The sequence below is a fragment of the Passer montanus genome, unplaced genomic scaffold, assembly GCF_014805655.1.
Source record: "Passer montanus isolate IOZ18808 unplaced genomic scaffold, ASM1480565v1 scaffold17, whole genome shotgun sequence".
NCBI lineage: Eukaryota > Metazoa > Chordata > Aves > Passeriformes > Passeridae > Passer > Passer montanus.
The window spans coordinates 11,449,694-11,559,053 of record NW_024364270.1 but is presented as its reverse complement, the minus strand read 5'-3'; the positions used below and the strand labels follow the sequence as shown (position 1 = coordinate 11,559,053).

At 40.4% G+C, this 109,360-nt stretch overlaps 2 protein-coding genes across 5 annotated transcripts; one reads left to right on the top strand and one right to left on the bottom strand.

Moving 5' to 3' along the window:
- Positions 1-4,391: 4,391 nt before the first annotated feature.
- Positions 4,392-30,366, top strand: CEP83 (centrosomal protein 83). 4 transcript variants are annotated; one of them, XM_039704197.1, is made up of 16 exons: positions 4,392-4,431; positions 10,071-10,323; positions 10,686-10,836; positions 12,066-12,158; positions 12,428-12,559; positions 14,965-15,216; positions 16,481-16,612; positions 18,355-18,469; positions 19,902-20,046; positions 20,177-20,326; positions 20,963-21,038; positions 22,154-22,311; positions 24,692-24,821; positions 25,669-25,772; positions 26,430-26,610; positions 27,301-30,365. In XM_039704197.1, the coding sequence occupies exons 2-16, from the start codon at positions 10,175-10,177 to the stop codon at positions 27,481-27,483; spliced, it is 2,151 nt and encodes a 716-aa protein (XP_039560131.1). In that variant the 5' UTR covers positions 4,392-4,431; positions 10,071-10,174; the 3' UTR covers positions 27,484-30,365. The 4 variants fall into 4 exon arrangements, with proteins under 4 accessions (XP_039560131.1, XP_039560133.1, XP_039560134.1 ...); XM_039704198.1 differs by lacking the exon at positions 4,392-4,431 and adding an exon at positions 8,186-8,234; XM_039704199.1 differs by lacking the exon at positions 27,301-30,365 and having other exon boundaries at positions 26,434-26,608.
- Positions 30,367-31,393: 1,027 nt separating this feature from the next.
- On the bottom strand, positions 31,394-102,031 carry PLXNC1 (plexin C1). Its single transcript, XM_039704113.1, has 31 exons — positions 101,172-102,031; positions 91,176-91,298; positions 89,699-89,833; positions 87,564-87,664; positions 82,145-82,259; positions 81,005-81,149; positions 77,624-77,693; positions 76,197-76,272; positions 76,023-76,076; positions 71,532-71,671; positions 70,316-70,495; positions 68,947-69,034; positions 67,825-68,031; positions 67,520-67,711; positions 63,993-64,092; positions 62,862-62,963; positions 62,404-62,507; positions 58,480-58,518; positions 57,871-57,998; positions 57,122-57,320; positions 55,580-55,726; positions 48,024-48,201; positions 46,731-46,834; positions 42,469-42,523; positions 41,414-41,445; positions 41,218-41,325; positions 39,162-39,325; positions 38,575-38,722; positions 36,599-36,739; positions 36,397-36,471; positions 31,394-34,670 (listed from the first exon to the last, which is right to left on the bottom strand). Exons 1-31 carry the CDS (start codon positions 101,583-101,585, stop codon positions 34,566-34,568), a joined length of 3,969 nt encoding a protein of 1,322 aa, XP_039560047.1. The 5' UTR covers positions 101,586-102,031; the 3' UTR covers positions 31,394-34,565.
- Positions 102,032-109,360: the final 7,329 nt, after the last annotated feature.

Below are 109,360 nucleotides of genomic sequence, written 5' to 3'. Positions count from 1 at the left end.
TCGATTCCTGTTTGGACTGTGACTTAGGTGACAACACATTCGTTTTGTGAATTTGCCTAGTGGATCAATGCTATGTCACCTTTTATGTGCAGCTGACCAGACTCAGACAGAAGTGGAGAGGCTGAACTACTGGACAGGCTGGTGCAAGTCACTCGTGGGGTTCTGCAGGACTTCTCCCCTGCCCAGTTCTCTTCAACCTAACTAACATCTTGGATGCAGGACTCAAAGGAATATTAAATAAGTTGGCAAATGACACTAAATTGGGAGGGCCTGTTGACTCTTTCGAGGGCAGAGACGTCCTGCAGAGAGATCACCACAAATTAGAGATGGGCAATCACCCTCCAAAGGAAGCTTAACAAGGGAAAGTGCCAGACTGTGCCCCTGGGGCAGGGCAGTCCTGGTTGTGTGTATAGAATGGGGAAAGAGAGGCAGCACTGTGGAAAGGGACCTGGGGCTCCTGGTGGATGGCCAGCTGAACGTGAGCCAGCAGTGCCCTGGCAGCCAGGAGGCACCAGACAGCCTGGGGTGTCCTGGGGAGTCAGGCACAGCATCACCAGCTGGGCAAGGGAGGGGATTGTCCCCTCTGCTCTGCACTGGGGCGGTCTCACCTCCAGTGCCGGGGACAGTTTTGGGTGCCACAATATAAAACAGACATTAAAGTGTTAGAAACCCTCCAAAGAAGGGCCACTAGGATGGTGAAGAGGCTGGAAGGACAACTTTATGAGGATTGGCTGAGGTCACTTGGTCTGTCAGCCTGGAGAAGAGGCTTCACTCTCATGACCAGCAACAGGACTTGAGGAAATGGCATGAAACTGAGTCAGGGAGGGTTTAAGTTGGATATCAGGAAAACACTTTTTTATTCAGAGGGTGGTTGGGACTGGAAGGGGCTCTTCAGGGAAGTGGTCACACCACCAAGCCTGTCAGAGATCACAAAAGGTTTGGACAACCCTCTCGGGCGACTCTTAAGGTCCTGTGCAGGGCAGGAGTAGGACTCAATGACCTGATGAGTGTCTTCCAAGTCAGCATATTCCAATACTCAATAATAATTTACACCTTAGGACAAGGCTGAAGCTGGCCAGTGCTGAGCTTCTGAAAGAAGCACAGACATGCTTTTGACAGAAACTTTAGGAACTGAGCTTGCATTGGATGTAGTCATGATCCCTTCAGCTACTGAGTGTGTGGTTCTACCCACCTGTGTGTGAAAATTTGGAAAGAACTCTTTAGTTATTGTGGCTAGAATGGAATCAATCTAATGGAAATGAAAGCATAGTCAGGACTGAAGCCAGTAATATATGAAAACAATATACATAGGGGAAAAAACCCCTTGTAGCCTAAAAAAATCCTTTTTTTTTTTTTTTAATACCATTTTAATGAGTTGGTACTGGTCAGGAGAACATCCTTTGCCTCTGTAGTTATAGGCACTTGGTGATAAGGACATAAGAACAGCACAAGATAGTGTACATGCAGGCTCAACAGAAAGGGAGAGAACACAATGCTCGTGTGGTCAGCAGTCCCATACAACTCATCTGTCTGAGAAATAGCTTAAGAAACTGCTTTAGCTTTATATCCACTGATGTGCTCTATGCTAAAAATTGTACTCTGCTCCTACTGAGCTTAATGGTAAAAACCCCTCTGAGTTTAACTGGGCAAGATTTATTATAGCACTGGCACTTAAAAGCAATTCTGTCTTTTGACTTTGTAACGCCAAAAATATTCTTTTCCTCAGGCAATCTACCCACCACAGTGTATGGTTTTAAGTCTCTACCACAAATTGCACACTACTGAGTCACAGACATCTCTGCCACAATTGTATGGGGCAGTGAAACTATTTGGATGCTTTCAGGATCTACTGACTCAGATGCTGAACAAAGCTTGTTCTCCCAACACTAATTCCCCACTTGGCCTCCATCCTGCCAGGCTGGATTCAGGTCAAGGTGACATAGACTAAGCATGGATTAAACTCCAGGTACAATCAGCAGCATGTGTACACAGCAACAAAACCTTCTCTACAGATATGCCACTGGCTACAGGAGCTTGAGGATTTGTCTAATCTAACAACTATTTTCAGCTTGCTCAACTAAGGCAGCAAAGAAGTCTAAATGAGCTTCCAAACTCAAGACTTCTGAGCATACTTAGTCAGTATACTCCTCCAAAGACTGTATCTGCAAAATGGATTGAAATATTTTCCTCCTAGGCTTCTCTATATATTTTACAACTCTTTATATTTTATTGCTTTCTTTGTGTGAGGATGAACCTTCCTGTTAATATGAAATGTTGATCTACCCAGAACTAATATAATGTGACAGTTAAAGAGTCACAAACAATATCTAATACTGTTGATCAAAATCTGCAAGAGCTCTAAATGAAATCTCTTTACTTTTACTTGAGCCACAGTGAACTTCAAGTGTCCCTTAAAGAGACTTGACTTTAAAAAAAACCAAACTAGTGACACCTGTAGCTGCATAAATTTCTACTTTTACAAAAGAAAATACCTGCCTGTGTTGTGGGAGATGTTTAAAAAAGGGGAGTTTGTTGGAATAATCCTTTTTTTACATAAAGGTGTTATATGTGTTTCCTTTATGTACTGAGTTAAAGAGAAGAGAAATCAAACAAACCAACTTCAGTATGTGGTTATGTGGTTCCCCTCTCTCCCCAACAGGATGCCTTCACATTTACTTCTCCCTCATTTGCCCCCTATATTTGTCTAGCAGTATTTAAAGTCTTAATTTTCTAGCTGTTTCTGCCTCTTGCTGTCCAGATCTCTCTTGATTGACCCTCTCGTCTCTTTTTGCTGTGTGTATTAGCCCCACTTCTATTCCTATATGCTCTGCTTTTTATTCCTCCTTCCTTCAGCCATTTCCTCCTTGCGCCCTTGAAGTCCACCTTGATTCTTGCTTTCCTCTCTTTCTGGGTACTCTGCAAGATTCCCACCTGAGTCACTAGAGCAGCTCTCCTCTGAAAGCCAGCAGAGGCAGGATGGTCACTGTGAGCCCCATTTGCACCCACACTTCAGAAGCACTGGCCATCAGGGAGTGACTGGAATTATCTGACTCAGCCGGCCTCGGAAGGAAACCCTTCTCTGATCAACGTGAAAAATGTGGAGGCAACAATAAAGTAACAAAATTTCCACCATTGAGTTGTCCTCTTAGCAAAAGATTACAAATTGGAAATACTTATACAATAATTATTCCCTGAATTAGCTGGCAAGAGACACCCGACCCTGTCTGTGGATTTTAGTTACCTAAATAATCTTAGATTTTGTAGCTTTTTTGCTGTATCTGCCACAGAGCTCACACTGAGTGATCTAGATTGTTGGTGTCATGTTTCTTATGTAAATGAATTGTTTTCCAATAGATTATAGCTATGTAATCCTGCTATGAACAGACACTAATAGAACCAAAGAAAAAATCTGTGCCATTCTAGCATTCGTGTTAATGTAGATATAAAAGGGAGAAAGGCTTCTGTTTGGTCTTAGTTAATATTTGTAGAGCTGATAGCGGGGAAAAAATAAATTAAAAAAAAGAGAGCAAATTGGATACAGAAAATGAGAGGGCAACTTCATGACGCTTTCTTGAAAGATTTCTTTGCAGTGTAAAACTGTTTGGATCCATGGCTTTTAATGTTCATCTTTTAAATCAAAATTTGTTTTGAATAAAAATTAATTTTTAATTCACTGCAGAGTCTTGTGGTGTCATTTATTTCCCTGTGTGTGTACATTGGTACCGACGGAATACCGTCGATGTTTCACACGTAAAGCTGCTCGGCGCGGCGCGGTGAGGGCCGGCACAGCCGGGCGGGCACGGCAGCGCCGCTCCCCGCCATTGGGGCGTGCCACTCACGGGTTAAACACCTCACCAGCCGGCAGCCACCTCCGGGGGCGACTGCGGCTGCTATCTCCCGCTGCTGGCGAACGTGACATTTGCCTTGGTTTGTTTTTTTGGGTTTTTTTTTTTTTTTTTTTTTGTCACTTTGGGTATGTGCGTGTGTCATCACCAATACCCACCTCCTAACATACCAATTGTAAAAATTTTAATCCTTCCACTAGAGGAATGCCAATGCCGATCAGGACGTTCAATCTCTTGCTTCATTCAAAGAGATTTTAGAGGGAAAATGAGGATGTTTACGATAAGATTACAGTAATTCAGCCGCCCGTAGCAGCCGGTCTCTGCCAGGGAAACAATTTTAATCCTTCCACTAGAGGAATGCCAATGCCGATCAGGACGTTCAATCTCTTGCTTCATTCAAAGAGATTTTAGAGGGAAAATGAGGATGTTTACAACAAGATTACAGTATTTCAGCCGCCCGCAGCAGCCGGTTTCTGCCCGGGGCCCTGAGGGCCGCCCCGCCATGACGGAGCCCGCCCGTCTCCCGGGCAACGCTCCCAGCGTGCCCCGCGCGCGGCGGGCCGGCGGGCGGCGCGGCCGGCGGGAGGTGAGAGGCGCCATTTTTAAATCGCTGGGGCCGGCGGCGGCCGCGCTGGGCGGGGCTGTGCCGGGGGTCCCGCTGTGCCGGGGGCAGCCGGGGTGTGCGGAGGGCCGGGCTGTGAGGGGGGAGCCGGGCTCTGGTGGGGGCTGGGCTGACCGCGGCCCTCCTGCGTGCGTGGGGCCGCAGCTCTTGGCGGGCGGGGGGGCCCCTTGGCCTCTGCCCGGCCCCGCTCGTTCCCCCGCCCGGGCCGGTGCTGGCGGCGCCGGCGGGACCGGAGAGCCCAGCGCCGCTCCGTGCCCCTTCTCCAGCTCCGGAACAGCCTGCTGCGGCCTCCGGGGCCTGCCGCGTTCGCCGTCCCCTGGCTCGCTTCAGGGGCTGGAGGAGCTTTCAAGTGTTTACGCTTGTCTGGTTTGCTTTCCACCAGCCATCCTCAGCCACGTAGCTGTGAGGAAAAATATTATTTTTCTGTGCTTCTGGATGTGTGTCAGCCGCGTTAGTGTTATTCCTATGACCGGGCTCCTACATCTATAAGTAAAAAAAAAAAACCAAACCGGCAAAAAGGTCACAGTGACTTAAGCAGCTCGCTTGGCCTCTCACTCGCTCTTCATCCACGTGCTATAAGATCATGTTTGCCTACAGGAGGTGTGGGATACATATGCCAGTGTGAAACCTATGCCCTCCATGAACATCACATCATATTGGAGTCAATATGAAAGGGAAGTCATTTTCCAGAAGAGTTTTGGTTGTGGACTATAGCTGTATTTGCAAAAAGCATCCACTTTTATGCCCGAGTAGAACTTTGAATGAGATTTTAGTGAGCGAAAGTTAATGTGTGTCTGAAGCTTTCTTGCCATGAAAAAACTGTAAAACATACATGGTGTGTGGAGACTGGCTGCTCTTGAATACAGCTCAATTTACCAGGTGTAGCTCCCACTCAGAATTCAATGTGATCAGTAAGTACTGCCAGTTTGACTTGGCTAAAGCACAAATTTTAACCCTGAGTTAAGAGAGAACCTTGTTTGGTTTTTCACCTAATAAGTAACCAGATCTGTAGTGTAAGACAGAGACTGAGAGGGCGGTGCCATGTGTAGGGATGGACACTGCAGTAATGTGTGGTTAATTGTTGTTGGAACTTTTACCTTGAACACTGTTGTGGAGGGAGTGATAGTAGCTTGCATGAGACTTCTTACAGAGGTGTCTTATGTAATGCAGCTGTCATACAGACATTCTCCAGTATTTCTGCTCGTAGGTGCACAAAAGTGTTAAGTGTTTCTTTTCAGTGGATTCTCTGCAGTAACATCTGAGCAGTGTCTAAGTTATGGAACTCTATAACGAGGGATTTCCTGTTTCTCTTTGGTTTTGCCTCCCTAGATTTTTTTAAGGTGATTGCTTTGACTGTTGCAAGTCTCTGATGACACATCAGTAGGATAGGGACTGTTCAAGTGAAATGCAGTGTGCTGTCACCTTTCTCAAATTATATAGAAGGGGGTTGGGTTTGGTTTTTTTTGTTGCACACTTGATGTTCATGGGAGGTCTGATCTAAGTGTGTTGCACAGTTGTTTAAGATAGATTTGTTTCACTGAATTGTGACTGTGTAAAATCTGGGTATCTAGTCAAGGCTGTGATTTTGTGAACATCTGAGCTCTGTGCTGTGCCAGCTCCCTGCTCCTGAAAGGAGAAAGGCTTGCTCCTCCTCCTTCTGTTTCCTTGGCTCTTTGTTCCTTTCCCCTAGTCCGTACCAGCTGCCCACTTTCACTGATGATGTCGCTCGCTGGATTTTTCCATGAGCTCGTGTGACTCACTGGCCTCACAGAAGAGCTATTGAGTGTCTTCTGCTTGTTCGAGTGTGTTGGCTTCTTGAGTTAAAACAGTTCATGAAGGGGTCTGATGAATGACAAACACAGGAATGGGGACAAGGGAAGGAGCAGTGGAACCCTCCCGTTCCGGGTGACAGTGCGCTCTTGTGCTGGATTACACTTCTGCCTTAGATCATTATCTGGTTTTACTGCAGACTCTTGAGCAGAGATTAGAAGGGGTGGGGTTTGAAGAGTTGCTTTAATGAGGCTGTGCTTTCCTTGAATTTTTCGCTCTTTCAGGTAAATTGTTCATTGTTTCAGAAGATCTTGGCTAATTGGATTAGAAAAGAAAGAGGAAGAGCAAATAAAGAGGTCTGGAGTTGTGACAGAAGCAGGCAGAGGAATTAGACCATGAATTGTGTGAAAAAGCTCTTTGACTTTCACAGATTTTATTGAGAATTTTACTGCTTGGGCAAAACCTGGTACAAGGCTAAATACTGTTTTTAGTTAGTTGCAAAATTATATTCATCAAGCTGTTTAAAACTGTGTTCAAACACAATAAGTGTAAGTGTTTTAAGCGTGGCGTGGAAAAGAGAGCCATGAGTGAGTTATGTATGGCACTTATGGGAATGACCAAGACATGGTGCAGCCATGTCATTTGGTTATGCCAGGTGAGCAAGAAGGAAGCCTTGCTATTGTAACAAAATGCCATAAAAATTAATATAAACAAAAAATCATATCAATAGATCTTATTTGTCTCTAAATGCAAGCTCTTTTTTAAGAGCTTGTAGCAAAGAAAAAGTTAAAGTAATATAGCTGAAAAATAGAAAGAAAGAATAGCTCTTTCATGATGTGCAGCTATAAAGAGGAAAGATGTCTAGTAGGTCATTCAGCCAGTGTTTCTTTAGGAGGAGAAATAATTGGAGAAGAAAGGCAAAACAAAGGTGATTCTTGGAAATGTAATTTATTTGCTTCACTTAGCTATTCTACAGTATTACCATTTTACCTACAGAGTGTGCATTTCCTAGGCTTCAGGACTCTGCACCAATGCCTTTGTATTTTTGCCTGTGGAAAATGATGTTAAGGTTTCATAGTATGAATTTGGGATGACTGATACAAGTTTGCAGTTTGGTAGCTTGATAAAATTTGGCAAAGAAGTAGCTGTATAATTAAGTTTAGATATGATGGTGGGTTTAGTTTCTTTAAAGTATATTTTATGCTTCTCTACTTCTTGAGCACATCTCCAAAAGAGGAAGAACCTAGTGTTCTTTTAAAGTGTTTCTCAAAAATTATGGGTGTAGTCTTTGTGTAATTTTGAAGATTATTTAAGGCCTGTTCACTGTCTGTGAGCAACTACTGTTAGCCGTTAGCAAGAAGATATTCTGGTTGGTAATATTCCTAAAATATTTGTATCCCTAAATGTTGTTGACTATTGGCAGTTTTCTGCCAGAAATTATTCTGTGATGTGGGGAAAAGAACCCCAAAACAATAAAAAAACCTTTTTTTGTGAAAACTTTTTTTTTTTCACTTTTATGTGAATAGGTTAAGTATTACAAATTGCTCTTTGTGTTTTCGAGGAAAGAGCTCTCATGAAGTAATGAAATCTCTGTTTCACAGTCGTCACCAGGAATGCAAATCATGACATTTGCCGCTAGATGTCCCTGCAAGCCAAAAGAGTTTTGTTTCCTTAAATACAACAGGTTTTTGCAGTCTGGAGCATTGTTTTGTCAGCTGCAATTATCTCCCTCTCTTTTCTCCTTTTATCTTTTTCATGAAATCTTCATGCATATGAATACATGGCCAGGTGTGTGTCTTGCTTTGTAATTTGTGCACTTTTTGATAGTAACGAAAGCTGTGGGGAGAGAATATACTTCTCACCTGCAGCAGCTTGGAATAGAGATTACAAAAGGCTGTGCTCCAGCTTATCTTTTGGCTGACGTTGTCTCAGAAAACGTAGTGCTTTCTTGGTGTCTTTATCTCCATTATGCCACTTCAGAAATACTTCTTACTCAAGTAAGCAGCAGGATTCAGACCCGATTTTAAATGCTGTGTTCCTAATTCTGAGCTTTGGCTTGCTAGTTACATTTAGTGTCTATAGCATATGAAAGCAAAGTGCTATTGCTTGGTTGGTTTGGTTTTTTTTTCTTGTTGTTTTGGTTTGTTTTTATTGTTTGTGTGGGGGGGTTTTTTGTTTGTTTTTAATAGTGATCATGTTAACCCTGTTGATATGGCTAGAGAGTCTTAGGGACATGCTGTGTTGAGTTTTCTCTGTGTACCAGAGCTTTCTCTCTCACATGATTTATTGTCTTTAGCATCACTGACCAGTTCTCCTCATCCAGCTGTTGGTTCAACAATTGAAAATGTCTTTATATTGAGTTTGAAAGTTGCTGTTGTCCTTTGTTTCTCAACAGCCAACAAAATTCAGGGATGAAAAAGAGACTGTATTGATTAGAAGGGTCTTCAAAACCTATGTCATTAATGTTTGAAATTGGTTGTGCATTTAGGACAGTCATAGCGGAGAGTGTTCTTTATTCTGATTTCTTCCTCTTCATTCTCTCAGCAAATTTGGTTAAAGCAGAATACAAACTTGCTGTTGTTGCTTTGCCTAGAGTGATGTTATAAGTGGCAGATTTTTCTCTGACCTTTTCTCATTTTAGGAATGGAGGAAGGAAAAATGGGAAAGAAAGTCTTACATTTACCTTTTCTTGACATTATCATGTCTTAGTGGAATGGGTGTTTTTCCCCAGTATGGAAGACAGATTTTCATCTTGCTTATAGTTCAGGGGTTTATAAAATCAAATTGTAAGTGTTTAAGATACGTCCATGAAAGAGTGCAGTGGTAGAAAATATGCATGCAACTGTGCATGTAAAGAAGGTGAGGTATTTGTAGTGATGCCAGGGATTTATCATTGTTTCTGTTTGAGTTTTACTTTGTATAAAGGTATACTTTGCACATGGCAGACATAGACTTCTTAGGCATCAGTCCAGCTATGCAAAAAGCTAAAATGGCAGAGTAGTTGTTTTCAAAGCATTGTAACTTCCCTAAAATTCAGTTACAATCCTCCCTCCCCTAGATCCTGTAGAAGTGTCAGTAATGATCAAATTAATACCTATTGCTTCAAATATCAAAAAGCACTAATGAGGTATATTAGAACACTTCCTTATTTCTCAGGAACTCTTGATTTGCACCTTTCCTCACACCAATCTGATATTATCACATTTTGCAAATGTCTTTCAGGAAAGGTCAGAAGAAACCACAAGATAAGCTTTGGAAATGAGGAAGTGACATATATCAGGACTGAACTGTGGGCAGGTGTCTTCCAGGCTGTTCCTGATACCTTAACTCTTCTCCAGAAAGGGCTTGATAGGAATTCAATAGAGAATTATCTGCTTTTCTTCCAGCTGAAACACTAGTGTGTTGATTAATACAACATGTTGGGACAGTGTGACAGACTTTTTAATAAGTAGTAAGAAAAGCTGTGTGTCTGCTGTCTGTGACCTCTGCTTGAACTCTGATTAAAAAGGCATAATTAGGGCATCATGGTTGGAGTCTCAGTGTATAGCATAAGTAAAAATAACGTGTCATGTACTCTTTCAGATAGTAGTGCTTGTTCTTATTTAGTATTGACTCAAATGACCTTCATGTTTAAGTGTATTCTATGCCCCTGGAAGCGTTATTACTTCTCAGGGCAGGCATGAGCAGAGAAGAGTTGCACTTTCAGTAAAAGTTTCTAATCTGTGTTAACAGCAGAACCAGGGTTCTTCTGTGCTTAAAGCAAAAGCAGCATGTGAAAACTTTGAACTGCGAATGTACTGGAACGCTAACTACATGTCCTTGTATTTGTTCAGGTGTCTTGATCTTCTGGGATGTCAGCATAAGGAGTGGATGGTCTTGTAGATTAGTTATACATTAATCTTATCCTCTCCATACTCATCTGAACAGTCCTGGTACAATGGATGGTTTGGGCAACCTCCCTCCTCTCATGGGTGAAGGTGGTGAAGCAGCTAATTCACAAGAAATACTAAAACTTTTGATGGATGAAAAAATGCGAAGTGAACATCACAAAGCAAATTACCAAACTCTAAGGGCAGAACATCTAAGGTACATCAATTTAAACAAGTTTCTCTCTTTGAGTTGTTAAAAGGTGAAGCTAAATGTTGGAAGAGATTTAGTTGTATGTGAGATGTGTGTTAGCTATTCCTGTGTGTAAGTAGAGATATGAATGTTGTTCATATTAGAAAATAAACAATTCAAAGTACCTTAAGACATTGCAGGTGATGTTTCTGCAGCACTTTTTATGCTTATAAATGTGGGATAACTTTTCAGTATATTACAGAAAGAGGATGTTAATAGCTTAGTTCTTATTTAGTGTCTGTATGTTTGCTCCTGTGTGTGAGTCTTTGGAGCTTTAAAGTCTAATTTTAAAAGGTGAATATAAAGTAAATATGTATTTTATCTTTCAGATTACAAGAGGATTATACCAAATCACAAGATGAACTGAAAAGGTTGTTAGTTGAAAAAGAGACTGTACATGACAAATTTCAGCAGCTTCTTGCTGACTTTCAAGAGCAGTTGCTAGCTAAAACACAAGAGCTGGAACAAGTGAAGCAGCAGGTGAGATAATTTACTGGAAGGACTTGGAATGTATTTTTATCCCGTAGTAGGACCATGCATATTTTTCTGTTAATGCAGCACGCATATACCCAGCTTGGATATATTTCAGATGTCTTGAAATTCAGCCAATCCAAATAATGGCACTTCTGTAGAGTGACTATGGGTTGAAATTACTGTTTCCTTGTTTAACTGAATCATCCAGATGCTGTTGTTAGGTGTTGTGTTAAGGCTCTCAGTCTCTATCTGTGCTTGCTCTGCTGTTGAGGGGAGAATCTTCTGTCTTGGAGGGCAATTTAGGTGCCTAAACCTGTTAGGATAAGTGACTAGAAAGACAGATATTTGTTTTTCTTTGTAATGACAGCTTTCTTCTTTCTTTTTCTTCAAAAATCCCAAGTCGAAATCAAACAAAAAAACTCCTCAACATTTAAGATAACTTGGATGACACTCTATTTAACTGCTTGTTTTCTTAAAGTAAAGCAGGACATGTTCTTAGGAAATAAATATCATCTCTAACCAAAGAATCCCAGACTCTGAATGGAGGAGATGTGCCTCAGTACCATATCTAAGACTAGTTTCCAGGGACTTGAGGGTACAGATAAGTTAAAGAAAAGTAGAATAAATAAGACTATGTCACAGTTGTGGATGAAATATTTTGTTTTAAACTCTGTTTCTTGGTACATAGTTTGCTGTGTGAACCATACAAAAAAAATTTAACAAAACACCATACAGAATGATATTCTTTGCTTAAGGCAAGGAATCTTTCCTGATGGTTTTTCTCATTCAAACAAGTACCCATGTACCCGTTGGACAACACACATCTACTGTATTTTGCAAATAAATGTTTGGTGTTGCTCATTTTGATCTTTTTGGGTTGGTTCACTTAATGTTTAGGTGAGACATTAATTCTTTATCTTTTATGTGAATCTGCTTTTCCTTCCCCCATCCCCCACAGAGGAGATAAATCTCTTGTCAATTCAGCCTGAAATTTGTGTTGCTTCTACCGATAAATGCTGACATTCCAAATGTTTCTGTTAACTTCCCAGAATATTTTTAGTTCACTAATACTTTTTTTACTTCTGTAACTACTATTGAAATTTCTTTAGAAAAACATGGAAAATTAAGTAAAATTCCTAAAATCATATTTGAAATACTTTATTCCTGGCTATTGACCTATCACAGTGTAAATAACTGAATAGGACTAATTATTTGTGATACTTTTCTGTTTTAAGGTGCTAACTCCTCAAAAATTGGAACGGTTAAAAGCAAAAATATATGAGGAATTGGAGTCTCCTATGAGAGAGCGCTGTCAGAAGCTAGAAAATGTAAGTCATAAGTATTGAAATTTTATTTCATTTAGATTAGTGATCACCACTTTATAGTTGTTCCTATAACCTTAGGAAATAAAAACTGAATGAAGAGCAAAGTATGGCATTATTTCTCTGGTACTGTTGTCCCAGGCAGGACAACAGTAGAAAAGAGAGAGGAGGTGACATTCAGTTCATCAAAGATAACTTGTGAAGCAATAGGAACATTGCATGAACATTTAAAGAAAATAAATTTGAAAACTTGCAATTTTTTTTTTCTAACTTAGGAAGTAGAAAAATACAGAACACTATATAACAAACTTCGTTACGACCATACCTTTCTGAAATCAGAATTTGAGCATCAAAAGGAAGAACATGCACATATTTTAGAAGAGAAGAAAATAAAATATGAGGCTGAGGTACGTAGAATATTATAGTAGTTTAGCAAGTATCTCTGACAAAGCTGCTTGAACGTTGTGGAACTGTTGGTACTTGAAGGGTTGTCAGTTTGACTCTATGTCATGTTTGTTTCTATTCTCTTCATTCTCAAAGCACTTCTGTGACTTAGCCTAAGGCTGCCTCTGTAGATTTGTTCAGTGGTGGGTTGCAATATTATTTGTGCTGTTAAAAGTAAGAATAACTTGCTTTCTGGTAAATGACGTTTGCTTAATGCTGGTTAATCATGTTTGTGATTTGCGACATGACGCTAATTTGAAATTAATAAATTATCTGAGTAACCAATGTAAGTTTAGGCTTTAAATTGCTTGTGTAGCAACTTATCGAGGGAGATATATTGTTAATAGCAGATGAGGGTATGCTTTGCAATGTGTTTACATGATGTTAGTTTGGATCAAGATAGTGATAATCAAGAGGATGCTGAAAACTTTGTAACTTTATTTCATTTGTATTAGCTCCTGAAGAAACCATTTGTACATTTCTTTGGACTTTCAAAAGTGTAGGTAGCTAAATAAATTGCGAGCTTATTTATGTTTTAAATAGATACATCATTGTAAATGAGTTGCAGATGTCATTTGCATATCCATTTAAGTATTTGTCTGGAAGCATATAGTCTAAGATGCCAGATTTGAATGTATTACTCCAAACATCAGACACAAATCAAAGCAATCATCACTTGCAAAATCAATCCAAGTTTGCAAATGCAGTGCATTAAAAGCAGAACAGTTGTCCTTCCTGGAGCTAAACCCACATGCTGCTTTACAGCCTGCCTCTCTCATGGGCTTTGTGAGTTTTTGCTAGTCCTGCAGCTAATTAGCACACTTACACAGAGTGCAGCTACCTTGAGCCCAGGGCACAGTGTGATCTGGTTTCTCTCAAAGGTTTTTTAACATTCCATGTCATTTTGCACAAGGAGGCTATAAAAACATCCTAATTCTTAAATGCTGGCTTGGGCATATAATGCAATTGAATCTCCTCATAAAAGGCATTTGGAGGGCTTTTGCTGCTGAAATCAGGTTTGTTCATAGAGAATGCTGGTGAAACTTTTAACAGGACAGCTGCAGATCAGAGTTTGGACTAATCTCCAAATATGGAGAGAATTCTTACATACCTTTCTTTCTCACTCTTTTGGCTCCACCATTATATTCAGTCCATGTAACTTATTTTGAAATGTAACAATCTATGAATATATGTTTATGTTTGTTAATTACACTCTCCAGATTGGCTTGTACCTTTTGTACTACTTTGTAAGAGAGAGTTGGGGGTTTTGTTGTTGTTTTTGTTATTGGGTTTTGGTTTGGGTATTTTGTGTTTGTTTGTTTTTTGATTTATAGTCTGTCAGGGCCTAGTCATATTGGCTGTCTGGAGTTACTAGCAGATTTGAGTTCTGTGGTAATTATAAAATAGTGGAATCATAAGATAAGTTGAAAGAGACTTTTTATACTCCAAAATCTTGTTTAAAATATTGAAGTGTAATGAGATCAGGTTGCTCGGGTCCCTGTCCAGCCAAGTCTTGAACACCTGCAAGGATTGGGATTCCATAATTTTTCAGGGCAGAAATACTCTTTCAGTATTTAAACCATCTTAATGGTAAACTTTTTTCATAATATGTAATTGGAACTTCACGTGTTCCAAATTGTGCCTGTTGCCCCTCTTCCCATCACTGTGCATCTTCTCTTCTCTGAGCTGAGGCTTAGTTCTCTCAACTTGTCATATTCCTCAACCCTCTGAACACCTTGGTGGCTGTCTGGCCTTGACACATACTCCAGATACAGCTTTACTAGTACTGGAAGGGGGACAAAGGATCATTTCCCTGGATCTGCTAGTTATCCTTCTGCCAATCTGCCAGGATTGGACTGGGTGCTCTGCTGAGTGATGTTTAGCTTGTTGTCCACTAGGACCCCCAGATCCTTTTCCATGGAGATGCTTCCTCGACAGTTGCTGTGAGCCTGTACTGTTGCACTGGATTACTCCATCTCAGATGCATGTCTTGCTTCTCATGTTGAAGAGGATCCAGCTGTGTCCATTCCTTCAGCTTGTCCATATTCTTCTGGATAGCAGTTCTTCCTTCCAACAGATTGACCATTTCCCCCCAGTTCGGTGTCACACTCAAGCTTGCTGAAAGTGACATGGCATCATCCAACTTGCTAATGAGGACATCAATCAGTGTTGTCCTCTGTAGTGTTGTGAAAAAGACCACACTAATGACAGGCATTCAGGTGGTCTTGCTTTGAATTTCCTACTCTAAGCAAATGAATGTTTAAATGTCCACTGCTGCTATTTTCTGAATTGTTAACTACTGTAATTGTTGCTGCCTGACACCTAACCAATGTAAGAACTTTTTATTTTTCTGATTAACAACTATCAGATTGCAAGACTGGATAAAGATAAGGAAGATCTCCATAATCAGCTGCTTAGTGTTGATCCCACAAGGGACAATAAACGCGTGGAGGCACTTTCTAGAGAAAAGGCACAACTATGTCAGAAATTAAAAGCCTTAGAAGCAGAAGTAGAAGAACTAAGAGCAGAAAGACACAACAGTGTTGTGCAAGCAGAAAATGTTCAAAGAGTACAAGCACGACAGTTAGCTGAGATGCAGACCATGATGCGGTCTCTAGAGGTAAGATTTTCTTTTATTTTTTTGCCTCCCTGTAGAGTGTAGTAAGAATAGCACTTGGCCTGACAGAACTGTCACTGAAATCACTGATAATTTTGCCATGACTCCACAATTTGAATTTCTACATTTCAGATTTAAAATCAAATTGTAGTTGACTGGGAGTCATGCACTGCCAGTTCAACTTTGGAAAATCTCTCAACTGAGAGATTATGCTGAATGATATCCTTTCTAAACAAGTGAGTCATATCCATATTTGTAGTCACTAAGAAGGTCATGTCTTGCCACTTGCCACTTAGCTGGACTTAGAAACCAAATCTGCTGCAGTAAATTCTTTATTCTTTTCAAAAATGTCACATGCTGCTCCTCTCTTTAATCCTTTTCTCATCTGTCATCGTTTTTGCTTACCTGTACCTCTTCTTTCTCCACCACATGACTGCAGTTGTGTAGTACTCAGCTGTTGCTCTCCTTGGTATTTCTGGGCTGTTGCACTTTTCCCAGGACTCCACTGTATTCCTCATCTGTCATCCTCAGACCTTCTGTCAGTCCTTGCTACCTCTCTAGGTAGTGAGCTTCTTCATCTAGATTCTTCACACAGTTGCAGCATGCAGATAGATAGTTCATTTTCTTTTTTACTATTATCAGTGCAGTATACTTCAGTTACAAGATGCTCTGATCTCATCTTAAAAAGTGCTGTCATCTTCTTAGACAGCTTTAAAGAGAGCCCTGTTGAAAACAGAAGTGTTTAGAAGAAAGGAAGGTGAAATCATGTATTAGATTACCTTTTTGATATTCAGTAAAGATCAGGATCTTGTCTTGTAAAGATCAGAGTCTATAATGCAGTAATTGCATTTCATTTCCTCTCCAGGATGTTAATTCTTCTGTCAGCGTGACTGCATAGGCCAGCATATAACACCATTTGTAGTTACACTGTTTATAGCCCAGTAATTTACTGGTAAGCACACCTGCTGCCTCCTAACCAAGTCAGATTACCACCACTCCTTATCAAGGAAGATTGAAAATGGGAGTGATTCTTTGCAGGAGGTGTTAGTAAAAATAGTTGTGACCTTTCAGTAAAATTCAAGACCCTTGTTGTATTGGAATATATGGTTGAGCAAAGATTAATATTTATATATCATATTATATATAATTAAGTTATTATTATTAACTAGTCAGTAATATCAGAAAGCCCAGATCAGTCAAACATTTCAAATAAGTAACAAGAGGCAACCCAGCTCCAAAAATCTTAAAAATACTTCCTTCATTCAAGGCAGAAAAGAAGTCTGCTGAACTACAGGTTGATCGCATTGAGAAAGAACTGCAGATGAGTCATGAGCAAAACATTCTCTTAACTAGCAAACTTCACAAATCTGAACGAGAAGTCAATTCCTTAACTGCTCAAGTAAGTACTTTTATGGTATCTTAAATGTTTTTCACATCCTGTTACTTTTTTCTGCTTATATTTTAGACTAAGAATAAGGTAATGATGTCTTCTGCTGTGACTTAAAATAGGTATGGAATTTTCCCCTCAGTTCCAGTTGAAAGACAAAGAATATGTGACTTTACAGGAGAAATGTCATACCTGAAAGTATCTCTAAAGAGTGAAGTTATGTTTTTATTATTCCATCTTTTTCCTGAACAGAACAAGACTTGTGAAGTGGTATCCTTATATTTATGTTTTTAATGTTCATGAAAACAGTCAGCTTTTAGAGCTTTAAACTGATCTTTCCTCTTTTTTTCTTTTTTTTCTTTTTTTTTTTTAATGGAGCTATGACTTCTCGAGATCTTAAAAACTATCCTCTGAATGGGCTGTGTTAGCTACAGGAAGCAAGCTGCATTGGAGTTACTTGTGGAAATTTAGGTTATATTAGAAGCAGGGTAGTCACACTAGCATAACCTTTTTCTTGGGCTAATGCCAGCACAGCTTGTACAGAAACATTTCAGTGCAGAATTGCATCACAGTCTTTTAAATATTTTTTACCATTGTCTTGAAACATACTTGAGTAACTTGCTTGGGTTGGCACCAGATCTTAGAGGTTTTGTTCTATGTTTGTATGTGTACGCTTTTTTTTTTATGTTTGTGTTTTTTGTTTTTTTTTTTTTTTTTTTTTTTTTTGTGTGTGTGGTTTTTTTTTTTTTTTTTGAGATCTTTTTAAAGTGCATATTTATAAATACTAATTATTTAATTTTGGTCATTAATTTAAAAAGTTCTAATTTACCACAGGAATAAGGTACAGCTATACCACTATTTAAAGCCTCTTTATGTAATATACTGTACTTGGCCCCCATGAATGCTAAATAGGAGGGGACATTTTCTGGTAAACATTTTCAGTGGTTTCCCCGAATATACAGAAGATTGTTACAGTCTTTATTTTTTGTATCAAGTTGTCTTCTCTGCTCCCCTTCCAGAAGCAGGACAAAATAAAATGTTACAGGTTTCTCAAAGGCAGGAAAATAGCAGCTTTACTATACTAACCTCCACCTGCTTCGGCTCCCACTCAAACCTGCACAGGTGTATGTTTGTCTTCTGGATTTTCTGCCTTAAAAAAGCCACCTTAAATCTTTTCAAGTTGCCCTGAAACGTTATCAACTTGATATATAAGCAACTAAATCTTCCATGTAGTTACTTAATAAGCTACTGTGTCATTCTTAACCTTTTGCCACTTCTATATGCTAGCAGGTTGTAATTACATTTGTCATTGCGAATGGATTTTCATTATAAGTGCTTTCCTCCAGATATTTAATTCGCATTGACCGTGTAATTACTGCGTTCAAATGCCTAAACTATAGAAAGTTTCCATGCAAGCAGTAATTTTCTTTGATTTGACGTCCTTAAAGCTCTTACTTTTATGGGGCCATTTGATGTGTCTGTAGAGCAGTATTTGATTTTAAATGCACTTTAAAACTATGAAGACCTGGATTTTGAGTAAGTAATGTAGCACTCCAGGAGGCCAGGGGGACTATAAGTAGTTACCAAATTGAAATTTCTGTGGGAAATCACAGAAATTGGATATCACTGTTTTGATTTACTTATGGAGATTAATTTTATTTTAGCTTGACTCAGAGGTATCTTTAGTCAGAAGTGAAGTAAATGTATATAAATTTATTATAGTTAATTTGATGTTGGTTTTTACTAATTCATAGGTAAAAGAACTTAAACATTCACATAAGTTGGAAGTAACAAATGTCAAACTGGAGGCAGCAAGAACAAAGAGTGAAGTAGAAAGAGAGAGAAACAAGATTCAAAGTGAAATGGATGGTAAAGTATGACATTATTTTGTAATTATTTCATCTGTTTACTTCAGTTAGAATAATATCACTATTTTTTTCTCTGAACCCTCTCCAGCAGTCTTCAACTTCTACTTCTGGTCTAGGTCATAGATCTGACAATTCATTTGGTATTTGAAATAATTGTGTTATTTCACTTGCTCTACTAGGCAAAGAACAATTGAAAGCCGTTTTTAATTTATGTAAATTAGTGCACTTGTGACACAACTTGAACATAATCTGTTTCAAATTATGTACTTCATATGGTTGTTTTTTCTATTATTGCTAAATTCTTAGTCTTTCATACTCTGCTTGAAACTATTGTGCCACAGAACTTCAGTGGTTGGGGTTTTTTTGATTCTGTGTCTGTGGAATTGATACCAATTCCATAAGGCTGCCACATGAAACAAAATACAGTACCTAGCTCATTCTTTGAAGGAAACAGGCATTGCTCTAAGATACCCGATGCACCTGAATATGTAGGCAACTTGAAATAGCTTTCTAGACTGAAAGGCCAAAACTGTCTTCTACTAGTTGTGTTTAAATCACACAATTACAGTTTTAAAGAGAACTGTCCTTACTGATTGGCCACAGCCCCAAGATAGTACCTTTGTCTTCCTGAAATAGTTGTTTCTGTTCTCTTGCTTTAATATTAAGTTGGCTAAGAGCAATGAAAAAGTGGTGTTTTCTGTATTGACAATATACTTACAGTGTATTGCAAGCTAGAAATGTTGGACCCTATGAAATATGAAACTGAATACAGACAAGATTTAATTTAAGCTGGACTTACTGTGGATCGTTGAATTAGCTAAATAACCAAGAGTCACTGTTAGAGCATTTTAGCTTATTTGCCAGTGAATATACAGGTGTCAGTTACAAGATTTTAGTTTGTTCAATTTGTCCCTGCATACAAAGTCATGGTTTTAGAAATGCCTCATTTGGTCAATATAGGTGGATTAAAATTGAGACTTGTTGTAGCCCAGTTACTGGTTTCACTGACAACCAGATTCTGTTTACTGTAAACTTTTCCAGAAAATGAAAATTTTCTTGCTTGACCTTTGCATAGCTGTTGTGGAACACTTTTTAAAATTTTAAAATGCAGACATAAATGCTTTGTAGAAACTGCTCTGGAGTTTAAATCTTTAATAATATTAACTGTTTCATTACTTTTGTTTATTAAAGTAAGAAACTCTTATAGACCATTATTCCAGTGTAATGGTTACTTTTCAAAAGTTTTGGAAATATAACTGTTATACTAAGAAATGTCTCTTCTTGTTTTCTTGTGTTTTGTTTTTCTCTCCTTCCACCATTCATTCTGTCACTTTATGAATTCACAAAAGGGAAGTAAAAGTTTTTTGAATATAGGGTCCTAGCAGGTTCTTATCAATAATGACATGTTTAACTTTTTTTAATGTATAATGCAGGATTGCTGTCTGACAAGGAAATTCTTACTGCAGCTGTTGAACGTCATAAAGTGCTTTTAGTAGAAAAGGATCGGGAGCTAGTTCGTAAAGTGCAAGCTGCCAAAGAAGAAGTTTTTGACAATATTGCAGCCTTACAGAATGAAAAGTATGTCTGCTGATTTCCTTCTCTGTTTCTAAAAGAGGACTGTTTTGTGACACTTTAAAGATATCACTCTTAACTAAACACTTCTGACATTTTGTAGTGATTCTTGTGTGTATGTCGAATAATGTTTTAGATTAGAACTCGAAAACAGATTAGCTGATCTAGAAAAGATGAAACTGGAGCAAGATTCTTGGAGGCAATCTGAAAAGGATCAGTATGAAGAGAAACTACGGGCTGTGCAGATGGCAGAGGAATCTAGCAAAAAGGAACTTCAGCGTTTGCGGTAGTGTCACTTGTCTAATCTTAGCACAAATTTCTCATTTTCCTCTCTTAATGTCTTTGCAGTAGACAGTATAAAAGCTTACTATTCATAGATACAGAAATCTTCATTATGTAGTGTTCATTAATGTAGATTAACCAAAATTATCTTTTGCACTATGTGAAAAAGAGAGCAGAATTAAAAATTAACTGTTTGAAATGGTAACTCTTTTCGTCCAAACCTTTAAGTATTATTTTCAATGACCATTTTGAAGTAATAATTTGGCAATACACCTTTGTTAAAACTAGTTTAGTGTGTTGGCTGCTGGCATAGCCCAATGCTAGAGTAAACCATTTCTCAGTCCACATGATAGCAGCAATTGGCAATCTGAGACCCTCATATGATATCTCTGAGTTGGCTGTTATGGTTGGGAGTTTACTTAGCTTACTATAGTTGAAGGTTGGCATGATAAAATGAATCGTACTCCAAAAGTCTTATACCTATATGAATTCTGAGAATGAATAGAAATATATTTTCATTTTTAGTTAAATATTTATTAGCCTTTCAGATAATGCTATTTCTTTGTCAGGCTGATTTGTCCTAATTTATAGCATCTGTATTTTGATTACATAAAAATAAGGATGTCTTACACAATTTTAGATTAAAAATTCAACAGCAAGCTATACAGACAAAAGAGCTGGAAGAAAAGAAATGTGAAAATGCTAATCTGAAGCAGGTAAGGTTTTATTGCATTGTAATGTTTTATAGAGAAATACATTCTTTGTTGTAGTTACCATGTCCTGTGTTTGAAGATTAGATTGAATTTTTAAGGCTTTTTTTTCCCCCTGAGGGATGAAATGTGTAATTCAGATATTTAAAGGAGAAATGTTCAGAAATCAATTGTGCTTTCCTGGACCTCTATAAATGGATTGCAGTTTTTTGCTTCATGTGTTTTGTGGGTAACAGGGATTTCAAAGCTGAATGTTTATAGACTGGTATATTGAATATGGTTATGCACTATTTAACTGGAGATTCAGTTGCCATGGAGACTTATAAATTGTTTCTAGGTAATGCTTTGCATTTACACTGCATCTCTCATCTGAGGTTCTTCAAGTGTTTAACAGATGTTTCATAAATGAACAAACTAGTGTAAAGAGGTATATTTCTATTGCAGAGTCAATTGAAGGCAGTGTTGAAAATCAAACCTAATTTTTTTTAACTCCTGCTTGCCTGTGATGTTATTTAGTAGGTAATAACAATAGCTGTACATCAAAGTACTCTGCAAGCTGTGTGCACTTGAAGTTCAAGACAATTATTTTTTCTTCCAGAAATCAGAAATTGAGGGATCTAAGTTCCATGTGGGGGGAGGAAAAGGAAAGGGAAATGATCATTTGTGTGTGCTGGCTGCAGAGGCTGGACTTTTCAGTGCTTCCTTGTTTTGTGAACTGATCAGTACAGTCACTGTTGGCTGTAACACTCCGTGTGTTAGGAGACAGAAGAGCCTGGAAAGCTCCACAGCTCTGCCACTAAGTATTTCATGGTGCTGGAGTTCTGTTCAGGCCTGGGGCTGAAGCAATGGATTTCTGAAATTCTGGGGAACTCTTCAGTGGCAGAAGTATCCTGCATATCTTTCTCATTTTAAATACAATAGAAACCCTTTGTCTCGTAGTGATTTACTGTAAAGCTTCTGGAGAAATTGTTGAGTAAAGAGAAAAGAAACAAGTGAAAAAGGCTAAGGAAAAGCTAAAGCTAGTTGGTGTCTCCATTTTACATTGTCTCAAGTATCTCAAAATCAGTTGCTGGTTATTTGTATACCTTCTGAAACAGAAAAAATATTTTTTGTTTTGGTAGCAAATAAATGATATCCAACTCCAGCTTGCCTCACTTTCTCAATCAGAAAAAGATTTACTGGAATCTAATCAAAAGTTGAAGGAAATAATAGAGAGATTGAAACAAGAATGTCAGCATGCAAGGGCTCAGGCAGAGAAAGCTCAACTGGAAACAGAGAAGTAACTTTTTTCTTTTGGCTTTACTTTTCACGCTGCTTGTGTTCTTCTCATATGGATTACTTAACTGTGGATTGTAGATTCTGAATAAAGTCAAAGTTAAAATGAACAGGAAATTTTGGACAGTTGTAAAAAATGGCTATACATTCTGTGGGCATAGTGTATATAAAAACTTTTGTCATGTCACCTTTAAAAACAGGAGTTTGTTTGCATTCGTATCTGTTAAAATTAATTATTGATTAGTGAGATACACTGCTTGCATAAAATGAAATTCTGCTTTACTGAAGTGGGTGTCAAACTTCTGTGGGTATAGATAGATAGATCTAGAGTTTCAGACAGTTTTTTTAAGAGTGTTTAAGCTGTATGTGTGAAAAGAGCACTCAAGCATTGTATTATGCATTATAAGGTTCCACGGTCCCAGTCAGTATATGTGTGAATACTTCTTTCCCTTTCCCACTAGCTACTTTTAGCAGATATGAGGTAAGTAAAAGCTTATAGAATATCTTCTAGTTCCTCTCATCAAAATTAAAAATCATCACTTTGCTTTTTTTGCACAAGCTTGACTGCATACCATCAAAGTATGACAATAAATGATGAAGGAAGCCAATAAACAATGAAGGAAGCCAAATTTTATTCAGATTCCATATAGAAATGAACACTTTCCTGGAATTTAAAGATCAATTTGTCAGTCTGAAATGGTTTTTCAGAATTTCCTAGTTTAGTAACCAAATATTTGTCTAACTAGTACTAGTTTATTATGTGGTGGGTGCTTTAAAAAGTCAGTGCCCCAGATTAAATATAAAACAAAGGGTATAATGTAACTCTTTTGTTTTTGTTTTAACATCTCTTTTGCTACTACTAATTGGAGCAAGATTCTTGGAGGCAATTGCTATGTTGTCATTAGTTTAAGTAGTGCTTTTCAACATAACATTTGAAGATATTGCATTTGGAGTGCAGAGTATGTCACTAGCACATTAACTACTTTGGATGTTTGCTTTAGGGAGGTGTGCCCACTTGTTGAGTGAGATCGTTGCTGTTACTTGAATGACTGTCATTGTCATTTACATATTTATGGATCACAAAACAGTCAGGACTAGGTTTTCCTGAGAAAGCAATGGAAGGAACTTGTCAGTCCTCAGAGATCTTTGTACAAGTATGTAGGTACTGAGAGATGCACTAAGGTTGGTGCTGCAGAAATGAAGCAGCTTTGTAGCCTGCATGTAAGTCCTGCAGGTCTGTGCCATTGCTACCCTGGGAGCCCTGGGTCATGCTCCCATTGTTTTTATGAATCTGTGGGTGATAGAACATCCTTCCTTAGTTCAGTAAATTCTTATGAGCTTGAATGAAAGAGTTAAGTTGCTCCAAAGCAAGAGGAAGTGAAATAGGGACCAAAAAATGAGACAACAAGATAAAAAGTTTCAGATAAATAGTGCCAGTTGAGCATTGAGCATAAGTAGGCAAAGCAGCTGCATGTCTGGCTGTGTCAATCTTAAGCTTGGAAATGAAAATGTGAAAGGAGAAAAATAGCTGAAGGCAAGCTATGAGACTGATACAGATCAGAGATGAGCTCAAACAGGGACTTGTTTAGCATTTTGGGAACAATGTTAGTGGCATTTAAACCAAACAACAACAACAAAACAAAAAAAAAAAAGAAAAAGAAAAAAAGCCCCCCAAAACACCTCTAGAAACCTTCATAACCAACTCCAGCATTTTTAACCATTGCCTCAGCTGAAATCCTTTTACTGCTAAGCACTGTTCGTCCAAAGTGCTTTGGTTCCTGGGTACTAGTAGTTATTTACAGTCAAGAGTGAGGTACAAGCCATGCTGCATCAACTAAAAGAGCCATGACAGGTGACACAGGGCCAGGACTGTGTGTCCCAAGTGAGAGTGGATGATGCCCAATACTTCTGCTGTGGGGAAGGGAGAGGTGGTTTGTTGAGAAATTTGTGGAGATGCATTCAGAGTCCCTGTAGGGAAACTGCATCTGCCCCGGACTGGAGTAGTGGTAGATGCACTAATACCAGGCCTTGGTCTTCTTAAAATCTGCTACACAGAATCTCACAATTTTATTTTAATTTTTAACAGCAATGTAATTAAATATGCCATTAGTTCTTGTCTGCTTTGATTCACAATGCAGGTAGCCCAAACAAACAAGGCAGCATGGAGAAACAGCTCCTTTCCTATACACTGCTAGAGAACACAGACTAATTTTAGTGTATTGTAACCATGCAAAAGTCTAAACCGATAACATATGCCTTTGGTGGTGTGTGTTCAGCTTGAATGTTGTCTAGAAACCATATGAGTGGGAACTTCTTGTTGAACTGCTGTTTGTTCTAGTGTGCTGCTATGTATAACTTGATTTTTTCACCTGATTTTTCCAAAGGACTTCAGAATACCAGCGTATGGAATGGCTGCAGGAGAAGCATGTGCTTACTCAGCGCATCACGGACTATGAAGAGAAATACAAGCAAATGAAGAACAAGCTATGTCGAGCTGCTGTTGCTCAGAAAAAGGCACGTTGTCTCTTCCTTTTTGAATGATCCACCCTGTGCAAACTTCAACTTTATGTTGGCCAGCTAGAATTGTTTCAATGTTAAGAGTTTATTTGCAGTTTACCATATATAATAACTAAATATATTGAGTTCTTCTAAACTAGCATAGAAATAGGTTGATTGACATGCAAAAGAATATTACAGCTGACAACTTTGTTATAATGCCATCAAAGATTTTGTGAGGCTTTCTTTCCACGCACACGTGCATTGATTGTTAATCCTCCTTGTTGAGGGAGGATGATACTAGATACTAGACAAATGATGTCTACTTTTCCTTGATGGAATATTCAAATTTTATTTCTTCTCCTAATCTTATTTTTTATGAAATAGTTTGGAAGAAAGGCAGGTTGTTTGTAAAACCTCAAGATTAATTAGTGGTGTTATACATTGAATATAGATTATGAAACCTACCAGTATCTTTTAAGGTCATGGAAGGTTAAGATCAAAAAAACCCCAAAAAAAGGGAAGCATACTTTTTTGGTTATGCTTATACTCATTTCTGCATGGTCATTTAAAGGATGACTATTGTGATTCTCAGATATCATTAATGTTTGTTCGTACAACTGGTCACTGACCAACAAGTGACTGGCAGCTGTGCCTCTTTCATTCCCAACTGTGGATCATTTTCCATCTCTTCTGCTTCCCAGCATGGCAATCTAAGCACCTTCAAACAACGCAACATCTCTTCTTAAAGAAAGACAATCCTATTAAATGTCACAGCTTGAAACCACATACAGTTTAGATTTAGTTTTTACAGGATCTAATCTATTAAGGTATTACTTAGCTGTTTGAAACATCTGTTTGACAGAGAAAGACTCTCAATGACAATAAACAAAGGAGGATGCATGAGAAAATAGAACTTTTGGAAGCCAAGATGGAAGAACTAGAAAAAGAAAATCAAGTGTTAAATAGGTAATAAACTTTGCTTTTTCTTAGCTTGAAAAATTATATATGCTCAAGGTATTTGTAAATATGGAGTATTTTTGAAGATACATGTTGTCTGGATTAGTAAACAGAGTCTAGTCTAATGGTCTTTACAGCATTAGAATTCTTTGAATAGATTCTACTTAGGACGGGCAGCTGAGGACTTATGAGACAGCTGCAGGACTATCTCTTCAAGAAGAAAAAGAGAAAAAATACCTGATAGGCACAGTTGCAGGAATCCCTTTAAAAGAAGGAAGTGAACAAGACTTCAGAATTGCAAGAGAAACAGACACAGCATCGTCTTTGAAAGACGAAGTCCTGGTTTTTCTCTCTTCATTGAGCCCCTATGGAGGGCTTGATTTTAATAATTAATGTGGCTTCTCTGACTCACCACTGTGAATGGTATTAAAAGCTTAATTTATTTTATGTAAACTCTAATCTATAATAGAGCAGATAGCTAAATATGTAGAGGGACATTTAGACAGATGTGTATGCAAAAGAACATACACAGATCTACCTTCCAGTTCTTCTGTGTAAGGATAGATGGAAACTGGAGGTGTTAAACTGCAGAGCACTTGTGGAGAGCTGTGTTGCTGTGTTGAGATAACAAAGATCTTGAGCAATAAGAAATCTGTTATTTCCTAGACAGAATGTTTCCTCTGAAGAATATGTTCGCCTCCAGAAGAGGCTAAAGGACTTGCAACGTCGGCACAATGAGTTCCGGAGTATAATTCTGAACCCTGACATTCCATCACTTAATGCAGTCGGTGTAACGCCATCGTCTGCCTTGCCTCCTGGGCCTGCAGCATCCTTCTCCTTTCTTCAGGTGGGGATATATGACAAGCTGTGAAAATAATACAGCAAAAGAGGGTACTGAAATAGTTCTTTTTTACTGACATTAGTCTTAAGGAAGGTGTATTTCATCTTTGAACAGAAGCAAGAAATTTTGAATTATCTGGAGATGCTCCCTTCCTCGCAATAGGAAGGAGTACTTGAAAAACAAAGGATATGTTACAGAATGTAACAACTGGGTAGTTTTAAGCCAGTTCTCCATACTTTGTCCTTCCCCTCAGAGGCTTTAAATGGCTCCTTCTGAGCAGGAAATGCTACTGCTGTTCTCACACCATGGTTTCATTATTAGTATTATTAGCAGTATTGCTGCTCTTGGTTTCTTGTGTGGTTAAAAGCATCTTAGGCTGAGCTGCTGAGGGTGAAAATCTCTCAGTCTGAGGTTGACCAGGTTGACTTTACAGATTCATGGTTACTGAGACCTCAGTTCTGTGTGCTCCTTCATCTGAGAGGAGGAACAGCTGCAAATTTATTTCTTCCTGATACTGTTCATCAAGAATATCGGGACAATACTCATGAAACATTCATGAGTAAAATTTAACAAATAAGGATGTTTTGGACTTTACAGTTTTTATTTTCCTTAAAGAAAGTGAATGTATCGCTCATTTTGGTCCCTTGTAAGTGTGTAAAATGTAATAGAGCCACATTTTTTCCTTTAAATTTCAAGGAGGAGCAGCATCAAAGAGAGCTCGCCCTGCTTGGCAAGCGATTGGAAGAATTAGAAACCAGACAAAGAAAACAGCTGGAAGATCTTGGCCCATCTAGAGAGCGGGTAATGGTGGGATGCGGGGACTTGGCAAGAAATAAGATCACTGGAGAAGATGAAGCACAAAGTGAGGACTCCAAATAAAATCTGCATACTCTTGATGCTGTTAGCTTTCAATAACTTATCCTTTGTACATGCTTTTCATATTTTGCCAAAAATGTGGTTGTGTGTGCCTGAATAGCATAAAATATAGTCTGCATAGTTACCCCTTTGTGGCTCAACTTGTTTTACTGCTGGGTTGAAGGACCAGCAGGTCTAAGGACTTTTCTCACTGGGAGTCATAAAAAGAATATGCAGGGTTGTGATGCATGAGGGGGCTGCACCCTGCATTTGTGTTACCAGTGTGATGATATTTAGCATAGCAGCAGTTACAGGCTCAATACTGGGATTCAATTGCAGACAGTTTTTCTGGTCCATTCAACTTCCCACTTCTCTGAAGTGCCGCTTCTCTGGGCATGTGTAGGGGAAGTGAAGTCCCTTCAACTATAAGCCAAGAGCACTTTTGGGATGATTTGATGAAGCTGAATAGCCACAAATCTGTGGGACCTGATGATGTGCATCTTGGGGTCCTGAGGCTGATGTTGTGTTTGGAAGTCATGGCAATCAGGTGATGCCCTCAGTGACTGGAAAAAGGGAAACGTTGCTCCATTTTTAAAAAGGGAAGAAAGGATGAACCATGAAACTACGGACTGGTGTGCCTCACCTCTGTGTCTGGGATGATCATGGAGCACATCCTTCTAGAAGATGTGCTGAGTCAAGTAAAAGACAAGGAGGGCAGCCAAGGCAGCCACCATGGCTTCACTATGGGCAAATTGTGCCTGAGCAATATGGCCTTCTATGATGGAGTGACAGCAACGGTTGACAGGGGAACACCAACAAATGTCATCATTTAGACTTCTGTAAGGCCTTTGATACAGCCTTTGACATGCTGATCTCCAGATTGAAGAGACATGGGTTTGATGGCTGAATTGTCATTCAGTGGATAAGGAATTGGCTGGATGGACACAGCCAGAGTTGCAGTCCATGGCTCTATGTCCAGGTAGAGGATGGTGATGAGTGGGGTGATGAGCTCCCTCAGAGCTCACTCTTGGGACTGATGCTGTTCAGTACCTTCACTGATGACAGGCAGTGAAAGTGAGAGAAGCCTCAGCAGGGTTGATGACAGGAAGCTGAGCTCTGCAGCTGACACAACAGACAGAAGGGATGTCATCCAGAAGTGGGCTCATGGGGACATGACGTAGTTCAGCAAGTCCAAGTGCAAGGTGCTGCATCTGGGTAGGGAAAATCCCAAATGTGAGTACAGACTGGGGAAAGAAGTCACTGAGACCAGCCCTGCAGAGAAGGACAGTGGAGTTCTCATGGATGAAGGGCTGGTCATGAGCCAGCAGTGTGCATTCACAGCCCAGAAGCCCAAGCACATCCTGGGCTGCAGCAAAAGCAGGACAAGGGAGGCTTCAGGGAGACATTATTCTTCCAGTACCTAAAGGGGGCTATAAAACTGTGAGGGACTTTTTCTATGTCCAGAGAGTGTCAGGACAAAGGGCAACAGTTTTAAACTGGAAAAGGGCAGGTTTAGATATTAGGAAGAAATCCTTTACTGTGGAGGTGGTGAGGCACTGGAACAGGTTGTCCAGAGAAGTTGTGGATACCCCATTCCTGGAAGTGGTCAAAGCCAGGTTGGATGGGGCTTTGAGTAACCTGTACTAGTGGAAGGTGTGCCTGCCCATGGCAGGGGGATTGGAACCAGATGATCTTTGGTCCCTTCCAACACAAACCATTCTGTGATTCTGTGAACCATTGCCAAGACTCCTTCTCTGTAAAGTTTGTTTTTCATTTTTTTTTCCATAAAGTCAAAACATTAAATAATCTCAGCACAAGGAACTTTGAAAATTGTTTTTCAAGGTTTGGGTTGTTTAAAATAAAACTGACATTTAATATAAAAATTTAAAACAGGTTTTTTATAAATCCTTTAACACTTGATAATATCCTCTTACTACTTCAATGTGAAAGTTAATGTATGCTACTCTGTGTTGCAATTTTGATCACGAACAATGCCGTAATCCACATCTAGGTTGGTATTTTGATGCAGATAAAAAGGATAAAATGAAATTTTAAGAGCTCTGAAAACTTCTATTTGTTACCCTTGACAATGTGCCTCTTGTATTTCTATAATGGGAATAGGCAATGATTGGATTTTTTTAATATAATATTGCAGAGGTTAGTATAACAAATTGCTTTTGCATTATGTAAATATAAGTCTGTATTCCTACTGTAATTTGTTAACTACAACAAAAATATTTTTTTCTAGGTTGAATATATATTTTTTCAGTTCATTGTCAGTCCAGTAAAAGAAATTTGTGAAGGATCAATTATTTATCTAAATGTTTTTACCTGACAATCCAATAATGATGACTTTCCTGGAACTGGAGGAATTTTTTTTCTAGGTTTTGTTTGTTTGTATTTGGTTTGTGGTTGTTGTTTTTGTTTTCAAAATACTGCAACAAAAACATGGGACAGTGAGAATACACTGTGCAATCCCTTGTAATAGGTTATTGAGTATTGCTGTTAGACTGTAGGAATAGTGAAAGAATGACACCAGCATCGACTCAGCTCTCCAGAGGCTGCATTTTTCACTTTCCATAGTGTGTAAGTATAAGGATTTGTCTTGGTTCTAGCCAGGACAGGGTTAATTTTTGTAGTACCTGGGCTAGGGGGCTGTGGCTGTGAGCTGGGGTTATTCATTTTCCAGGGTCAGGGGTTCCTTCTGGGTCATGTAGCATGCCAGGCTCCGTGTAGTGACCAGCCATGTGTAAATGTGCCTCCCTTCTACCCTCGGTCACTAGTACTGTTGCTGTTACTGATCATTTTTGTATCTCATTGCTGTTTCCAGTAAGTTGTTCTTACTCTTCTTCATGAGTAAAGATCTCGTGATCTTTGCTTTTTCTGCCTCCAATTCTCCTCTCCATCCTGTCCCAGCAGAGGGGAGGTGAGGCAGTGGGAGAGTAGAGCATGGTTTCCAGTGTGTCAGTGGGAGAACTAAATTAGGGAATACGGTTCCTAAACCAGGGCTTTGCATTCTTGGGGAATTAGTTAAACTTCTCTGAGGAAAACAGTGTAGCTTTTTGAAGTAACAGGAATTATTTCTGCTGCCTCCTGCAGTATGAACTTGTACAAAGTAACTCTCTGTGCCTGAGCCAGCTTTGCCAAATGCAATGGTCACCAGCATCTACCAGCACTGAAGGGTTGCAAAGATCAGCTGTCTTCAGCTTCGTGTTTCTGTCCCCAGCTGCAGACCTGTCAGCAAGGTGCTCCCTGATATCAGGGGGCAGGGGAGGTGTATGCAAACCAGGTAAGACTTGAAGGGCAGGAAAAGGGTAATAGCAGGAGGAGGAATGATGGTCAGCACCTGGTCTGTGGGCTTCCTTTCCCAGTTGGTCTCTTTTAGTGTGCAAGCTTATTTCCTGTCTCTTAAGCATGTTCTCCTGAGAGAAGGATTATTGGGTTATTATCCTTTTTAACATGTTTAGTTTTTTAAAAGTATCATCACCCTCAGACCCTTTAAGTGATGCAGTTGAAGTGAAAATCCTGAAGTCTGTGTGGAGGTGTTGCAGGCACTGCACAATCAGCCTGTCCCTGGCCTCTTGCTGCTTCCCACAGGTGGGAAGGCAGCTGGGAATCCTCCAGCCCAGGGAATCCCCCTCCATTCAGACTCTGCAGGTGGTCACTGCTCAGCAGCTGCTGGAGTTTAGACCAGTGCCTCCCCTCCCCAGCATGACCAGAAGTTATATTGTACCTTGCTGTTCTTCTTTGTCCCAATTTCAGTGCGATGGAAGTGTGCTGTGCTGAGCTGCGTGGCTCTGTCCTGCAGGGCTGGGGCTGCAGCACTGCTTCTCATCTGATGCCACTCTGTGTCTTACACTCCATTCCTTACATGACCTTGCATGGTTACCAGCTGTTTGGTTTCTTGTAACCATTTTAAAGTACACAATCAAACTAACCTCCAAATGCTTTTATTCTAGATAAACCCATACAAACACCAACATGTATTTGTCTTTTGCACTTTTTTAAACCATTCATTTTAAACAACAGATTAACTTCTGTACAACAGGAATTACTTTACACATTAGTAAGATTTGACTTCAAACTAGATGACTGCAAAATAATGGTCTGTAAGCTAGTGTTAGAAACACGCTGTTTGCCATAGCAGTTTGCCTGTAAACATGGGAAAGTAAGTTGAAGAGAAGTTCATTTTCATTTCTGAGGATGCGATTAGAACTGTTGTGTTGCCATAATACCTATAATAGTCAGAGTTGGTTCTTTTTCTCTGTGTGACAGTAATGGCAAATTGCAGATACAGAAGGTGTGCCAATGTTTTGTGTGCTGACCCAAACCTACCAAAAGAGCCACAATCACTTAATTATACTTCACATCACTTAGTGAGATCCACTTGATGGGTTACAGAGTCCCAGTATGACTTAAAAATGGTTTACTAACAGAGTGACGCTGTTTAGGAGGCTTGAATAAAAGGCAATAATCCTATTCCAGGCTGTAGGTAATGCTACAGGGCCTGCTTCAACACATACTTAATCTCTAGAAATCATTAAAGCTATTGTAGCAAACAAGCAGTAGTACAAATACAGAATAGGACTGATTTTCATTTCCTCATCAATATAAACACATATAGTGAAGTTCACAGGATCAGACCCACGCAAACAGATTATATTTTACAGCTTTTCAAGCAGAAATGTTGAAGTTGTTTTTTCTGCCTGTACAGAAGGTTACTGTTGAACAAAATTATCACAGTTCATTTGAATGCACTGCCAGCAAACACCTGAAGTAGAAGAGAACTAACTGGAAAGCGAAATCCGCTCCTGCCTCCCCTTCAGTATCAATTACTGTGCTTTTGCTATTTATTTGATGCTGCTGTTAAAAGGTTAGATTAAGAACAATAAAAATCAAGCCCTTACGTGCAGCTATCCCAAGCTTAAGTGCTAGTCAAGCCATGGTCCACTCTTTTAGGACAGAGGGCAAGATAGGTTAGAGGTGGGTGGGGTTTTTTCCAATAAAATTGAACTTATCAAAATACATTGTGCCAGGCAGAGAACTGCTGAAAGCACTGCAACATTGTAGTGCAGTGTCCTGAACAAAGCCATACATTCCATCAAGTATAAAGTGTAAACTTAATAGCAAGTGTAAGACTTGAATTAAAAAAAAAAAAACCAACAAAGCCATCACAGTATGGGTTGGTTGGTGGCTGCCCTCTCTGGTATGCAAGAGGAACAACTTGTGCAATCACATGGTAGGGAGGGGGCAGAGCAGCAGGACCATGTTTTTGTGTTTGCTTTTCTCCACATTAACAGCCTGCCTTGCTTCTGCCACTGGGATTGTGCCTCGGGCCAGCTGCCTTTGTGACCAGAGCAGGCGAAATTAGCACCCGAGCTCTGGGGCTCCAACTCCGCACCCTGTGACCCTCCGCTGCCTGGGAACCCAGTGCAGCCACCTCTGGCTGCTCACAGTCCCAGCACTGGCTTTCTGTACCAAACCTGGGCCACCTGTGCCATTCACAGCCCATGGCTCCTTTCTTACTGCCAAGGCAGGTGACAGCTCTTCCCTCTCCCATGGGCCACTGTGCTACACCACTCACCTCCAGTGGTGGATCCCTCCAGAAATGTATGGAAATGTATCTCCTTGTCATGAATGCCCTACCTCAAATCTAAGGGCACATGACAGCCTCAGAACGTGCCTCCTGTGACTGAAGCAGAGTCCAGGCTGACAAACCATTCCAGCTCTCTCATAGAGGGGTAGGATTGTGCTGGTGCTGCAGCAGAGCTGGAGCCACAGCTGCTCCTCTGTGGCTTTGCTCAGAAGCCTCTGCACCAGCCTCATCCCAGCAGCACAGCCATGGCCCTGCCTTCCAGCTGGGCCGACTTTACCCACCAATGCAAGTGTAATGGACATCTTCCTTCCGAAGCAGCCAAGCCTCAAAAAACCCCAGCCAGACTAAGGCAGACAGTTACCCCTCCCAACCCCAGTCTCAAACCCCAGTCTTCCTGTTCTTAAATATGATTAAACCAACCTTTGACCTGCCCCCCACATGCTGGCTTTAGGTCTGTGAGGCCCTTGTACACAGATGGCAAGGCTGGCCAGGACCATCAGCACTGATGCATGGGCTGATCATGCACCTGAGTACAGGTTTGTGCACCAAAGTGCAGCCATTGGCAGCTGCTTCATCAAATCACAAGTGTCCTGATGCAGTGCAGTTTCAGCTGTGAAGCTGCTTACAAGTGTTTCACAGCTTATTTAAGGATGGAAAGGTCAAAAATGTAAACACAGACTGATGGTGGCTGAATGCCCTTCTCCAAAAGCCTCCCCTCACCTCTTCCCCGCAGTGGTTCGCTTCACTTTGGACATGGAATTTCTAACCTGACAAAGATAAGTCCTGCATGTGGCATTTGGCGTTCCAACCTCAGATCCACTGTGTCTGCTAAACACACTTATCCGAAGTGTCACTTTGGTGCCAGGTTGTTGTTGGGATTTTTGATGTGTTTGGGGCTGGGGTTTTTTTGTTTGTTTTTTGTTTGTTTGTTTGTTTTGTTTTGGTGGTTTTCTTTTTTTTCTTTTTTTTTTCTTTTTCTTTTTGTTTGTTTGTATTTTTGGTGGTTTATTTTTTCTGAACAGGAATTAGCGAACATTTGACTGGAAGGAAGGAAATTGCAGCTGACCCGTATTCTCACTCTCACAGTTTGCCAAGCTGCTGAAAGGATGTGGCGAAACATCAGCTTTTTCTCTTAAAAAAAAGAGGTAAGCAACTTGCAAGTTCACGTGGGCAACTCTGAATTTACAGTGTATTTTGCACATCTCCTATGTCCTTATTTTAAAGCAAGCAAAAAGCTTACTAGAAGGTATTTTTGAAACAAAGGGTTATGTGTGCTCAAGTACCTAAAAATGCTGACCCTGCCAACATTAGGTTCACTTTCACATGCCCCTGTGTGAATATGTAACCATGCCCATACTTCATTCCCAATCGTAGATTACGTGGAATGGTCAGAGTGGAGAAGAGTGTCCAAATGTTTCAAACCCTGTACATAAAGTCAGTCAAAACAGTTTTGGGAGCAGTAGCGCTAATGTAAAATCCCCCACAGTGATGCTGTGAGTCAGTGCTCTGCTCAATGCCATTTGCATTTTTTCTTTTCATCAAATAAGGCTTTTACTTGCTGGAGCTGTTTCTGGACTTCTTCAAACCCCCGTTCTCGCTCGAGTTTGCTGACAATCTGTTAACAATTAGCAAAAGAGAGAATAAATTTCTTAATGCTTATTTTGCTTATTTTACTTACTATTTTTCAAAGCCTGCTTTTCTGTACTCTAACAACTACTGACAGAAAAATGCATTGAGTGCCTGCCTATCTGTAAACATTCTTTTCCAACTTTAACACTTTATTTTGGTAGTTTTCCCTTCAAGTCATTCTGATCACAGGATTTGCAACACTTCCACAAAAGAATGACTGAGCCAAGCAAAAAAAAATCCAAAACAAACCCAACACACGCTCATCTCTCAGAGTACAAGGCAAGGCCAGTGCTCCAGCTTTTACCCTACAAAAGATTTGCAAGTGATATTTTATTTCTCTTCCTCTGCCCTATAAGCTGAGGACAATAAACTGTCTCTTTTCCTCTAACTCACCCACTTGGCTCTGGCCCAGGTGATAGAATGGAGTACTACTGCTGTCTGAAATCTGCTGGCAATGCTACACAGGGACAGGTCTCAGTAAACAATGAAAGAGATTTAGCTGCTCCCAGTCAAAAGCCAGAGGGGGAAGAGCAGAGGGAAGATTTCCTTCTCAGGATGGGCTATATTTAGCCAGTACTAGCTTCAAAAAAGCAAAAATGGGCACTAAGACTAGAAAGTAGACTGAATTCTCCTGTATCAATCATTTTAATAAGCTTAATAAAGAATGATGCCATTTTGAGTATCATCCTAAGCTTGTTTCAAGAGACCAAGATGTGATGCTGAATCCAGGTAATTTGGGATGTTAGAGATCAGAAGTGGTAAGCCAGCTAACAGGTGACTGAGAGCTGGATGACTACAGCAAGTGCTGGTGCTGCGCTGCTGAGGATGAAAGAGAGAAAGGCCTGGTTGCTGGGAAACCCAGACAACCTGCTGGAAGCATAAGGAGGCCTTCAGGCAACACACCCCAGCTGCCTCTTATCTGAGTCCCTGCACAGGCACACGCAGCCTCTGTTAAGGATGCTGAACAAAATGGAGTGGAGAATCCTATCATGCAAAGTGGAGGACAGGGATTTTCTTAGAAAGCAGCTTAGAGGTAGCCTGTGACTAAGTACTTTCAGCTGAGAAAAGATTTCTTTTGTTAGTAATAGCAGCGACTGGAAACTATAGCTGCTTCTTTTTAAGAGAAAGACTATTAGAGGAGAGCATTAAGACAGCTATGATGGGAAAGGAGCAGACACCTCTTGCTTTAAGGCTGTGTGCTCCACCGAGGTGTTTGCACTGGCTGTTAAAATGAGAGCCCTGGTGCTACAGTCTAATCTGATTTCTGAACCTCCGGGGAAATGGAGCGCGTGCACACGAGTTGTGACAGGCATTTGCAGAGACTCTGCAAACACAGTAAAGCAAGAAGCCTCAGCTATATAGGAACTTCCTCAAAACTGCAGGGAAAATGTTATTGCTGCTGTCTGTGCAATACAGCAGTGACAGTAAAGGTGCACTGACAAACCTTTGGCCTGTGCCCCTCGGAGGGGTGGGGGCTGCTAAAATGTTACTGCTGCTGACTGTGCAATACAGCAGTGACAGTAAAGGTGCACCTTTGGCCTGTGCCCCTCGGAGGGATGGGGGCTGCAGCGGCCCTGGGGCTGCGCTGCTCCAGCCCCTCAGAGCTCAGCAGCAGCCACGGCTGCATGCAGGAGGGGCTGCCTTGCCAGTGGCACCCGCAGGCTGCACAGCAGCCCAGCCCTGGTGTTACCCCAAATTGCAGATGTGCTTACCTCATCATAGTATTTCACTATGTATTTGTAGATTTCAGACAAGGCCACTTTCTCATTAAATTCATTTTCATGTTTCTAAAACAGACAACAGTTTTGGTTAGATACTTCTCCTTTAAAAAACAAAACAAAACAAAGAACAAAAAAAAAACAAACACAAAAACTTAACATGAAAGCAAATGAAGTTGCTGCTTCTCAACCATACCTTAGATTCCTGAGCTAGAAATTCTTCAACCTCTGCAGTGGTCAATGGAGGCAGATCCCTGATGGCTTTGTAGTATGCTTTCACCTCCTTCTTGTAGAGAGGAATGTCTTTAGCATAGAGAAGTTTGTTTGTTGGTGCTTCCTTAAAAGAAAAAATTGAAGCCTTTTAACTTTTCACAGCACAGATTTCCTAAGGTTCCACCTCCACACGGTTAATTCCATCTAATTGTGTCTGTGTGACTCATTTTTCTTTGCTGTGGTTATATGCAAGGAACCAAGATTATGAAACAAAGATGCAAACCAGAGGCAGGATCTCACTAATAGTGTATTGTGTTTCATAACAATTGCCATGTAATTATTTCTATTGACACCAGGATTGATGACTTTTTGTCCCTCAGACATATTTTTCTTTCTCACTTCCTCCTTACAGGTCCCTAGATCTGAAAGATTATGAAAGCTGAAACAAAGAGTCCTAGGCCAAAGCCCAATTTACATACAGGATTCAGCAGTACTGCTGAAAGGAAAGTTCCCTGGCAGTGACACACCAGAGTCTTGTTAGATGCTGTCCTGGCAGAGGTTCCCATAAATCTCTTTGGTCCCTACAACTCCTTTCCCTCAGGGGTTTGAGAGCATGGAGAGCTGACTGCCAGACAAGCACAGCCAAAGGGATTTTTCTTCACCCTAGGACTTCAACAACCCAGGTCAGCATTAACCTATCCAGGAGCTTTAGGCTCATATGAGGAAATAAGTGCTGATGCTTGTGATTGGAGCCAAAGCCCCACCTGGAAAACTGATTTTCAGGCTACAAAAGTGGGGCTGGTAGTTTCCTGTTTAAGCTCTGGGCAGTAAATGACATAACCATGTGTTATCTTGTCACCACTGCTTCCAATGTGTGATGAAGTAATTGAAATGTTTGTTTTCTAAATGGCTAAAATATGCTTCAAGATAAAAGCCTAAAAATCATGAAAGTAAATACATTTTAGTACTAAAAGGTCACAAGATGTTTGCTGCATTGCAAACCTTTATCAGGTTTCAGCACTTCTTTTCAAACAGCTAACAGGAATTGTTGTTACAACAATTCTGCACAGTGGATGTTAAGCACAGAAACCTAACAACCATGCTCATTTGCAGTTTTTCCATCAAGGAAGTGATGTGATTAGCTTTAATTTATGATACTTCACTCCTAAAGTAACATAAATAAGCACATTAATTGCTATTTACCTTTAACAGATGAGCATTTGGATTAGATCACATAGGAAATTAGTCCATTTTAATATAAATTCTTTTAGGCTGAAAAGTTTCTAGCCTGCTTTTCTTGGTAGTATGAGCCTGAACAAAAGCTTTCTGCTTTGGTCCAAAGAAAAGGGAAATACCCTGGGGGAAAAGGAAGTAATTTTGATCCCCAGAGTTCTGGACACTATCCTAAAGAGTTTTTGAATGTAAGATTCCTGAACTTGTTGCTCCAGCAAATAATTTTGCATATAAAAAGGGAGCAGCTAATATATGTGAAAGGAACTGTTTCAAACTTCAGAGGTCTTTCAGTATTCTTACAGCTTCCACTAGCTTATTGTGTGTGTTTTCTGCACACTGGTGTGTGGCAGACAAAATTTGGACTACTTATCAAATAATGTGAATACTTTGAAGACCTTTGTTTAAAACTACATTAAAACTTCATTAGAACTTGACAATTTCCATCTTCTGCCACCTGTTGTGTAAACACACTCTGCAGAACTGAACTGCAGAGAAAACAAGCAGCAGTTAACTATAAATAAGGCATTCTCATAGCTGTATCTGTCTACTGGTGAATTTTTCAGTCTCAAGAGACAGAGCAACGAGGAATGAAAACCCAGTTTAATTAGGCCCCTGACAATTCTGCCCCCAATATCAGCAGATCCAGGATTTCATCATCTTAATCATTATACAGTTGAAAAAGACATTGCTTGAGAAAGTAGTAGAAGACTGGAGGGGCAGCATTACCTTCCCCAGTGTCTGTTCTGCGAGAGAAAAGGCATCCATGAAGGCTTGTGCGATTACAGACAAACAGCCATCTATGTGTGAAGTCTTCTTGATGTCAAAGACAAACTGGGGATTCTTCAGTATGTTCACCCAGAAGCGAAGAGGAAGGCTAGACAGGAGAAAGAACAAACATCTTTAAAATCAACCACTCAAGTAGCACTACTGCTTTAAAATGGTCCTTAATTGCAACTGCACTCATGGAACAAAGCACATTCCTGGCTGCTTCTTCAGACTACAAAAGGGGTCAGGGAACAAAGGCTACAGAGCAAACACATCTGTCAGGCACCCAGCTTCAAATAATGCTCTCAATCTGCAGCTACTTCTTACAGAGCATGAAGTCGGTGTGCAGGCTGCACAGACCTGGAAGCTCTGGTGGTTTGTGTTGTATTAAATCAATACACTAAAGTTGCTGTTATCCACAAAGCCAAACCACATCTTATTCCCAGACATGCCAAAATCTTATTCTTCTGATCACACCTGACATATTTCATTTTTGCAAGTACATTTCAGAAAGCACATGCACCCCTGCATATATCCCCTGGGCATACCTGTTGGTTTTCCATATGTGGACCACATCAGGATCAGTAATTTTTTTGCTCTCAGCCTGGGCATCCAAAAAGTCAAAAAAGTACTTGATGGCAACAGGTGCTTTATTGTTGGGTAAACTCCAAATGCTCCTGAAGAGCTTTTCAACAACTGAATGAATTGCCACCTGAAAAGTAACAAAGTTAATATTTTGTTACTATTACACAAGCAAAGAATACCACAGAGAACTGTGCGTGCCCCGAGGGAACCACACAGAGAAATTACAACAAGCTTGTGGCAAACATCAAGGCCATAGGTTATTGGGAAACAAGACAGTAACAAAAATGAAACTACAATCCATCACTATGAGCTCCTCCATATGTCACATGTCCTGTTGCTCTGCTTACAGAAGGATCATGGTGAACTCTGTGATAAATCACAGGTGGGAAGAACGACTTGGCTAACAAAGACAACATCAACTCTTGGGATACTGTTGCCACTGTTGTAAAAAGCATTTGGACTTAAGAAGGAGGTGAGAAAAAAGCAGTTTAGCCAGTTTCCTAGAGCACTGGTCTTCCAGGTGCCATCTGTGACACATGCTCAACACCTGTGCTCATCAACACTTCACAGCCAAGTGGCTCTGGCACTTGATCTAATTCTAGGACAACAGCTTTGGGTGCTATAAGACACTAATATTAGAGAGAAGAACTGAAAAGTGGATATTTCTGATACTTAAGTGAAGATATTTGGTTCACTAAAGGAAGGGTTTGGTTGCTGCTGAACTCACTGACATAACCACAGCGTATTTATAAGTAGAGGCAAACAAAGCAAAACACTGTTGTGAGCTTTATTTCTTCACATCTGTTCTGAAGCTCAGTTCAGCCCAATCTTCTCTTGACAAGAAGGATTTAATCATATCCCAGGGCCTTGATGAACACTGGCCAGTTCATTTCATGGGGTAAACTCTGTGATTGTGTCTGTGTGCACGTATGGGAGAGGGGAGCAGAGACAGAGATGGTGAGATGCAATTTCCTTTAGTGCACAGCCTATCATGACAGGAATTTCACAGCAAATATCACAGCTCTGTTGTTCAGGGCAGTGTCCTACTTTGCAGAAGGAGATTATTAATTTAAAGCCCTTTAAAAGCCCTATTTCTAAAAAGCCTGTTCTTTTCTTCTGTACCTCTGTCTTCCACCATAAGATATTAGTGGTTTACTCCAGCATTTCCTGAGGGCTCATGTTAGTTTTCACAAGTCATGAGAAATGACCAGTCTTCACTCTCACTTTGGGGACTGTCCCAAATTACTTCAGATGCTATCAACAAGCTAATTAAATCATGATTGATAGATTTTTAAATGCAAGAAGGTTATAATCATCATCCCTTCAGGCCTCTTGCACAGTTCAGTGTTGTGCAGCCATTAATATTTTATGCAATGTGCTGTTGCAAAGAGCTTTCTAACCATTTGGAGTAAGATGATGTTACCAGAGGGAGTGAGCAGGACTCATTCCTAAGCAATGCACATTGTATAAATTAGGTACTTGTATTATATATCCTAAGGACCTGGCTTTTAAAATTAATCTAGTTATTTTGAATGCTTAATCTGAAACCATAACAGATTATTTCATTTTGTGGGTAGTATCTTGTGAAACTCAGGCTTCAGATGTCATCTCTAAGCTGGGCAAACTCTAGAGCAGAGTGAGGAGATTGTTGACTGAAAGCTGTCATTCCAGAGGGGCTCATTCTCACTCTATGGAGCTCTGTGGTAAAACTCACTTTCCATAGGTTAAATACCAACCTTTTTTCTTTAACCTGAGAAGAAGGTTGTGCTTACTGAGAAGATACTATGTGTAATCAGACAATTTTAGAACTCTAGTATCAGAAAACCCAAAATGTGTCTGTCATTGCAAATGGTCATTCCCCATAGTTAGAGGAGTGATTGTTATATGCTACCTTTTCATTTAACATTTGATTTACACACAGGAAGTCTGAACAATTTCTGGTTTAGTTTGTATTTCTGTTATGCCAAACTGTCCAAGCCAACATCAGCCCTTCCCCAAAACAGAGCTTTTACAGTTTACCTTGGTTGACAGAAGTTTTGTGAGATACATTTCTTTCACTTTGAATTTTTGCTTTCCTTTGTGACCTCCTCCCTTCACATCTTTGTTTGCTTCCGAGTCTGGTAAAATCTGTCATGAAGAGATTAGAGAGATTACACAGATCCAAATACAGCTCAGTATTAAATCTACCACTTAGCAGTGGAATGATTCAACTCACCAAATGACAGTGTTCATCTGAGTAGTCCACATCTAAACAACAAAAGCAGAGAGCCATTAATGAAACACACAGCTCCAAGCTTGTGAGTTCTGCTGGGCTCTGGGCCGTGCAGCAGGGTGCATCCAAGATGCCAAGCAAGCAAAGTCAGTGTCACCCTTCCCTGCCTGCAGTGTGGGGGAAGCCTCTGAGAAATGCACAGGCTCTGTGCACCTCCCTAGTGCCAACCTGTAGCTCGGACCACTAAGCTACAGCATCCTCTCTGCTGCTGGGGTAAGCTGGCAGCAATCACAGCTCCTCTGAAAGGAGGACAAGATGAGATGATTGCAGGGGTTTAAGTCTCTAGGAGTGCTGAGTGCAGGTGGACTGAGGTCAGGCTTGAACACATTGGCTGGGAACAGACAAGCTCAGTTTTGCTGAGGGAGAGGCCATGCCAGTGAGATACACATGTCTCTCCTAACTCTGATGATGAGGAAACACATGTTAGGAGTGTGTTTCTTCACAGGGGCTACAGAAAGTTCTACCCTCATCCACCAGCCCTGCATCACAGGGCTAGGTGAGATGAACTGGCCCCTGTAAGCACCCTTTATCTCCTGACATGCTGTTTAGACAGTGAAGTCAAAGCTTTCAGAAACACACTCAAGAGAATAAGGAAAATTACCAAACAGTGGGGGTTTTATCATTCGTGTTTCTGGACAGTGCAGCACTATGTCTGTGATGCACAGCTCTGGGCACCAGGGAGAGAGAGTTGTTCCCTCTCTTTGTGTCACCTGGGCTTCCCTGTCCTGCTTTCCTGCCTATGAGCCTCTGTCTCTAAGCAATCATTTGCTGAGGACTGTAAGCCCTTCTGTCCTTCTTTCCTTTTCCTTCTTTCTTCCTTTTAGGCCCACTGTGCCTGCCAGAGGCCCACAGCCAAGGCTCTTCATTTGGCTCAACTATATCAAAGTACCAATTCCTCTAACCTCCTGTAGACCAAGATACAATCTGTCACAGCTCAGTTCTCTGCATTCCCAACCATTCTGCACAAAAGTTTAAATGGGTCACAGTGAGTTTGTTACCTGATCGGGTATTTGCCTTCTTTTTGAAGACTTTTATGGTTGCTCCATTTGAAATCTGAAAGAAAAAACAAACATATCACGCTGAAATAAAAGTGCTTAGAGTTCAGAAAAGCCTCAGTTTCATTTCCTCTGTCCCTCAGCCCGTGGCAGTGCAGGACAGCCCAGCCTGCTCTGTTCTCACCACAGTGTGCACAGCTTTCAGCAGGCAGCCAGGGCTGGGCTTTCAGGCAGGGGCAGTAGCTGCACCTGGTCAGCATTACCCAGCCTGGTGGGAAGGCACCTCTTGCAGTGCACCAGCCTTGAAGAACTTTCCCTTCCTTTGATTTTTCTGGTTCAGCCCATATGTGAACACTTTCATTTTCATGTATTGCTCTGCGCTGTTTCTTGCATCCATTTCTCTACAGATTGCTCAGGTTAAATTCTCTGTGCCCCATGCAACAGAATCTTACAGAAAGGTGAAGCAGAGAGGTGCACACAAAGGTGAATTCTCTTCTGGTCCCCTTTCTTTCAGTTCAGTCTGTTCCACCCATGTTCTGTGGAGGGGCCATTCTGAGGGTTTAAGCCTGGTGCTCCCAAGAACTATTTTCAAACTGAGCAAAATATTTATACACCATAAGATCAAGATCCATATCTTACCATCTTGGGATTTCTAGGAAAAATCTACCTCCTCCTTCCCTGAATTTATAGTGTTGCCAGGATGTTACACATTATCTTTAAAACAAACTGGCAAGCCATGCTTTTATTGTCAAAGAGTAACTAAAAAATGGCTCCCACTGAGAACTACACCACTGCTCTGCTATCAAATGTTGAGTCTTGCCAAGTGCTAGTGTACTTGCCTCTATAATTACAAAAACAACCGGCCAGTTCTAGGAAGGGATCTCTGCCAAAATAATTTAAGTGTTTTTTAAACCTTGGCAGCCAGCCTGGTGTGAGAAACCAGTTTAAACATTAAGATACTCTATCAAAAGCTGTGTCTTGTGCCAAAAAATCTGCACTTACATTTGCTCCTGGAAAGTAAATGCAATCTATTTTATGATTTTTTTGCAGAGATTCCATCTATCACACAGACTTTCAGAACTATTTTAGATAGCACAGAACACTTGAAAACTACACTACAAATAGGAATATGCTGTAAGGCTGGCTTGTGAGGGGATACCAACACCCAGACAGTCCTCTTAGTTAGCCCTGAAGACAGATAAACAGGAACAGTGCTAGCCAGCAGCTCAGCCCCCCCTGGAGCAACATGGGCAACATGCTGCCTCCATTCCCTCCCTGACAAGTAGGAGGGCAGCTCAGTGCTGAAATGGGTTGACTTCTGTCCTGAGGTAGATGGGCAGAGCTCAGAGGGAGAACTGTGCTTCCCTCCAGGAACCTGAAGCATTGCTGCAGATCAGCCATGACCAAAGCCAGCACTCTAGGTTTTCTTTTTGGGACAAATTATGCTTTTAGCAGTGGGTAGATTATGTTTTCCCTTCTTTATCGTTACTGCAGCAGCCATACTTGCTGTTTCTTACAGTGTGATCCAATAAAAAAAAAAACCAAAAAACCCTTCTTTTTGCATCTTGCTGCCTAAATCACTTTTTTGTGGTGGGCTGTTCCCATGGACACCTGAAAAAATGTTTGCTTTGTCAGTTGCATTATTGAGGGGGACAAACAGGGAGAAATCTCTTCCAATCCAGACAACATGGAATACAGCTACTTTGCAAAACAGAAGACATGGTAGTGGGTCTATGCCTCTTGCTCCCCAGGCCTCCTGTCCTCACTGTAATCCAGTCCTTGCCAGTGAGCTCTCAGGATCACATTCAGTTTTGCTTGATGGGGCCCTGCCTGCTCCTGGAACGTGTGGTACTCTTAACAGTTTAGAAACTGGAGATCTGTGACTGGACAGCAGATCTGAAAGTGACTGTCCAGCTCTCTTCTTGTGTGGGGAATAGGATGTCAAGATAATTAGCAACTTTCTTGTCATGGCTTGTGGTTATTCTCATGGAAGTGATAGTACAGACCTCATAAATAAACACATCGATAAACCTCCTAGGAGCCATAAAAATAGAGCAAAAGTAGCACACAGGCCAGAGGCATAAAAGAGTCTAACAGTACAGTGGATTTTTTTCTCATCACAAACACTATACAAAAATTCAAATGCACCATTCTTGCATATTTTAAAAGTCAGTGTAGAAACTAAGTCTACTTCTTCAAGATTGATTGGTGACTATGGGACCTTCACAACACAACCCTCATGCTCCAGTGTCTTGAAAAGGTTTGATGGTACTTCCCAATTTCAAACATCTGGTACTTTCTAGCATTTAAGGCTGGTAAACAAAAAGAAAAACTCAGGCTTGCCACAAAACTTGAGGCATTGTTGAAATGTAAGTTGGAATTTCTCAGGCAAAGTTACTGCCCTCATAGTGTATGCAATGTTCCTTTTTCTTACTATCTAGACACTTTTACATTCCTTTTTGTATCAATATGCATACAAGAAAATAAACAAGATATGCTAATGTATAATACTTGCCACTAAGCCACTGCCTAAAATGCCACTGAGCTTTTTCCTAAAATGTATGTTATTTTGTCAGTGCCAGAAAATGTGAACTAAAATATGGAAGAGACATGCAGTACAATTTCCATAAGGCAGCTGCTAAGCTATAATTAGTGTAGTTACAGCTTTGCAAAAACAACTGCACCTCCTACCTAACTTGCATCTGCAAGAAACCCTTGCCTGCAGAAATCTCAGACAAAACAAGGGCTGGGACAAAGATACCCAGGGATGACAGAGACCAGTGGAGCAGACTTACTTGCCATGAGTCTGACACCCATGAGCCACAGCATGCCACGAGCTCCAGGCATACAGAAGGCTGCTGGGAAAAGCAGGGAGCACTTGCAATAACAGCCTGTGGTAAAGAGGGCAGGTACTGCTGCATTGGATAGAAGTTCAAACACCTAACTTAATTCAAATCTACACTGACTTGTGCTGCACAGGCTCAAACTGCACCACTACAATGTCCTAATTTGTACAAAATCTCTGCAAGTGGAGTGGAGGAGGTCACACGTTCATCTACAGACAAGATTCAAGACAGGCACAGGAAAAGCCACTGGATGGTGACTCAGGACACCTGGGTTCACTGCTGAACCCCTGTGAGGTAAGGAGAGCAACAAATGCCTACAGAAATCTGTAAAGTGACTCCAAATGAGCTTGCTTCAGATCTAAGCAGCCTTGTTCTCTGCCCAGGATACAAAGTCCTGCTAGAAATCCTCATTTCTCTATGGATAGCACAGTACTTGCTCATGCAGACAGCAACATGTTCTCTGTTGGCTCAGGTTCCTCAGCACCACACTGCACTGCACAGCACAGACCTATGGCAGCAAAACTTCTAAATTAATAAAAATTTATGAATTTGTTAAAAGCCAGACTTTAAAATTCAATGAGGCATAAGGAAAGATCTGTAAAAGCACTCAGCATGTTAACCTCCTTTTCCAAAATCTATCTGTAAGCATCACATGTGAATTTCCACATCACCCGAGGCCAATCACCTGCTGCACATTTTCCTCCAACACCTCACTCTCTATTTTGACTGGTGTCACTGAAAACTCCTTAGAGAGGAAATGCTGCTTGCTACACTTTCACAGTGTGCTACAGCCAGGAGGGCTCTGCCACCAGTTGCAGTTTTGTGTGTTGTTGCAGTGATGGACAGATTATTGCAGCATTGCAAACAACTGCTTTACAGGGGCAGCTGGAAGCAGAGGGGAAGACATGGTACAAGTGCCAACAGCAGATGGAAGCAGAAACAGAGAGAGAAAACGGCAAGGAGACTGACATAGGAGGTATCAAGAAAAGAGGGAGAAGAGCCATCAATCCTTTTTATTCTGACTCGCAATGAGATTTCAAAAGTATCAATACTGCCTGTTCAGATAATCAAAATATGAGGTAGGATGAGGTAAACAGTTGCTCATGGTGCAACAAAAACTCAACAGCAGAGACTCAAAAAGACCCAAGGCAATGTTCATAGCTGGAAATCAGATTCTGTTTTAAATGAAATGCTTGACAGAAGTAACAGTTTACCTGGTATGTTTGAACCAAGCAACCCTGCAACAAGGAAACCTCTGAAAAGTAACAGAAAACATGACTCATTGGCAAGAATGTTGTGTGCCACTCAATTCTTTCCTTCTGTTGATGATGCTCAGCTGTGACTTCAAGCTGTGCAGATCACATTTGAGAGCTGAGGAGAAACATCTTCTCAATGCATTGGTCTGGCTTCTGTGCTTACCTCGTAATGGCCGATGGTATTTAGCTTCCTTATCCCATCATCCAACACCTCTGAGGAACCATCAATATCTAACAATTCTCTTTGCTGCTCCTCAGACACAAGTTCTGCAGTATGAAAGCAACAGAAAACAATTACACCCCAATGGCATTCTCACTGTACTGATATTTGTAAAGAAAAACAACACCCAACTATTTTTGCACCAGTGACTCCCAACTGAGCTGCTGCTCTCTATCCTTGTGCTAGGTCACATGAAAGTGGTTTTGCACTCCTACACTTCTGATTCCTTTTCTGGGGTGACAGCCTGGGTGGCTTCCTTTTTCAACAGGTTTTGGTTCTTCACTTTTTTTTGGTTAAGGTGCTTTCACCTAATCACTATTCTGCTGCACAAGTGTGTCCTGCTGTTAAGGTTAAGGTTACATTGGGACTAGAAGAGAGGTTCCACAAGCCACTTCTAAGAGATCAATAAAATGAGCTGTACAGGACTGACACAGTACTTGTGAAGGGTGGTCAGGCACTTGCAAAGAATACAGACATCAAGATATCAGAGATGAAAACAAAAGATGAGCACGTGCCAACACAGGGTCTGAGATGGTGAGGAAGTATCGACACCTTAGGCAGCAAGTCCAGGAGGTGACAAATGCCAGCAGTATAGACTTAGTTAGGTTTCCTACCAGGGTATGTGCGAAGTGGTATGGTGGTGGTAGCTACAGACCATGGGCTCTTGAAAACCCAACAAGGAAAGGTGGTTTGACTTATCTGCTGGAACAGCCTTATTTACATCTGCAGATATTGTAGATGACTTTGTGAGTCACAGGCAAATTATTATATAAACCTAATCTGACTATAAATAAGATTTATTTGAAAGCTCTTCTGATCAAGGGCAATGTAGGAAGTGAGATAGGAGGAATAGTAGATAGGGACTAAAATACTTGATAATCATGATATGTATCATCTTATCCACTGACAAAATGTAACAACCAGCCATACTTAGGTGGAGGGGCCTGCCACCTTACTTAGCCCAGACAAGGAACAGGGAAATTCTATATGCATAATAAATAACATCTGTTTGTTAATTGCATTGCTGAAGTCCTTGCAGAAGTGAAGCAGATATAGCTCCAGTGTTCTAACTGACAACATAAATGATCTAGTGTTTGCCTAGAAATTCCTCACAAAAGCTACATTCCATATGAACACTGAAAAGAATCAAAGCCAAAGGTAGGCATTCCTAATAAGAAAACTCCACAACAGACCAGTAAACTCCATGAAAAAAATAGCACAGAGACATTCTCTTACCAAGACCAATTTCATCCAGCTGAAGACCATAGAGAAAGCCATTCTTATTAAAGAAAGCCTGAAGGCTCTTCTCCTTGGCTTGGCCTATGGTGTCACAGTCCAGAACATTAACTTGGATAGTTTGACAGGCATCTCCACTCTCGTTTTCTGGGACTTTTTCAAAGATAATGTTCAGCATCTGGAGAAAGAAACACATGTTATTCTGACATACAGGGAACACCTGGCATAGGAAACCTACAAACTCCTGACAGATTTTCAGCACCCGAGAGATTTTCAGCATATTTATTATTAAAGTTGTTTCAAATAAAGATTATTTGAAGGAATTACACAAAGAATCATTTATGATTCTTCCTGTTCATAAAATGAAAAATAGATATATATATAACTATATATTTTCAACAGTGTCATTTGTCTTCTGCTTTTGTGCAAATGCATTTCAGTGAATTACCAAAAAGCAACAAGAGAAGAGGAAGAATTACAATGCATGTTCTAAAAAAAGCAGATCTTTTATGTAAAATGAATGCCTTAACAGCAAAACTGTAAGTGACAAGAGATCTGATAAGGCTGCTGAGTAAGCAGTCATGGTAAGCATGATTGATTCTGAGTGGCTAGAAAGCAGTGTTAAAATGCATATTTACACCAGCAGATTATGCTGAGTGCCTATATCCCACAGAAGGTACACCTCCCCTGGAGGTGTCAGCGTCTGTCTGCATACAGCCCTGTCTCTACAGGCAGCACAGACAGGGCTGCCACAGCAGCAGTGAAAAGAGAGAGCAGATAGAATCTGCAGATAGAATCCAAAGTGGTACAGATCTGCACAGAAAAGTGAGTTGTGTTCTACTACTTGTTATTTCAGCTCAAACACCAGGTCTGGTTACAGCACCCCTGCCCTTCAGCTCACTGCTACTCTTGGCTGGGACACAACTCCTCTGCTGGGCTGCACACAAGCTGAGTAGGGGCTGGAGGGAGCTGCCAGTGACACTGAGTGACCATCTCCAGGGAATGTTTTTTTGTCAGGTCATATTTCTGATCAGGTCAGGCAGATTAAGTGCTAGAAGACAGGGAATTACAGATGAGCACAGAATTGCTAGGTTGTAATTGTAATTGCCAAGCAATAACAACAGAAATTTCCTGTGCCACAGCCTGCTCTGTGCAGTGAAAATGCTGTCCAGCTACATGGCCACAGGTGTTCTGCTGGAGATGTCTTGGAACAGAATTAAAAAAAATGTTTTAGATGCCAGCACTTGATTGCAAGTGGCATAGGAAAATAAATGTACTCAAACCATTCTGGCTGCTGAATCGTTCTGGTGTAACATTTGTCTTCTGACTGAAATGAGAGGACTCCAGGTATGACTCTGAAGGACTGAGTATTAAAACAGGAAGCAAGTAAACAATTTTTTTTCTTTCCTGTCATATGAAGGAAATAATTTCTGTTCAGGTTGTTGCAGGGACAACTTTCCTATCTTCTCAGAAAAATGGATAGTTATTAATAGTTGTAGAATAGGATCTTCTGCTTATTACCCAGCAAGAGTGGAAATTACAACATGCTACTGGTGAAAACAAAGAAGTCCAATGCAACAAAAATTAACTTTACTGTCTCTACAGAAGCAAAGGGATTATTAAAAACAGGGTTGCAAAATTATTAAGATTATGATTTAAGAAAGAATAGGATGTAACTGAAGTAACAGGGAACAACTTAATCAGGACACTGAGATGTTTAATTGTGAGGAAAATGAGTCCATGGAAAGGACAGATGGAACGAGAGACAAGGATATGTGGGAATTGCAGAAGGAGAAGCAGACTGGACACCATGCCTCAGGTTGGGATTTCATGCAGAAAATTAGTAAAAAAATATATTGGCACAGCAATGAGGGAGTCATGCTTGGTTAGGCCCACAGACAACTGTACAGACAGCAGTCCTGTCCTTGACTCTGACTGCCCTGAAGTCATGGTCTTGTAGGATTAAAATGTGGACAGGGACTAACTGTATTTTATCCTTGGAAAACTCATTTTAATCAGTCTTTGTCCCTTCTAGTCTCTGAATTGATCTTTCTGAAGTAGCTCCTTGCACTTTAACTGATGTAGATTTGGTCCTTCATCCTTGGAAGCATTCCTTCCTTCAGATGATCCTTTCCTTCTAACATTATTCCTACACTGCAATATTAATCTTCCTGCTCCTGCTTCACTTTCCACTCCTTTCAGACCATCAAGAGGAACTGTCAATCTCTCTTCCTCCTTTCCTTTTCAGCATATACTCTCACACAGGCTGCAGAGGAATGTGCAGCCTCTTCAGTCATTAGCACATGAGAGCCTTCCCATTCCAACTCCACTGCTGCAGGATGACAGCACTGTGAAAAGAGAGTAGTCACCCTTCTTGTCGGTGGAATGCAAGTCATGTATGGACTCCTTAAGTGAAAGTATCCACAGTGTGAGGATAATAGGAATGCTTTATAACTCAAAGAAGTGGTCAGATGGGAAGGAATATTTAAACACGTAAAAGTCTCTAAGCCATGAGAGCCAGATGGTTTTGCTGATACGATTTCCTGCAGAAGTTAATCTTAAGTGATAAAGCAATTGATGGGGAGCTAGGAAAGCCAATTATTATTAAGCTGTCCCTCTGCAGCTGAAGTTTTCATAAATCAGATTCAACCTGTCTGACAGCATAGTCCCTGGCTTTAGAAACCATTAATCAGAAGCCTACAGTCACAGTCGCTATACTTAGACACACAGTGTAGAACTAGAAAAAGAAACAGAAGTTATTGTAAAGTTATGAAAGCCCTTTTATGATCAGCTCTGGAGGTCAGAAAATATAGGAGAAATCACAGGAGGCCATGTGAAAGTCGAAAGAAAATATCATCAAGCCTTTTTCTAAGCTCTCTCACTTTGCAGAGGAAACAAAAATACTATTAACTTAGCAAAAGGTTCAGGAGAAAATTATAGAACCTCGTTCAAGCTAATAATATCTAGAGATGAGATTTCACACACTAGAAATTATGACAGCAAGACAGAGTCACAGTACTCTTCAGAAAAGCTTTAACATGGGTTGCAAGAATTGTTAAGGGCTACTTAAGGAGAAGGTGGCACCTGCAACTATTTGCACAGGAACTGGCTTGGAACCTAGCTACAAGACAGGAACAAAACTAAAAAAAATGTATTTTCACCCATGCAGTCACAGAAATAATGGTATTTGAAGACAGTATATGCAGATGGCTTCTCAGATTTGTAGTTTCCTTGAAAATTAATTTCACACAATGAATTATTTAGCAGAGCTATTAATAACCACAGCAGATAATAAATGAGATGTGATTTAATAAGCAATGTGATAATATCATATTTTCTTAGAAATAAAGAACAATAATCTGGGCTATTTAAGGACTTTTATTCAATACCCTATGCATCAGCTATGCATCTGAACAGCTATGCATCTGAACAAATCATATTTCCATTTATCAGACAGACAGGAAAAAAAACCAAAAAATCCTCTTTTGGTTGGTGAAAGGCAATTTATGTAAAGAGTCAGTACCAGGATGCACCATGTAACAAAACTGCCTTAAACTACTCCCATCTCCCAGACTATGAAATACAATCAACAGGAAAAATCAGATTGATTGTATGATCCTTCTGCAGCAGCCAGAACAGTCACCTGTGAAGAGGTTATAGAACAGCTGTAGGAGAGTTAGCCAATTGGCACAGAAAATGGTGCAGGAGGTAAATTTAGGCTGGATGGGCACTACACAAAGGAAGGGTTGTGCTGTTGATGCTGCTTTATATGACACTCTGTCTAATCCAGAGGACTCTCCTGTAGCCAACATCTGCACTGCTCGCTTTCTAGTGAGGGTTGCTGTGTTCTTTTCTGCTCACAAAAATCCCCTTATGTCACATGCTTTTAATAGCTTCCTTATCTCTCACAAAGTGTGACTAATAATACCACAACCATGATGTCTTATTAGGAAATTGGTTTCCTTGTCTCTGCTTTACTCCCTTACAGCCCACCCACTTTTTTTAACACCCCTCTTTTAACTCATAAAGCAGTTGAACACTTTCAACAACCTTCCACAACGTGGCTTTGCTTCACTTTTGATAAAAGGCAGTTGGCTGAACAGATGAATTAAATCATTTCTTCACATCTAAAAATGCAAACACATTTCAGCAAAGCATCCAACAGCCCAAATGCCTTTTTTTAAATAAGCAGTGACTACTCAAAGGAATGCTGGAGCACCAAGTCCACCGTAAGAAGTGTCCCCTGGTTTCCCACAGGAGACACACCACTGAGAACATCTCCCCTTCCAGGCTGGTATTTTCTATTAAAAATGAAGCTCTGCAGTGAAACACAAGCTCTCAGCTGTGGAGCGCACTCCTTCATCAGTTCATCATTGAGCAAATTATCTGCCAGGGGTGCAGCTGCTTGTCTGCCTGAGAGAGAGCAGGCTTGCTTCCTCAGCCTGAGAAAAGGATCCATGACACATCCAAGTCTCTTTCAAGGCAGCTTTATTTCTCAGTACTCAAATATAAGCACAGCATGAAATAGCACAGCTTCTCAGCCCGTACTTGACCAGTGCTTTTAGGAGCATCTTTCCTTCAATTCCTCCACTTGAGTACATACTTCAGCAGCCTGTCTCTGTTCAACGCCTCACCCTTTCTAGCAGAGAGGGTTAACAGTAGGGTGTGGGGTGATCCGAGGTCTGTGGCCTTTTTAAAAGAGGCATGGGGCACTGCCAGGGAACAGCTCTAATGCAATTCAAATACTACATGTTCCTAGGTTCTCTTTTTTTTCTGGTTACAAATGGCCTGAATGTTAAAAAACCTCTCCTGATCTGTGGAGCTCGCCCTGATTTTTAGGAGCTTGTCTGCATCCTGCTTTTACTGGTTTGGAACTGAGCTCCCAGTCCTGAAAGGAGAGATTCTCATGCAGAGCACCTACACCCTTGTTTGTACCCTGTTACTGATTTGAGAATTGAACTCCCTACCAGATGTATGCCTGTATCTTCAAGTGCCTACACAGCTTAAAAAAAATCTGGACACCAAATGTCTGCAGATTTACTTCACCATCTCTATATCACCCTCTTTTTGGCTGCATTTTTTTATGCTTTACTCTGGAGAGGTAGATGTACTGCAGTTGTAGGGCTGGGGAAAGGGGAAAACCAAAATACCAAAAAATACCAAAAAATACTGCACGACTCAGAATGTAACTGCAGTGAGCAATTGTACAAGTGCACTTGAAAACTCAGATCAGAATTTATTCCATTTAGAAAACAAAACCTGCAATCCTTTAGGCAGAAATGTTCTCCCACAGTAAGGAGAAAACACTTGGTTCCCAGTCTGTAAGCTTACAGGTCCTGCACATCAATGTAGTGCATCTAAAGTGGTGTTAGTGAGGGAAGAAAACTGACTACTTTCTCTTTAGCCTCCCGTTAAATGCTATTTTTGAAGGGAAAATGTGCACAGCTGGCTTGCTTCTCCAGCCCAGAAAGCCTCACCACTCCACCTAAGTCTCTTCACAGCACAGTTTCAGCTTCCAGCGTAAATCTCAGATAAACCACCTAACAAAACCATTTCCCAGTCCAGCCAGAACTACACTCCTTGAATTCCATCTCTGCAATTTTATTGCAGGAGTCCTCTCTCCTTTTGTGATGGTTTTAAAGAGAACATTTAGCACTTCTCAGCTAAGCCCAAGGAATACTGCACCTAAACGGGAAAGCTGATCTATATTAACCCTATAGCTGCATTATTATCTCCTATTCAGAAGCAGGAATACAAAGTACAAAGGCAGGAAACAAGGTTCAGGGAGGGCTGTAGGCTCTCACTTCCTCATCCATCTGCAGTGTTCCCCAGTGACAGCAAGTCCTTCAGACCACTTACCTTTTCTCCTCTTCACTGCAGTCTGACCACAAGGGCCTATCAGTGACTGCATACATAGAAGTAGCTCTAGAAAAAGTATTTGAAGTCCTTCAGCAGTTTCAGAGTCAGCTATCCCCGCAAGGGGCTCTCAATTTGAATGTGTGCTATAAATAAGAAAATGTTTCTGTGCAGTCTATTAGTAATAGGCATATTGATCTTGCTTGAAAATTGTTGCTCTGCATCACCACTGCGTTTTGCATCCTATGGATACATACAGCAATATATTTAAATTTACTCTGGATCTCAAATACATGCCAGCATGCAACACACAAACAAGGAAACCTAAGATCTTGGACTTGGATTTGATTTTTAGTCACAAACTTCCTTTCCAAATGCACACTCTGTTAACTTAGTTTGAAGTACCTTCAAATGCAGCCTCTAACAGCAGCTTTGTAAGAAGAAGATTTGACTACTGCTTTATCAGTTTGAAGTTCATTAGAGAATGACAATTCAGAAATAGCTGCCAGAAATGTTGCCATTTCAGTGAGTTTCCTATGTGGCCCAAGGAGAGAAGTCCAATGGACTTCTGACCACCCAAATTTTCCAGTCATGTAGTCTACCTCAGTATATGGCATCTTAGCACCTCCAAGTTCTTGCTTCAAAGCAGGAGAGAGGCAGACCTGGAAACTTCAGCCCTACCAAGGACTTAGCACATGGGCTCTGAAAAGGACTGAAAGGACAGCACTTGAACTGTCCTTGCCGTGGCCATTGCTGCCTGCCAATTTCTGCTCCCAAGGTGTGAAGCCCACTGTTCAGCAGCACTTCTCATACTCCTCATTGTGTCACATAACTCTGACTGGAAGCCAGGAGTTAAGAAGCAAGGAAGCTACAAAAATAACTGGAAATACACATTTTAAAGTTCTCAGACCTAAAATCACTTGGAAACCCTGGAGCAGAAGAGTGCTATGGTTATTCTGAATACCCTTTTCAGACCTCCTACTCTAAAAGCCACAGCTCCAAAATGCAATAATTCTGCTATCCCTTCTCATCTCAGTGTCACAATGACAATCAGTAAGGGAACTCCAGCTTTCAAAGATGTTTGGGTACAACTGGAAAACAGGAAGTACTTAGATGCTTTGAGAAAGGCAAAAAATTCTATGGTAAAGTTCAGAAGCTTAGCTAGACTTCCCAGATATCTTGTTTTTAACCAAGCAACTAAATAAAATCCACCATGCTGTAACCTTGCCAACTTGAAGATGATTTGGTGCTAACAACATGGAAACCCACAGCAAATCATTGCCTGAAGATTAGTCACAAGTAAACACAATAGCAAAAAAACCCCAAACCCTCTGCATTCCATTCTTTCATTCATATGTAAAGTGTAGTTTAGTTTAAATTCTAAGCATGTTTATATTTTTGTAGTATACTTTAAAATAGGAATGATTTTTTAATATCCTGAGACTTCATTAAACCTACTCTTTGGTGATTAATGCATGCTGTGAAGTGAGGAGTAAGTGCTATCTGTGAAATATACACCAGAGAAACACCAGCTAGTTAAACTCTTAGCATGTTTGGAAACTTTGTCAGCAATAACAATTTTACTATCTGGGCACTTAACCACTACCTTAGTGTCTTAAGAGCCTTATTTTAGCTTCTTAGAAACAGAGACAACATTACAGCTGTCCATGGCTGGAGGAAACACAAGCTGGCAAACATACCACTGTTTTGAATTCAGACACTTGCCACAGCAGCCAGTCTTCGTTAAGAGTGTACAGGGCTTTGCAAGTTATTGCATCAACAGGGCCTTTGTTTATCCTCTGATTGAGGGTTGTCACCAGCAAATAGAAAGGTTCACCAATTGTCTCCTAGGACAGGATAAAAATAAAAGAAACATTTATTTTTGTAATCATTAAATGAGCATGAATAACTAGAAAAAAATCAAGTGTAACAAATGGTGTTATTTCCTTTTAAGTAACTCATTATCTTGCAATTATAAAATAAAATCCCTCCAAGCAGATTTATCCAGTTATTTTGTTTAACCTCCATCCTTTGCTTTTCAGTGTGAAAGTCTCATGCAAATAGCAAGGGACATCTGGAGTGAGTGGCAAGATAGCTCACAGCCCCTTGCTGTGCACAAGCACACTACAGACAAGCTGCTCCTACTCCACCTGGCAGACACTTCCTAGTTCCACCAAAGAGTGGGTGGGGGGTGAGACATGCACATGTTCACATGCATACTTCAGCTACTTCTTCCATTTTCAGTCTTTTGAGAAAACAAGCTAACAACTATTTTCCTTTTGAATTGGTGTCTCCCCTTTTTGTCTCTGAAAAATATCTTGGGAGCAAGCTGGCTTGACTTATCCTGGTGTATCAGCAGAAGAGGAAATGAAACTGGGGATTTCCTCTCCTGCCTAAACCCCAGGGCTCAGGAAAGCACCTGAGAAAGGAAGGAGGTATCTCTATTTCCACGTGACACCATTCCTGCAGCCTGGCTAAGGCGTCTCACTAGCACAGCTCTGTAAAAATGTCTGGTGTATTGAGAACATATCTCTGACAGTTCCTTGGCACTCTCCTCGGTTCCAGGAAACCACTGTGAACTCTGAGCCTCAAACAATTCTGCTGCTGTATTAATGCAAGCACTGATGAGAGTGATACCAACAGTGTGATAGCATCATGTTGATAAGAGAGACAGGAAGAGTAACCAAGCACTGAAACCAAGCACGAAGTGCTATCAAGTAACTAAAAGAAACAAATATTAAAAAGAAACTAAATGCTTATTTTGTTTTCATCTGAAGTAAGTTAGATCTTGAAATCTGCAATACTACTTGGAGGTTGAAAAATTTGGAAAGAAGTTTAGTTTTCCAAAGGATGGTATTCCTTAAATCTCCATTTCTTGTTAGTTTTCCAACAACTTGCATAGATGGGTACCACTGCATTTTATCAAGTATATCAGCCTTTTAATATGATCACAATACTTCTCACTGGGCTGAAATGTCTGGTATGAGACAAGGATATGCTGGAATGACAAAACTACCCAAATCTTGGCCAAATACATGACACGATCATTGCTTGGAGATGTGCTCTTTTCCTGCAGTCCACTGATGACAGCCAGCTAAGTCACCTAAACTAGAAGAGTGCACACTCATAATGTTAAATGCTAGACTGCATGCTTTAAACTGAACCCTCTGATAGCTCCTATGGAAAAAATCAATTAAAGAAATTCTCTGCATATCTTTTCTAGTGAAAAGATGTACACATACCCGGAGAAATCCAGAGAGACAGACAGACATCCAGTTTGTCAGCAGTTTTTCTACCACAGATTCAGTTCGCCTGAGCAGGAGCTTAGGCTGCACATTGCTCGATTGCTCCATCAGGTCCCTTGTCAATACTTCCAAAATATGGGTCAGATAAACTAGCTTAGTTTGTAATGCAATTGTCAAGAAGGATGCAAACAAGCACCTGTGGGGGAAAAAAAAAGAATGCTCTAATTCTGGAATTTCTCTTCCCAGTCATCTTTAATAAATGAAACACATTTTAGTGCAGTTCATATCCTAAGTTCTTCTTCCTCAGGCACATAAATTGTCCACTGTTCTCTACAAAAATATAAAAAATGCAAGTCCATCTGCTCTTGTGATTATTTTTTAAACACAGAACGTGTGCCTCTAAATTTAATTTTGCAGAACAACACCTGCTTCAGTGACAGAACATTTCTAAACTGTAGAACTGTTGATCTAACTGCAGGAAGTGTTTACAGTTTTGAACTGAGTTTTCCTGCTCGTTTGCCTCTTTGTTTATATGTACAAACATTCCAATTTCTCTTTAATTGCTTGTTTTAATGGCAATGTTTTTTCTTCCTCAGTGAGTACAGATGGAGAAGGAAAAATGCTCCAGAGTACTGAGAGCTTGTTTTGCAAAAAGTAGCAAATACATTTGTGTGCTACAACCCATGCATGTTGTTTTTTCCTGCTAATTCTTTTTCTTGAAGATTATAAGAATAATCATACTATACCTGTCTTTCACAGAGAAATTTTTCTGCTTTTCAAGGGTGTGAATGAGAGTAACAAGAAAGTTCTTGTTACAAATTAAAGCATGCAACATGTTGAAGCTTTCATCCTTGCTCATTTGGTCTCTGCTCTGGAATAGTTAAACAAAAATAAGCAAAGTGTAGTTTGGGTATGATGGATTGTTAATGCTCATAAAAAATGGAAAGAAACATATGGGATGAGATCCTGGCCTCATCCAAGTCAGTGGAAATTTTTCATTTATTTAAGGTGTCTCAGGATTTTATCAAAAATGCATTTATGTTTGAGTACAACACAGAATATACATGTGCAGAGCATACACTTTCTGCCCTATACACAAAGCAATGCCAATAGCTAAGTTTGCCCAACATTTCCCATGACGAGATTCTGTTTTATCTCAGTAAGTCAAATACACATTGGATAACAGCACCTTACACTTCAAACTCCTTTTACATATAAACCCATGTAATCCTCCTCATGGAGGAAAGGGAACATACTGAAAATGCAAGCTGATGTCTTCTAGGACAACACTGAGAGAAGGGATACAATCACTCTTGAAAAAAAAATTAATTAAGGCATATCACACTACATCACTGTGGCATTTCTTCACTGAAGATGGATGCAAAGCCTCCTGACTAAAATATAAGGGGATATTTATCATTTACAAGTACACCAAAAAAGTTTCTAACACATGTATGTTTAATACACCAAGCATGTTCCTGATACTACTCGAAACAAAACAATGGAAATGTGGACTTCTAGCAGATACAATATAAAAACTGTACACAATAACTTCTGCAAAGGTGCTGCCAAAGCTCATTGGAAAGTGAACTCTCAAAAATGACCTGGTATCATCTTCAGTGTGCTGTGTTACTCGATGCTGCTGAGCTGCACTTGCACAGCAGCCAGCCAGGGCTCCCCAGGAAGAGCTGTGTGTCACTGCCATCTGCAATGTGCTGCTGTGCAAGGGGTGCTGCAGGCTGCACCCTTCCTGCCTGGCAGCCATAGCCTTTGGTACACAGGGCTGCTGCTAACGAAGTGACACTTGAGCTCATCTGCTTCCATTCATTTCAAGGCACTCCATGAATATTCACTAATGAACTCACCAGGACGTCCATGCTGGCAGTCTCCACTGAGGCACAGGTGCCACCACACATCCAGTCCTAGCAAAAGCTCTCACACAAAAGGAAGCCCCCAGTTCCCAAACACCTTGGCAGTGCCTCTTGGGCAACAGATCTACACCATTTACTGTCATCTGCTTTATCTGTCATGCTGGCAGCCCCTAGTTTCCTTACAGAACCACAGAATGGTTTGGGTCATAAGGGACCTTATGATCATCTAGTTCCAACCCCACTGCTGTGGGTAGGGTTGTCTTCTACTGGACCAGGCTACATAAATCCCCATCCAATCTAGCCTTGAAAATTTCCAGGGATGTTCCATTTCTACCTACAACTGCTCTGGACAACCTGTTTCAGGGCCTCATTATCTTCATCACAAATTTCCTCCTTATGTTCAATTTAAGTTTATCATATTTAAAACCATTAGCCCTTGTCCTATCACTACAGACCCTGGTAAAAAGTCTGTTTCCATCTTTCTTATAAGCCTCAATTTAACTGAAAGGCTGACTTCTGTTCTGAAGGCTGAACAATCACAGCTGGCTCAGATATCCTTCATAGAAAAGGTGTCCCAACCCTCTGAGCATTTTCATCCCTCTCCTCTGGACCTGCTCTAACAAGTCCATGTCCTTCTTGTGCTGGGGAACCTCAGAGCTGGATGCAGTGCTCCAGGTGGGGTCTCACAGGGTAAGAGGGAGAATCACCTCTCTCAGCCTGCTGGCAAGGAGCTTGCCGGCTTCTTTTTGATGCAGCCCTGGGTATGACTGACTTTGGGCTGTGAGCACACACTGGCATCTCATATCTAATCTTTCATCTAGATACCTGATTGTTCATCCCTCCTTTTCCTCATTCCTCCTGCTCTATTCTACCCTACCAAACTCTTCTCCCTTTTCCTTCACCTGCTATTCCTATTTCTCCAGAACTTTAGCAACCCCTACATCAACTACCAACAAAAGGCACACACACACACACGCATGCATAGGGTGAGAGAACCAGAACTGTGTTAAAAGTTAAAAATGCCTGTGAACAGGGAACAAGGACTGAAGCATTACACCAAACCATGTGTGAAATTGAGGGAAAACAGAAATAATAAGACAAATTTAACAAGCAAAGCAAAAATCACGCTTAGCATCAATAACATTTTAAGAATAAAGATAATATCCATTTAAGACCAACAAGCATTAAAAGCTATTAAGCCAGATCAAATATAGAAAACTGAAGCAGTGGGAAGCAAGACTCTCAGAACAAAGACGGGGTTGACCACTCTTCATTTTAGGTATGGGAGTCCCTCTTAAGCAACTTGTCCCATCCTAAGGGATATGCCTCAGACAAATGGGATGAATTGCTTTCCTGAGCTGCCCATCTCTGCACTGACTACAGAAGATGCTCAGTCAACAGCTTCAATTTCCATGCTTAAACAGCTCAGACAGGATGAGACAAAGCCCATCAATCACACTGGAGGGCACAAAGAGTGCAATGTGGACATCATTCAAAGACATGCGGTTAGTGGAGGAAGTGGTGGTTTGTCACTTTGACCCTTCTGTCAACCCTTCTGACACCCAGCTGCAACATATACCCCACTGGCTTTTCTGTTCTGCTATAATATTTGTTCAGTGGAGCACTGCTTTTCTGCCACATTCACACAGCACAAGGCATGTTTGGACACTCCTGCAATGTAAACAGTAAGTACTTAGCAGAAAAAATTGGTATACAACATTTTAAGTAACTTGCCTGACACCGTATGTTTGTAGAGAGCTAACAGTAGCAAGTGTACCTTTGTGGGATAAGTATTTCAAACTGAGACAAAATCCAACTGAAATAATTTCCAAGATGAGCAGTGGCATGAGACTCAGCAAGGCAAAACAGGAGTCCTTCCCATTTTTACTTTACGGACTGCAGCAGAGTGGCAAATTTTATACCTTTTTTTCCTAACTTTTTATTTGCATAGAGCACAGCATTTCCACTGAGTCAGCTTCTACAGACTATTACTGTTTTGACAAGGGAAAGTATAGGAAAAGGTATATTCTTAAGAATAAAACTGCTATTTTAATGCTAATCTGCCTGGCAACAAAACAAACAGAAAGGAAAGAGATGCAGGAAGTAAAGTTTCTTTTCCACTTTCTTCAAACCACCTGCTGACCCTCTAAAAATTAGGCTGGGGGCATAACAGTAGTACCAGCAGAGATATTCCCAGTGTCCTTTGATGTGAGAACTGGACTCAAATTATACAGGGATTTTGCATACGTAATTGCTAAATATTATTCTGCCTTGGTTCTAGTATTTGGTGTACAAAAACCAAAGGCCCTGATTCTGCACTGCCACATGTATTTAACTTTATCACAATGAGCCTTTACTATGATCACAAACAGCAATAAAGTGAAGCAGTGTGCAGACAAGAGTGCAAGAGTAATACATTAAGCCCGGTAGATAATTCACATCCATACCAGTTAAGCCCTAAACTAACTATGATCACAAGCAGCAATAAAGTGAAGCAGTGTGCAGACAAGAGTGCAAGACTTGGCTGCAGCAGTGATGAGTAATACATGAAGCCTGATAGATAATTCACATCCATACCAGCTACGCCCTAAACTATCCAAGTTTCTCCTTACTGGTGTCAGTCATACAGGAAAATATCACCAGCTGAGATCACAGCTTCTGCCAATTGGATAAATGCTCGTAAGCACTGGTTACCATCACGATATAATACTGAGAGCTGTGGCAAAGGCACTTATCAGCCTCATAAGGTGCCACACAGGCAAAAAAAAAATAGTAAGAGAATTAAAACATTCAAGAGAACACTTCTTTGGTCATCTGATGCAGTGGCAGAAACTGCTTCAACGAACGCTGAAAATATCTGCCTCTAAACTGGAAAACAACTACTTATGTAATTTCTAAGCATTTGAGCTGTACCCCTTTGAATCAACATATTACCATTTCTGTCAGCACCTTGGTGCAGAAAGTCAGCACCATCTTAGAGCCATTTCTTCATCCCACAAGTCTAATTAGGAAGTGTCATGATGTTAGCTAGCATGTTAGCTAGCCTGACTGTTACTTTAATTAGCTATAGCATTGGAAGTGAAAGCATGGGAACAAAAAAAGCAATGGATAAATTATAGCTTAGTTAAGATGGCCTGAAAGGCAAGCAGCTCGGTGAGGCTGAACAAAAATAAATGGACACACACCACTCTTGAAAATTCAAGAATGTTGCTTTATCTACAGCACAAAGGCTTGGCTAAATATGGAGATACACAGCTTTAAGTGTTCTTTGGTAATTCTTGATTTAAAAAAGTTTCTTGTGAGAACAAAGTGCAATTACTGTGTAGTATTTTTTTATTTGATCCTGACCTTCCTCAATTTTTTTACTATTAGTCAGGGTTGACAAGTGAAAGACTTGTAAATATTTACCTCTGGAAAGAAAGTTCTAAGAGCGAAGTGTTTGTAGTCAAGGAAGGGAACTGTTCCAAAACTGTCCACCACATCTAATTCATCCATCTGCAGTTCAGCAAATCCTGAAAAAGCACCCCCCATCCCCACCCAGAGAGTTAGCTTAGTTGACACAAAATCAGCTTCACAATTATAACTTGGCCCCAGTAGATATTCCTTCAAAAACAATTTTCAGGGAAGAGAGGCTGTTTTTACAGCTGAAGCTCTTATGAGCTGGAAAGTGGCAATCTGCTTTTTTGTTGAAGGAAATTCTACAAGCAATCCTATTAGCTCACTGCTATCTGCTACTGCCGTGCATACAATATTAAACAGGAACTCTGATACAACACAAAAGTATTCTAACAGCTACAAAATGAAAATGTTTACATAATAATGAGCTTCTTGACAGTTTCAGTTCAGAAAATACGCTGCAGACCTACCCTCACGTATTTCCTTACGAATCTCATACTCCAGCAGTTCAAGTTGCTGACTCTGTTTACGAGTTAACTCTTTGGATTTGTATCGAGTAACTATGAATGCCACTAAAAGGAAGAAAAGGAGACTCTGAGTACAGAAATCACAGAACAGAAAACTCCTATACAAGACATAATTTATTATCAAGAAACAAAAAGATTAATGTATATTTGTACAATTACTGTTTTATTGTTGTCCCTGTGCTAGTACCCATGAGCCCTAGTTATCTGGATCTACATATACCCCAATCTTTAGAAAAATCATTCCTTTTAACAAGGTCTTGAATTGTCAATCCAACTTCGTTTGAAAGTCTAGCACCCCCTGTTATATACAGCCTGCACAGTGAGACACAGACTCTAACAACCACTTCTAATAACAGCAACCTACTTAAGGTAGCACAGATAAACAAAAAAACAGTTGTTTTGAACAGAAAATCCACTTACAAATTGTTAACTTTTCTAAAGCTTATTTAGAGAGAATAAAGGTGAGACATATTGTTCCTTTTTAAAACAAACTTTGAAAAAAAGCAATCAACAAAATGAATAAACCCCTATATTTATTAAAATAAACAGAAATTTATCAAATATATAACCAGGTAAAAAGACTCAGGAAAAAAAAAGAGAGCACCAAGAAGAGAAAAGGGTAACTATTTACCTCCCTCAGTTTAGTAATGACCCACAAATTCATGAATCATCCAAATGAGACTGAGCAGAAACACCACAAACACTGACTGAGGAGAAGCAGTTTGTTAGGGTGCATCTGCCCCAGGGACAGGAGGGTAGCTGAGCTCTGACAGCTGGAAGGGACCAAGCTGTGACACAAGGATGTCAGTTCTGTGGCTTGCTTCATGAAGTGAAAGTGAGGAATCCCAGCACAACAGACAGAAATACTGTCCTGTGACATGCTTGTGACATGCTGCAGTCTGACAACTCAGACTTCACCACCAGAACAGAGTCAACTTTGTCCACTCTTACAGGGAACAGGGTAAAATCACCAGACTGCGTGTGACAGTTCCAGACATGTGAGTATGTACAGTGTCTGTGTCATGATCATACCCTTCAGCAAATCAAAAGCTGATAATACATTAGTCTACTTACCTATAATGACACCCACCACAATAGGTAGCAAAATTAGAACATATAAATATATGTATGATGATGTTGGTTTGACTTCATGCTCAAAATTTCCTAATTTGACCTGAAGAAAAGCAATGGCTGTGTTAATAGAGCACAGGCATTATATCAGTGCTTAAAATGACATTTAATGTATCAAAAGAAAGTATTTAAGGCACATAAGGACAATGGTAGATTATTGGGAAGACAGTAGAGGTTCAGAAAAATGCATATGAACCAACATTAACTTAACTTTTACTGTATTTGATGTTTAAGCAGGGTAACAGAGCAATGATGAAAAAATGTAGAAGTCCTTATATCACCAAATTTTGTCATGCTCTTGCTGCAAAGTAGAGCCCTCAAATGAAAGGCAAGATCTGGCTTCCACCTGGCCAAGTGGCTTACGCACTCAGAGTCACTGCTAAGCATTTTGGCATTTTAGAGCAAGGAAGGCATGTGTTTGCACTCACAGTGTTACTCTGCTGAGCAGAAAAGACTCATAAAAAGAATGAGGGAAGTAGAATTTTTCAGAGACACCTGACCTACAGCCCTCTTCCCTATTTCTCTGAGGAAGTTTCAACCTCTTTATGTATGATGTTGTTCCTGAGGGTCATTAAGAAAAAATACAACATACAATACACGTCCAACATGTACATGAACACATCGCAATACACGTACAACATCCCCCAACCATGGCCTTGTCAAAGGCAGGACAGGCATTAATTCTTAGGGATACAAGAAAGTGCTGAAGTCTGCCAAATGCCAAACTGAGGCATTTACCACTGATAATTATGGCAGAAAAAAATTTCACAAAGGAGGATCTGAAAGAGGACTGCAAAAGCACATAAATAAAGGGCAGCTAAAACTATAAACAGGCTAGACACAAAATATGTTTTGGCACATAAAAAGAATACCACCAAGTGCCAGGGATAGAAATGAGCTTGAGATAATTGAAAAGGAGGGTTGAGTTGAGATTATTTTGGGTTACAGCAGGGAAGGCAGAGATCTGGTGATTGCAATCAGTGGCTTGTCACAGGAGGTGAGCAGCCAGGGCAGCTGCAGACTGCCAAATGGATACTCACATCACAGCTATACAGACACAAGCAAGAAAAAAACCCACGGGGCTGCAAGGACACAGCCTTTGTATTTCTGGGGCTGCAAGGAACAGAAGACAAAGCAGATCTATTTCCTTCATCAAATGTTACTTTTTCCTCTGATGTTTCTATGTTTTCACAGTTTCTATGCAAAGTTCTTTTGGTCTGCACCTAGGATCCCATTAGCCTTTTCCAAGGCTCAAATGCATTAGTGGCTAAATACATTACCCATCCTGTGACTAATACATCTACTTTTCTAGACTTCTCATGTACAGCTGGAGACTTTCCAAAGCAGAAATTTCTTTTACTCATCCTTGTTTACTGAAAACTGAGACAAAGCATTCACTTAATTATCTGCTCACATTTTGATTATCTTTATTCTTCACCACAACCTTCCTATCTAGTGGTCTCATTTCTCTCCTTATCTTTTTTCTTGCTTATAAATCACAGACTATGTAAGGTACACCTGAATTAATCCAATTCCTATTCCTAAATTAATTTCATTTTTCCGCATGACATTATAAAACCCTCTCTGGCCTGGTGATGCCTCTGAGCTTTATATCATTGGCAAGTGTTACTAATGCATGCCTTATTTTTGTGTTCAAGTCAGTGGTGATATTAAATAACATCTGTATGAATATCAGCATTGCCCAGAGTCAGCTCCCCACACACAGCATGTGATTTTTCTAACCCCCGGCACCCTCATAATCACCATGTTAAATAGTTTACTGAATGACTTCCAGGTACATGTGATCTACAGCTTTTTTGTTGTTGAGGAAATCACTCATCTTAGGAAATAAAGATATCTAGCATGATCTGCTTTCATTAAAAGGATTTTGACAATTATCCCATTTTCCACTTACCTCCAGGTCTTCCATGAGTAATTCAGAATACATTCTAAAGTGTTACATAGAGCTAGGATTAAATCAGCAAGCCTCCATTTGCCTAGGGTTTGGGGGTTTTTCCAATTAAAATACTGGGTTTTATTTGCTGTTCTCCAGTCATACAGTACATCTCCTGACCTTTTATTTAAAATCTTTCCTACTAAGCCTACAGTGTCATGTGTCAGTTTTCCCTCAGTGCTATGATGGGAATGATCCTTCTCCTGCTGTCTTGAGCTCTTTGATCAATCTGAATCTTCCTTCTGTCACAAGAATGGCATTTTCTACTCTGACACCTTCATGCAGACTGATCATTCTGTCCTTGAACCCACACTCAATATCTTCTTTCTTCTGCAAAACTAAGGCCAGAGATACATTTCTTCTTGAGTCAAACTTACATTTTATACCATCTTATCATTTTTTCAGTGGCCCTACTTTTTCTATGATGATCTATTCATAAGGTTTTAAAAAATGTGAGGATTTGCTCACATTTTTCTATATTTCTATATATATTTTCTATACATTTTGCTATATTTTTCTCATGTTGGAAAAAAATTTTAAGGTACCAGAAGTGCAATGTTACATGATAACTATTGCATTTGATTTGCTTTAGCGAAATGGTGATGTTTCTATGACAGTCACTTCTATGAAGTTTGCAGGATAAGCATGTGATAGATCAGGACAACACTGATTTTTAAATGCAACACCAAATTCAGAAAGGCTTTTCCATGCCATAACTGGCTCAGATGGCAGGATCCACAGATGGGGGATCAGTTAAAAGTGATGAAAAATCAAGAATAGCTTTGTTAATCTTTACTATGAGCCATATGCCTTGAAGTCAATAGAGTTATTTCAGTTTTATACCACCACTCACAGCAATAAGAATCTGGCATAATTTTTCTCCTTCATAAATGGTAATCATAGCATTTAAAAAAATTTGTATCTTCATCTTATTCATGGAGCAAATATCTTAAGCTGCAATTCAGCTTTGACATCCATGCCAATGTCCTTATATTTGGGCCTGGCTTTGTGCCACGTGCTCAAAGCATTTTAGCTTTCCCAGTGCACATCGAATTTCACCCCTTTTTCATACAGAAATGCCTTCTGTCTCATTGGTGATCCCTGAGACAGATCCTTGCCTACTTTAGTAGAAAAAGTGACTGGGAGAACACAATTTGTTTTCTCATGGCCACACTGGAGAATTAGATTGCTCACAGACCTAGGATGAGGGGCTCTCCTGGAGGCAGGGGTGCTGTTCCAATGATGTCTGCTCTGCAGATAAGAGGTGTGACGAGCCACTGCTCTCCTGGAGCTCAGCAGCAGTGAGTTCAGCTCTGACTGCAAAGCTCTGACACCACCTCAGTGACCGGACAGAAAATGAACTCAGGTCTGTCAGTGGTACCTAAGCTAGGCATGCTTAGGGATGAGGGAGAAAACTGTACCACCATGTACCATGACAGCGTTAATGACACATTTTACTACTCTTGTATAAACATTCAAACACTGCCAAATTGCAACAAAAGAGATTTCTACTTACAAAAACTTTCACTGTGGAAAAGTCAATCTTGTCGGTTCCTTCCCTCTTGAATTTGCACAGTATGGTGCTACGGTCTGGCTTTTTGGTAATATTTTGGACACTGAACCATATCTTTTTGGTCTGTGCACCAGTCACATATGATAGATACACTTCTACCTCAGTTTTAGAAATATTCAAGTTATCATTTTCTTTCTAGAGGGAAAAAATTGAAGGCAATGATCAGTCACTAAATACAGTAAGAAAAAAAAAGTATCTCCAAGCACTATTTTAAATTAGGTACTGTAGTTTATTATTTCAAAACTTACATATATTTTTAATTCCAGATCAGGATCCAGTTCAGTGTGCAGCTGGTAGTTAATGAACACTGGGTCTGGGTGATAGTGTAATTTGACACATGGTATAAAGGTAGTATCCACTTTTAACATCATGTCAACAACTTTACCCTCTGTTGCATGGCTCAGGCTTGGCGTTAAATAATGATATTCAGATGCATTTCCAGGACACCTAGAGACCTAGAAATGCAATAGCAAAGCTCTAACAGTTATGAAATACTCAACAGTGGGTACAATCACAAACAGAGGCACTCAAACTCATTTTAATGTCTTCCTGGCTTCACACAGCTACCTACTAAACCTCTTTCTAAGATCAGAGCTGCATGCAGAGCACCAGGAAAAATTTCTGTGTTGAGCCCATGTCTACCTTTAAGTGCATTTGTCACACACTCTGCACACTGCTTTAAGCCTGATTGCTCACTGCTAAGGTAACTATTTCCTGCAATAAGACAGGAATTGTGACAATTAATTTTCCTTCTTTCGCCTCAATGCAGGTGTCTAGAGAAGAGTAAGACAAGCTCTCCAGCACTCCTAGGAATTTTATCTTTCTAACTTAACGCCTGAGAGAGGGGGTTGCTACAGACATTGTAGCATTGGGTCATTGTTTACTCCACTGGCTGATTCTGCTGTGTTCTGGCCTCTGTGCTGCAAGGGTCAGCAAAGTGCTCACCTCCTCACAGCCTTGGAGAAAGGGTTTCATCCCTACATCAGCCCCAGCCTGCTGCTCCTCACTGAGACAGTGGTACCATTTGGGCATTCAGCACAGAGCCAGAGGGAAGTATAGCACCCCCTCCTCCAACACACCCATATGTGGAGACTAGGGAGACTCAAAAAGGACCAATTTGCAGCAAGTCCCTAGACCATAAAAAAAGCTCAGTGAATCACACAGGAGAGCAGTTTATGTGCATTTGTGATTCTGTACTAAGAATGTATAACTGTAATCCTGTAAGTGATCATATTTATTTCAGCAGGGTGACTGACATGTCTGTGCAAGTGGTTGGAAATTATTGAGGTCTCTTCTCCTCAAACCTTAGGAAAACAACCTAATGCATCAAGAGACCTCTATTTGGTATTGTAAAGGAGAGTCAGACTTACTGTGAGGTTTGATCTCTGGTCATCTGAAATAATCACACTGTCCACCACATTAAAATTTCTACCAGTTGTAGTAATTTTGCGACCACCACTGCAAAAACCAAAGCAAAACAAAACATAAACAAATGTGGTGAGAAAGGGAGGTTAATATTACCTGTCTTCCCACAGACATGCCCTGCATTAAGGTCTCAGTTGTAAATAAACTACTCAAGTGCATTTTGCTTTGGTAGCAAAACATAGTAAAGTTGAACAACATAGTAAAGTTGAACTGCAGAACAAGACAATTTGAGCTATACAGTGTACTTCCACTCTTTCCTCATAATGTAGCGGTAAATACTTTTGGTACCCCAAAACCACAGGACTTGATTGCATACACTCGTATACTCCTTTTCAGGGACTCTTCACCTTTTTTTCTATTTACGCAGCCAAAGAACTCAACCATGATGTAATATTCTGTCTCGAAGAAAGAGCATCATGGTGTTTCACTGCCCCAGCACAGCCCTGCCTGTGCTTAATTCTTGCCCTCTTCAGGACAAACTCATGGTGCCAGGCTCCTCACGGGAAACATTCTCGGCGGTGCTCAGACCATCTGTCTCAGCACACAATGGTGCTTCTGTCTGAGGGCTGTGGCTCACGATCTCTGCTGTACAGAGTTGGAGTGGCTTAAGGTATTATTAATTTCCAGCTGCCTGAGCTGCCTCTCACCTGGAGATGAGGGCATGCATCCTGGCTGCTTAGCTGCTGCAGCTGCCAGCCCAACCCATTACCTCAAATCCTCACTTGACAAGATATCAGATTCAGAACGTGAGAACAGGTAAAAACTGTGAAAGCAGAGGTGGAAAGCTGTGCCAGAGAATATCTTTAAAACCACCCTGTAAGTCTTTCACCAGGTCTACGAGTCTTCCACAGAACACAGCAAAGGCTTGAAAAGGGCTCTTTTGGCTTTAGGCAATTATATTGTAAAGCAAGTCTGTGTACATCAGTGCAATAATGATTATTTTCACTTCCAATCCACTGATACCTTATACTGTTTCACAGATGAAGGCTATATTAGCATCAAGAAATCAATTAGTTTCTGGAGTTAGAATTTATGCTATCTATATTTTGGGTTTAGGTTTAGTAGGAATAGACTACTTTTGATTTCAATAAAGGAGACCTGAGGTAGGCAGAAGAAGTCCACAGAATTCACCTTGCAGCTACTATGACCCTATCTACTAAATCACTTCACATGCTTAAATTTATCCAACACAACAGGTTACAGCAGTCTTCCAAGCATGGTTCAGCTGCAGTCTGGCCAAGGAAGAAGGCTCATATTGGCTCAGTGCAATTACATTTGAGTAAATACATAAAAAGTACAGAAAGACAAACTTACCTGATCCAGGAGGTATTTGGTGTAATTCTAGAACATGAGGGCAGAGAAACATAATGCAGGGTCATTGGTGGTGAACATTTTTTCCCATTAGCCTGGATACATATACTTTTGGCCTCTTTACGTGTCGGTGGGAGAGCAAATGTCATTTGTGTATCATTTAGCACATTTCTGACTTTAATGCTGGGGAAGAAAGAAAACAAACACTGAAACACAGATGCCACTTATTGGTGTTACTACACGAAGCCTATAGCCCACAGCAAGCGATAAGGAGAAAAGAGAACTGAATCTCTGTCTGAGCTGCCAGATGGAGGTGGAAAGAGAGAGCAAGGAGTTGAAGAGACAAAGTAGGGCATCTTTTCAATGAAGTTGCTATGTGACAATAATCACAGAAAACAGTATAATCAACCCTGGGATGAGGCTACATAATGCAATGTGTGATTTTGCTGTTCACTGTGTACTTCTCTGTGCTAACAGCATGGTCCATGAGCTAGTCAAGAATGAGAATTTTCATTTTCCTTTTCACCTTTTTTTCTTTCTCTCTTTCCTCCCATTTTTTCACTCCTTCCTCTTTCTCTCTACTTCCTGTCTTACCCTCCTTCTCTCCTTTTTTCTCTGTGGTTCCCTGAAAATTCATGGTTGAAGCAAAAATTGAACACTACCTTTTAAAGTGGTAGCTATGTAAAATGGGCTTCCTAATCACAGGGAGCCATTGCAGCTGCACCTGAAAATAACTGATTCAGAATAAAACTGCCTAATTATCTAGGGGCTTACACAGTGTGATCATCAACAGAGAAAAATAGGAGCTCTTATACAAGAGATTTCATTCCCTGGCATGGTGTCTGTGCTTTACAAGCAGAATCCTAGAATATATGAGGAATATTTTGAAGCAGAGGAGATTCAAACAAAAACTGAGGCTTTCCTGTGACCTAGCTTTTTGGTGCCTGCTAGAAGGCATAGAGAGTCACAGATATGACACTGTCCTACTGGTATTGAGAGAACTGACAACCTGTCCATCCCTTTTGTTGTACTCAAACACCAAATTCATTTTCATCCTTTGGTAATTTAAAGTGAAAGTATAACTAAAGGAGTGCAGAGCATCCCCTGCTCTGCTGAGGAAAGGTATAAGACAACTGTTGACACAACCATACTGCTAGAGCAAAATGGATATAATTTTCACTATGCAAAGTAAATAGTGTTATTTTTCAGTTTAACTCACACATCTGGTTTACAGCCAGTGATTCCAGTCAGTATCAGTTTTATGCCTGATGCACGTGTAAAGTTTTCTCCTTTGACTGTTATTTCACTTTTGCCTAATGTAGAAATCCACAAAGGTTCAATGGATTGAATGCTGATATGCTATTAGGAAAGAAAGCAAAACAAGATCTGGTTATGAAAAGGCTGGGCAGATAAGCAACAGCTGTAAAAACAACCACCACTCAGGAATGCAGATTTTATGGCACTGGGATACATTCTTATTAATAATTTTAAATCCTGTTTAACTTAATCCTGCAAAGTACTGACAATCACAACTTCATTATAAACCAACTATTTTTACCTAAATATTTTACATTTCAATTTATTTTATAACAAAGTTGCCCAAAGGAATCACAGTCTGACATGCTGGAAGGTAGGTAGCACAAAAACCCAGCTTGAAATAATACATTTCATGTGACCCCTGAAAAACTAAAAAAAAGGTAAGACAAAACCCCTGGTGCTGTCACTATGAGAGATCAGATGAACAAATGAAGGCATCTTTCGTGACCTGAAAAGGGGAAGCAGGATGGAATCCTCGAATGAAAATTTGAGAAAGCACCCCAGAATTAGCTTTATTAGAAAGTCTTTTCAAAGTCACACATAGAACTAAAGGTATAAAACAACTGCAGGGGAGTCTTTTGGTATCTTATTTTTATGAGAAGAAGTTTTCCAGCATTTAAAAATAACTCTAGTTTGCTCTGATGTTGTCACAGTCTTGCAGAAAAACTGTGCTCTTCTTTGTCTACATTTATTTATTCTAACTTACTAACACTACTGAGCAAGAAGAGATATTTTTTCCCTACTGTATTCACTTGATACTTTTGACAGCATCTCATGTTTAATCAGTTTTGCTGCTTCCCCAGTTTTACAATCACACAGACGGCTTCCTCTCTGTCTATCTTTCAGACAACAAACTGAAACAGTCAAAAAAACAGGAAAATACGCATGTGAAACCACAAACTGTTTTGGACCTTCTCAGGCAAACCATTTTTAGCTTAACTTTGGACTGCCTGTCCTACTAGTTTAATTTGAGTTTTTAAAGCATTGTGATTTTCCTGATTTTTGCTGTGCACCTGTGGACACATTCACTGGGAAGTTCAGTCTTCCTGATCCTGTTAAGGGTGCTAGTGCAAAGCCTCTAGGAAAGTCCATCCCACAGGTTTTTCTCACCGTTAATAATTTCATGTACCCAAAACAGCACTAAGACTTTGGACTCATAGCCTGAGGGGACCATGGGGGTCACAACACTTTGACCATTTCAAAAAGGTCCCAGCACATTGTCCCCTCATGCTGCCACGGTTCACTGAATGCCAGAGCACTCCAGAGCAAATGAGGCATCTGTCACCACTGACTGAAAGCTGCAACTTGTGCCTTAGGAAAAGGCCAGAGAGTGCAAAGGCTGGGGTCAGAGGGCCTGTAAAAGGGCCTCCAGGATGACCTCTTGTATGGATAATAGAGGAAGGCAAAGGAAATCCCCCACAAACAGCGTGAGAAGGAAAATTCACTCCCTGGATGATCTGGAAATCAGTTTAATCCTTGGGACAGGATAAGTGAGGCAGAAATCTAAGAGATAAAATCCAGCAAACCACTATTTCTTTTCTTCACCTGCATCCTTCTGCTTGTGTCCAACCTCCAGTGCACCAAGGACAGTCAATATCCACCCACAAATCCAGAAGCCAAATACCACAGAAAGGAGGAAAACACTGTTTTGGGTTCTCACAGGTAACCACCAGGGATCCCTGAAGCACAGAACACCACAGTATCACACCAGCACATGGGGATCCCCCAGGCTGCAGCAGGGAAATGCCAGGCACCCATTGTTCAGGGGTGCAGTGGGAGGCTGCGGTGCTTTGGGGCTCCCACTGCTCTCTCTGTCAGGCACCACACACCACAGAGTGCTTCAGATTACCTGCCCTGCTTCTTTTCTTACACCACAAAGAAATCACGGAAAGTATTGTTCATGGAGAGTTTCAGTCCCCTCTGAAGTGACACCTTCCCTGAGGCTGCACAGACTCCCTGCGGGTCCTGCCCCCGCCTGCTGGAGTCAGAGCAGCCACAGCACTGAGGCAAGATGACCTCAGCTACTCAGCAGTCCAACTCCCACCCAGCTTGACCACCACAACCTGCACTACTTGCCTCAGCAGCAAAAGAAACCAATGATTTCCTCACTGAAAACAGGAAGGACCTAATGCCCTCAGTGGGGCCTGCAGTGCTCATTTTCCCAGCGCCAGACAGCCCCTGACCTTCCAGTTGCTGCGTGGCAGGGGCAGCAATGCCCAGTGGCAAGAGGGGCCACAGCAGAGAAGCAGAAGGATATTTATAAAAATCACTAGTTGTGAGGCATGTGATTAGAGTGTAAACATGCAAAGAGACATACAGAAAGCTTGCACCAGGTCCTCAGGTAATGGAAATCAGCACAGCCCTGTCAGCTTCAATAGAGTTCCATATTTCTGAGCTGCAGCCTCCTTCCCCCTTCCCTGGACAGCCTAACACTTCCCTGGGGCTGTGTGAACCATGGCAGCCACATCCTCAGAGGTGTGGTTAGCATGGACGCAGGTCTCAGAGGTATCTGGCAGCAGCCCAGGTTAAGCAGTGTCTGCCCCCGGGGAGCCCCTCTCTGGCACAGCCCCCCCTGCACTGCTAACACAGGGCTCTGGATGGGGGAACCAGCCCAGACTAACAGTAACCTGCTGAAAGATAATGCTCATTTCCAGCCAAATCTCTTCCCTCGCCAAGGGTACTCAATCCAACCACTCCGAATGCTGCTCTGGCAGGGGAGGGGGAAGGTGCATGCATAGAAACCAGCAGCTGGAGTCAGGAGGAGGGCTGGGGCTGGCGCTGAAAAAAAGTATATTAATCTAAATGCTCAGCTGGGGTTGTGGGAAAACACAAATCCTCTTTCTCCACTCTCCAGTATGTTCTCCTTAAAGCAGTCAAAGGAAAGCAGGATTTCAAATGCAATTTCAAGCTCTCTGAATGGATCAATCACTTCTAAATAAACATCTGCCTTTGCACTGCCTCTGGTGCTTTCACTGCCTTGTCCATCACTGTCTTTCCAAGATAAGGCATGTGGAAGAAAGCCATCTCCCAGGCAATTCCAACTATTTACCAATGTCAAATTAATGCACTTGGAAGCAGAGCAAAGAAGAATTTCTTCTGTTTCATCAGCCATAATGCTTTAAATGCAGATCAAATACAGAATATTAATGCTCAGAAGCACAAGTATTACAATCCCACGCGTCTCTGTGAAAAACAAGATGTATTTTGTGATTTTGTTTAAGAAACATCAGCTGAGCAGTTGAATTTAAGAGGCAATCCCTGTCTTGAGAGGTAAAAGTTTGGGTAGTTCTAATGAAACACTTAGAGAGAAGTCACTATTTATAACAACTATGCATCGCTCACAGAAAAGCAGAAACCAAAAAGTGTAGGCAGCAAATCTCTAGGTACTTACTCATCAGTCAGTTTTCTCTCCACTTCTTTCCTTTCTACTCATTTCTCTCCTAACACCTGTCATAAGCAACCACTAATAAAAAGATCACTCAGTTTTATGAGAAAATAAAAACATTTTGGTTGCATAAAGAATGAAGGGATAACCTCGTGGTTAAAGGGCTGGCCTATGAGACAAATCATTTAGACTGTATGCACACATACAGTCTACATGAATTCTGTAGAGAATTTAGTAACCAGATTCAGCAGGTACTTTGGCAGCACTAGAGACACTTCCTCCTTCCCAGTGATCCAGCTTGTGTGGATCCATCTCCAGTTTTGTCTACAGCCTGGAAACAAGGAAAATTTTTCTGAAAGTGTGAACTAGAGATTTACTAACACCCATGGATTTCGGTTCCTGGACTCATTCTCTAGCCACTTCTCTGTTATGCAGAAACTGGGTGGCACATCCTCCCCTTCCTTCTGCTCCCCTGGCAGCTATGTTTCAGGAGAAGCTGTGATCTGGCTGCATAAATGAGGAAGAGGTTTGAGACTCTGAAGCCTAGCTTCCCAGAGTTGTCTGTGACAGCAGAACTCAAACATGCTTTTAAGTCTAGGTAAGATATTAAGACTGAAATGTTCTCCTTTTTTGTTGTTGTTGTTGGTCAGCTCACATGTTCCAGCCCTCAGAGTGCTGACTCCTGTGGAGTGACTAAATACAGCATACAGGGACTTTGGCATTTAAAGCAAGGTTGTAAACACTGCATCTAGAGGTAGGCACATGATAATTGCAGTGTTCACAGTCTCAACGCCTGCATCTGAAACACAAGGTTTTGCTGGTACCTTTTAACACCAACAGAGCACTAAGAAGAAATAGTATCAATCCAAATTCTGCATTACCTTCCCTTGTAAATGACTGCCTCCTCATCCATATCCCTAATTTTTTTGCAAAGTCCTCTCATTTTAAATAAATTTCTCCCCCAACCCAGAGAGCCTTAATAATGCTGATCTTAAAATGCTAACTAACCTCTGTTTTCTGCATAGTGGTGATCCCCTTGGAAGCAGCTGCACTGCAATCATCCTGGAAAAAAATAAGCATTTCACCATGTCAGGCTAAAAAAGAGACAGATTGCTGCTCAGATGAAAAAAATACAAGGAAAAGGCATCACAGGGGATTCCAGTTTTCCCCAACAAACTTCACCTGGCAGGTGGTGACAGGAGAGACACGTATCCATTCACAGCTGGCACACTCACCCTTGTGTATACACCGTGAGCAGCTGGTAACACAGAAACACAATTTTTGTAAGACACAGGAACTCAGTCTAGATTCAGTCATGAATGTCAAATATCAAGTGACAGAAAAGAGCATAAACCCAAGGGAACAACCAAGCAAACAAGCAATGAAATGGGTAAAAGTCTGTTTACCCTCCAAGCCTACTGTTCTGCTGTACTTATTCTAAGAAATTTTGTATGAAATACAATCTGTATTGAGATACTGAGAGTCATTAATTTCAAAAAAGGCAGGAAGCAGAGGAAACACTTTGGGTTACATTTTACTGTGATTTACTCCAGTACATTGAGTGGCCACGTAGTACTTTTTAACCATAAAAGGTCAGAAAACCATCACTGATTATTTTCCAGCTTGTCTGAACCTCTGTTCCATGTGTGCAGTGCTAGAAAGTATTGCCAGTTTGCTACAGCCTTTATCTACCAAAGATGCAGGTTCTGATCTGAGACTAGTTAGTCGCTGTCTCGCTTTGCAGTGCTTCTATCCATATGGAAGGGAGCCAAGAGCAGCAGAGTCCCTCTCCCAACACGCTGAGAAATGCTCTGATTTAGAGAAAGACAGCTCCTTCCATGTTCCTCCAGGGACAGGGAAGTGAAGTGCCACTTCCCAAAAAGCATTTCATCCCAGGTGCTTATGAATTTTTGCATAGGGGAGGAGCATTCTGAATGGGAACACTGTAGTTACCTACAGCATATATTAGCCAGATCTTTCTAAATATTAACAACCACCTATTATAAAGTGTTAGGCCACGTACTGGGCATGAATGCTTCCTCTGCCAGCTCTCAACACAGAGTCTGAAAAATAATGTGCAAAGAAGAATAGGTATTCATTATTCCTATTAGCAGATTACATGTTACTTTCTGGTTTAATTATATTCATGTTACCTATAGAGCATATTTAAATTGCATCTGGGTCTAATTTAAAACAGCTTCACAAAGTGATTTTAAAGAATCTCTTGACTTCTCTAATCTAGGCCTTACACTGCGTACCAAGGGCCCACCTTTCATGCAAGGACAAAAAGAATTTTAATCTTATTGTGACATCCTTTAATATCTCTTCAGGCACTTGTCATAAATTCAGTCACTGTAATGACTCTCCCAGAGTTAGTTTCCAAGGTCCCATTAAATAAGAGAGTCATCAGAAGAAGCAGTTTTTTAAGGGAAAAAAAAAAAAAAGAGAAGGAGGAGGAAGTGGGCCAAGAAAAGAGATCTGACTATCTTTAGTGGCATGTAGTTCGTTGATAAATACAAAAAAAAAAAGAATTATGAATTACTTTAGTCACTTTCCCCCCACGCACACATCAACCCCACAATGAACTTTAACAAGAATCAGACTCTTACTTTTTCAACTGAAACGTTTGTGTGATATTCCAAGAGCTTGAGGACAGTGATGCTTCAAGAACTAGACAATCTGGAAAAATGCACATGTTAGGTATATGATGGGTATTACAAGAAATAACATTTCAAAAATAATTTGAGTTGAAAACTCAAAGTAGCTGGTATGCACCTTCTCTCATACATTCCCTCACACTTTTGACTGATAAAAATAACCAGATTTTGTCCTTCCACAGAACTTCAGCTGAGTTATACCAACGCTTTATACACATATATTAATTAAGTTTGATACCACCATTGCATGACAAATAAAAGTAATGTTGTTGTCAGGATACAGATAAGGAAACTCTACTATGAAGCAGGGATACAAAATCATCTCTCAAAAAGCACAGAATGATATATACTGTGGTATAACCAGACCCTGAATTCAAGTCTTCTCACACAGCAGACTGTTCTAATGCAAGAGACCCCGCCATACCATACTTCTCTCTCTTTCTGTCTCACAGACTTGGTTTCAGAGTCTCCTTTTGTAATCTATGCAGTAGCAATTTTCATCCTATTTAAATCTTTTATGATTGCATGAGTCAATTTGCCATTATTTCAGCTAGCAATTACTATACCAACAATTCACTGGCAGCTGTGGTATGAAAGAGTATCTTCCCTTATGAGCAGAATACCACATCGAACAGTAGAATTAGATATATACCACTTAAGCCATGGTCTCTTTCATCTGTGTGCCTGCAGATGTGTAGTCTGTGAAATGAATGGCTGCCTGAGATCAAATGAAACCCATGTTTGCAGACTTTTCTGACTTCTCTATGCTAGAAAGTAGCTAGCTTTTTAATCCAGAAAAGTTACACAGATTTTAAGTATATCAATCTCGCAAAGGTAGAGAAACCTTTGTCTTTATCACAGGCTGCCTTGTTCAGATGAAAGGCAGCTTTGGCTAGATCAACGTTGCTAATGTGGGTGTTTCCTCCCTCCACATGGCACTTGGGTGCTCACTGCAAAGGTCATCTGAACTGCTTGCTAGAAACAGCTCTTGGGACCACTCATATGATCAAACTCCTTACTAAACGGATAGCAGAATCTGACTTCAACAGCAATTTTCTGCTTAAAGATGTGGATGAGCACAGACAGGCATTCTGAAATCCTCCATCAAACACCTGTTTGCATCTCCAGAAATCTAGTTATCAGCAGAAATCTGACGTGTTGATACACAATTGCCTAAATCAAAATAAGAGAAAGGTCTCAGGCCATGAGCTACAAGAAGAGTAAAATATTCCTAGTATCTTACTAGAAGTAATAAGTAATAGTAAAGAATTTATCTCCTACTGGCAGAGCTTGTATTTACTTTTAAGCTTGTATAAATACTTTAAAAACAACACTGTCAAATATGCTTTCCTGGTTCTGTCTGTGTTGAAATTAATGGAACCTATTATTTTCTGTATGGTCTGCACTGACCTTTTAAAATGCATTAGACTGCACTGAGTAGCAGGTATTTTCAAAATGTTTTTCCAGGAAATGATACCTAAAGGAGTTTTGCAAGTGCATTCTCTTGTGAAACTGAGGTCAGTTTACAGGAGATACCACAAATAGACAATGTTACTTCACACTTGCATTATCCACTAAGAGATCTCAGCTCACAGGAGCATGTGACTAGCAGTAAATACTGGCTGGCACAAGATAACCTCACAGCCGTCTGGTTAACACTGCCAAAGGGCTCATTTTTGGCACAAAGCACAGGCAAGGTGAGCTGGCTTCCATAACAACTGTTCTCTGAAAACCTGCTAATGGAATTAGGAGAAAGCTTTAATCTGTGAAGACAGAGAACCAAACTATATACTCCATAATTACAAGAGAACATGGCTTTTGGACTGGGTCAATAAAGAGCATTTCCCTATTAAAAATCCACTAATGGTGTTTACTAAAGACAGCTTAATAGATCAAAATACTCATGGGTATCACTCCAGCTGTCACTTTCTAGTGACAGTCTTTCCTTCTCAATTCCCAATGCTGGACAAGAGATTGTGATGCTGGTGGAGTTTTTATCATACAGCCTACTCAGATCCAAATATTCCAAAGAACCTTCTGCAGGGGCAAGAGTCCCTGAGAGAGAGAGCTCTTTGTAGCACTGAGCTCTTCAGAACAGCAGGTCCTTGGAAATACCTGGTAAATTTAATTTCTTTTTCTGTACCAAGGTTTTTATAAGAGAATCAGATTGATGCACAGTATTCCATGTCCTTTGGGCTATATTATTAAGGAAGAGATAGAGGCAAGGCATGTGTCTGTTTTCTGTTTCCCCTTCAAGTCACTTAAAAACATGTGGGAATCCCTGTGTTTGCTACCTGTTCCTTATAAAACTCTTGCATTCTAACATAAGCAACTTCAAGAAGTTATAAGGCCAATCTCTGTTAAAAAAGCTTTGTGCTTCTATACAGAGTCGTGAAGAAATGCAAGGGGGACATTGCCCTACTATTAGTCAAATAAGACTCCACTGTGAAGGATTATGATCTGATCCTTGAGACCAAAGCCTAAAGAACAGCTCAAAAGTCTAGATATTCAGAAATTTACCACTTCATTCTAAAACTTGTAGCCGCCCATTAGATACACAAACCAGATCACAAGCATCACACATCCAATACAAACTGCTCAGGTATCTAACTCTGAGAACCACTGAACAAAGCAGTGTAAGAATTACTGCAAAATGATTCAACCAATAATTCAGAAGGATGAATGAAATCCAGTCAAAAGGATGCACCCACTAAATTGCCCCTGAACCATCTATTTTTCTGCTAATCTTCTACATTGCACAATCACTTTCTCACAGTGTCTAAGTTAGGTTGAAACAGTTAATTAAATGTTAAGACTATTTATTGTACAGACATTCATAATTAGATTCTCCTCTTATTTATGCTAGTACAGTTTCTTGCAAAGACAAATTCTGTTTCCAGATTAGAGAAGAGTTAAGATGGGTTAATTTGTCAAGGCAAAGCACTAGACCAACACTGCTTCCATTGCTCCAGCCAGCTTGACTGTCATTCCAGTTATCTTAAGTTTCCTTAGACAGTTATTAATGGCACCATGTAAATAAATATTCTAATGCTAAGGCACTGCACTGCCACAGGGTCAACTGAAGAAGCTGCTTCCAGCCACAGGGTAATGTGTATTATTACTACAAAAGATTCTACATTAACAAAACTTTAATCACCAAGAACATTGTGAGTATACTCACATCACTTGACAAAATATGAATTATTTTTCTTCAGTGACATTTAATCAAAAACATTACATACTTTCACCCTCATTAGGTCTCTATTTATACAGTACTCCCCCATATTAAAGGACAATGAATAAGCATTAAATACATTTAACAGTAAAACATACCGTTATCAGTTATCATCGGAGTGGTTAGATTGCAGAAACAGGATGAATTTTTCAACATTACGTTTTCATAAAATATTTCAACAGTTGTTACAATTTTTATCATACAGAAAGTAAGGATTTTGTTTACATTTGTAGTCACAACAACCTATAAAAGAATAAAAACAAGAATACAATGGGGGCTTTGTTATACTCGCTAAGTCATCATCTTGTCTCTACAGCAAACAACAGACTATGAAATGCACAAAACGAAAATTTTTGTGGTGAAAGCAAACAATTCACTAGGTAAACTCTCAAAGGAGAGTGACTCTCCCAACTGAAGAAGCCATACAGAAAGAGTTCTGAAAGTAACAGCATTGCTTACTTTCAGAAATAAAATGGATCTGTATGGTATGTTAGCAAGCAATCTTAAATAATTTTGGAGTTTAAAATTAGAATATTGCTGTGTTATATGCTGTTATATTCCTTTAAAAATATTTAAGTAAGAATCTTCACAGAGAGAGATCGTTTGTATCCATAACCAAAGAGCACTTAATTATGAAACAGAACCTGTATTGTAATGAATTATCCTTTGTTTCTGGCTGGGAGTGCTTTACAAATATGATTACATTAGTGTATTCAATCAGGAAATCAGAAACAATAGCGTGCAGATTAAGTGGCCAGTCACAATAGTTGATAATCAAATATTCAAGGCTGCGTGTGCTGTGAACAGATACAGAGTAAAGACTAATATCCAGCACTTAAGAATTTGTGTTAGCATATGTGTCCCAGTGAATGTTTTCTAACTTGCTACAAAGCTCAGAACTTCCATGCTGCACTTGATAGACAGTTACTGGAAATATTACAATAGCTGATACAGTGATACAATTGGAAACATTTCCAAGCAATGTTAGCATAGTAAATGAAATTTTGACTCAGCATCATGAAGTGTAGCTTCAAGATATGTTCCACAGGAGAGGAGGAGAACATCTATCTAATTTACACATTGAGCTTTCTGTGATTTCCAAGATATTTGCCAATTGTTGGGGTAAGAGGAACTAATGTATGGAACGTGGTGACAAAAGAAGACAAGCTGCAATAAGCAACAACATTACATATTTTAAGTCACAATAAACAAACACACATAAAGCTGGGTGTACATACCTGATATTTGGCAGGGAAACTTAGCAGGATTTTCAGATCTTTATCAGGTGCATGTGAAATGTTATACCAACCATTTATGCTGTTTGAATGTGTACAATTTTCTTTTAATGTGCACCTAAAAGTATACATAAAATTATACTAGCCTCCTTATCGTGCCTTTGTCTTCAGACACTGTACTTCAACTTATTTAAAGTTATTGATTTTTTTTTTTTACAGGAAACCTATTGATTTTTTACAGAAATACGGTTATAACTGCAAAAAGCTTCGGGAAAATACTTCAACTTATTTAAAGTTATTGATTTTTTTTTTACAGGAAAACTATTGATTTTTTACAGAAATACTGTTATAACTGCAAAAAGCTTCGGGAAAACAATCAGTAAAATCTTCTGCTTATCAAAATTAATTACAATGCATTGATATATGCTCGAGGGTTTTCATTAAGTCAATGGGACTTTAGCAAATATGAGATGCTTGGCCAGTAACAGTGGAATTGGTAGCCCGGGATGGAATTCATCATCACCTGTTGACTGTTCCATTGTACAGCTCTAGATCTGATCCCCTGGCTGCCCCCAGCCCCCCTCCACACTCTGGGGAGAAATAGGTTCTTTAGGGTACAGTTCACCTACCCTGTTTCAGACATTCACACCAAAATGAAATGAACCACACTATAGAAGCTGCTTGTTCTCTCCAGAGGGTATAAGAAGGGATGGGAGTGAAGCTCAAATGTAAAGCTAGACTATGAATGTGCATAGTTGATGAGGTGCATCCTCTTCCCTAATCTCCTTTGTCACCCACTAATATGAATGGTAATCCTTCCCTTTTTTGTCAGTGCACTTGGATAAAAACACCGGATTTGAAAATGTTCAAAATAGATTTCTCTGTCTTCAAGGACAAAATTCATTTCAGAATTAAGATAGCTCAAAGTAAATACAAATGTTAGAGATGCCAAATTGTAGGAAACACACTGTGCAACAAAAAATTAAGGAAGAATGAGGAAACACTGGAATACATATGTACTACAAAGATTACACATATTAAAAACATGTTATAAGAAAAAGACAACATAGGCATACAAATTAGATGGACAGTCAATGAGTTTGAAAGGTGAATCCTTAAAATGCTGTCTGCTGTCAACAGTGAATGAACAATTCATAGATTAACTCCAAGTAATTTCATACAGTTAGCAATTAAAGACAAGTAAGTGCTAACTGAATATATCTTAATATTTTAATACTAAGATTGAATATTTATAAATAAATGTAACATTTAATAGTTTTAATTCCACTTTACCAAATGTAGAAGCATATATAGTTTCAATCCTATGAACAGTGACATCTGCCTGGCATGAACCATTTCTTTGCTACAAAATGAAAATGAGTTCACAGTTGCAAAGTATGGGCCTTTTTCAATAGGACCTCACTGTAAAAACATATTTTACAGACAATGTGTTTTCCCTCCAAAATGAACAACATATTCAACAAAAATATCCACCACATTCTGAAATGCCCAAAATAACCCCACAAATCTTAGGAACCATAAAGTCATCTTCTCTGCAGATCAAGATGTTGTCAACTGGAATGCAGTTAAGCACAAGGTCACTTCCTTTGTGGTCTAACTCAGGAAACTGAGCTTCTGCTGGACAAGAACCTGGTGGGGTTTTGCATCTGAATACATTCAGTTCCTAATGATATTGTAATAAATTGGGACTATATATGCCTCACATATTTCAAACTGCCTGAGCTAGGGAGAATTTCAGTCTCATTTATATCTCTCTTCACCCTACTGAGATCACAAAGGCTCATTAACAACACAGTTTTAGAGCCACAGAAGACAGGATCTGTCATCAACAGATGCGCATAAATCACATTCTCAGAAACATACAGGCAGGTAATTCACACTGGCAACGAGGAAAGACAAAAGAAAGACATTCCACAGTTTCTGACAGGGTGAGGATTATAATGCTAAAGATGCAAGGCAACACACTTGCAGTATTTGGCACTAAATAAATCTATGCATTTCAGTGATGCTCATATTGAAATATTAAAAAACTGTTTTTCAAACTGAATATTTACAACTGTCCCACGAAGAAGCTACTTGCTTTCTTAAGACTGCCTGAGGAACACAAGCAAGGGACCTGTTTCCTTCATTGGCAATGAAGTATCTGAGAATTTTAACAGCAAAACCAGTAATGCCACCCAGGATCCAGGGTCATGCTTGCCTTTAGGTGAGGGAAAAATGCATCTTTTGTTGCTCTAAAAGCTGACCTTTAACACTCTAACAGTGTGCTGTGGAGAACAGTCATTTTCATAGGAATCAGTCACATCTGATGCCCCTCAGCATAAATTCTCAAAATTGCCCTGGAAAGGCTAAGAGCAAAATAATTACACTCACCTAATGATGCAATTATTCTGTAATACCTCTGTTTTTAAAAATTTTATATTAATTGCAAGTGAATGAATATAACAGATAAATATAATTTGTGAACCACAGGATTCTGAAAATTAACATAGACTCAGACAAGTAAGTCTGGCTTTCTTGGTAGGGTGAACTGGACCTTATATATACAAATATGAAGGTATAAAGTATGAAACCCTTGGTTCAGATTTCAGACATGCCTAGATATGTATACAGAGAGAAGTAGAGTCAATTTTTTTTTTAATATTCCACAGCAAACTAGTTCTTTATAGTACTAAAGATTTCTCTACACATCTGGAACTGTGTTCATCTTATTTCACTATGATAACACAATACTTATGCATACTGGTTGATTTGTATTTACTTAAGTCTCTGCTTCACTAATCTTTGTTAACTACAGATCCTAACATACTTGCCTTCTCTGTCCTGCTAAAGCATACTGATTTCCTCATGGAATGAGAACATGCTTTCAGAGAAAGCTGAGGCTTCCTTCTTTCTCCAATGTACCAACCCCTGAATGAAGTCCCTGACATCCCACACATTGACTACATGCAAAAGTAACTCTGGTCATATTAGATAATACATTGTGTTGTTTCCATATGGAAAATCCATGTAAAACATCAATACCTTTGAACTGAACATCAATTCCTTTGAATTTGAATTGTATTTCAGTGTAATTCAGGGAAATCTGATTCATCTACAAAAAAAATCTATAAACAGCAGAAATCACACAATGCTGTGACTAACTGGTTTTAATGACTGCAAGTGAAAAGGAGAATTAATATATGTCCCTATGGAAGATAAGAGTAGAAATAGGAACAGTGGAAACATTTTGTTTCATTTTGTTTTCACTTGCAATGAGATGCACATATTTTTTCATTAAAGGACTGGATTTTAATTCACACTGTCCTTAAAATGAAGAATGAGCATTGCTAGTAAATTTTATATAAAACTGGAGTATGTATTTTATTTTACAGAAAATTTATTTCCCTGTAAAAGTAGAAAACATCATTGATCCCAAAATTATTATGGAATATATTGCTTTAGTAGACACATATGGACTTTGACTAAAATACTGGCTAAAAATTTCTTCCTCTTTTCCTAAAGTTTCACTAAGAGGTGTCTCTTCACAAAGCCAAATATTTAATGACATTAAGTATTTAACAGTAAAAAATTATGTGGGTGTTGAACAGGACTCGTATTATAGTAATTATTTTTTTCTCCAAAAGAGTAAATTATTTCTGTTTCAGTCAAACGGAAACTTTTCATGATTCTCCTCATAAGCAGGGGATTTACTCAGTAAGAAGAGTTATTCACAATCTCTTTATGAGGCAATTAAAAGCCTGAAAAGCTTAGCACTGTCACATACACAGCTTCTATCAAGGGAGCAAAAGAGAATTTGAAGAAAACACATCACAGAATGAATACCTACTCTCTTCCAATAACTACCTTTGCAAACACAAAGTAGCAGATCTTCAGCAAAATCACGCTAGCACCAAATGGGTAACAAACCAAAATGAGTAGTATTAACTTTCTAGAAGCGGCTTCTAGTGGAATTCCTCAAAAATCCATCTTATAGGCACTTTAGTTTAAGATTTTAATCACTGGCAAATTGGCATAAAAGAAGGTTTACACTGTTGACATCTGCTGATGATACAGAGTTGGGAACATTAACATGCAAAGGAAGATAAGAATATCACACAGCAAAACTTGGATAACCTTGAAATGGAATGACATTTCAAAGCATAAAGTACAAGAACATGTACCTACAGCAATAAAAATCTCACAACCCATATGTGTTACAGACTGGAAACTCATCAGTTGGAAAGACAACAAAGAAAGAGAAGGACCTGGGGGCATCATTTGATCATGGATGATTGTGGCCCGTCAATGTGATGCTGTCATGAAAAAGACGTTTGTGATCCCAGAACACACTAAGGTGCTTCCTGGACAGACTGATTAAACAATACTCAGCAAGGCACAGCTGAAAGCTCTTCTGGAACACTTTGAGAGTCCTGGCCATCCTTATCTTAAAAGCATGCATGAATTTCATGGAAGGATTACTGGAGTGGAGGTAAGAAAGGAGTGTCTCAAGTGAGAGAACCTTAGTGAAGTTCAATGTTTCAGCACACCAAAATGAAGAGAGAGAGAGAGAGAGAGAGAGAGAGAGAGAGAGAGACTGCTTTCATAAAAACATTGAAGAGGTGAGTGTGAGAGAGTGGGGAGGAACGTATTTAGGCAAAGGTGATGTGAACACCAGAACAAATAACCATAACCTATCTATAAAAATACACATGATGAAAATGAGAAGACATATTTTTATCAGAAAAAAAATGAGACTGCCAGGAAGGTGCACAACCAGGGCAGGAAGGACAAAAACCCTATTTAAATTTAGGATGGTCCTTTGCAAGTTTTTAGTTTTACATTATGTGGTTGCTTGCAATTGCTAAGACTAGGCCTGACAACTCAGGAATTTGTCCAGTCCAGGCCCCAGATGTAAAATAGATTTCAAACCTGCTTCAAAGTTAGTGTTGAAACTAATGACTCAAATGTGGGAATGAAGTATTTAGAAAGAAATTCTCCTTTGGCCTAAACCAAAGTCAGTGGTTTAAAAAAAACCAAACTATCAGTACGGAAGACAGCTAAGTGCTCTTTTCTTGTTCTCACATACAAGACACTTCCAGCTATTAAGATGTTTCAAGCACAAGTATACAATTTTCTCTCTCAGTCTGGAAAACAAAACTATCTCTTCTAAAAGCAAAATTATTTATTATTCATAGCCCAACATATATTTTATGGATAGATCTCAAAAATCTGAGAGTTACAAAGCCTTTCAAAAGTTTCCTTTCACATGACAAGAAAGTGTCTCACATTTATGGCTATGACTGATTCCACAAAAATCAGTAGATACAATTTTGATGTTGAATAGCCCCAAGCCAGTCAAAATGTACACTGACTAGTAATGCTCTGCTTTTATATGACAGTCTAAAATACTAAAAAATACCTTTGATTGAAAGAACACCACCCACAGTAGGGGTCCTTTGCAGACAAGCATTCTTGCTCAGAAGCAAATCTACCACAATTTGCAACTGGTATTCTTCTCACCTGAAACCAAAGAGTGCAATAACACATTGAATTAATACAGCCTCCATAAACAGGGAACTTGAAGATTACCATTAAAAATCTGACAGCAACCAAGCACAATCCCTCTGGGGAAGTCTCCTTATGGATTCCCCTCTGCCAGAAGACCTTTGGATAGAAATATGCAGCCTATTTTGCACACACTGTATTTTGCCATCAGATAATGAAACACCTCTGACAATAACAATTTGGTTCTACTACTCAAAGGCCAGCATGGGCAGATTAATGCAAGAAAGACTGATCAGCATAGTGAATTATAGATAACAATAGAAAGGAGGTATATTTTACAAATAATGCTCTGCTTAGCAGAACACCATTTTCCTCTCCTCAGAATGGAGATATTTAAATGATTGATGAAGGTGCATCCAAAAATGCATGCGCATAACAAAATGCATCTGTGTTTGCATCACCATGTCAGGTTACTGCATGTGCACACTGGAACAAACGCATGCAACTGCTTAGCATGCATGAAAATGCCATTTCAGTAAGTAAATGTAGATAATTGTGGCTATATTGTATGTATCTATACTTGTACATTCAGCTTGAATATCCTAGCCAGCCATTTTCAGAAAAGGAAAGGAAAAAGAAAAAGAGAAAGCTGATTACAAATACTGAATACAGATACAAATAATGTGATTAATAACAATGAGAATTAATGAACTTAGTAAGAAAAACCAATTCAAACCATATTCTACAAATTTGCAAGAATTAGAAGTTCCTATATTTTGTCAACAGAAACAAGCATACACTGCTTCCTGCAAAATTATATTTACTGGTTTTTACATACATATATTGTAAAATTCAATTTATCTGAAAGTGTGTGAGAAAATCAATTCAGAATCCAGTCATAATCTTAGGTTACTATCAAGTTAAAGAAGACAATGTAGAAGCCTTAATTCAGCTCCAAAAGATGATCAGAGAAGTGCATTTATTCCTAAAAGCTGTTGTTCCTCTATAACAACTTAGTCTTTTATCAAACCGAAAGAAAATTAAAGTCTTACTTTGAATATCTACGTATACTTTTGACCGAGACTTTGATTCCTTCTATATTTGTGATCGATGTTTTATACCTGTCAGGGGTTCTCCTACCAACTTACCCCTGCTCTATAACAGCAGGCTAAAACATTATGTTCACTGCCAGAAAAGTGATTTTATTTTAAGTGACGGTAATTAAGTGCTGGGTGAAATCCTGATCAGCTAAGATGGACAGCAAGCCCTTAAGCTTTCAAAGCCATCTTTCCCACTGCTGGCGAGACAAAGGGATTCTCTGATTGCTGCTCAGTAGCCCTGCTGCAAGACGTGCTGCAACAACTGCACTGGCTCCTGGGAGCTGCTCGCCGCGCAGCTCCAACGCGTTTGCTCACGTGCAGCAGCTCACAGCCACTGCTGGACTCCTTGGCCTCACTATGCACACACATTGCTCACTTCTCTTTGTGCTTTTGTTTTGTTCTTCTGAAGTCTATGCCTAACTGAAGACAATGGGAATTTTATCACTGATTACAGCATTATCACTGATTTCATCAGAACTAAGGCTTCAAAGCCATCTCTCAAATGAAGCGATTTCTCCACTTTAGAAAATCCTTAATTGACTGGCAAACCCTGACCTATCAACACTGGGATTGCTTTGTCTCCAAAGAGTGTAGAAGTTTTTTGCTATCTCTAAGCTTGGCTCTGTATGATCTGCATTTTCCTGCCTCCAGGAAAAGCACAAACAAACACTCTCTTGGGAGAATGGCATAAAATAACCATGGAATTAAGGGTATTACTGGATCATAGCAACACTGGGCAGCACCATGACAGCAGAAGCTCTTCCAAGCTCTGCAGGAGTGCAGTCCAAACTTAGACAACATAAGCAGATATTAGATGGAAGGCTGGTAACTGCAGTTTGCCTATTAAAATCTAACTCTGACACAAACTGATGCTTCACTTATAAAGCAGTAGAAATCCTTAAAGCAGTAGTTTATATGAATGTATTATTTTATTAAATGTTGTACTTACCTTATTGGCAGAGGACAGATAGATGTAGTTATTATTCACTGGATCAAGTCGTAGTTTGGGGAAAATGGAAGTTTCTTCCTCAATTTCATATAAAACCTCTGGGCAATTAGATTTCATATCCTCATTAAGAATAGCCTAAAACATGTGTAATTGAATTATTCCCATGGTCTTTTATTGGTCAGTCAACATCTTAAATGAAAGCCTAATTTCAGTTACATCAAAGCTTCTGAGATGAATTACTGTGCCATGATTCAATTCACTTACTGCACTGGTTCTCACACTGGAGAAGGCTGAAGGAAAAGACCACAAGAACAGAATTTCAACAAAATCCATGCCAGACACATTTAGCACTGAATTTGGCACCGGTTTAGCATAAGAAATATGCCTTCCACCAAGCCTGTTACTGACTGATTTAGAAACTGAATGTGGAAGAAATGCCTGTATCCCAAAATTACACCTATTACATCTACACTCCTTTTACTCCTATCAATGGAGAAAATATTAGTCTTCAGAAAACAAACTAACATTCAGACACCCATAAAGCAAAAAGGAATTTAAACAAATTTCTTTGTGGCTTCTCTAAGTATACCTGTGATGATATTTCTTTTTCTTACCTTGCCCAGCTTTACTATTTTCCACCACCCTTTGCACAGAATTCAAGAGAACCAGAGACCCCAGAAACTTCATTTTGCAAGTCAATAAGCACACCAATGTTGGTTTTTCATGACTAAACAAGAGAAATGCGTTCACTATCTCCACTGTGTTAAGGAGACATGGAAGACTTAAATTTCATCTTTCATTATCAAAAACAAAATGAAATAAAATGGACAAAGCTTTTGAATATCTCTATTATATTCCTCTCCAAATGTTTACTTAATAAAGACAAAGAATGAGAGTCATCCTTTGCAGTGTAGGCAGGAAATGCACATTTTCACAAAACCCAGAAAAAAATTAAAGCATAAAAGACATTTGACTGGATGGTTGAAATATTTGATAATGAGATAAGACGACTTTCACTTTAAAACAATGGATTAAGTTAGCACAGGTCAACTATTCAGAAGCTAAGGCAAAATGAATCTTGACTCTTCTCTCTAATGGACAGCTTTTGACATCACACAGACAAACAGACAACAAACACACACACACACCCTTCCAAAATCTAACAATATTTCTGCTGGAAAAATCAAAGCAAGGAGGAAATAAGGCAGAATAACTGAAAACTCCACAGTTCATAAATTAATACTGTGGGCATTAGGGTTTTAATGAAATGTTTACTTGAATTTCAGCAGGCTATATAAGGGCTTTTGAAAGTTCTCTTGCTCCCCAAATGACCATACAACAGTTATTTCACAAACTAAAAACAGAGATGCAGGGGATCATATTTATTTATAATATACTGAATAAACCAGGAAATATTTACCCACTTGAATGCAACAGCAGCTGGTGGAGAAGGGAAGAAGTGCCACACACAGCTTACCTTCAGTAACTGTCCATCATCTGTTCCCAAAAAGAGAACTATACGATTCAAAACAACTGTGCCATAAACAGCTACTAATCCAGAGTGAATCAAGGTAGGTAATTTCTTGATTGATTGTGCCTCCTGAGAATCAGATAGAAGAAAAACATATTAAAAAATCATTCACCTATACTCCAAAACTTTGAGGAAAAGAAGAATACTTGGAAAGATTCGCAGAGAACCAACTTCAGACAATACTTTGGGTAACATTCCAATTCTGACACAGTTTCAGAGCAACACATTATTGGAAATTACACATGAATCTAGTTTTTCCTGTGTGACAACAGCCATATCTGTAACAAATATTATATCTGCTGCTGTTAAATCACTGACTTCAGTAGGATACAGACTCAGCCTAAAAGCAGTTAAGTTACTTTGCAATAGGATTTCTCTTTTTTGGGACATGAGTCCTGGGTTTATTCTGATTTGCCAGTTCTTCTCAATGAAGCCATGCTTTGCTATCACCTGAAGGCTACATACACTCAGCAACCACTCTCAAAGGCATGCAAATATTCTGGAGAAAGAAGACACTTCAAACAAACAGTGTCTGTGTGTATAAAAATGCAAACCTTCATCTTCCATGACACTAGAGGAGTAGAGACTTGTGTATTACATAAACATAAAAATGAGATAAAGCAATACAAAGTTCATGTCATGGAGAACATAAACGTAGCTGTGTGAGCTTTAAAATCAACACATTACCCTCAATCCTCCATCCCACCTGGAGGAAATTAAGTGGCAAACACATGCAAGCTGCTCATGAGAAAAACATCAAGCAGGAAATCCCTGTATCTTGTGGAATGAAAAACCAAACCAAAAAACTCTCATTGTAGATGATGTAAGGAAATCCACATGTGTGAGAAGGGGACCATTTACCAGGGGGAATCCCTAGAAGCCCATGTGTCTCCTTAGTAAGCAGTAACTTGGTTTTAAAGTCCTCTAAGTCAATCTCTGTGGTAGACATTGCCAAAGGTATGATCCCACCTGCTCTCCAAATGGGTCCAGCCCCAGCCAAGTTTTCCTTCACTTTCCCTGTATAATGTTTTCCAGTGAGCTTAGTTAAGGCAATGATGTGCCTAGAAGATGCTCTGTAAATCTACCCACCTACATTTCATTTGAGTCATGCTCCTCATCACATGAACATGTGGCTGCACAAACACCAGTGCTGGCACAAAGGAATGGCAGGCATGGAGAGTTAGGAGATAAGAGCTCAAGTAAGACCAGCTCCTTGGGAACAAGCCCTGTAGGTTAGTTCACCAAATCCAGAATTTCAGCCTCCAGGACAGATTCCTAAACCTACAGGAACCCTCTGAGTGCAAGAGCCTATTTCACTTAAATGCACAAAACAAAGTGTGGATTGGACCATCAAAACTGACATTTAGAAGTAAGGTGAAGGCATTTCTTGAAGTTATGAAGCAAATCCATAACATGGTAACAGCTGAATTTAACTCTCTTGCATGGTATGATGCTGGCTTAATCCCAAAGTCTTTCAACTAGAAATTTATTTTTTTTTCTGAACTGCAATCCTAAGTCAATTAAAATGTTCTTCAATCATCTGAATGATTTTAATTAGCTTAAAAGAACAGCCACTTGGAACAAAAGAAGACTTGATTAACTTTCATATTTAAAGCCACTATTTATTTTTTCATGAAGCAGGAAGAAGACACAGCATGCACTGTGTCATGCACTGGCACAGAACTTTGGTAAAACTTACTTGGCCATGAGAATCCAGTACCCTGGGCATCTGTGCTAGATAGGGAAGTGGGGCAGGGTGTGGTTGCAAGCATTTTAAGGTGGAAAAAGTTAACTCACTTTATAATAGATCAGAAGGTAACAAAACTCCAGGACAAGTGCACTCAATGAGTCTTCACTCAGGTTAGGGAGTGAGGAAGCAGAGCTCCCACACTTTCATTTCCAACAAAATTAGAAATAGTTTTTCTGCAGTGCACCATGTAGGAGTGTAAGAGAGATAAACTGCCCTAGGTTCCTCACAGACTCTGTACAACAAGATCACAGAAAAGAGGAGTACTCACCCTGTTTCTGAAAAGCTTTGCTGCCAGATTTTATTTTGACCCACATACTAATAAAATAACCAGTGTCATATCAGTGCATCCTCCTCATCTGACTGAAAAACCAATACTGACAAGTGTGGAAGTCTCCTCCCCTCCCTCTGCTCGCTAGAGGGAGGGTCAACACGACATTGAGCTAACACAGATAAGAATGGGGGGAATTCAGACGGTGGACAGTCACCAAAAAAATTGCCTTGTCTCTTTTGCAACCTATTCCTCCAGTTTGCCCAGCTCCTCCAGGGTGCAGCTGCTGCTTTCACCCTTCTGCCACCCCTTTTCCACATCCATTTATTGTTTTAACAAGCCCTTTTACCTCTTCCACTGTGACTAATAGGGTTACAGCACTGTAGGGCCTTCCCAAGCTGCTTATTTCACAGCTAAATTCATTCTTAAAAATACATTTACAGTCTAAACTTGCTTTACACTTGAAGAGTCATTCATCTCTGTGGTCATTTTTTGGTCTATCCTAAAACATTTTCAAGCATATACAAAAGTAAGAAAAGCAAAAGAAATTATAACACCACCCTGTAAGACCTCCCTTTTTAAATTTTTCAGTTTCATTCTCTGTTCTATTCTGTAGTCCCTGTACAGTCTATAGTTATTTGGTTATTGGCATGGAAGGTATTTATACTAATTTTCTATTTGGCACTTCATTTTCAGATGTATCTCCATAGGACTCCAGCTGCAGTAACCATATTCACACTTCTGTCTTGATTTCCTCCTGATTATTTTACATTGCATGCCTCAGAGGAAAGGGCAGCATTTTTAGCTCACGCAGCACTCATCATATGCAGCTGTCCAAAAAGTAAAAATAAAGGGTTTGAGCATCTGAGTGAAAGAACAGATGCAGCTATACAAAAGGACACAAGATTTATAAGTAGGGTATAGCAATAGTCAACACTGAAACAATAGATGCTTTTCCTAGGGGAAAAGAACTTTCAGAACTTTATTTTCTTTCTTAACTTCCCCATCCTTTAACCACCTCCATCAATTTTTACTATATCAGATGGTAACAAATATTGGGGGATGCAGCAAGCCTTTATTAGGGCTAAGGAATGAGAAAATGAACTATTCCACAATTTTATTTCCAGGAATTTTTTTGATTTGTGCATTGCCCAGCAGTGTTAGGTGGACAAACCTGCAAAAAATCAAGGATAACCAGAAAATCAGAGTCTTCAGTGAGACCTTGCAGAGGCAAATCCGGAGGCTCATGATGCAAGGCAGGAAGAACAGTCAGAGGCTATGGTTGAGTGAGATGCTGATGGAGACTCCTGAGATGGGGAAGTTAGAAACTAGTGACTTCTTACATCAGCAAAAACAGTCCTTCTCTGCCCTCAGATCTAAATTCACAGAAGTGGTGAAGTGTCCTAATAACCAGTGAGGGAGAACAAGCTCCATTAAGGAAGGCTTTGAAACCAACTGAGCTTGAACAGCGTGTTAGCAGAGAGCAAAAGGAAGTGGTGGGTGACCGTGAGGGATGAAGGCACACCCTTGCTAAACAGTCATGCTGTTACAAGAGGTTGGGGCTTTTTTTGGGGACTCTACTCATTGCAGAAAGACTGGTAATTTTCCATCCCTTGGACCACTGCCCATTGTTGCACATCCACATGGACACCAAAGCCATGGCCTAGTGCAGACCAGAACTACAAAGCTCTGGGGGCAAGGTGAATAAGATGGGACTCCAGGCTATGTTAACCTGTGGGGTCAGTCAAGAGTGATGCGCTTCTGCAAAACCAAAGAAGAACTGACTGAAGATGTGATAATCCGAGCAGAGAGCTGGAGACCAGGCTTCAGTGTGTTCAGGGAAATGGTCAGTGGGATCCCCTGAGTCAGCTTTGAAGGGACATAGAGCTCAAGTAAGCTAGCAGGTCTTTCAGGACAATCTCTGTCAAACACAAAACTCAGGAAAACAAGCAGACATAGCATGAGATGGCCTCCAGCTAAACAGGGAAGTCATGACTGAACTACACTGCAGAACAACAGCGCGAAGGAGGAGGAAGCAGGACTAAGGAGGAAGTCTCTGGACATGCAGGAATGGTGTTAGGAAAACCCAAGCTCACCTGGTTTGGAACTGGCAAGGTATGGTACAACAAGAAGAGCTTCCACCACATGAGCAATAAAAGAATAAACAATGAAAATGCACACCAGATGCTGAATAGCTCAGGAGATTTACTGACAGTGGATGCAGACATGGCTCTGGTCTTCACCAGCAACATCTTGTGGTCCTTTATACACACAGACTTCAAAGAGGAGAGAAACTACAAGTACTTTGAGGATTAAGCCAGAAATCTCTTAAGAAATCTCAGATTTTACAAGTTTTAGGGAAGACAGATGGGATCTGTAGGAAGATGCTGAGAGACTGTCTGATGAAGCTGAAAGGTTATTTTCTCCTATTTCAAAAGGTGTGGAGATCAGGTAAAGTCTTCAACTGAATAAAGACAAATACTGCACCAATATTCAAAAAAAAACCAAGATTTTTTTTCAGGGAAAAAAAACCTACATTAGTAGGTCTCACTTTTTTCCTAGGAGAATCATGGAGAAAATCATCTTTTAAACCATTTCTGGACACAAGAAACTAACAAAGTGACTGAGAAAAGGCAGCATAAATTTACCAAGAATAAATCATGCCTGACAAATCTGAAGTATTTATAAGACTTGTAGATGTGGTTCTTAGGGACATGCTTTTGTCGTGGATGATCTCACAGGCCTTTTCCAAAACTGGGTGGGTTCAGCTTATAGAAGAGACAACTTCAGAGGGACTAAAGAAACAAAGCCAGGCTCTTAAACAAAGTGTATGTGAGGTAACAAGAGGTAATGACACAAACTGAAACACTGCAGGTTCCTAGTGAGCAGGAGATGAAAAAGCACCACTATGAGGGCAATCAAGCAGAACAGGTTGTCCAGAGAGGTTGTGCAGTCCCCATCCCTGGAGTGTGAGAGTTGACAAGTCTTCAGTAGCTTTACTTCCCGCACTAAACAGGGATGAATTGAAAACTCATTGTAATGAGACAGAAATACTCACTTCAAAAACATTAACTCTAGAAACCCATCAAACATCAGATGTAACACTAGCAGTCTGTAATACTCAGGAGATTGACTTCACTACTACAAAATTAATTACAAGATCAATTTTGATACAAAATTATATTTAGAAGTCAGTAATTCTTTCCTTAAATAAAAGACCATGAATCACTCTGGAATGAGTTACCACACAAATTCAAATGTCGTTCCTGCAAATTAAAGGACGTAATTAAACTGATGTGACTCTGTTGACTTCAAAATCTCATTTTGGTAGAGCTTACACAAGCTAGGATTTGTCCTAGGATTCCAAAGTATGTTTGATAAATTAAGGGATACATACCAACCCCCGTATGTATCAACCACTGAAAAATGAAAAAGTTCAAAGAACAGACTGCTACAACTCTTTATTTGCATTAAATAATAGATGAAAATCCAACCAAGATAGTTTATTTTTTAGTAACTATCACAACTACTTAGCCTTTTCATGTAATCAAATAAACACCTTAATATAAACTACATCAATTCTCTTTCTTACCGATATATGCCTAACTTTTTTTTTTTCTATCTGAAAAATTGTGAATCCTTGAATCTCCCTGAGTCTTTTTCTTCTCATGCAACTTTTTAAATGGCAAAACCAATTTCCAGATTTGTCATTATTCTGGTTAGGTAACACTCTACTCTTTCCCCTGTTGATGTTCTCCAATTGGAACACTTTTCCTACTCATCTACTTGGCTGTGACTCACAACATCCTGGCTTGTCTGTGAGAGACCTAAGATCCTTGTAGGTCCTGTTCTGTCACAGAACAACAGAAGAAAAGCCTTTCTTAAAGTTCACTAACTCCCACAGCAAGTTTGTAACAAATTCCAGCCTTCCTCCTGTGTTTGTAAGTACTCAGTCAAGTTTCTGAAAAGAAACTGAGAATGAGATTTGGCAAATTCACATTTATTAACTAAGGAAATTGTGAAGAAGATGCACTCATGTAAGTGTAGGATATGCTAAAGAGTCCAGTAACACATATACCCTGATAGTGCATGTAAGTAGATATATGCAAAACTAAGAGACACGTGGATCAAAGAAAAAATAGCTGAATTTAAAACTGCAAAATGTTTTCAGAGTAATTTCAACTAAAACACCACTTGCCTCTTGCTAGATAGAAATCTTGTCTCTGGGAATCAAGTAGTGCCAATGTCCTGAATAAACACATGCAAGTAGGACAAACTTCTTTGTGCACACTACTGCACAAAACAAAAATGGACTTACCTACTTCTCATATGGATAAATGCCACAGAATTTGTAGCAGCCACATACTTTTTGATAAAGTTGCTAAGCAGGGATATTAAAAATTACTAGTTTTCAATGACAGACTCTAATCCAGCATTAAAACTTAATGCAAATGAGACTTTGGCCTAAGAGGCAAAGCGAAGCTAAAGAGATTACACACCTACAGTGAGTTCCAACAGGATGCAGAGCAATTTGGTTCCAATCCAGTGAAGTACTCAAGAACATGCTTTACTTTAAGTGCATGGGCATGAAGATGATGGAAATACTTATATATGCCTAATGTTAAATATGTCATTAAGTGCTTTACTGGGTTATGCCCAGAAAGCTCAGTACCTTACAGGAATGAGCTCGGAGTACACCATAAAGCAACAGCATAAAAGGGAATTCAGGAGCACAAATACCCTGGGCTAAGCCCCTCTTGCAGTGTCCTATTGAGAAATGCAATGTGAGTGGAGAGGGGTAGGAGTATGTCTTGCCTAAATGTAATCAGAATAATAACAGAAATCTGAAGGATGACAAGATCAGAAGGAAAACATACTGCCACTACTCTCTAATCTGTATGCTTACTATAAATTGTATTCCTGCAGTGAAAAAATCCCTGTATTTTCAATTCCTACATAAACTGACAGTCCCATGTTTGGGATCCACATCACACCTGAGCTCCTGCATTCAAGTGTACCCAGCAGAGACGACCAAGACCCGCAGCACTGTGCAACACATGGTATCTGCAATGCAAAAGCCAGACTGACATTCAGCACCGTCCATGCACCACAAGCACCAGAGAGGTCTTGCACTCACAGCGCTCATAATGCTGCAGCACATTCCTTTGCTCAAGACCAACACTGTCTTTAGCAGACTGGACTTTAAAGCAGTGTTAAGTACTGCTGCTTGCTGCCATTCCTACACTTCATAGTACTCCTGACAGCTCCGTGCTATGAGGCACTCCCAGCCAGGGCTACACCCAAGATGAACCCAAAATCGTCACAAAAATAGACAACTGGTTGCAGGGTCTCACACCTCTGTAAATTCTGGTCCATTAGCATATTGGAGTTAATTGTCCAATTACAGCTTTAGCTTACTAAGTCCCATTCTTCTTGTTTTCACTCTTCAGTCCACAGTTGTTTGTGCTCTTGGGCATAAATTGGAAATTTGGATAATTTGTCCTTGGTCCTCAGCTAGAGAAGGAATTGTTTTGTATAGCTACTCTGTGAAGAGAGCTTACTATCCCCTAATATGAAGCTCAGAAGTACACACTAAAGCAGTACAGAATCTGAAAAATGTAAAAGATATAACCTGAGGCATCACAAGAACAGCATATTCCATGATTGGAGGGACTCCCATACTTTGGTGAGAGACGGTAGAAGGATCTGGTCTAAAACAACCCAGAAGCAGCAGCATATGGGCCTGTCATCTCCAAACTTATTCTGCAATAGCCTAGCCTAACCTTCTGTAGTATAAAAAATATTAAAGCTGAACTACATGCATTTATTTCTATGTTTATACACCATAACCACATATAATTAGCTTTTAAAAAGATAGCTAATTAGCCATATAATGTTATAGGTCATATTACTTCACAGGACCCACACATTCTGCTATCTCACAAAATATTAAAATACCACTTTTCTCTCAGTGACAAACTGCATTTCTTGTGCCAAAATATTACAATCAATAACATCATCATAGGTTGGGACACAGGGTTAAGTAAGCAATCCTTTTAAAGATTGTAACAGTTGAGATTCTTCAGCATTGTATCCAAATATAATCTAAGTTTCCAGGAGGGATGAGCCTTTTGGGACATGAAAGTAATGCTGGAGTCAGAGGAGTCTGATCTGGATCAGACCAATCCTGAAGCAAGTGCATCGTTGATTTTTCATATTCATGCCCTGAGAGGCAATGGGGACAGGGAATTGCCCTGTCCACAGAAATATGTGCCTCACCTTACCTGCAATGTTACTCTACGAGAGCCATGAGGCTCTTCTGAAATGTCTTGCATGAGGTTCTGTAAAATGTTTAGAAAGGATCTACAGCCCAGAGAGCTTTCTTTATCTGTTTTGTTTTGCAGGCTCAGAAAGCACTTTGCTAAGAAACATTATGAGTAATCAGGAACAAACAATGCAAACTAAAATTCCAACAAGCAAATAGGTATTTTGGGATCAGAATGAGGCTTCAAATTCATTCCGGAAGTTTGCCTTGTGGGAGCACAGAAATCACACAGTAAGCAGTAAACTAGCACTGGAAATCAAAGGATTGGCTCTGGCTCCGTAGTGAGTTTCACTATTTCCTTCAGCACAGTTGTCTCACCCACATATGGAGTTCTCATTCACAACCACGTCCTCTAACACTGGCAATAGTCTCACAGCTCAGTAGGGAGATGAGCAGACTGAATCACACATGCCCTCTGGTAGTCTGTTTGGAAAAAAATCTCAGCACTGCACTCCGCTAGGAGTTAGATTTGGAAAGCCAAGGAGTGCCAGTAAATCTACTGCACTTCTTTCAAGGAATTTCGAAGAAACTTATTGTAACACATCAAGGATTCAGAAGTTTAGCTGCAAAGACCCTGGAAGGTGTGGGAACTGCAAAGGGCTTAGGGGTTGCTTTATGATGCCTTGCTTGATCCCTTATGGTTCTCCTTGATACTTTTCAGCGATCCTTTTGCCACAGCTCTGGAAAGTTCTAACTTAACTTAAAAGCATGGACAGGCCTTTCAAAAGCACCTTATTCATCTGAATGACATTTTACCTTCCTATATAACGTAATTTGTAGGTAATTTCTTTACTACTGAGGCTACAGCAAAACCAGTAGCCTTGCCTATCCCACCCTCCATGCGCCCAGCTCACCCTGAAAAGGAGGAAGGAGCTGGAGAGTGTTACTGAAGTAGGTGACAAGGGGAACTCCATGGGATACCACTGTCTGTGGAAATGTAACCACTGCAACAACAAAGAGATATCACCTATTGTTGTCTGCTGCAGACAAGGATTTGGGGAGGTGGCTGTGAGAGCCCTCCCAAGCAAGGCAAATTGCAAGAGGCTTGGAGATACCCACCACTGAACAAGCAACCACAGATAACTAGTGAGTGACAGCAATAACAGTGCACACAGCCCAGTGCACAGAGCAAATCTGATGGGGTTTTTTTATTTCTGATGTAGTTGCAATGACATGAGATGTGAGTGCACAGAATAAGATAGGAGATGCTTTATCTAGGCTGTATGGAAAATAAAATGAAATATGACTAATCCTAGGCTGAAAAGGACACATTGAGGGAGAAGCCTGAGACTCAGATCTGACCCAGGATGCCCTCAGGTGCTCCCTCAGATGTGTCTTTCCCAACAGGTAGGTGGGAAGTATACCAAAATCTGGTAAAGGATCAGCTTTTTGGAAACAGAACAAGCTGGAGAAATCACGAGAGCTGACAGAGCCAGGGCTGATGTGCAAAGCCCGGTGTGGCTCTGAAGTTTCTCGCAAACTTCCTGTGCCTCCAGGTCAGGGACACCTCGTGAGTCATGCACAGACACCAGCCACAACAATAACAGCCTCAACAAGGGCGTGCAGGGTGAAAGCTTAGCAAACGATGCCCAGACTTACACAGCTGTTCCCGTTCATATTGAAGTGTGTGGATGCACAGGCTTGCTCCTTCATCTCCTCCATCCCAAAGATGCAGACGGCAGTGCTGTTCCACGCCTTGGCGCTGTGGCTGTGGCGGAACACACCCACCCACCAGCCCCGCTCACCCTGGCGGACAAGGCTGGAGGAAATAATGAGGCTCCTGCACCCGCAGTCCAAATAGACGTGCCCTTGCAAAGTAAAGCCACCATCTGAAGAGCGCAGCTGGCGCAGGACAGCCATGCTGGGTGGCTCCGTGTTATTGCCCAACCTGGCCTTCAACGTGTAGTAGGGAAAGAAGAGGTGATCTCCCCACTGGAGCGCGTCAACAAAGTGCAAAGGTTCTTCCCTGCGCTTGATGATGCCCAGCTCCTCCTTGGACTTCAGGTTGACCATGCTGCGCACCGTGATGACGGTCTCCTTGTCCGACTTCGAGGGCTCGCAGTGCAGGTGGCTCGTGTCAGCGCTGGTTGAGTAGGTGGCCGCCACGGCCAGGTACCAGGCGCCGGCCTGCTGGAAGACGACGCCGGCGGTGGAGCCGTCGGGCAGGCAGCTGACCACCTCGCTTTGGTTCAAGCGCTGCCGGTAGGAGGGCTGCTCCCACACCTGGCAGGCGCCGCCATCCTGGGTCCAGCCGGTCAGCAGCACGCCCACCCCGCCGGCCTCCTCGTAGTACAGCAGCAGGTTGCTGCGCGTGCCGGGGGGCTCCCCGCAGCCCTGCCCCGCCGCCGGCACCACGCGGCGCCGGGGCCGCAGCTCGGGCCGCAGCTCGTAGAGGCAGCTGCCGCCCGCCACCAGCACGGCGCCGCCGCTCACCTCGATGTTGTCGATGGGGGCCCCCGGCAGCGGCGCCGCGGGAGCCCACCTCGGCCGCCGGGCGAGCAGCGGCGTGCCGGGACGCGGCGGGGAGCGACACCCACCTCGCCCGGCCCCGCACGGGGACCCCTCCGGGACACCGGAGCAGGGGAGCCCCTCCGGGGCAGGGCGGCTCCCGTGCGCTGCCTGAAGCCCCCCGCGGGCGGCGGGCGAACGGCGGTGAGGGCGCTGAGCGGGGGCAGCCGGTGGCGCGGTCCGCTGGCGGATGCCGGGTGTGGGCGTGGGTCAGACTCTGCTGGGCTCCGGCAGCGCCCGCTGCCAGCCTGCAAACCCGTCTTGTCCCCGTTCAAACGCACCGCAGAACCGCCCCGCTCAAAGCAGCCTCGACAACCAGCCGGCCCATGGCACCTTGAGCGGGAAGGCTGAGGGGTCAGAGACCCCGGTTAGATCTTGGTCTTGCCTGAGGTAGAACAAAGGCTCTCGGCATTCCCCTGAGTCCTGCAGGGCACACAAAAAACCTGTCCCTTTCTAGCTATGCTACTGAGAGATGGATGTCCATCCAGTGCACACTGGGGACAGGATGGGCCACGTTGAATGGAGCAAATGATTTACTTCATCTCCCACCCTGTGACTGCTGGCTGAGGTTCAGCACAATGTGCAGTATAGGTCACGTGCTGAGCTTACGGTAAATTAACGTTTTGCTGAATTTTAAATTAAAAAGTTAAAAGCAGCAAAGATGCCTTTCAGTGTTCTCTTTTGGGTGCCTCTGGAAACTCTGGGTGAGGATGGGTGTAGGGCCCATTTTCTTACTGAGAAGAGGATGTAATGTTCAAAACTGAGAAGTCATCTGACCTTCCACTGAAACTGATTTTGTCTTGAAGTGGCTTGACAGCAGGTAAAAGTGGGACTGTAAAAATTAGAACAAAGTAACCTCTGTATGAATCAGTCAAGTGCAACATTTTCAAGTAGGAGTTGCAACAATGTTAACAAATTTTGACTATATTTCACCACGACAGTGCCCAGCAGCAGTTATTGTGCAAGAATTTATGTTGCTCTGGTCAGCAAAAATATTCCATAATTTTGCAGTAAAAAGGGTCTAGGACAAATATTCCCATGAAATCCAGAGCTCTCCACAGCCCATTTGCCTATCTCTTGTTCAGTGACTCCAAAACGCATCCAAAATCTGTAAAATGTAGCAGAGGATGTGGAAGAGAATCATTGCACAATTTTTCTTCTTGCCAGATGCAAAGAGATGCTCTATGTGCTAACACTGCCTGCAGCTACCCATGGAGGACTGAACTTCTAGGCAGCATGTAGGCAAAGTAAATCCTCATGCCCATATCACCAATATGGGCTGTGTAAGGAAATGTCATTTATACATCTTTGCAAAGGAGGCTGAACATGTCATACGGGAGTGTATTACACACTACCTTGCCTTCTAGTTTAATTTCAGTTCAAATATGAAACTGTCTGTGATCTTCCTCTTGCTCTAAACTGAGGCTAAACAGCAAAGCATATCAGCATCCTAACTGCAAGACATCTCTTATTCTGGCTGCAGAACACTCTAGCAACAGGTCATCTTCTGCAAACATCCCTCCTTTTGCAAAATCACCAAGCTCTGCATGTACTGCAGGCAACTCTTTCTCAGGCTTTATGTTTAGGATAAGCCTCATGTACTTCACTGAGTGGCTGGTTTGTTTAAGTGAGTGAGGCCAGGCTTGCTCTAGTTTTAGAGAACAGCAACCACTCAGGACTGCAGATTTCTGTGGTTGCCAAAACTGCCAAAAAGCGGCGTTCTGCTTCAATTTTTATCCTGGGAGGACTGAACTGCATACGGTGGCTGTCACATGAAAACAGTCTAGCTGTGGGGGCTAGCAGGTTCTACTGGGATGATGGGATGGGATGGGATGGGATGGGATGGGATGGGATGGGATGGGATGGGATGGGATGGGATGGGATGTCATATCCCTCCTGTCCCAAGCTATCAGAGCACAGTTCTACAGACTATTCCCTGCCTGTCACTTTTCTATTTCTGATTTTTCCTCTCTCTTTCCAGCAAAGTGGTAGCTTGGACCAGAGCCTCATCTTGCAACATTTAATTCTGCTTATGCTTCTGAGAGCCCGCTTTGCACTGAGAGTTAGTGCATGGAGTTTTGCTCATGAGTGACCCAATTCTTGAAGCGGCAAAGTAGTCCCAATTCCTTTCAAAGCCCCTGGAGTAAATAGGAGTTTCTATCTTTGACCCATTCTTCTAGAGATACCTATCTGGATACTGGAAAAGTTGAGCTTCTACTGGTGTTATGGAAACAGAAAAGGAAGCTACAGGTTTATTTTGTACTGCTTCAGAGTGTAACATTTGTTATTAACACAGCAGACCAGAAAACAGCATAATCACTTCATGACGGAACTGATTCCAGCATGAACTGATGCTGGAACTAGATGATCTTCCAAGATACCTTCCTACCCAAACTATTCAATGATACTTCTATAAAATCTAAGCAGACAACGGCAAATCATTTACTGTACTCCCTTGGCTGTCAGTTCCATAATTGTGTTTTTTATCCTGTTGTTGTACTGTGTTTTATTTTTCAGGCACTGAAGGGAGGGCAAACAAGGTAGTCTGCCTGTTAATGTTAGAATTTACAAAGCATTTCTGTCTAACTCTGGCACCCCAATCAAAATTTATAAAAAAGCCAGGGAAACAAATGGAACTTCCTTTGCTATCCTAAGCAACATTTATGTATTTCAGCATGTCATGTTAGATCTGAAGTTAGAATGTGAATCACACCAGGACTTGTTTTTACATCTACAATTAAAAGAGCTCTCATTTAGATCTTCAACAGTGTTAGGCAGAACACATCCTAAATTAACTTAAGATTGCGTTTCCACTACAGTTCATGCTTCCCTCCTCCTTATTTTTCATCTGCATGCTAAATTTCTCTGAATTTATGAATCCACAGACAGTCTTACAAAATATTACTAGTAAATGAGATTTATTTTTTATGCTTAATTTATGTAGCTTCACTTTGATATCTCTCCTGTTTTGAAGTTTCAAGACCACTTAAGGTTTTATTTGTTTTGTTGATTAAATCCATGTGGTTACCTTAGCTTAGTTCTGAATGTTTTTTGTTTTTTTTTTTTTGCAAAGGGTAAATAACCTTTCATTTACATAGGTAGTATTAATGTTAACGGGCATTTTATCTTTGGTCTAATCCTTGAAACAACTGTTTTTCTCATTATATAGTTAAGACAATTTTCTACTGTAACTGCATGTTGACAAAATAGAAAGGAAATGCTGGGCAGTTCTGAAAAAGCTTTTCTGAAAAGGATTTCTTTTCTGACACAGGCATTTGAATACTGAAACTGGGTTTGCAGATTTGGATTTTAGTTCTGCTTTTCAGTCTTGTTTCCTTCTGTTTAGATATTTTTTTTCTTTAGATTTTGGTTTAGTCTAAAAGTTTCTGACCATTTTGCATTTTTTATTGGTCTTCACAATGAGGGAATAGCAGATTCAAGAAGAGGACTATGCTGTTGTAACTCTTTGGGCATCTGTATGGGATGCTATCAGCTGCAGCCAGCAGTGATGTGTCCATGGGCTCCAGGGAAAACATTGCACTGCTGGAGTCCCACTAATGCATCTGATCCACTTGCCCAGGGAGATGCTCCCTTGTGATGAAATGCTGGAGCTGTACACAACTCCTGGGCATCTCTGACACAGCAAAATCCTCTGGCTGCTGGTTAATGCTTCCCTTCATGGGAGCAGCGTGTTATAACTGCATCAGGCTTGTGTGGCTGGGCTTTGGAACTGGGGGTGGGGCTACAGGGTGGCTTCTGTGAGAAGCTGCCAGCAGCTTCCACCCTGTCCAGCAGAGCCCGTGCCAAGGCTGAGCCCATCAGGAATGATGCTAGCACCTCTGTGATAGCATATTTAAAAGAGGGAAAAAAAAACTTATTGCACAGATGTAATTGTGCTCAGAGCAGAGCAGGGTGAGAATATGTGAGAGGAACAACTCTGCAGACAGCAAGACCAGTGCAGAAGGAGGGGCAGGGGGTGCTCCAGGCAGCAGAGCTGAGGTTCTCCTGCAGCTCGTGATGCACACCGTGGTGAAGCAGCTGTGCCCCTGCAGCCCATGGAGGGCCACAGGCATGCAGAGATTCAACTGCAGCCTTGCAGGAGCTTTTGGGTTACTTTTAAAAGTAACCCCAGCTCTTGACCTGGCTGTGTGTTCAGAGATAATCATGCAGTGGAAGGGCCTAAGACCTAGAGCAAGGTATGAAGTAAGAGCAATTGATGTGGCCCTTCCTCTACGAGCCAAAACACCAACCAGAAACTTCTGCACCAAGTCAGTTCCTCAACCTTAGACAAACACACCATTTATCAAGGAGAAATTTAATCTGCAGCATCTGTCTGTGCCAGTAGATAAGGAAAATTATCAAGAACCTGTTCTAAACTCCTCTTTTTTCTTCCCCTTTGCACATTTACACTTGCAGAGGAGATACTCATCTGAAGGCTTACTAAACCACTAGTTGGTCAACATCTTTTCTATTTAAGATAGCTAAATCAACCCATCCAATATGAATGAGTCAGCTGTAGGAGAGCTTGTGTAGGTTTTCCTGCTGGCAGATCTGAAGGGATGCTAAATTAAGCAGAGGGTTGTGGTATTAAGTTGGGCATGGGCCAAGAAGTGGCAGAGGAAATGGTGGATGAACCACCAGGAGTCTGGGTAGATCTCTGTTAAGGTGATATTGATGTGAACTGAGGCTGTGAGATGCATACATCCTTTTCACAGATTCTTTGAGTGTTTCTTAGTTGACCTTTTTATTAAAAACACATTATCTGTTATTGCACAAAAACTCCATAGTATTGCTTTGCATCAGCTTAGCCATTCACAGAGTCACCATCTGCCTAAATTCTTGATGCTTTCCTATCTCTGACACCTTTCTCTTATTCAGTTTCGTCCTCATCCTATTAATTTCTGGTTTGGTTCTGACCAGGACCGGGTTAATTTTTTGCAGTAGTCAGGAGGGGGAATGGCTATGACCCTGACTTTATTCCGTACTTTATTCTATACAACCTCCTGTCGTTGCTGGGGATGGGGAAGGGAGTCTGTTCCAGGGAGAAGGGATTCCTTCTGGTTGAGTAAATGTGGGGAAGGGAGCCATCCATATTGTTGGGGGGGTTTTCCATGTGAATTGTGCCTAAATTTTTGATGCTTTCCTATCTCTGACACCTTTCTCTTATTCAGTTTCGTCCTCATCCTATTAATTTCTGGTTTGGTTCTGACCAGGACCGGGTTAATTTTTTGCAGTAGTCAGGAGGGGGAATGGCTATGACCCTGACTTTATTCCGTACTTTATTCTATACAACCTCCAGTCGTTGCTGGGGATGGGGAAGGGAGTCTGTTCCAGGGAGAAGGGATTCCTTCTGGTTGAGTAAATGTGGGGAAGGGAGCCATTGGTATTGTTGGGGGGGGGTTTTTCCATGTGAATCGATTCTCTTTTTGTACCCTCTGTCATTAGTATTGTTGCAGTTACTGTTCCTTTTATTATCTCGTTGCTGTTTCCAGTAACTTATTCTTAGCCCTCTGTCATTAGTATTGTTGCAGTTACTATTCCTTTTCTTATCTCGTTGCTGTTTCCAGTAACTTGTTCTTATCTCTACCCATGATCTTTGCCTTTTGTGCCTCCAGTTCTCTCCTCCAGCCCTCTGCAGGCAGGGAGGGAGGGGCAAAGCAGGGAGCAAGCGTGTGGTTTGGAAAATCTCAGTGGGGGCACTGAACTGGGGAGTACCATTCCTAAACAACAATAGTTCCTAACAAACATAATATTTAATGACTAAATCAAGAATTTTTAATGCAGAAGTCTAGCAAGCACCTTTTAAAATTTTTGGACGTGAATTCAATAAACTTTCACCTAGTACGATTTGAAAATTCTGTGTCATTCCAGTAAGAACCTTCAGGCCATAGAAAAATTAAAATGCATGCTAAAATATAGTGATGAAATTTATTTCTAATTCAACTTGGAATACTCACTCAAAATTAAAAAAAACCCAAGTGCTCAAAGTTGGGGAATAAGATGCTGTAATCTTCCTCAAGGATAAACAAAATGACTGTGTTAAAGAATAATCATAACTTTAATTACAGAACTGGTTGCAAGAGCCACCCACTGTAGCATTATCACATACTGATATGCTCCAGGACTAGAATAGGTTCTGAGTGGAGCAATTACTATTTATTTCCACCATTCTCTTCTCTAATTTCCCCAAATGGTACTGATTTAGTGTACGCCCACTGGAGATGTGAGTAAACACACTCTTATTTATAACTCTGCCTTTTGGCTGTGGTCCTTAGTCTGGTCACAGCCAGAGTTCCATAACCTGAAGCAAAATTACTTGGGAATTGAATCAGATTACAGATAAATGGCACTGCAGCAGATGGATAGGGGCATTTGTTAACTTTAAGAAAAGAGTACTAAAGGATATTAAGAACAAAGGAACAAGCCATAATCATATATGTGTTCCAAAGTATTAAAATACCCTTCCATTAATCCTGACAGTCACTTATAATATGAAGTCTTACTTTTGCTTGCCATTAGGCCACTAGCATCTGCTGGATCTAAATTCAGTGAGTATTCTAAGTCCACCCTTCAACAGTGCAACACTGATGTCACATCTTTTACTTTCTAGTAGGTTGGCTAAAGATGACAGCTTACCAAAACTGCTTTGCCAGGGCAGTTTGTGAGAAGGAGCTTCCACACACTCTTGTGTGCCAGAAATTAGAGATCCCTTCATGTATCTTTTCCCTTAGAGCCCAGAAGCTAGCTGTGGGAGAGGTCCCATCTGGAACCTGGACCGTGACATTCAGCTCTTACCGAGCATACATGCCTCCACACATCCATATCAACAAATTAAAACACTTGCCTATATTACACAAAGGTCAAACATGTCTGCAGAAAAGCATCTTGGATTTTTCTTTTGTAAGCAAAGAGGTAAATAAAAGCTTGGTGCTACACAGGTTAACAGAGAGAGATTTGTGGAATTAAAATTGATTTTGAAACATGAAAGAAAATGCTTTTCCAAATGCATATTCATTTAAGGAACTGTGTAACTAAGCACTTATTTACATATATATCTACTTCTGCTTGCCTACTGACTTCTATATTTTGAAATCCTGTTGTTGAGAGAAAGAAAAATAGCTGTATTGTTTCCCAAAGTCAAAGATCTAGGCAATTATGCTATGAAATGGATGGCTCATCAGAGAAAAATAATTTTGCAACTAGCTGTGTTTAGGAAGGCAATTAAAGAGGTTAGTTCCACTCAGGGGGTAACCTGAAAGCTATTCTGGTGCTCAGATCAG

Bases quoted from the DNA above. Each gene is read 5' to 3' on its own strand.
- CEP83 (XM_039704197.1), top strand. From the start codon at position 10,175: ATGGATGGTTTGGGCAACCTCCCTCCTCTCATGGGTGAAGGTGGTGAA. The intron at 10,324-10,685 runs GTACATCAATTT...TTTATCTTTCAG, and splicing joins CTAAGGGCAGAACATCTAAG to ATTACAAGAGGATTATACCA. The intron at 22,312-24,691 runs GTAACTTTTTTC...ATTTTTCCAAAG, and splicing joins GCTCAACTGGAAACAGAGAA to GACTTCAGAATACCAGCGTA.
- PLXNC1 (XM_039704113.1), bottom strand. From the start codon at position 101,585: ATGGTCAACCTGAAGTCCAAGGAGGAGCTGGGCATCATCAAGCGCAGG. The intron at 67,712-67,824 runs GTAAGTTTTGAA...TTTTCCCTCTAG, and splicing joins ATCTGGAATTAAAAATATAT to AAAGAAAATGATAACTTGAA. The intron at 64,093-67,519 runs GTAAGTAGAAAT...GCTTTTCTTCAG, and splicing joins TTTCCACAGTGAAAGTTTTT to GTCAAATTAGGAAATTTTGA.